This window comes from Mytilus californianus, unplaced genomic scaffold (assembly GCF_021869535.1).
Source record: "Mytilus californianus isolate M0D057914Y unplaced genomic scaffold, xbMytCali1.0.p SCAF_19, whole genome shotgun sequence".
Taxonomy (NCBI): domain Eukaryota; kingdom Metazoa; phylum Mollusca; class Bivalvia; order Mytilida; family Mytilidae; genus Mytilus; species Mytilus californianus.
This window is the reverse complement of record NW_026262667.1, coordinates 4313063-4457241: the sequence shown is the minus strand read 5'-3', so window position 1 is coordinate 4457241 and position 144179 is coordinate 4313063. Positions and strand designations below refer to the sequence as shown.

The window sequence follows — 144179 nt, the reverse complement described above, 5'->3', positions numbered from 1 at the left end:
AGAGCGCAAACGAGGCCATTTTCCATAAATTTAATATTTCCAAGGGGCATAACTATTTTAAAAAAAGTCGATTGGCCACCATTAAAGAACTTATATTTTGCTGATATTTACCTATAGTATAAGTTTTATAAAAATCTGGCAAGAATTGTACCTGTGAGATCGCTAATAAGACCGGAGGGAGGGACGGATGGACAGGGGTGCGAACGTGAATGGGAGCAAACGGACCCGTATTTCTCTCATTTAGTATACAACTGTAACTAATGACATACATAGACAATAATGAGTGCAAATTTATATTGTAACTAATTAAAAAGTCTACTTCTTATAATAATTAAACATCTGTAGATTTTAATCTAGCCATGACACGTAAATTATATAAACCATCGCAGTTTAGTGTGACCATCACACTTCAGTGTCCCCATCGCACCTCCGAGTCCTACATATATACAGACTTTGTCCTCTTTAAGGAGTAACACCTGCATCAAATTAAGTTTGTATAATGTATATAAATCTTAACAACTAAATGAAATTCGTAAAATGAATCTCAATAAAATGCTTCTCTGGGCGCAGCTTGATACGACCCCAGAGGTCGAACCCTGAACAGTTGGGGCAAGTATGGACACAACATTCAAACTTGATACAGCTCTGAATTTGGATTGTGATTAAATATTTGACACAGCATAGGTTTCTGACACAGAAAGAATGTGGTCTAAGAACTTGATTTTTTTTAATTTACCTATTATGGTCCAATGTCCAAAATCAAAATACATGGTTAGATTCAGCATATCAAAGAACCCCATATATTCAATTTTTGTTGAAATCAAACAAAGTTTAATTTTGGACCCCAATTTGGACCAACTTGAAAACTGGGCCAAAAATCAAAAATCTAAAAACATGTTTAGATTCAGCATATCAAAGAACCCCATATATTCAATTTTTGTTAAAATCAAACAAAGTTTAATTTTGGACCCTTTGGACCTTAATGTAGACCAATTTGAAAACTGGACCCAAAATTAAAAATCTAAATACACGGTTAGATTCGGCATAACAAATAAATAAATGTGGTCAAAGATTTTACAAATCTAATGCTCCATACTGTGCAATTAAAGATTACTTCTTGAAATTTTTCAATATTTGAAATTTGAAAAAAAAATAATATTTGAAGAATAATTCTTTTTAATTTCTGAAATCTGAAATGAGAAAAAATTGACCCCCCCCCCCCCCCAATTTCTTTTTACCCCCCCCTTTTTTCCCCAAAAAATTCTTTCCCTCAAGATATGGTCATAATCTCAATTCAAATTTCCAAAGGAGTTTGCAACCATAATTACCCATTTAAATTTACCAAAGTGCTAACTTAATCTATTTTATAATAGAATTTAAAATATAGTGTCAAATCTTTCATATGGATTTTTTTGTAAAAAAAAAAAAATGAAACATTTGCAGATATTTTTACTGGTCTTCCTTTATAAAATATGCATTTCTTTAAACATAATTTAAAAGCAGTATAAGGGAAGTAACCAAAATGTTGTATTTGGATTACCTCCCTTACACTGTATTAAATTATCTTAATTGTTCATTAACCATTACTTTATACATAATTTAAAAGCAGTGTAAGGGAGATAATTTCAATGATGTATTTGATTTATCTCCCTTACACTGCTTTAAATTATGTTTTGTACTAAAGTATTTGTCCATTAACCAGGATAACCTTGTTTTTCCCCCTAATTCCTAAACGGTTTGAACCCCCCCAAAGCAAATCCTAACCATCCCTTTGTGGTATGGAAACTTGTAGTATAATTTCAGAGAGATCCATACACCGTTCCACAGTTATTGTCTGGAAACTAGAAAATGCTTATTTTAGGCCCTTTTTTGGTCCCTAATTCCTTAACTGTTGGTACCATAACCCCCAAAATCAATCCCCACCTTCCTTTTGTGGTATTGAACCTTATGGTAAAATTTCAAAGAGATCCATTCACTTAAACTAAAGTTAGAGTGCGTAAACCAATGTGTCTTCGGACGAGGACGACGACGACGACGGACGACGACAACGACGACGACGACGCCAACGTCATACCAATATACGACCGCAAATTTTTTTTGCGGTCGTATAAAAATCGAGTTGTAACACGTTTTGGTTACTCATTTTTACATTTTACTTGTTTAAGGGCATGTCTGATTTATGATGCTTACAAAATTCAATAGTCCGTGTATGGTGGATTTACTGACAACAATCATTTTTGTCGAATTTTGATAAACACAGACTTCATTTACAGAATCCAAACATTTCAAGTGTTTACTTCAAATTTCAGTTCGAGAAAATACCGGAAGTCGGAACTTGAATAGTAATTATCGATCTTAAAAACTTAACGGGAATAAAAAGAATCCGGGTCCGTTCGCGCCCATTCACGTTCGCCCCCTTTCACGTTCGCACCCTACACGTTCGCACCCTTTTTATTGATTTTGTGTTAAATAATTTTTCAATCGTATTTTGGTTAGTGTATTGCTATAAATATTTTTTTTTTTCATTGTTTTAAAATGAAGTGACTTTCTAAAAACGATGTTTGTGTTGAATAATTTTTTAATCGTGTTTTGGTTATTGTATTGCTATAAATAAGTTTTTTTTTTCATTGTTTCAAAACATGCAAAATAAAGTGACTTTTTTGTGTTGAATCGATTGTTTCAAAATAAAGTGACTTTATAAAAAGGTTTTTTGTGTTGAATATTATTTGAATGTTAAGATACCAAACCGCTATTAAACTCAACAACAATAACATTTTGAATCCTAATTGTTTTTACTCATAGTTTTTACCAAGCTAAATACATGCTAACTACATGCAGAATTTACATCAAGTTTAGCTGTGTAAACACCATATATTAACAGTAATCATACATAATTAACATATAATAATTAATCATCAAAATAATTTAAAACAATATTTCATTTAAAAAATTAAAAAATTGCCGAATTTTTCTTTATTTTGAGATAAACATCTTATAATTCATCAGGTTTTTGAATAAAAAAAAAAAGGGTGCGAACGGACCCAGGGGGCGAACGTGTGGGTTGCGAACGTGTAGGGTGCGAACGTGTATTGGGCGCGAACGGACCCGATACCGAATAAAAACGATATATTTTACGCATTATACTTTTGCGTTTGTTCGTAAAAATACAATAACAAAGCTATCTACTGATTACTTTTTCGTGTAATAATTTATTGATAAGTATATCTTCACAATTTTGTCGAGGAAGATTGATTTAATATATTTTCACAGTAATGATCCGGATTACGATGTAATTAACGCGGACTTTGATTTCCTTGTTAGAATTTTCTCTGTAAATCGATTGGTGACGTCAGATGATGCTGACAGCAATTAATTGATCAGTTTTTTCTGTTTTACTCGAAAATGCATTAACAGCGATTTGTTTCACAGGTTATTATTTTCACTTTCTGTAACAAAATGTACATGCCACACACCAAGTGTCGGAAATTTCTATCAACTGATTTGAGTTGCGAATATTGCCAAATATGAAATAAAATCATGTCATCTGCATGACTGCAATGAGACTACTCTTTCCAATTTACAAGATACTATTATACAGTACAGTCTTAATGTCACCTAGTTTCTCCTGCCTCTAACAGTCATTTTCAGACCCTCCCCAACGTTTTCTCTGTTCATAACTCTTTCAGCAGTCACCTGTCTAACCTGTTCATCAGTCACCTGCAAAGTATATTGTTGAATGAAATCGTCATTTCAACTTTCTACAATGGTCATACAAAATAGGAACCTGTTTGCAACCGATATTGGGTGTAATCGTGAATTCCTTATGTTCCACTACTCCTTTCGGTTGCCATTGAAAACTTTATCTCCATAAATATAACATATTTTTGAACTGTCCAACGATTTGCAGAAAAGAGCGACGATTTACAGAAATGAACAGAAAAGGAGCCGAAAAGAGCATACATATATTTATTTTATACACAAGTCTAAATTGAAAACAACGTGCAAACCTATGATTGCATTTGATAAACACCGCAATTTTTATACGTGTGCATGCAAAAAAAATTTCTTGGTAGAGGGGTCTAAATACAATGAAATACAGCACAAACAACATTTTCCAAAAGACCAAAAAAGTGAAAAAGTATATTTGAACAAAACGCATTTGACTAGCAGGTCGAACAAGGGATGTTCTTAAACCCTGCTGACTGCCATGGCGATTGCCAAATAAACAGATTACCTGATGTAACAAAATAGATCTTAATTATTAATTTAATACCAAACAGAAAACAATAAACTTGCTGACTGCCATTGCGATTGCCAAATAAACAGACCACCAGATGTAACAAAATGGATCTAATTATTAATTTAATACCAAACAGAAAACAATAAACTTGCGGAAAAGATGGTATACCGCAAACATGAGGTTAAAAAATTTGTACACCATTTATTTTATACATATATATACATGAAATTGTGATACTGTTAACAATTCCTCATAATACACCTTATCGCTATTTGGAAATCTGCACCGGTTGACCCGAGAATCTGCGCCACTTGAACTATTGATGTCATACAACAATCACTTTTCCATTGTGGCTTCAGATATTTTCTATTATGACGTCAAAATTTTACGGGAACCTTTGTGATGTCCAGTAATGATGGAAAATAGCGATAAGGTGTATAAATAAATGCATAATTCAAACTATGATTGTGCACTTTATAAGAATATGTGGACACAAAAAAAAAGGAAACAGTATAATTTGGTTTTTAGTAATATTTTTTTTTATATATGTATGATAACTTATCATTTATATTTTTTATCAAAGAGTTTAATCTTCTTATTAATATTTTTGTTCATCATGTTCATATGCACATTATATTTTTTAAATAGTAATATCTTGATAGATTTTGCTGTAAACAGACTTAATTATATCAACAAAAATAAATGAAAAGCAAATACTATCGTATTATTAATGTTTATCCTAACATTTAAAAAAAAGTTTTTAGTTTGTTTATATAAAGATGTCAGGATATTGCACCACGGCATTGGGTATGGTAATATTAAACATATACAAGTCAGCATCACCATATCCTCTTGGATGCTAAATGTCAAATAAATTTGTTAAGGTGCCACAGTGACATGTGATTTACAGTAATCATTATAATTGTCACCTTAAGATTAATAAAAAAAAACTTGTTTTTTCACTTGTTTTCAAAATTATAAAAATGGTAAAAGCACATAATTGTAAATCTCGTTATCGAAATCAATACCCTTGCTATATCTGTAGTTAATATTGTGAATGTACAGATTCCGTCCTCTGCTTTGGTTGTAAAAAATGGGTGCACAGTGGCTGTGTCAGCAAAGGAATGTCATCAGAATTGACAAAACAATGGGCAACGACAGGATTAAAATTTTACTTCAAATTATGCTGTTTTGATCCTGTCACAGTATGAGGTTTTAAAATCTAATAAGAAACTTTTGTAGAAACAATCTTTTCATTTATAGACTTTAATGATTTTTCAATTTGCTAGTCTCCTGCGCTTAAAAAAAATATCAATTTCTTTTTTCTGTTCTTTTTGGTCTTTTTCAGTCCTTTTCTGTTCTTTTCTGTAAGTCGTTGGACCCTTTTTTGAATGTTTTCTCTAATTTACAGCACAGGAACCCACAATTTTTTATTACACTGCTCACAAGAACAATAACTCTACCGATTGAAAACACTAGTGCAATCACTGGTGATGTGGGGTTCAGAATTTTTCAGAACCTTTTTTAATAGGTCACCTCTTTTGATACTTCCCATGAGTGACTGCTTAATACAGGTTTTACTGTACTTGACGTTAATGTCTCTGCTATTACACTGTGTGACAGTGTCTATATCCCCTGAAACCCAAAGATGCGAAACTGCCTAGGTGGTCTCATGGTAGCCAGTTTTGCTTAGAGTGCAGGAGGTTGTGGGTTTGAACGCCAGCCTAGTCAAACCAAAGACTGTAAAATTGGTATTTGCTTGCTTCTTTGCTAAGCACTCAGCATTAAGGAGTAAGAGCAAAGACTGATCTGCTTGGAAACAGAATAATGTGTCCAGGAACAGTGACATGTCTTCCTGCGGATTGTAACCCTGGGAACAAGCACGTTACAAATCCTGCTCAGTGTGTTGGTCTAGTACCAAGCAGGGTTCATATTCATATTGCACTAAGATGTTCTCCTGAATATGCATTTAATTTGCCACTGAAATTTAAACATCCATCCATCCAAATATGGGACAACTCTGACCTAGTCAAATCATACAGACTTGTAAGACAACTTTGACTGTCAATTGGTCAACTCAGACAAAAATGAGTTTGAACTATTTTATAAATGCTTAAATGTTATATTTCAGATATATGTTGCTGCCTTTGCATATGACATGTATGAAGCACTGCATTTAATAATTCTCTAATGTGAATCAAAATTTCTCATACATTCAAGCTATAAGTGAAAAAAATATGCATAATCGTAATTAGCCATACTATCTTATTATTACTGAAAAGTTTAAATTGCACTTCAAAATAACAAACAAGAAACAGGAACTTCATTGAAAATTGCCAAGGGAGATTTTATTTAAAAGCCAGGTTGAGCTTTGACTAAATATATTTCATGTATCTGTGGAATAATGATGTATTCATTTTAAAATATACAAAGATGACAAATAATTGATGTATATTTTCAGTTGAAGATTCCATTATGATAGAATGAGTGCAGGTCCCCTTGTTGTTGAAATTATATGTACATGTTGTTTAGCTGCATTTTTATTACATCGCTATGGTGACCTAAGGAAAAATCATGCATTGACAACATTAGCAACATTTGTTGCATGGTACTTCTCCTTCTTGATAGTGTTTGTTTTACCATTGGATGTTTCATCAGTAAGTATTTCTGTCACTTTAGGTACAAATTAATTGCAATCAGGTGTATACTTATTGTATGTACAAAATTACAAATGTGTGTATTTATCTTCAATTGTTGATGACCGAGAATAGTTTTATAATCTATGTACATTTATGTAAGTGCTTTGAAAGAAAGCATTTTTTAACTTGGCATGTACACTACATTTTGTACCGTACTTGTGCACCTAAAAAATATATCTACTTTTCAAATTTTATTTTGATTGATTGGTGTTTAACACCACTTTCAGCACTATTGCACTATTTCGTGATAATCAGTTTTTATTGGTGGAGGAAGCTGGAGTACCTGTAGAGAACCACCTCCTTCAGTAGGAAAACTGACAATCCTAGTCCATTAAGATTGGAGTCAAAAGCATCTGCCACAAGCCGGATTCGAACTCACAACCTCATTTTTGACAGGCTAGTGATACAATAGTTCGACTACTTAGACCACTTGGCTACCTATGCCCCAAAGTGCAAATTTGTGACAGAATTAATATTCTGCAAGATGGAAAAAATTATTATTTATTGAGACATGAATCAAGACATACTATGATTTCCCAAGAACTCCTCTGTTGAAGATGTTATACCTTAAAAGTTGTTTTTGCTGACAGTTTTAGAATTTTGATATTTGTCCATATGGGAAATCAATCACTGTTGAAAGTTGAAACACAGCTTACACACTTGATGCTTTTTGCATCCAATGACCTTAATTCAGTACTGCACATTTTTCCTTATTAGAAAATAGCCATGTTGTACCTGTGTTCCACAGAATAGCTCATATCTACCAATATAAATGAGTGAATAAAGTATGTAATTTTAAATCATTCAGATTTTAGAGAGCCCTTGTAATAAATTAATATAACTTTACATTATTTCAGACATTTTACAGACAATGCCTTCAAGACAACCAACCTCCAGTAACAACCCCAAGCCCATCTAATACCACTAATACCACAAATGCAACAACAACACCAGGACAAAACCCTTCACAGAAATATAGTGCAGAATCTTCTCCATGTCAAAAACCTCTGAGTCATGTACCAGATAATGTTTTACCTGCTCTCTGGCATGTTGTGTACTGGTCATCTCAGTTTCTCACATGGTAAGATAGATAGATTGGTCATCTCAGTTTCTCACATGGTAAGATAGATACACTGGTCATCTCAGTTTCTCACATGGTAAGATAGTTAGATTGGTCATCTCAGTTTCTCACATGGTAAGATAGACAGATTGGTCATCTCAGTTTCTCACATGGTAAGATAGACATATTGGTCATCTCGGTTTCTCACCAGCTGTTTCTCACATGGTTATATTAACAGATTGGTCATCTCAGTTTCTCAAATGGTATGATAGATAGATTGGTCATCTCAGTTTCTCACATGGTATGATAGATAGATTGGTCATCTCAGTTTCTCACATAGTAAGATAGATAGATTGGTCATCTCAGTTTCTCACATGGTAAGATTAACAGATTGGTCATCTCAGTTTCTCACATGGTAAGATAGATAGATTGGTCATCTCAGTTTCTCACATGGTAAGATAGATAGATTGGTCATCTCAGTTTCTCACATGGTAAGATAGATAGATTGGTCATCTCAGTTTCTCACATGGTAAGATAGACAGATTGGTCATCTCAGTTTCTCACCAGCTGTTTCTCATATGGTAATATTAACAGATTGGTCATCTCAGTTTCTCACATGGTAAGATAGTTAGATTGGTCATCTCAGTTTCTCACATGGTAAGATAGACAGATTGTTCATCTCAGTTTCTCACAGGGTAAGATAGTTAGATTGGTCATCTCAGTTTCTCACATGGTATGATAGACATATTGGTCATCTCAGTTTCTCACATAGTAAGATAAATAGATTGGTCATCTCAGTTTCTCACATAGTAAGATAGATAGATTGGTCATCTCAATTTCTTACATTGTAAGATAGATAGATTGGTCATCTCAGTTTCTCACATGGTAAGATTAACAGATTGGTCATCTCAGTTTCTCACATGGTAAGATAGTTAGATTGGTCATCTCAGTTTCTCACATGGTAAGATAGACAGATTGGTCATCTCAGTTTCTCACATGGTAAGATAGATAGATTGGTCATCTCGGTTTCTCACCAGCTGTTTCTCACATGATAATATTAACAGATTGGTCATCTCAGTTTCTCACATGGTAAGATAGTTAGATTGGTCATCTCAGTTTCTCACATGGTAAGATAGTTAGATTGGTCATCTCAGTTTCTCACATGGTAAGATAGATACACTGGTCATCTCAGTTTCTCACATGGTAAGATAGTTAGATTGGTCATCTCAGTTTCTCACATGGTAAGATAGTTAGATTGGTCATCTCAGTTTCTCACATGGTAAGATAGATACACTGGTCATCTCAGTTTCTCACATGGTAAGATAGACATATTGGTCATCTCGGTTTCTCACCAGCTGTTTCTCACATGGTTATATTAACAGATTGGTCATCTCAGTTTCTCAAATGGTATGATAGATAGATTGGTCATCTCAGTTTCTCACATGGTATGATACATGTAGATAGATTGGTCATCTCAGTTTCTCACATTGTAAGATAGATAGATTGGTCATCTCAGTTTCTCACATGGTAAGATTAACAGATTGGTCATCTCAGTTTCTCACATGGTAAGATAGATAGATTGGTCATCTCAGTTTCTCACATGGTAAGATAGATAGATTGGTCATCTCAGTTTCTCACATGGTAAGATAGATAGATTGGTCATCTCAGTTTCTCACATGGTAAGATAGACAGATTGGTCATCTCAGTTTCTCACCAGCTGTTTCTCATATGGTAATATTAACAGATTGGTCATCTCAGTTTCTCACATGGTAAGATAGTAAGATTGGTCATCTCAGTTTCTCACATGGTAAGATAGACAGATTGTTCATCTCAGTTTCTCACAGGGTAAGATAGATAGATTGGTCATCTCAGTTTCTCACATGGTATGATAGACATATTGGTCATCTCAGTTTCTCACATAGTAAGATAGATAGATTGGTCATCTCAGTTTCTCACATAGTAAGATAGATAGATTGGTCATCTCAATTTCTTACATTGTAAGATAGATAGATTGGTCATCTCAGTTTCTCACATGGTAAGATTAACAGATTGGTCATATCAGTTTCTCACATGGTAAGATAGTTAGATTGGTCATCTCAGTTTCTCACATGGTAAGATAGACAGATTGGTCATCTCAGTTTCTCACATGGTAAGATAGATAGATTCGTCATCTCGGTTTCTCACCAGCTGTTTCTCACATGATAATATTAACAGATTGGTCATCTCAGTTTCTCACATGGTAAGATAGTTAGATTGGTCATCTCAGTTTCTCACATGGTAAGATAGACAGATTGGTCATCTCAGTTTCTCACAGGGTAAGATAGTTAGATTGGTCATCTCAGTTTCTCACATGGTATGATAGACATATTGGTCATCTCAATTTCTCACATGGTATGATAGATAGATTGGTCATCTCAGTTTCCCATTATAGTAAGATAGATAGATCGGTCATCTTAGTTTCTCACATGGTAAGATGAACAGATTGGTCATCTCAGTTTCTCACATGGTAAGATAGTTAGATTGGTCATCTCAGTTTCTCACATGGTAAGATAGACAGATTGGTCATCTCAGTTTCTCACATGGTAAGGTAGACAGATTGGTCTTCTCAGTTTCTCACAAGATAGATAGATTGGTCATCTCAGTTTCTCACAAGATAGATAGATTAGTCATCTTAGTTTCTCACATGATAGATAGATGATGTTTTCTGTCAGTAACATCTTTGTGAGATGTGTTAACAGTAATACAGTCTAGTTAAAGAAAAAAACAGAACATTCACGTTTTTTTTAATGTTTAAAAAAAAAAAACAAATAAAAATTTCCTTACACAACTTCTACATATCACTATGTTTGAATCTTTTTTGAAGAAATTTAAGTTAATGTTAACAATTGCTTTTTGGAAAATGCTTATTTGATGACAACTGAAGAGAAGAGAAAATCACATCTACTTAACTTTTAATGACTTTTATAAGGGTATTAAGAAATACATGTAAGATATAAGATTAGCTTTAAATATAATTGAATCAATATGCTTTTTTCTATAGATGTTTAGATGTCTTTTGGCTATTTGTGTTGTCAGCTTGCTATTTCATTTTATATCTCTTTTTATTTGTAGATGATTTAATTTGAGTATATTATTCACCCAAGATTTGTTTTTATCGTAGGTTACTTTTACCTCTGATGCAGTCCTATTCCACAGCTGGAGATTTCAGTGTAGCAGGAAAGATAAAGACAGCTTTGATAGAAAATGCCATATACTATGGAACATACCTTTTGATATTTGGAATTTGTTTGATTTATGTAGCAGCAAGACCTGATCTTCATATTGATGCGTAAGTTTTACAGTTTGACTTTCTAATGGAAAACTAGATACATTGTACATGTTGTAGTTAACTGTTCTCTACTTAAAATTATCAAGAAGTCTTTTTAGTATATTGTGTCAGAACTCAAGTCTCTTTAAGACATTAATGCTCATAAAAAAAAAATTTAACTTTCCATAAGATGGTGCCATGTTACAGTATTATATTTGCTGATTTGATATTTATTGCTCAGGATTAACATCTCTACATTAATGGACATGTATTGCTGTGGTGACTCATGATTTTTATACAATTATTTCTGTTTATTCTATGTCAAGAAAGTAATATATTGTAATAATGTATTTCAGACCAGTAAGTAAAAAACATTTGTGAATACTTCAATGACATGAACAATAAAACACAAGTTTGATTTTTTAGGATTTTCCTATTTAAGAGTTCATAAAACTGTGCCCATTTTTATACGACCACAAAAAATTTTGCGCTCGTATATTGGTATCACGTCGCCGTCGTCGTCAGCGTCGTCCAAAGACATTTGGTTTCCGAACAATAACTTTAGTAAATGTAAATAGAAATCTATGAAATTTAAACATAAGGTTTATAACCACAAAAGGAAGGTTGAGATTGATTTTGGGGGTTATAGTCCTAACAGATTAGGAATTAGGGGCCAAAAAGGGGCCCAAATTAGCATTTTTCTAGTTTCCAGACAATAACTTGTGGAACGGTGTATGGATCTCTCTGAAATTATACCACAAGTTTCCATACCACAAAGGGATGGTTAGGATTGGCTTTGGGGGGTTATGGCTCAAACAGTTTAGGAATTAGGGCCAAAAAAAGGGGGAAAAACAAGGGTTTCCTGGTTAATGGACAATTAAAAAAAAGTACAATGTTATGTTTGGAATACCTTCCTTACACTGCTTTTAAATTATGTATAAAGAAATGTTGTATTGTCTTGAAAAAAATGCTGATTAAGGAATATTAATCTTAGCCATGATTATGTATGTCATTTTCTATTTTAAGACTTTTATGATGTATTTAAATGGGTAATTATGGTTGCAAACTCCATTGGAAATTTTAATTGAGATTACGACCATATCTTGAGGGAAAGCATTTTTTTTTTTTTAAAAAGGAGGGGGGGTAAAAAAGAAATTGTGAGGGGGGGGGGGCATTTTTTTCTCATTTCAGATTTCAGAAATTAAAAAAGAAAATTTCTTCAAAAAAAAAGGGGGGGGTTAAACATTTTTTTTACGGGGGGTCAATTCGCAACAGCATAGTGTATTGCACAAAAGCAAAAAAAAAGGGGGGTTAATTTTTTCTTGTTTTGTTTTGGGGTGGGGGGGGGGTCAATTCGAAACAGCATAGTGTATTGCACAAAAGCAAAAAATTGAATATAAATTCAAATCATATAACCAATTCTAAGTTCTTTGACTACAGTTATTCTGTGTCAGAAACCTATTATGTGTCAAATATTTAATTACAATCCAAATTCAGACCTGTATCACGCGAATATTGTGTCCATTTTTGTCCAAACTGTTCAGGGTTGGACCTCTGCGGTCGTATCCAGCTGCGCTCAGCGAAGCAATTTATTTGTAGCTGTTATTGGAGTATCTGTCAGCACTAGTTCATGTGTTTTAGCAGCAATTTATTAATGCAGTAAATAAGATTTTTGTGCATGAATCGATGATCAGACATTTAGATTAAAAAGAATATTAAGAAACATAGTTGATTTACATCACCTACCATATTGAAGCATATATACTTACTTTGATTAAAATATTTCAAAGAGAAGTTAAAAGTGATTGGAATAACAGCAAGTAATACCTAGGGCTTGTTCTTACTTGTATTTCAGAGAGAAGTTAAAAGTGATTGGAATAACATCTAGTCATACCTTGGGTTTGTTCTTACTTGTATTTCAGAGAGAAGTTAAAAGTGATTGGAATAACATCTAGTCATACCTTGGGTTTGTTCTTACTTGTATTTCAGAGAGAAGTTAAAAGTGATTGGAATAACAGCTAGTAATACCTTGGGTTTGTTCTTACTTGGAATAACAGCTAGTCATACCTTGGGTTTGTTCTTACTTGTATTTCAGAGAGAAGTTAAAAGTGATTGGAATAACAGCTAGTCATACCTAGGGCTTGTTCTTACTTGTATTTCAGAGAGAAGTTAAAAGTGATTGGAATAACAGCTAGTTATACCTTGGGTTTGTTCTTACTTGTATTTCAGAGAGAAGTTAAAAGTGATTGGAATAACAGCTAGTCATACCTTGGGTTTGTTCTTACTTGTATTTCAGAGAGAAGTTAAAAGTGATCGGAATAACAGCTAGTAATACCTGGGGATTATTCTTACTTGTCCTGTTACTTGGTTATGGGTTAGTAGAAGTTCCTCGAACTGTTTGGAATAGTAGTAAACATGGACATATGTTGGGAAGAACACAGTTTAAGATTTCTAAACTCAGCACAGAAAAAACAGAAGCAGAAGAAAATCTTGAAGATGTACTTGAGGTTAGTGAAATGCTAAAAGAATTCAAATATCATTTTGTGATTTTTCTGTTAGTATTTTTATCTTACCTAAATATTGTTTATGAAAATGTCTGAAAAATTGAACTTGAAACAGATATTCTCCCTTCTACTATTTTTAAGTAAGTTTTTCACAATTTTATGAAGTTTACAAATGATTATTTCTGTATGCTGCAGGCAATATTTTTTTAATTGCGATACATTTGTGAAGACAATTTTTCACTGGCCATGGGCATACTAAAATAATACTTGCAGATGCTCAAATACCTTGCATTTTTTTTGTTCCAATTTATTTTTTGACTGAAACAATATATATGGAGACTTTATTAGGTACTAATTGATCATACATGTAATGATATTACCAATTTGCCACCCTTCTATTACAGGAGATAAAGCAAGTGTCAGACAAAGTACGTTACAATAATCCATTGAGACAACATGTGGATACAGTCTTATCTAAGGTATTTTACAGTCTTATCTAAAGTATTTTACAGTCTTATCTAAGGTATTTTACAGTCTTATCTAAGTTATTCTTTTCTTTTTTTATTTTATGATCTTATGATATTTGAATTAAGGCCTTTATGCCTCTGCACAATTAAAACCAACCATTCATCTTTAGTATAGAATGAAAGTTAAACTTGAATTTGAGTTTAGATTTAAAACTCTGTACTGTTGTTATTTGTTGTGGCAATGTACAGACTGTTGTTATTTTGTTGTGACAATGTACAGACTGTTATTTGTTGTGACACAATGTCCATACTGCTGTTTTTTTGTTGTGACACTATGTCCATACTGTTGTTATTTGTTGCAACACAATGTCCATACTGTTGTTTTTTGTTGTGACACAATGTCCATACTGTTGTTATTTGTTGTGACAATGTACAGACGGTTGTTATTTGTTGTGACACAATGTCCATACTGTTGTTTTTTTGTTGTGACACAATGTCCATACTGTTGTTATTTGTTGTGACAATGTACAGACTGTTGTTATTTGTTGTGACACAATGTCCATACTGTTGTTATGTGTTGTGACAATGTACTTCCTGTTATTTGTTGTTACAATGTACATACTGTTGTTATTTGTTGTGACAATGTACATACTGTTGTTATTTGTTGTGACAATGTACAAACTGTTTTTATTTTTATATTCCTATTGATTTCAGTGTCCAGAATCTTTGAGAAAGTCTGTTAAACCCAATGTAGATGATTATGAAGACTACAATGCTGTTCAAGATGTCATTAGTGAAAAGGCTCTGGTTAAATTACACAAACGTGTGATACAGGCCAGCCAGACACACAGACGTACACAGATTCAATGGAATAATTTAATGGAGAAGGCATTTAGTTTAGAGGATGAGGAAATGAATAGAAATAGTCCAGAGAGAAGGTTCAAAAGGTCATTTATGGTGGAAAAAGGGTGGTGGCGTAGTATTTATACACCAACTGTTGGTAAGATTGTTTTATTTATTGCTTTATCACAAACAAAGTACTTCTTTTGATTATCACAATAAGTTTTTATGAAGAATTTATTAAGGGTTTAAGTTCTAACAACTTTTAGTAAATTAATTTTTAAGTCTAAACTTGAATCCTTGCAAGTGTACTGGGGTGTAGTAACTTTTTATAGGTATCAACTTTCGTTGGAAAGATGTATTGGAAAATATTTTTTTAATTTTCATATGACAGTATATGTTGCTTTTAGTAACTTTATGTAAAAAATCATTTCTGGACAGATTTTTTTTAAAGATAAGTATATTATCGTTATAACATTTAAAAATTGTTGCAAAGAAATTTGATCATGCTCAGATCTTTGAGAGGTTATCATTGCCTAGTTTCATTGCTTACTTCTAAAATGTTTGTGTATTAATATTATAATATTTGAGATTGTTTATTGCCTGCATGAATATTTTAAGTTTCTGTATTTACATATTATATAATTTCAGAATGGTATTGGAAATGTTGGGCACGTCCGTGGACATTTCGAGTTGTTACTGTTATTTTAGCAATTTTCTCGTTCATGGTTGTATGGTCAGAATGCTTATTCTTCATTAAATCTCCAGTTCTGTCATTATTTGCTGTGTTCCTTAATGTAGCCAAGCACAACTATGATTATGTTTACATTGAGGTGAGTATATATACTGTATAAATGTGAAATTAGTGACTAGCTATCACTTTATGGTCTTATAAATGATTTCTTACAAAATGATAGGTGATTGTTCAGTTCAACTTAATATTTTAAACATTATATGGAAACTGTTATGGATGTATCAGTAAACCTATAAAAAAAATCAGATCATGCATAATAGAATTTTGTCAAATGTTATATACATGTAATACTTTTAGGAGTAGTTTCAGAATCATGTATGGATTAGTTATAACTTATTGAACAGAAAAAATTACAAGATTGATTGTATTCAATACAGAAATGACATCTAGTCTGAATATGGTTCATAATATCACTCAATAGAATAACAAGATTTGGATTGTTTGATTATTTCTATAGTAAAAGAGACTTGGGGTATGTATGAATGAGACTTGGGGTATGTATGAATGAGACAGCAACTAAAAGACACAAAGCTCTAAATCTCCCTAAAAAGATAAAAATGTAACAAGATCAACGATCAATACCAAATACTCCACATGACAAAAAGAAAACCATCAGCCAATGAGGTGCTTAACTTTGAACAGACACCAGAACATGTGACAGGGTTAAACAAAGACTTTTGGAATACATGTACTAAAAAAAATGAACATTTTCTTTCAACCTAAAAAATTGAAGAATAAATTAGTTCATATAAAAATAGTTCTTAATTGCATTCTAATTTTATTAATAGTTAATGATCTTGAATAAAATCAATACTTCGTCATGACATATTCTATTTTTTTGGTTGCAAAAGGGAGACATAGCAATCTTAGATAACGTTGGCGACATCAACATTTAGGTTCAGTCTGTGGTTAAAGTTCTTTTTAGAGTTTGTTACACATCAATTACTTTGTCAAACCTTCATAGAAGTTTATGAAACTTTGGCACAAGCTTTTTTATGATTAATACTATGTCTCAAGCAAACTCTTGAAAATATTTTTGTCCTTTTTAAGTATTTTTCTGATAGATGGACTTAGATTTTTACAGTTAACATTACAGACAGTCTGGGATTAAATTTGTTTTACATGATAAATTTGTAAACCTTCTTGGATTGTTATGAAACTTGGACAGAAGTTGATTTTCAAGACCAAGAAATAGCATCTAAAGAAAAAGTTTGAATTTTTTTTTCAAATACTGTAATTTACTGATAAATGGACTCACTTTTTAAGTCAACTTTACACTTATACACTTACAGCAGCAATTGCAGGCAAGACACAAGGTTCCACGGAACCCCTTACAAATTTTTCTACAAAATGATAATAAATACATTTCTTTACAGCTGGCTTCAATTATAACAATAGCCTATTTGTGTTTCTGTGCCTACTACAGTGTGTTCCAGATCAAGATACTTAACTTTTACTACATTGCTCCCCACCACCAGACAGATGAGTACAGTTTAGTATTTACTGGAATGTAAGTTTAACTTTTATTAAATTGCACCCTACCACCAGACAGACATGTACAGTTTAGTGTTCACTGGAATGTAAGTTTAACTTGTATATCTTTGCACCCAACCACCAGACAGACGAGTACAGTTTAGTATTCACTGGAATGTAAGTTTAACTTGTATTACATTGCACCCCACCATCAGACAGATGAGTACAGTTTAGTATTCACTGGAATGTAAGTTTAACTTTTATTACACTGCATCCTACCACCAGGCGACGAGTACAGTTTAGTATTCACTGGAATGTAAGTTTAACTTTCATTACACTGCATCCTACCACCAGGCAGACGAGTACAGTTTAGTATTCACTGGAATGTGAGTTTCTTGTCACATATCTTACCATTTGTATAAGATTAAGAGATTGTTATTTATTTTGTTGCTATTTTCAGATGTTTCCTGCATATTCAGCGTCAACTAAGTGTATAAAGTAAATGATTTTTGTATAAATAAAGTTTATACTTTCGAACAAAGAAACTTTCAAAAGAGGTCCAGAATTTTGTAGATATATATAATTGAAAGTACAAAGCATGTATAGATGCAGCAATTTTAGACATACTGGTAACAGGGGGATGGGGGTCAATTTTTTAGAACGAGGACTCAGTATTCTAAATGGTAATTTACTCGATAGTCGATTTTCCATATGGACAAATGACCCTAGAGTCAATTTTTTGAGGGATTAGAAATAGATCACACTATGATTGACATTTGTACTGCTATAGCACGAAACACAACAAAAGAAGACGTTTTGGAGAAGACGTTACTAAGTTGAAAAACTTGTGTCTAATCATTTGTCATTTTTGAACAATAAAATATGTTTAAACTTAAACAAAAGAAATAAAAGAATAATATATGTAGGAAGAAAAACTAAACAATGTGATATATTTGAAAAAACTGGAAGGTACATTGAATTTCAGCTCATATAGAGTATCTTTAGGAATATGTTTTATACATGTATTTTTATACGACCGCAAAAATTGAAAATTTTTTGGTCGTATATTGGTATGACGTTGGCGTCGTCGTCGTCGTCGTCGTCGTCGTCGTCCGGCGTCGTCTGGCGTCGTCCGAAGACACATTGGTTTTCGCACTCTAACTTTAGTTTAAGTGAATGGATCTCCATGAAATTTTACCATAAGGTTCAATACCATGAAAGGAAGGTTGGGATTGATTTTGGGGGTTATGGTACCAACAGTTAAGGAATAAGGGGCCAAAAAGGGGCCAACAATAAGCATTTTTGTAACTTCCAGACAATAACTTGTGTGTAAGTGTATGGATCTCTCTGACATTGTACCACAAGGTTCCATATCACAAAGGGAAGGCTGTAATTGATTTTGGGGGTAATTGCCTCAAAATGTTAGGAATTAGGGGCCAAAAAAGGGGCAAAAAACAAGCATTTTTCTAGTTTCATGACAATAACTTGTGTGTAAGTGTTTGGATATTTCTGAAATTGTACTACAAGGTTCCATATCACAAAGGGAAAGCTGGAATTGAGTTTGGGGGTAATTGCCCGAAACGTTTAGGAATTGGGGGCCAAAAAGGGGCCAAAAATAAGCATTTTTCTAGTTTCCAGACAATAACTTGTGTTCAAGTGTATGGATCTCTCTGAAATTGTACTGCAAGGTACCATACCACAAAGAGAAGGCTGAGATTGAGTTTGGGGGTGATGAATCATAAGGGGGTTCAAAAAATTTGGGGGGGGGGATTTTTTTTTTTTTTTTTTTTTCTTTTTTTTCTTTTTTTCCTTTTTTTTTTCTTTTAAAATTTTCCATTTTAAGTTGGTTATTTCTGATTTATATTTAAAAGCAAATAATAATGATATGGTAGGAGATACACACCAAACAGGATGTGTAAATTATTATATAATAAGTATTGTGCAATAGCAAGAAATTTTCAATTGCACAGTATTGCACAATAGCAAGAAATCTTCAATTGCACAGTATTGCGCAATAGCAAGAAATCTTCAATTGCACAGTATTGCGCAATAGCAAGAAATATCCAATAGCACAATATTGCGCAATAGCAAGAAATTGTCAATTGTACAGTATTGCACAATAGCAAGAAATAATCAATTGCACAGTATTGTGCAAAAGAAGATACTTCGTATAAATTGCTTATTTCTTGATCAATTTCAATGGGGATTTATTCTTGAATTCTTGGGGTTCTTTAATATGCTGAATCTAACCGTGTATTAAGTTTTTGGATTTTGGGCCCCGTTTTTAAATTGGTCCACATTGAGGTCCAAAGGGTCCAAAATTTAACTTTGTTTGATTTCATCAAAAATTGAATGATTGGGGTTCTTTGATATGCCGAATCTAACCATGTATTTAGATTCTTAATTTTTGGTTCTGTTTTCAAATTGGTCTACATAAAGGTCCAAAGGGTCCAAAATTAAACTTAGTTTGATTTCAACAAAAATTGAATATATGGGGTTCTTTGATATGCTGAATCTAACCATGTATTTAGATTTTTGATTATGGGCCCAGTTTTCAAGTTGGTCCAAATTGGGGTCCAAAATTAAACTTTGTTTGATTTCAACAAAAATTGAATATATGGGGTTCTTTGATATGCTGAATCTAACCATGTATTTAGATTTTTGATTATGGGCCCAGTTTTCAAGTTGGTCCAAATCGGGGTCCAAAATTAAACTTTGTTTGATTTCAACAAAAATTGAATATATGGGGTTCTTTGATATGCTGAATCTAACCATGTATTTAGATTTTTGATTGTTGGGCCCCGTTATCAACTTTGTCCACATTGAGATCAAAAGGGTCCAAAATTAAACTTTGTTTGATTTCATCAAAAATTGAATATATGGGGTTCTTTGATATGCTGAATCTAACCATGTAATTAGATTTTTGATTATGGGCCCAGTTTTCAAGTTGGTCCAAATCGGGGTCCAAAATTAAACTTTGTTTGATTTCAACAAAAATTGAATATATGGGGTTCTTTGATATGCTGAATCTAACCATGTATTTAGATTTTTGATTATGGGCCCAGTTTTCAAGTTGGTCCAAATCGGGGTCCAAAATTAAACTTTGTTTGATTTCAACAAAAATTGAATATATGGGGTTCTGTAATATGCTGAATCTAACCGTGTATTAAGTTTTTGGATTTTGGGCCCCCTTTTTAAATTGGTCCACATTGAAGTCCAAAGGGTCCAAAATTTAACTTTGTTTGATTTCATCAAAAATTGAATTATTGGGGTTCTTTGATATGCCGAATCTAACCGTGTATTTAGATTCTTAATTTTTGGTTCCGTTTTCAAATTGGTCTACATAAAGGTCCAAAGGGTCCAAAATTAAACTAAGTTTGATTTTAACAAAAATTGAATTTTTAGGGTTCTTTGATATGCTGAATCTAAACATGTATTTAGATTTTTGATTATGGGCCCAGTTTTCAAGTTGGTCCAAATCGGGGTCCAAAATTAAACTTTGTTTGATTTCAACAAAAATTGAATATATGGGGTTCTTTGATATGCTGAATCTAACCATGTATTTAGATTTTTGAATTCTTGGGGTTCTTTGATATGCTGAATCTAACCATGTATTTAGATTTTGGATATTGGACCATAATAGGTGAATGTCCAATTTAAAATTTTTAAGTTCTTAGACCACATTCATTCTGTGTCAGAAACCTATGCTGTGTCAAATATTTAATCACAATCCAAATTCAGAGCTGTATCAAGCTTGAATGTTGTGTCCATACTTGCCCCAACTGTTCAGGGTTCGACCTCTGCGGTCGTATCAAGCTGCGCCCTGCGGAGCATTTTATTACAGGATGCTTTGTAGACTAACATCACCACTTTGTGATGGAATATGTTTTATACATGTATTCTTACAGGATGCTTTGTAGACTAACACCACCACTTTGTTTGAACTTTCTCGGACTTATTCATCTGGATAGTCATATAACATACGATGAACGCTTGCAAGAAACCTCGTACACTCAGGTATTATTGTTATATAGTGAAATCATTTCAAATATTGTGCAAATATTAAAAAAAAGTTCAAAGAATTTAATTAATTTTATTTAATGGTGGGAACTTTATAAGAATTGAATGAGAAATATAAAGTAAGAGGATATCAGTGGTGAAAAGTAATATTTCATTACTGTATTTTTTACAAATTTTAATATTTGAGGATATTGGGACATATGGATGTGATATCTATTATATTACATGGATTTAACTTCTGCAGGTACTTCCCAATCATTATGGTATTATGTGCATATGGACACTTATTTCTGTATTTACAGATAATGGGACACATGGATGTGATATCTATTGTATCCGATGTATTTAACATCTGTCCATTCATACTGTACACACATTTCTATATTTACAGATAATGGGGCACATGGATGTGATATCTATCATATCTGATAGATTTAACATCTGTCCATTCGTACTGTACACACATTTCTATATTTACAGATAATGGGACACATGGGATGTGATATCTATTGTATCGGATGGATTTAACATCTGTCCATTTGTACTGTACACACATTTCTATATTTACAGATAATGGGACACATGGGATGTGATATCTATTGTATATGATGGATTTAACATCTGTCCATTTGTACTGTACACACATTTCTATATTTACAGATAATGGGACACATGGGATGTGATATCTATTGTATCGGATGGATTTAACATCTGTCCATTTGTATTGTACACACATTTCTATATTTACAGATAATGGGACATATGGATGTGATATCTATTGTATCTGATGGATTTAACATCTACTTCCCAATCATGATAGTACTGCTGTGTATATGTACTTACTTCAGTCTAGGAAGTAGAATCCTACATTTCCTGGGATTCCAACAGTTTATAGGAGATGATGATATGACACAGGAGTTTATAGATGAGGGAAAGAACATTATTAGTAGAGGTAAGTTAAACACTTGGTTTTTATAAAATTATTGAAATATTATGAGGGTGGAAAAATTATCATTTACACCAATCAGACAGAAATTCAGTTCCTATAACACAAACTTAACTGAAACTATGAAAGTTCTGCCCTTAACACCAAATAGAGTAAACTACAATAAACACTTATAATCAAAGAAAACCAATGACAAGGTTCCTGATTTAGGAAAGGCACAATTACATATGATGGGGTTAAACTAGATTTTAGTGGGTACTCAACCCATCCCCTTTTTATCTTGATCTTTGGAATAATCAATTGTACAGAGAAGAAAGTAAAATCAGAATCATTTAAAAAAATGTACTTTACTGTCATACAGGTTATACAGTTGACAAAATTACAGATGTGACTTGTAAATTAATACTAAATAATGCCACTTACAGTTTCTGAAAGCAAGATCAAAGTACATCATCATCATGTCGCCTTACCCTGTAACTAAATGTATTTCTTACAGTTTGATACAAGACATTGTTTAAATTATTAGGGCCCCACCGAATGGCAGACGCCCTATAGTGATCAGTCTGTCTGTCCGTCCGTCCGTCCGTCCTTCCGTCCGTAACAAATTGTGTCCACTCTATATCTAGAGAACCGTTATGATTTCAAAGTTTATACTTGACATGTATATTAACCAACACCAGAGGGTGTGTCATAATGTATGTACAACTTCCTAGGTCAAAGGTCAAGGTCAAATACTTTGGTTTTAGTTGACAACCCCATGTCCTATGGTAAATATCGTGTCCGCTCTATATCTTGAGAACCGTTATGATTTCAAAGTTTATTCTTGACATGTATATAAACCAACACCAGAAGGTGTGTCATAATTTATGTACAACTTCCTAGGTCAAAGGTCAAGGTCATAAACTTCGGTTTCAGTTGACAACCCCATGTCCAATGATAAAGATACAAATTTTTTACTACACATTATTCACAGCGGGGCCCACAGAGATGGCTCCCATCTCAATGATATCTAGTTACAACAAATTTGAAACTTGTTGAAGAAAGTTAATGGAAACATTTCACCTGAAACTTTTTCTTTGATATCAGAAAAAAGAAAATTAGAGAGAAAGGCAAATAGTGATGAAAGAAAAAGGGAATGGAGTGAAAAGTTTGGTGTTGACTGGTCAAGCAGTTCTAGAAATGCATCAGCCAGAAAAGAGGTAGAAACTGCTGGAGACTTCCAAATGAATAGAGGTGGGTTTATTTGTACATTAATGTTAAACAAACATCAATCAATCAGTTAAATAAATTGAGGGTTAAGCTTAATCAGCAGCTCTTATGCTTTGTCTCAACATCAAAAATAAGAATAAGATTTTTGAAAGGAAATTTATTTTAGCTGTTATATTATTTACCAGTTATGTCCCATTGAATATTCAAAGATTGCTACTTACCTTCTCCAGTTCACTATCTGTAAGTTCTTTTTGGAAATTTTTGATAAAGAGATTCAACTGTTCGATAAAAAATGATGAATAATGGGGTGTTTTTTTTTCAGCCAAACAGTCAGTTGCTAGAAGTCCAGACGAGAATGATAAAACTGGACTTCTACGTGAAGCAGAACCTTTGGACTATACAGCTGAGTTAGAAGTAGATGACTTTAATACTAACCGAATATCACAAGGGTATCAATCTAGTAGACCCGGTACTACATCCAGTAGATACGGATCATCTAGTGGAACATCTAGACCTCGGCCACCAAAAGGAATATTTGATGATGTTTAGATACCATGTCAGTTTTAAGTTTAAATGAAATCTCTCTAGGGTTGTGTAATGAAAGAGTGTAGTTAAAGGATGCAATGAAAAAAAGATTTAGAAATAATTTATGCACTTATGATTATATTCTATTTTACTAGGATTAGTATTTCACACAGTACTTTAAATAGTTACTAGGATTAGTATTTCACACAGTACTTTAAATAGTTAATACGTTTTATTCACATCATTTCCATTTCAAGAAAAACTTTTTTACTATACACTGATTTCTAACATCATTTCAATGATTTATGGGTAAATTGGATCCCTGCATGCTTAAAATGACATGGATATTGTGCCCATTTGAAATGACATGGATATTGTTCCCACTTGAAATGACATAGATATTGTGCCCATTTGACATCTATAATCTTATGTAAATCTTCAACCCTATACCTACAGAAATATATTAATTTGATCATTTATCTAAGTCGTGATATGGAAATAAAAAGATACTCATTCCTTTCATCAATGTACTGACAATGATTCTATGCCCAAAGAAGGTGCAAATAACGTAATATTATCTTGTAAAAAACCAAATACTTTAATGAATGAAAATGATTGGAATAAATGGTATTGAATATGATTAAGAAATATAAAACATTCACAAATTACAAGTTTTTAATCACATATAACAAATATTATGATGTAGAAAGTCTTATAACAACAACACTGGAGGGACTGCTGCAGAAAATTTATTGATCGACATGTTTCGGTGCCTAGGGCACCGTCATCAGGACACAAATAATACATTGAACATACTTAAGTGTACAATCGGGTTGTCTTGTGACAACGTCATAGTATAGTAGTTGTTATGAAAGGGAAGTAATAGTGAAAGTATAAATAGAAAATGTATATAAATAGATTGTCAACATGAAAATGAAAGTAAATTAAAATTGTTTGTATATCAACTCTGTGTTATTATTGTCTCAGCTAAAAATGTTATAAATAGAATGTACAAACACATGTCTGTCCCATAGTTCTTCCGGTAGCTCATCTAAACATATGGTTTCATCACTGCTGCTTGTTGTCAGGTCTATGTAGTCTTCCTGAGTAAGGTCCATGACATAACCGTAATCGTTTGTTATGTATTGCGGAGTGTTATTTAAAGAAGAGTCGGAATCCGACAGGTACAGGTCTTGTTCCAAATCACTTGTTGAGGGTTTTTTCGGTTTTGAGGTGGATGATTGGTGATACTCATACGGTGATTTAGCTGGTATTGTCCTGAATGTAGGTGTTTTCCCGTTCCATTCTTTTTTCTGTACGGCTTCAAATGGTGGTCTCCATTTTTCTATTGCTTTGGCCATTTCACGAGGATTTTGTTGGAAGCTATTATAATCTTCTCTGGCTTTATCTGGGTGTTTTGATTTAAGGTGTGTTACGGCATTTGATTTTCTAGTGAAGGTTGCAACACAATGTTTGCATTCAAACATTGTTGCGACTGGTTCGTGGCGTTCCTTATGGTGTCTTCGTAAAGTAGAAATACTGCAGAAAGTTTTCGGGCATTTTTTGCAATTAAATCGTCTTGTGAAAGTTCCTGTAGTTTCTTTTCTTTTGGTAATCTTCGTATTAGCCATATCGTCTGTTAAGGCCCCAGGGTTCGGTGCTTCCAAATTTATGTATAAGAGCTTCTTCCGTTCTTAGTCTGACGTTTATGTTTTGTTCTGTGGTTGTTATGCCTGTTATGGTGACGTCGTGTTTATTGTGACCATTTGAGGTGAAGTGTTTCGAGACTGGTTTTGTATTATTCTCAGTGTTGATGTCCTGTAGATGTCCCCTGAATCTTTCTTTTAGGCTATTTCCCGTTTGACCAATGTATTGTTTTTTGCATTGTTTGCATTCTATTAAATACACCACACTTTCTGTGTTGCATGTAATTTCGTGTTTAATATCTATTTGGTAACTGTTTACGGTACTTTTTGCACTTTCTGCGGTTTTCATTAATCTACAGAGATAGCAATTCTTTCCGCAAGGGTGGCTACCCTTACGGGTTTGTTTGCGTACAATTTCGGTTTTTACTAGTATTTGTTTGATTGATAAGGCTCGTCTATATGAAACAATGAGTTTTTGTTTCGCGAGGGTTTGAGTTTCAGGAGTTCTTTTGAGGATATCTTTCCTCTGGTTGATGGTTCCGTTAAGATTTTTTATTTTTGGATGGTAGTTGATTACTAATGGAATCATATCTGGCTTCACGGGTTGGTCAGTTTCCTTTGGTTTTAACAAATCATTTCGATTTAACGACTTTGCTTTTGAAATTGCAGAATCGACAACCTGTCGGGGATAACCCCGAGTCAGGAGATGTTCTTTCAGACGGTTTGTGTGAAATTCGAAATCATTGATTTCTGTACAAATTCGTCTTATTCTCAGTGCTTGACTGAATGGAATACTTTCTTTTTGGTGTTTTGGGTGGCATGAGTTGTAATGTAAGAAGAGGTGCGCATCTGTTGGTTTTGTGTATAGAGTTGTGATGGTAATACCACAGAGAAGTATAACAAAATTTTCCAAAGATCATGTATTATTATGTTAAACTGAAAACCAGAAATTTAATAAATAAAGGAACCATGAACATTGCTGTTCTTGCTATTGTCTAAAAGTCATTGCAAAATAATGAAACACAAATAGTAAAGCAATGTCCTATTGTAATTAGATTTAATCGTCAATAGATTATTAAAGCAGGGAATAACTTTTCATATTGAATGACAATAATTTGGTGTTTCAGAATTTGATGCATTTTAAATATTTTATTCAAAAGCATACATCAAATTATTAAAATTGATTTTAATTGTTCTTAGTGATAAAGCTTGTAACCTGACATGCTTCTTAAGTTCTTTAGATTTTGAAATGGTAAAGTGATGATGGAGTTTCTAATTTTTAAAATGATATTTATATGCTATATTTTATCATCTATTTATTAACTCTTAATAACTTAATTGAAAATGTGTTATTGTAGCAAAGGGGTATTTTCTATATTATACTAGTCAATATATTATTTGTATTAGAGATAGTTGTATATGGAAACCTGTTTAGACTGAACCTCTTCAGGACCAAACATTTTGTCTGGACTAGGCAGTTGTTCTGTTTATATAGATAAACAAAAATCCTGAAATAAAAGTTGTCTACTCAGGTTTTTTTTATCCAGGGTTTAGTAACAGGTTTCACTGTAGTTATATGAATAATGTGGTAGTTATAGGCAGGTATCTGTCATAAAAATCTCATGAAGATAACAACGTAATCATAGGGATTTCTGTTTGATATAATAATTTTAAATTTTAACCTAAGAGATTATCTTGTGGGTATTATTTATTCATACATATTTAGTATACCAATCAACAACATTGTCTCATCAGATTAATAGTGATAAATGTTATCTTTTATCTCTTAATTAATTTTTTCATAGAACTAGATTAAATATAGTTATATTTATATCTCAAAGTTTAATTTTATCAAGTTTACGAAGGCCCTTTCTCGTTCAAAAGGGATCATTATTTTTGAATACTAGCTTCATTGATTGTTGGCAGTAGAAAACAACAGTTAGCTGTAACAGACCAATTTTGAATTATTTTTTATGTATGAGTTACACCTGTTAACCTGTGGTCAATCTGTGGAAATGATGACATTGAATAATCAACTTTTACTGTGACATAATAACATAAGTATTGTGATATTGGAGATGTATTGGAAAATGCATGAATACATTGTCATTTATTGCTGTACTGTTAGAAATGTGGATTATGAGTGATTACTCACTCATAATTTCAAATAGGACACAGATAATCTTTTAATGTGATAGAACTTATAATTTATTATATGCACTTTACATGATGTATTTACACACTTAGATCTTGACCATTATTTCTAGAAACTGCATGACCATGTTTGTTATAAAGTTAGCACTTTTGTATGAAAGTTTTAAAGATATTTATTTATTGAACCATTTTGTAAGTTTAAAATTGTGAGATGTAATTCATTTCAAGAGATTGTAGACCTGACACAATACATATGAACATAAATAATACAAATCTATTCTATAGACATTCCATTCTGTTATTCATATCAAATAGAATTGTTTATAAGTAACAAGAACTTCTTAACTTATGCAATCTTTTTACATCACCATTAATATAGCAATATGTTAAATTTGCTTTGTAATTTTTTGCTAGTAATATTCTACTGCTTGTTCAGGAATTATATTTCTGTCATAAATCTCTCTTTTTTTGTTGGTTGTTGAATCTTCACAATAACAAATGCAAACATTAAATTCATAATTATCATTTAACAAATTTAATGGAACGTAATGTCAATTCTGTGATTACTCATTAGCTGATTTATATCATATGTTTGGTGGTTACACAGCTGATTTATATCATGGTATTCTCCTTATGTTTGGTGATTACACAGCTGATTTATATCATGGTATTCTCCTTATGTTTGGTGGTTACACAGCTGATTTATATCATGGTATTCTTCTTATGTTTGGTGGTTACACAGCTGATTTATATCATGGTATTCTCCTTATGTTTGGTGATTACACAGCTGATTTATATCATGGTATTCTCCTTATGTTTGGTGGTTACACAGCTGATTTATATCATGGTATTCTCCTTATGTTTGGTGGTTACACAGCTGATTTATATCATGGTATTCTCCTTATGTTTGGTGATTACACAGCTGATTTATATCATGGTATTCTCCTTATGTTTGGTGGTTACACAGCTGATTTATATCATGGTATTCTCCTTATGTTTGGTGGTTACACAGCTGATTTATATCATGGTATTCTCCTTATGTTTGGTGGTTACACAGCTGATTTATATCATGGTATTCTTCTTATGTTTGGTGGTTACACAGCTGATTTATATCATGGTATTGTTATGTTTGGTGGTTACACAGCTGATTTATATCATGGTATTCTCCTTATGTTTGGTGGTTACACAGCTGATTTATATCATGGTATTCTTCTTATGTTTGGTGGTTACACATTAGATGATTTATATCATGGTATTGTTATGTTTGGTGATTACACATTAGCTGATTTATATCATGGTATTCTCCTTATGTTTGGTGGTTACACAGCTGATTTATATCATGGTATTCTTCTTATGTTTGGTGGTTACACAGCTGATTTATATCATGGTATTCTTCTTATGTTTGGTGATTACACAGCTGATTTATATCATGGTATTCTTCTTATGTTTGGTGGTTACACAGCTGATTTATATCATGGTATTGTTATGTTTGGTGGTTACACAGCTGATTTATATCATGGTATTCTTCTTATGTTTGGTGGTTACACAGCTGATTTATATCATGGTATTCTTCTTATGTTTGGTGATTACACAGCTGATTTATATCATGGTATTCTTCTTATGTTTGGTGGTTACACAGCTGATTTATATCATGGTATTGTTATGTTTGGTGGTTACACAGCTGATTTATATCATGGTATTCTTCTTATGTTTGGTGGTTACACAGCTGATTTATATCATGGTATTGTTATGTTTGGTGGTTACACAGCTGATTTATATCATGGTATTCTCCTTATGTTTGGTGGTTACACAGCTGATTTATATCATGGTATTCTCCTTATGTTTGGTGGTTACACAGCTGATTTATATCATGGTATTCTTCTTATGTTTGGTGGTTACACATTAGCTGATTTATATCATGGTATTGTTATGTTTGGTGGTTACACAGCTGATTCAGGGATAAAAGAAAAGCTATTTATTTCATCTTCTGTATCTGCCACTGTGACAGAATTTGTTAATTACTTCAACCATTAGCATACAGATAAAAGCATCATAGTTTATTATTTGTCAGGCTATGTCTGAAGTAAACTTGTGTTTATTTGGTAAAAAGAGGTGAATCAGTTGGGTGTCGGGTTCAAATTATCTTGTCAGATTCAAAATTAGCTTGTCATGTTGAAATTATCTTGTCATGTTCAAATATCTTGTCATGTTTAGATTATCTTGTCATGTTTAAATTATCTTGTCATGTTTAAATTGTCTTATTATGTTTATAGTATCTTGTCATGCTTAAAATGAAATATAGGTTTTATTCTTCAAAGTTGCACAAAAGTATGTTCTTTTATCCTCAGATTTTGTTTAAGCTCTCATTTTATTTTAGAATCTGGAAGTTGTACCATAATAGTTAACTATTATTTAAACTTTTAACATGTATTTTTGTGTTGAAAAATAAAGGACTTCATAAACTGTTCAATCAAAGGAATATGATACCACTTCTAGTTTGATAGAGATTAAAGTGTCCAAATATGCTTTTAAATGGTTAAATGGAGAAATGTTTTTCTTACTAAATCCTATTTTAGTGAGACCCCAGTTATCTACTTGTCTTTCTTCATTCCTCCTTTGATCACTTAAGTATTTTCTCTGCTGTTGTGTAGCCTATCAAGGCAAAATGTTAGATGATTTCATTCTTTGATGGTTCCCTTTTACTTTAATGGCACTCATATTGATTCCAGATATACAATACTAGTTCACAAGAGCCTCTAGTTTGTTCATTGCGAGTAATTCTCTCTTATTTTACCAGCGAGTCTAGTAACCGCTGGACTCTGTCCTTTCGTCTGACCCTCCGTCCCTCCGAAAAAATACTTTGGTCAAAGTTTTCTTGGCTTTTATAATGGGGAATTATTTGATATTTGGTCTGCAGCTTGATAATGTTGAGTTGTAGTGAGTGCACAATTTTTACATCTGCTGTGTAGCCACTTCCTGTTTGCAGAAAGTTTGAAAATTTACAAAACTCTTTGCAAAAGGAAAATTTTTGTTGGCTCCTATTAAAGTGAATGATTTTATTATTTGGTTGGAAGTATCAGTTATGCTCTGATATATATGTTACCTCAATAAAATGCATGCAGTGACACAGGTCCAAACCCGGTATTGGTCTTGTTTTCCAAAGCTGATTAAAGTTAAAAAATTGAAGTATAATAAACTTTAGAGCACAAGCCCTCAAAAATGATGTTGATCTTAGATATTTTTAAATGAATTTGTGATGGACAACTCTGGTTTCAATTTTATACACACCTGTGAGCATCTGAACATGTATCTAAGGAACCAGAACAGATAAGCCATTCTTATTTTACATGTAACTGACTCTTGTGATGAGGCTATGTATATTATAAAAAGTAGGTAATTGCAAACTTTACATATATATAAACAGTGCATGGAGGTTCACTTTATAAAGTAAATCACATCTGGCCAAAAGTAGGTTAGTCTGAACCCATATGTTATGGTTCATTGACTTATATGTTAAGAAATACATTAAAGTTCTAGGCTTGAATGAAAGTGCACTTCAAATTTTGAATCAAAGTAAAATGTATTAGGGTCAAGGAAGTAGAGGTAACTTAGATGTAGGTCCAGGGGGACTTAAGTTAGTTGGTAGCTTATAGCTTTTTGGGCTTCACTGACTCTGGTTAACGTTTAAAGCACCAAATGATGTCCTTTCTTGGAACATTGTGTGACCTGGTGTAACATGGTGTAAAATGACATTGTTTGATATGGTAAAGTGCTGTGGCAAGATGGCCTGACATGATTTCTGGTACAGTTATTGGTGCTGGTGGCATGGAATTTATATTCATAGATTAATTAATCAGGTTATAAAATAATTTCTATAGTTCAGTAGAGGATAATTAACATTGTCAAGTTTAAATGTTATGAAAAAAGCCAGCAGGTTTGATTAAAACAAATTTTTCTTGGCTAATAAAGCATTATTTTTGCTCTTAAAATGCTTAATATAATTTTTTTTCAACTTTGCTCAGGATACATGTATACTGTAAATTCAGAAACTATTGCGTGCATTTATTATTGCGATTTTGTCATTTTAGACTAAAATGCGATTTTAATTGTTGCGATATTGAGAAAAGTCCTGTTTAATTCATATAAAAAATTTCAAAATGCGAGTTTAAATTATTGCGATTATAACCCTGTCGCATTTTTCGCAATAATAAAAACATCGCAATAATTTCTGAATTTACAGTACTTAATTTGATGCACAACATAAAGTATCATTATCTGTTTATCTTATTGATATATTTTATAGTCTTTTATATGTTGAATACATTTAAACAACTGTTATCGTGTTAACACATACATTAAATAATGTAATTCAATTTTCACAGCTCTGTTAGTCACAGCATATTTGCAAGAATTATTGTTCTCGATATATTCAGTTATAATTGCAGTGTTTTCAGTTTACCATTTATTCATTCCAGAGATCTAAAAATTCAATATCAAAGATATAATAGTTATATCATGGAAAATCTACAGTATTCTAAAGTAGCAATTTGAGTTGGTATTTAAAAGGAAATTAAATACATATGAAATTAGAAAGTATCAGTGAAATTTGTCAGGAATTTAACAAAGAATCTTTCTGTACTTGAAAAAATGTGAAAATAAATGTATTCCTGTATGCGTTAGAATTGGACTAATTTGGATGTCTTATTTTGTATTGACCTCTGCCACATTATCAGCTGTCATATATACATTGTATTTATATAACTGACCTCTTTACATGAAAATCCATAAGCAATGGCATTAACTTCCAACTGATAGATATAACCCTAGTTACAGCTGTAGACTTTATTTGTGCTATTTTTTCTAAAGGTGATATAGAATGATATCATTAGCATGGTTAGTGTGTTTACTTGGGATTTATTTACATATATATATTATTGTTGTACTGTTAACACTTTAAATGAATAAAATGTACAAATATTGCTGATTTTCTTTACAATGACACCAAAATGGCAAGTGACAACAAACTGTTTAAGTCAACAATCTGTAATTGTGAGCTTTCTTGTGATAAATGTACACGAAGTCAGGCCATTGCATTTCCAGTGTTGTTGTAAACACTAGGTCAAAATACAAATACCCACCCTTTTATTTATGTGAAAAATTTCATGCTTTGGCAGTTAAAAAGTATACAAAAGTTTTTAGAATTTAAAAAAATGGCAATTATAGAAAAAAATATTTATATATTTTGAAATAAATTATTCATGCTTGAAGAGGTACTTGATTGATTATGACATATTTTAACTACCATTAGAAATTTGTGGTTAATATTGTTCAATTTTTTACTCTGATTTAATACAAAAAGATCAGACCTTGGATTACACAACATGGTCTAATGTCACAAATAAATTAATAATATCTATATCAGAAGACAGTGGCGGACCCAGAAATTTTCATAAGGGGGGAACAACTGACTGCCTAAGAGGGGGCCCGCTCCGGTCATGCTTCAGTGATTCCCTAAATAATCAACCAAATTTTTCCCCCAAAAGGGGGGGCCCGGGCCCCCTGGAAAACCCTCTAAATCCGCCTCTGGTAGATAAAAGTACTCTGAGCTGCTTTCTGACGTATGAATCAAAACAGTTAGGGTATATACCAATGAGACAGCAACCAAGTCAATGACACAAACAACTAAAAGATATGTAAGCTTTTTTATACCCCCCCAAAAAAGTTTGGGGGTATATAGGAATTTATTTGTTTGGACCAACTTCTTTATCCATTTGTTTGCACCAACTTCAATCTTTTTAGAATAACTGATCAATGATATGCAAACATCATGATTTTATTCTGTTAAGTGTTCTGTTTATCCTTTTCAGAATCTACCTTCTCATCGCAAATACTCCTACATGGTTTATTGTATCTACATGAAACTTAGTATAATGCTAGATCCTAATATTCCCATGTGGGTAGGATGTTCTTGTCCATTGAATATCTTTTAGAGTTATGCCCCATTCATCTTAGAAATTATGGCCTTTTCCAGCACCGACTTTGTTATCGCAACTTCCCTTACATGTTTGATTGCATCTTGGTATATTGTAGGATCCTAATATGCAGATGTGTGTGTGGGGAGGATGTTCCAGTCCATTGAGTTTTCCCCCCGAGACATGCCTCTTAGCTTAAAAAATATTTCCCTGTCCAGCTCCTATCTTGTAATTTCAACTCCTCACAGTGGGTTCAATATATCTCTATGAAACATAGTATAAAGTTGGATCATAATATCCATGTATGTAGGATGTACATGCAACTGAGATATCAAGCTAATTGTATTTATTATGTTCGCAGAACACAAATCTACACACATATTGAAGACCTCTTCTGTTGATATCCAAAAATGGTAACCTTATATCAAATGGTACAAAAGGTCAACTTTGTCTACCTGCCCAACTCTCTCTACTTTTCTAGCAGCAGTCAAAATTAGTTGCCAAGGTGCTTCACCTGTTTCTTTTTTTTTTTGGTCTTTCCACTTTTCTAGAGGAAAGATGTTTTGTTATTATTCTGATAATTATAAAAAGTAATTCTTCCACCTATTAAAAACTTTTTGCACAATTTTTGTTTTAAAAGATATTGAAAATATGTTTCGTACATGATATTGAACTCTTTTCCACACCCTGATGGATATCTCAAATATGTTTAATGTACCTGGAAAAAAAATGCTTATTCAGGACGACTCTTTTAATATATGAATAGAAAACCTGCTTTGTAAAAGACCAACTTACTGAGCCGGACCTTCTAGTTCATGTCACCCTACTGAAACACAATATTATGACTCTGAGCTGACTCGTTTTGGCTCTTACTGCCTAATGCTTTGTGCTAATGGGAGCAAGTACCTATTTTAAAGCCTTTGATTTAAACTGGCTGTGGATTATAAGAACCCCTGACCTCTGCACACAAGGTAAACACCCTACCACAAGACTACCAAGGCAGTTCTTTTCCACAAGAAAGTGAAGTCCCTTAACATTTGTTTTCTTGTTACTGCATCTTCAACTGTAAAAGATATTGACAAACAATTTTTTTTAGTTTATTCATTACATCTTCAGAAAACTTCAATCAATATGGTGCTGACTATTTTATTCCCTTTTTATAAATAAATTTGAAATGCCTATAAATTTTAAATTCAGTGTAATCTTGGGTAGATCATCCTTCAAGCTTGATCGACAATGGTAAATATTTGAAGGTGTAAAGCCCTTTGATTGATCTCTGAACAATTGGTTTTTGATTCTATATTACCGGTATGTTTATGTTGTTCTTGTCTTGAGTTGGTGTGAAATATAAATTACTGGATATAAAGCATCCATCAATCAATTTATTTGTTTGGCAATCAGCTTCACCATCAATCACACTGTTCAAAGTCCACATCATATCTCAGGAGCCATAACAGATTAGGTGAGCTTATTTTGCAGATCATCAAATTAATGTCAATTTTTCACTGTTCCATGAAAGAAATTTCAAAAGAATTTCAGATAAAAAGATGTTTATTCTTGGTAACAAATAATTATAATATAAGGTTAAAAATATGTAACACAAGCAAAAAAACTAAAACAAAATTAAAATATAAAACAAAATAACTTACTGGTACATATATCGGGTCAGCTGATTTAAAAAACAAAAACTATGAAAACAAATGACCAGATTGAATTTAGACACATTTTTTTATAAAATGACTCGGAAACTTCTAAGATTGCTAAATAATATTTACTAAATATACTAAATGGTTTTGTAGTCATCATATAGAACTCGAAGACATTAACTACAGAAAATATTTCATAAAAGTTCTGAAAATTAATGCCAACTATATCAGCCTGTAATCCTCCATGACAAAGTCAGGCACTGTATTCTGTTGGGTCCTTAATCTTAAATAAGAATAGGTACTAGCAAAGTCAATAAAAATTGACCAAACAATTCAAATTTAATATGTATATGACTATACACAAGAATTTAATTGGATGGCAGGGAGAGACAATTAAAATTCATACTTGGGATGAGTAGTCTCAGTATTAAATATGAAGACAAAGAGAAGTCTGGCAAACTGGATTACTGAACCAGTAAAACAAATGGACAATTTTTGCCTTCTTATACATAAGAATAGGTTCTTGTGTTTTCTTTTTTTACCACAAATTCTTTATTTGACTTTATTTAGAGTTTGAGTGAATAAGCCAACACATTGATAAACTCCTACTAAATCCTATATAATTCTATATTAATGCAGCCTAAAGTCATTGTTATAAGATGATGCAATTTTTTACACTTTGCCAAATGAATTTTTATTGTGTTTTTAAAAAAAGTATACATTACTGTCCTTTTTAGGCTACTAGTTGGGCGTTATCTTTCATTTTACAAGTCGCAAATCTGCAATATACAATATTGTTAGCTACTTAGAATTAGTAATTATTTCAGAATATGGGAGAATAGCTTCAATGTGAGAACATTATATTTAATTTCTTATTATTGTTATATTACATCATGGACAAGCATGTTTAACGTCCATGTAAAAACATGTTATTGTATTTACAATGGGATTAAGTTCCTCAAAGGATCATTTTCACTATTGTCTGAATTAATTATGAAGTTAAAATAATAAATGCAACAATGATATAAAGGGTAACCAACAAACCAAATACCCGTAAAAACTTATACAGGACTAAACATTTATTATAAAGCATTTTAATACTGACTGATACTATATAACAAAAATAATGATATCCTTTTGTTCTTTAGATATAGGTTCAAAAGTCACCTGACCAAAAGTTTGATCATAAAAATTTTCTTTGTGTAACAGTAAAGATCCATAAATATTCATCAGACATTATAGATTGAACATACACAATATTCACAGAGAGACAAACAAATCAAACAAGGTGATTCCTATATACTCTGACACTTCATTTTTGGGGGAGTGGGGGCAGTGTGTGGGGTATGAAAATATTCCAAGCAAATGTAATACAAAACAAATCACATAAAAAACCTGAATTTATCTGCTGCCATACTATATTTAGGCAAGGAAATTCTAAATATTACTACATACGGTTTACTAAATCACATTGTGCTTTGCATCATTTTAATAACTCTGTTAATAAAAATGATCATTTGTTCAATCCCGACAAATATCTTCCAGTGTTGACTTGGGGTTACAAGAAATTGTGTCATTTGTAATTGTGTAACTATAATTGACATTATTTTTTTTACTTTTTATTTGTAATATTCAGTGCCTATTTTATGTCAACTATTTCTAGTTTGTTAAGTAGTGGGGCCTGCAACAGTTCAATTATTTTGAATTACTTCATTCTATTACAAATTTTGAAACTTAATATCAGGTAAAAGCAAAAATCAAATCAAAGGTACTTTTTGAAAAATCTAATTCCATTGCTGGTAAAACAGCCCTATTTAGGCTTTATAATCAACATTAGAAAGTTCAAGAAAATACATTTATTTATCCACTAAAACTGGTATCATAATTTAAAAAAAAATATTCTTATCATATACATTAATCTGGATAAAGGTGAGCAAATGAAAAGTCTTTCAGATAAGCTTTACTATAATAATTTGTATTGTGATTTCTGTGAAAGAAGTTTTAAATTCATCTTTGTTGTCTCTGATTATGTTCTTCGTTTCAAGATGAAATATACACAAGGAAATATTTTTCTGATGTTATCTTAATTACAGAACTAATCAAAAATAAACCCCTCACCAAAATTTCTTTCTTTACATCATCTAAATATATACAGTGTATATATACAGGCATATATCTTGCCTCTGAAAAACAGATTTAGCAACAATAACTTGGCAGTACACACATATATAATTTTCATCTTCATCATGTAACAATTTTATCAGTATTCTTTGGTATATGTGAATCATAAAAAATATGTCTTATCTTTATCAAAACAAAGATGTACATGATTTCAACCAATAAAATGAACTGTTTCATTCAAATGGATTGTAACAGAAGCACATTTTTCACACACAGCTAATCCCTAAGACTGCCACTAAAAATGACACTTTTGAAAGTATTAAATTATGTATAATTGTTGTGATTTTGCATATGTATGTGGGGTATAATCTTCAAACAACAGAGAGGTTTCTATATAATATGTCTAAATGTAGTGAATTAATTTAATAGAGACTATCAAAGAATTGTTATGATTTAGTTCACCAACAGTTAAGAATGGCCACATACCAGATAATACCAGATAATACCTGATGAATTAAGGTTTTAAGATCTTCTTTGGTTGTGAGTATATTGTTTAGAATAGAATTTAATCAAATTGTTATCTGAGATCAATGGAGTTAACAGTTGTAATTTAATTTGGGTTATTATTGAAAAAAAATAGAGCACCAAAAAATATTTCTATACATTTTGTAATACCAGCAAATACTGATAGAAACAATTATATAATGGTGAACATTTGTAGTGTAACTTATTGAACATTAATAGTTTACATTGTATTCACACTTGGTTCATATAACAGTGAGTCAAAACTCTAGTATACAGACACATTTACACAACACCAAATATATATAGTCTAACCAGACTGCATTTTGTATGTAAAAATTTACTGGATGTATTATGCTATAGCTTTTACATTGATGACATTTTAAAAAATCTCTTTGATTTTTATTATGAATTTTGTTATTGTTGATCAATCTTTGCTAATTTTATATTCCTTAGCACAAAATACACAATTTTTGATTGGCATATACTTACTATGTTTTCTTTTTTTCCTGTTAGGTGCCATAAGATATTCTTTGTATTACTTTCTATGCTATAGAAGAACTAATTGCATGTGATATGTTTTTCCTCTGATTTACACAAGATTTTTGTTATTTGGTTATGTTAGGCAAAAGCTTTTGGTAATATGTTAATGATTTGGGAAGCCCATAGGCAAGACAGGCTTAAAAGAAGCCTTTGTCAATTTTTAACTGTCAAATTATACTGCAACAAATACAGTTTTACATCTTTTAACTGCAGGTTAAAAAAAATTACAATTTGGTTCCAAATATGTGCTAACATTTCAACATGACACACTTAGAGGGACTCCATAGTTATAAATGGAATACACCCCAGCTTAACAGTTTAAATTGCAAATATCATTTTTCAATAAATTGGCATTTTGGAAAATATCTAACACTAACTTAAATTACACAAAAGCTATTTAAATCTTCAGTATAAGCATAAATTACATTAATTATAACGTCACATAACATCAGCTTATTTGGTTTGTAATCTAAGCAAAAACAAAGAATGAAAATATGTACTGAAAAAAAAGAGGTAAAATATAAAAATAAAAAAAAACAACATTCTTTTCATGATTCTGAGTTCACATTTCTAAGTTTGTTTGCATAACTTGTGTACAATGTTTATTTTGTCTAAATTTCAATGTACCAACACTGCAAATACCTTAAAGTAAAGCGAACCTTATGTAATTAGCAGAAGTTTAATTGCAGTTTTGAAATTTATTTCTACTCACATTGTTTATAAATTTTCTTAGGAAGAGCAATTTAATTGCAACTACAACCATGAATAGTCTTGCAATCTCAATAACTACAATAAATCTATATTCTTTTCAAATTTCATCCCAAACACACCCTTTTTACATTTTAATAAAAGTACATTCTTGCAAGTTAAAAGACTGAATTCATCTGAATTGAAAAAAATACAAATGGTTTGCAATCACTTACATTATCTAAGTTCAAAAATTAGATGTTTTTATTTTGCTGTTTTGTATTTATAACACAAATATTAAGCTTTACTCCATATTCAAATTTGATATCTCTGATCTGATTCTTACTTTGTCAATACATACATACTGCAGCAGAATAAATATTACAGGGAGTACAATGATTGTGGATTTCATTGTTAAAATAGAAGGAAACTAATTGAGATCAACAAATAATAGAATTCTCATTATGTACATGTTCAACCCAAACTATATGTGTACTGTTGATTTAAATTTAATGCTGTAAAAAGCTTTATTTGATTCAAAATGAAAAAAAAGTTTAGTAAAACTCATTGGAATAAGTTCTTGTTATAAAAACATTTTTCTGCAGAAATAAAAGGTTGTAATAATTGTTAAAATAAGACAATAAAAAATATTGAATTCAGGAATATTTTTAAAGAAAACGATGCAATTTATCTAGTAAAAAATATAACTTGTTACAAGGTTCAGTCAATACTTACTGACCAAGTACCCATGGAGTAAACAGATCAGTTAAGATTGGTTTCACAGTATCAACTAAAACCACTGTCATACCATACAAACATAGGAATGTTTAAAACATCAATGGAATTACAAACTCCAAAACCGGTACTATGTAAATTATATGCTACTTTTATACAGGTAACAGCATATTCTTAATTTTAATGCCTTTTCTTGTTTAAAATCCATGATAATATCATATATGGCAGTGCCATCTCAAAAAATATCACAAAATATTAATAACTTTCAACAACTAGAAAAATTGAGTTAAGTAAACAAATGCATAGCACAGTGTGAAGGAACGAACAATTAAATGGACAGCAAAATCACTATATACTCACTTCGTAAGCAGCGGTCTAAGAACTGAGGATATAAATATATAAATTCAACAAATGTATAATGTATGCATACATGTGTTTTGTTCAACTTCGCAACTAACCTCAATATTTTTCCAAATGTTAAAAGAAGCATATATCACATCAAAACTTATCCTTAATATGCTAATCATATTACATAAAACTTGGTGTAATTGCTGACATTATATCAATGTATATCTAGGAAACAGATACAAGAACATCATGTTTGTCCTTTGGCTTCACAGCAGACTTGGCCAAGTCATCTTCTTCTTCTGCTTGATTCAAGTCATAAAATACTTCCAATAAACACCCAACACTCCAGGCCTGGGCAGCACAACTGTCTCTGCAATACTGAAAAAGGAAAACTAATTTAAGCATACAAATAAATATAAACATGTGCAGCATTTGAATGTTTTACATCATGATAATGCTCATTTTATGTTGCTTGAATCATTTTTAATTAAATCAACTAATACACAACGACAAAGGGACTGAATAAAAAATTACAGTAAAACTTCCAACTGAGGGATCATGAAACTAGAGGCTCTAAAGAGCCTGTTTCACTCACCATGATCTATGTGCATATTCAACAAAGGACACTCTCAAATATTGTAGAGGAGAGTAGAATTCATGACAAAATCTCTGTTTTGTTGATCTTGTAATGCTGATCATTTAGGGTATTTAGATTCTCTCTATCTTCTTCAGTTTTTGCTCAAAACTCAAAAAAGGGTAAAAAAATCCTCATTTAAGGGCAATCGCTCCTATAAAAAGTGACAGTCTACTAACTATATCGGCAAAATTTGACTTGTTAGTAGATCTTGCCTTGCTAATCATTTTTGTGATTTAAAGTGTCTATTTATCTATTATAATTTTTATCATATAAGGCAAAACGCAAAACAAATGGTAAAAATCATCATTAAAAGGCAATAACTCCAATAAGGAGTCATCGGACGATATCCTCCATATTGCCTTAATTGTAGATCTTGTCTTGCTTATTTAAGTTTCTATCTATCTATTATAATTTTTAAGATACAAGGCAAAAATGCAAAAAATTGGTTAAAATTGTCATCAAAGGACAATAACTGTAATAAGGAGTCGACTGACAATTTCGACCATGCAAATTTTATTTGTAGAACTTCTCTTGCTGATCATTTTTGCAAATTAAAGTTTCTCTCTATCTATTATAGTTTTCAAGATAAAAGGCAAAAATGAAAAAAAAAATGGTAAAATTTGTCATTTAAGGGCAACAACTATAAAAAGTCGTCCGACAGTTTTGATGTATATGGACAACTGGTAGAGCTCAACATTCTGAATATTTTTGCCCCGTCAGATTTTCTTTATTTTTAATGGTTTTCAAAATAATAGACAAAACTTGCATTTTACCCAATGTTCTATTTTTAGACATGGCGGCCATCTTGGTTGGCAGGCGGGGTCATCAGACAAATATTTCAAACTAGATACCACAATGATGATTTTTGGCAAGTTTGGTTAAATTTGGCCCAGTAGTTTCAGAGGAGAAGATTTTCGTAAAAGTTAACGGACGACGACGGACGCCAAGTGATGAGAAAAAGCTCACTTGGCCCATTGGGCCAGGTGAGCTAAAAACGAAAAGAGAATAGATTCAATTAGAAATTTATATTATTATCTATCTGGCCAATGAAAGCATTTTTTTTTTTACAGTTGAAAATAAATTGAATACAAACAGAATTAAAAGCCCCCATTTTATATTTTCCCCATTAATTAACAGTACATACAGATCCATGTGAATTAGTTAGTTCTGGTAATGATTGCCATGGAGAACCTGTGAGATGCTCAAAATGTACTGTCATTTTAGATTTAATATATCCCATAGTCTGTTTCCTTATTCCTGGCATTCTCTTCTCAAGTTTGTCGGCAAAGATTAATTTAGCTCTTAAGAAGTAACCCATCAGCCACACCCATTCCTACAAAATTTGTAATACAATATATGACATATCTAAGTTATTTTTTTTTAATGATAACACTGCTATCAAACTTTTATGTCTAAGCAAGGATGTATAATAGGACACGTTATTTGGTCCCTGAAATTGCAAAAATATTCTTTCAAAATTATGTAAGTTCTACTGATAAATGAATAGGTTGATATAATCTGGACACTTCAGTTCAGAAAAGTCAGTTTGAATGTAGCTATGATTTCATAAACATGTTATAATTGATATTTTTGACATAAACAGCAATTTTACACATAGTTTAACTTTTTGGGTAAAGCCTTGGCTCATATCTATATTAAAATGAAAAGATCTAAAAATGAGGCTTTTTTTTGCAGATTATGCAATTTTGTATGAAATGCAAGAAGTTAAGGCATATAAGTAAAACACAACCCAAAATTCTGTATGTGCCGGTCCCAAGTCGGGAGCCTGTAACTCAGTGATTACTGTTTGATGCTTACATCATATTTGGTTTTTGTTTAGAACATAAATCAGGCCGTCAGTATCTCCTTTGGATTGTTATACATTTGTCATTTCAGGGTCTTTTATAGTTGATATGTAATATGAGTTTTGCACGTTTTTGAAGCTCCATGGTGAACTTAATTGCTTACATCCACTTCATTTGAACTTTGGTGGATAGTTGTCTCATTGGCAATCATACCACATCTCCTTATTTTTATATTAAGTTGCTTACTGCTACATCACTTGGTCTCTGGTGGAATGTTGTCTCATTGGCAATCATACCACATATTCTTATTTTTTTATTAGGTAATTGAGACTAATGTTATGTGAACATTATGGATGTATTTGATAGATTTATACTTTTTTATTTTTGAATTCAAAGTGCCAAATAAGTGGCCTCATCATAACTTCTCCTTTGTCAAACAACTTGAATTAATAAGAATCCATAAATTAACAGGAATTAGTGTGTATGTGTATTCATGCCTTGATGTGTTATTCATTTCTCAGTAAATGAGTTCTGTGTGAATGTTTTTCTCTTGTGTCATTAAGTTCTTGTGCCTATCTTTGGATTAGCAACATGCTTAACATTACCTTTTTATGGGGTTAAATGTTATTTCAAATATACTCACAGGACCATTATGGTAATTAAACCCATGAGCTACTTTAGGATCATTAGAGTCATTGCTGTTATCATAATCTGCTACATATGACCAGTCACTGCAATGCATAAACAAAGCTGTATATATACTGTAAATTCAGAAATTATTGTGAGGTTTTTATTAATACGAATAACGTGACTACTTGAGTATCGCAATAATAAGAACTCGCATTCTGATATCAAATACATATATCTGTATGTAGCTTTTCCAAAATTCACAATAGTTAAACTCGCATTTTTGTTAATTTTTCAAAAATCGCAATAATTTCTGAATTTACAGTATCAAATCTCAAGTGACTGACATCTTAAAATAGTTGAAGTATCTAGAAATGATCTAGATTCAATGTAATATATTATTCTGATGTTATCTAAGGTGACTCTGTAACCAATACAAAATATTAAACTTTTAACGAACATTTTTTTTTTTAATTTAAACCTTTTCATTAATCATTTAAATTGATCCAACTATCATGAAAACTGAAATTTTCATTACCTTGGATCTAATGTTTTGACACCTAAAGGTCCCACTAAAATATCCTGTGCTTGTTTCAGGGCAGTCCATGCATTTTCTGGAGTAAATAATTCTGGTGCCTAAAACACAGAGTTACAATTTATTAAAGTTACTCTAAAGGAGCAAGCAAATGATGCGTATACTATGTATGAATCAGGGCTTCCAAAATTTTTTTAGCCAGCCGGACATTTTATATATTATCCCGATTTTAAACCTTTAAGAGTAAATAAACAAAAGGCAATTATGGTAATCAGTTGCCGAGTTGGCCATCCCAATGATTGTTATTTAAAAAAAAAGATATTAAACTTTCTTTGATTCAAATTCAAAGTTCTGACGTAAACTGTTAAATTGGCAGTGCATCATCCGAAGTGTGCAACATCAGCGTACTTATATCTGCCTTAGACTCTTTATTTGTGCAAAATAACGTTGTCAAAAACTTTACTTTCGTTTTTAAATCTGAAACCGGATGTTATCTTGACAATGGTAAAACATGGACCAAAGACGGATACGTAAATTCCGAGTACGTTTGCAAAGCATGAATGAGTGTAAGTAGCTCATTCTACTTTATTTCTTGAAGAAAATATTCGAAATAAACGTGAGATAAAGGTATCAATGACAATTTAAGCATTTTTAAAGAAATTAGGATGCATAATTAAATTTCACACCTGCGCACATGCGCACACCTGTACTAGTTCAAACAGAGACATGTCTCTGGTTCAAACAACGTGGTTATGACGATTTTTCATTTTCACCTCTTTAATTTTTTCATCAAATCTTATTTGTAAATGTATTTCTGATAATTTAAATCTTTTTGACTAAATTAATTAGATGCAAACCGGTGAAAAGTAAGAAAATAACTTTGAATAGACCGATCAATGTCCGGTTCAAAATAGTTTACCTGTCACCTGAACAGGTAAATTTCAGCTGTTCGACAACTAATTAGCCTTGATTGAAATGAGAAGGTATTAAAGTAGGGGTTGTTCTGATAGTACTTAATGATCATGTCACTTTTATGACTGGAAATGTGTGGCTGTTAAAGGCAAAAGGTTGGGTCAAAAAGATCGCGAATTATGTTAAATTGACCGTCTCTTAAAAAAGCCTTGAAAAATAAAAAGTAGATGACCGTTTCGTGCTTTGCCCAGCCGGACTTTTACCGGACATTATCAAATGTCCGGAATATGTGACCATTTTGGAAGCCTTGGTATGAATATCTACAAATGCTGCTTAATTGGTTAGATAAACTGTCCCCTTTAAAATATAGAAACTGACATTGTGATGTAATATATTCAATCCATTTCAGTTCTAGTTGTAAAAGTAGCAATATACTCATTATTTTTTTAAATGAATAAAAATACTACCTACATTCTACTTTGATGGTTTTACATCATTATTTCCTGACAAGAACTGAGTCTTAAGTTCTGTTAGTTATAAATGAATTCATCATTTCATAATTACAAAGTTATACAAGGAAGCATGTCCTTATTCATTAACTTTTAGAGGGGGAAATGAGAGATGAATCAAGGGTCATAAAAGAAACGGTGAAAGTTAATTCCAATGCTACCTTCAGTTAGTAGTCCAATATATATATATATTCCATTTAAATGTTAATTTGTTGGTCAAATAGGTATCTTTTTATCATTGAGACTTAAAAGATGTAAACATGTACAGATATGCATCTATATATAATACAGAGCCCATTGGGTGGAAGGCACAAAGAAATAGGATAAATTGTGCAAGCCACAGACCTTTTTTACAAAACAGGAGCAATGTGACTTGCCTACTTTCATGATAAAGTGTTTTATTCAACTTGTAATTCAAACTGTTATCTTTTATTTAATCATCACCCTTTGATCAATAATTGATTAACATGCTTCTGATGCCAGCAAGTACCAGAATTCAACATTGTTAAACACTCTGAAAAAATGTTTGATTTTTAACCAAGATGGCATTGTATTGCTTTTCAAATTATTCTGAAATTGTCATTATCTTATTACTCAGTGCCTGCGTTTTTAGTATATCTATTTTAAAATACTCACCACCACCATGGCCACAAAGAAATTTGGTCTTAATTGAAAATCTGCAAAGAATGGTTTGGCAAAGTAAGAATCTTTATAGATCCCTCTTTTGTTTATCAGTTCTGGGTGTGGTTCCCTGTCAGGCATTGGTGTAGAGTTGATCCAAAAGAACTCTTCAAAATTAGATTGTATCTTTTCTTCCCATTCTTTGAATGTAACTTTTACATCAGCACCTGAAACAAAAGTTACGAGATATAAGTAATAACAGACACTTGTAATACAAGAGATTGTCAAATTAAGCAAAATCTCATGACACCAAGAGGCCCTTGGGAAATCATTTGAAATGTTAAGTATGAATTAAAATCTTAAAACTAAAAAATCCTGGTTTTCTAGAGTTTTTTTTTCAATTTGGGATATACTGGGACCACCAATGAAGTACAGGTTCCAAAGCTGTAAAAGAAGCATCTCTATTGTATGTGTCAGATGGAAAAGGGTAGCTCAACCCTACAAAAATACCTTGTTATCTGATTTTGATTTTCAATGTTTAACTGTCCTTTTACTGTGAATAGCAGAAGGATAAATTGTTGTAATAAAGTACCAATAACCTGATCAATGATATCTGCATTCATATTGGAAAAAGTCTAAACATCTGTTTGATTTCAGAATAATGAAAATAAAGAGATGTGATATGATTGAGACCAATATTCACCAGAGACCAAAGAAAAAGGCTGTAAACAACTATAGGTCAGCATACAGCTTGGAACAATGAGCAAAACCCATATTGTATAGCTAGCTATAAAAGCCATCTTCAAGGTCAAGGTCAAATATAAGCAAAGAGGTACAAGGCCAGTTTTTGGTTCCTAATTTAATAAAAACTATAAAGTACTATCAAATCTGTTAACATTCTCTAAACATTAACTATGCATTGGTTTGAAAGATATCAATGCTTAACCCTTAGACTGCTACACGCGACTATTGTCGTTCCGATAAAGTAGTCCGCTACTGCTACGCGCGACTATTGTCGTTTCCGTATCTCATTTGTTTACACAGTTACCATGGAATGGGCGGAGTCAATATTCATGAGATTGCGGCAGTTTAGACTTGTATGGATTCTGATTGGTTAAAATTCGGCATACTTTCGAGTTTCTCTTGACTTTAAATCAGGTATAAGCGATGAAACCGAAAGTGAAAAATTTAGATGAAAAAAGTAACAAAATGGCGGAAATTGTTTGGAGTGATGGCCAACACGTTCAGAAGTATATCAATGATAACGATGTAACAGCGGCGGCCAATTTAAATGATTTGGACGAGAACAGAAGATATAATAGATGGAAATAGAAACATTCTAGCAAAACTGCGAACAGAAGACTTTTAAAGCGAGAACCATGGGGATTCCCCAGACGATGTTCGAAATGGATGACATGAAACAGGATTTGCGATGTTTATCATTGCGCCTTTCAACTGTGAATCAATATTGATCACTGACATGGATAGATTCAAACATTATGTTTGTCAAGATTATTTATTGACGAAAGTTATATCAATGAACTTGTTGTTAAAACATATTTGTACATGGAAGTAAAAGTCGAAAGTCGGAAGGAAAATACAGGAAAATAGTTGCATAAAAAAAAACGTTGGTCCGAGAAGAAACTTTTTTCTTTTGATAATCGCAATGGAACTAGTTCTTAAAAGAGATTTTTAACAATATTGGTTCAATAATGAAGTCATGGATATCTTTGAAAAGTTTTTACATTGATGGATTTGCGTTAATAAAACATGAAAAAAAAAAAATTTACCTTTGTTTACCTCTATTTGCACCTGTACAGGTAATAAATGACCAGAAACTCGCACAAAAATAAAATAAATAAAAAATACAGAATATAACAATACTTTTTTATATAACTTTTATTGATGAATATTCAATATTTACAAAGATATTGCAATTGTAAGTAAACATGTTTATTTCATCAGTGATTAAAATTTTATTCAGCAATACACAAAAGTACAATAGAAATGAATGCAGCAGTCTAAGGGTTAAAACATTTTAATGGATTGGTGTGTGTCCAGTGGCAAATGTTACATGTATATCAGGATGAGAATATGTTAAAATGATATGCATACCAATCCTTTTTGTACTAGACTGACACACTGGGCCGTTTATGAAGTCATAATGGTGTATTGTGACATCAGAAGAAGAAACAATTGCACTGATACTTTAATTTGAATATAAAATATTTGTTTTACATTTAGATTTGATATAATTTTGTCATACTTCTTCCTATCTATTTGTTTACCATTTATTTTAACACAAATTTCAAAGTATAACAATAATAAAGGAAGTAATACTTACCATTTATTCTAGCATTTACAGAATCATAAGGATATTTGTCTTTAGCCTTCATTTCCTGTAACCATCTTAACGCTGATTTACTCAGCCCAATAAGTTCAACAGCTGACCCATTCCTGTAACAAATCACATTCATTCAGAATTCACAATAATCCTCAACATACAAACTATGGTAGAGATGTGCAGATGGGGTTAAACCATCCACCATTCAAATATTGAAGTTTTCAAAAATCCTTACCCATACATATATTTCATAGTGAGTCATATTACAATCTGTGACATCTTAATTAGATGTGAAACTATTATTTAACTTGTGTCAATAAAGGTTTTAGGAGAAAAAAGATGCTTATCATATGGGATCAATCATATCAATAAGACAATAGGAGCAATAGTACATGGTATTTCTAGACATAAGATGAAAACTTTCACTGACATATTACAACTACTGGTACTACTGTTTGATATATTACCATATGTGAGATACTTAAAAAAGATGACCCATACCAGGTCTGTTTATACCTCCATATGTCTCAGCACTTCTGTGTTGACATGAATTATCATTGAATATGGTCATAATTATAAATTAACTGTTTACAAAACTTTGAATTTTTGAAATACTAAGGCTTTTCTACCTCAGGAATAGATTACCTTAGCTGTAATTGGCAAAACTTTTAGGAATTTTGGTCCTCAATGCTCTTCAACTTCGTACTTTATTCGGCCGTTTTAACTTTTTTTGATTCGAGCATCACTGATGAGTCTTTCGTAGACGAAACGTGCGTCTGGCGCAAATACAAAATTTCAATCCTGGTATCTATGATGAGTTTATTTACTGACAGATACCCAAATCTGTTTTCTTTCATGAGAACTGTAACATTCCTGTGTTCTATAAAACCTATCTACTACTATATTCAAGACTAAAAGTAAAACCTATAAAATCGATATCAAAGCAAATCCATGTAACTTGTTTTCTAGTTACATATCATCATAAAGAAGCTAGTTTCTCTAATAAACATGATAAACCTACTATTGAACAGTATTTGGTATAACTGTTAGGAATTTTCAGTTATTAATGCTCTTTGACACTGTGTAGACAAAACATGCGTCTGACATACCAAATTATAAGCCTGGTATCTTTGATGAATATAAAATTTATACACTAATTAGATGTATCTAATATAACCTTGGTGTGGCTGGTTTTCCTTTGTTGCCAGCTTTATCAGAACTTCCCATTTTATCCATCCATGTTCCACAGTTCCACTCATTACCACCAAACACAAAGCCGTTTTCCCAGGTCACACCAATCTCATTGTTAAAACCTATAAGTAAAACCAGGAATCAGTTATATTTCTTCTAAAATTGGGAGTGTCTCTATTTCAGTTTGACAAATGATACTAATAAAAAACAATGTAAAAATGTCTATAAAAGCCTGATAATTTCTGTCTGTGCAGGCCATAATCTTGACGGCGAAATGAAGATTTAAGTCGCCAAAGAATTTTGAAAATCGCTAAATCTCGCCAGCCGACTGACTTCATAGCGAAGTCAAATCGCTATCAAAATCGGTAAAAGGGAGACAACTTGTGATTGACAAGTCTCACAGGTAAAAAAAATGGCGGCTTACAAGGAAAATCGAGATTTTCGAAATGACCCAGAACTAATACTGTCAACGATCAAATTAGATAAATACAACGGCGACTTTGAACATCTTCGGATATAACTTTCAAAACTGTTCTAACGGAAAACTGACCGTATGTTTAAGTTATCATTTTACGATGATTTTCATCTGAGGATGTTGCGTAATCACTCAGCTGATTTGTTTTATTTTTATTACTTACACGAGTCGATCAATTTTACTATTCGGTAGGTTAAAGGTGGGAATTGACGGTAGATTTATTATATTCATTGAATAAAAATTGAAATATAAAAGGTAGAAAGACAGCTGATGGATAATGTGATTGCAAACGTACGACACTCGACCAGATTGTGATCAGCAGTGGATTTTTTCTCATGACCACTTTGGCACTTCGTTGATATGGATGATATTTTAAAAAATATTATAGAAATTAGCTCTTTATCGGATAATTAATATGCGATTGAAAAATATATTCATTCATAGACTTACAATCTTTAACGATAATCTCAATTTACAACTAACACAATGTCCTGGACATTCAATAATGATTTACAAAATAATGACAAGTGGTGATATAAATTAAATTCCCAGTCATGTGAAATTCATCAGGTAAACTGGGAGTCATATTTTTCTGGAGTTTTAAAAATAAATTGAGGCAGATGCACATGAATTTAATGCATCAAAATCATGATAATATTACTAGGCTACTCCCTTGTGTCCCAATCAACAAATTTTATTTAGAACAGTTCAACACAATGGTATCAATAAATAAATAACAACTATAAATTGTCTAAACCTTTTGATTAAGAACTTTCTATATATACATGGTGTACAATAACATATGAAAAAACTGCAAGTATATCTTTTATTGAAGTTAAAACAATTTCCTTAGTGATAATCATGAAAACACGATGCAACCGAAACGGTAATGGAATCTCACTTCTCCAAGAAATTGACCACTTCTCCCTTCTCTCTCATGGAAGGAGAAGTCACTTCTCCCTCTTCAAAATCCTAGATTAGGCCCTGCTGTGATGCCTTCATATTTTTATTTTGCACATATAAATATTGTAATTGTTTAATACAGAAAGACGAAAGGATGCCACAACAAGAAATGAATGTAACAGGATGCTGTTACGAAGTCTCCCAAACGAAGCTCCCATAATTCGTAATTCCCAGGGTCGCCTGACATTGGGCAACTTCCAGTGAAAATTGGTTTGGTCCAGTAAAGTTATATGCATTAGTGATGCCTGGGGACTAACCTTGTATATCATTCAAATCATCTTGGCATGACAAACCAGAATATATATGGTTTAGGGGTGGGGATCTCGACCATTTACAAGATACTAGAACATTGGGGGTGGGGAGGAACCCCTGGGGACTGGCCCTATACGTCATTCAAATGTTCATTACATGACGAACAGGAATATATATGGTTTAGGGGTGGGGATCTCAACCATTTACAAGATATTAGAACATTGGGGGTGGGGGGGACCCCTGGGGACTGACCGTATACGTCATTCAAATGTTCGAGACATGACAAATAGGAATATATATGGTTTAGGGGTGGGGATCTCAACCATTTACAAGATATTAGAACTTTCTCAAATGGCAGGGGGTGGGGGTGACCCCTGGGGACTAACCCTGTATTTCATTTGATGTGCTTTATCATGACAAACCAGAATATATATGGTTTAGGGGTGGGGTTCTCGACCATTTACAAGATATTAGAACTTTCTCAAATGGCAGGGGGTCGGGATGACCCCTGGGGACTAACCCTGTATATCATTCAAACCATCTTAGCATGACAAACCAGAATATATATGGTTTAGGGGTGGGGATCTTGACCACTTACAAGATATTAGAACTTTCTTAATGGCAGGGGGTGGGGTGACCCCTGGGGACTAACCCTGTATTTCATATGATGTGCTTTATCATGAAAAACCAGAATATATATGGTTTAGGGGTGGGGATCTCGACCATTTACAAGATATTAGAACTTTCTCAAATGGCAGGGGGTCGGGATAACCCCTGGGGACTAACCCAGTATATCATTCAAACCATCTTAGCATGACAAACCAGAATATATATGGTTTAGGGGTGGGGATCTTGACCACTTAGAAGATATGAGAACTTTCTTAAATGGCAGGGGGTGGTGGTGACCCCTGGGGACTAACCCTGTCTTTCATTTGATGTGCTTTGTCATGACGAACCAGAATATATATGGTTTAGGGGTGGGGATCTCGACCATTTACAAGATATTAGAACTTTCTCAAATGGCAGGGGGTCGGGGTGACCCCTGGGGACTAACCCTGTATATCATTCAAACCATCTTAGCATAACAAACCAAAATATATATGGTTTAGGGGTGGGGATCTTGACCACTTACAAGGTATTAGAACTTTCTTAAATGGCAGGGGGTGGGGGTGACCCCTGGGGACTAACCCTGTATTTCATTTAATGGGCTTTATCATTTAGAACATTTTCAATTAAAAAGATTGTGTCTATCACAAATGGTTTTCAATTTATAATCATTTGAAAATTTAAAAAAATAAAATCCCATAGGGTTCTATAGTAAAACCCTCTTTTCTTTTTGCCCCTCAAAGTACCCCTTTATAAACCCCATTGCACAAACAAAACCCTGATTGCACCACTAGACATGTTAGTCTAACATATTGTGAAACCCTAAGTTAATCTGACAAGCGGTTTTGGAGAACGGGTGCGGACAAGTTCAAATTTAAAAGCGGCGGAAGAAGAAGAAGCAGAAGAAGAAGAAGAAGAAGAAGAAGAAGAAGAATAATAATAATAAGAACTGAGCAAAAACAATAAGTCTTCCCAAACTTCGTTTGGGAGACTTATTAATTTAACAGGGTAACCATCTCCTGCTTATGTATGCATCAACTGACAAGTGAATCCAGACAAAATTGTCACAATGGGAAATAGGACATAATTGGTTAACTTACACTTCTCCTTATTTTATATTATAGATCGGACGACTTTTCTCGTGTCTTGAGATCAAAACAGAATTTTTAACATGTAAGTAAGAAATAATAATAAAATACTTCACCAAGAGCAGCCTGATACGACCGCAGAGGTCGAACCCTGAACAGTTGGGGCAAGTTTGGACACAATATTCAAGCTTGATACTGTCTGAATTTGGATTGTGATCAAATTTTTGACATAATATAGGTTTCTGACACAAAATAAATGTGGTCAAAGATCTTAAAAATTTGAAATGGTACATTTAATTTACCTAGTATGGTCTGATAACCAAAATCTAACAACATGGTTAGATTCAGCATATAAAAAAACACCAAAAATATAATTTTAGTTGAAATCAAACAAAGTTTAATTTTGGACCCTGCAAACCTTAATATGGACTTATTTGAAAACAGGGCCCAAAATAAAAAATCTAAATGCACAATAAGATTCAGCATATCATAGAGCCACAATAATTCAGTTTTTGATGAAATCAAACAAAGTTTAATTGTGGACCCTTTGGACCTCAATATAGACCAATTAAAAAATGGGGCCCAATATCAAAAATAGTAATACAAGGTCAGAACCCCCAATAATTAAAGACTTAATTTAATCCCATTGAAATTGGTTAAAAGATTTGTATTTTTTTTCAATTGAAGATTTCCTGCTATTGCGCAATACTGTGCTGTTGCACAATACTTAATCTGTTATATATAATAATTTACACACCCTGTTTGGTGTGTATCTCCTGCCATCAGTATTTGTAGCTTTTATATATAAATCAGAAATAAAATTTTGAAGATTATTTTCTTTTCAGGAAAAATATACTATTTCAGAGGGTTCCATAAACTTTAACAACTTATTGTCTTGAAACTAGAAAAATCCTTGTTTTTGGTCCCTTTTTTGCCCCTAATTTCTAAATGCTTGGGGCAATTACCCCCAAACTCAATCCCGGCCTTCCCTTTGTGGTATGGAACCTTGTAGTACAATTTCAGAGAGATCCATACACTTAAACACAAGTTATTGTCTGGAAACTAGAAAAATGCTTGTTTTTGGCCCCTTTTTTGCCCCTAATTCCTGAACAATTGGGGCAATTACCCCCAAACTCAATCCCAGCCTTCCTTTTGTGATATGAAACCTAGTGGTACAATTTCAGAGAGATCCATGCACTTACACACAAGTTATTGTCCGGAAACTACAAAAATGCTTGTTTTTGGCCCCTTTTTGGCCCTGTATTCCTAAACAGTTGGTACCATAACCCCCAAAATCAATCTCAACCTTCCTTTTGATGTATTGAACCTTCTGGTAAAATTTCAAAGAGATCCATTCACTTAAACTTAAGTTATTGTCCGGAAACCAAATGTGTCTTCGGACGACAACCACATGATAGCATTATACGAACGCAAATTTTTTGCGGTCATATAAAAATCAATATTTTAAAATATAAATTAAAAAGTTTATTTAGTAAAGATGTATTTATATAATAAAATAAAGAAAAAAAATAACTCAATCATACCTGGATCAATCATCTGACTATCTATCTCTGGACCTGCTTTAAACTCTCTGTACTTCAGACCTTCAGCATGTCTTTGTAAAGCCTCCTGTATCACATCATATAATGTTTGATCCTGGAAAAACAGTATTTTTTATACAAATTTAGTGGAGCCACACTTATACAATAAACATTTTAGATTAAACTTAAATTTATTAAACTGTTCAATGGACATATAAGATCCTGAAGCCAGAACCTTTTACAAGTTTAAACATATTTTATTGTTCAAAAGGACAAATAGATTAGACACAAGTTTTTAAAATTAGAAATGCCTTCTCAAATATATACATAAATATAAACATGAATGGACATTACATATATCTGACTTTAACAATTTTTTGTTTTACTGTGCAAACTAAATCACCAATATCCTTTAATATCAGTTTAATTAATCAGTGACCGTAGCTACTATAAATATAAATTTTGGAAAAAAAACCAATTATAATAAGAAGTATGATTTCATTACTTACAAAAGTGCCTGGTTCTTGAACTTCTGGATTATCCGAAGGATATAATCTGTGTACTTTATCATGTAAAATGCTTGTACCATCTGGGACAATTTGGCAATAGTCTTGTATTGCCTGCAACCACCACCAAACAGCATCACGACAGTTATAACGAGCTCCTTTTCCCTCGTTCAATAAATTAGGTATAAGACCATGACGTAAACATCCACCATATGCTAGTATTATAAACCTACAAAATAGATCATTCATTAGAACAAAACTTGACTCAATAGTCACATAAAAACATATAGTTGAATCGATTATAAACTAAACCTGCATTAAACATTTTATAACCTAGTCCTTTGTAGATGGCTACTAAAACAAGGCAACACAAGATAAAACATTAAAGGCTGAAAAAACATGAAGGATTTTATTGGACATGCTGGACAAGAAGATATATGAATTCTTACACAGTAGATGAAGTAGACACATTATCTAAGTTCAACTTTACTTTTTACATTCTTGACATATTAGTTGTGTAGGTTAAAATTGCCAAATTAAAAGCCATGTTGAACTGATTTTTATTCTCTACAATGAATCGAAGTTAAAAGCTTCAATTGAAATATAACTTTGAATTAAGTACAATTTATATCATCTTTTCATACTGGCACCCCATTAAACTGACAGTCATATTGTTTTATCCAATATTCAAACATTCACAGGATTTTTTTCATTCATAATGAAATCATGCACATGCAATAAATCTGATTACCAAAAATAAGGAAAGGAGTAAAGTAATAAGAATAGTGTTTTTATGGCATCACTTAGTTATCCTACCTGGCTTCCTGATATCTACCAGTTACCAGTAATAATCCTCTCAATGAAATAAACGTATCCCGTCCCCAGTTTCTCATGTATCCAGCACCAAAGTGAGAAAAACCTATAATAACAGAAATAAAGAAGTGTGTAGTGTTAAGTTTATCAAGATCGGTGAAAAAGCACAATTTACTTATAGATCTATGGTTTAGTAAACAAGAGGGAGTTTCTTGGCTACAATCTCGCTGAAATCCAATGTAACCTCCTGGAGTTGAAACAATATAGATATCTATTTGCTAGGCTAATATACCAATTTAAATGGCACCATATAATTTAAATGTGACTACAACAGGTATTTTGCAAATGACTATAAGTATGTTAAATTTTAGCATCATCAATATGAACTCAAGCTTTCAAAAAAAAGTACAAAGATGACACATACCAGCTGCTAACGATAATGTGGCCTCTTTGTCATCTTCATCTACAGGTGGATTAGGTGGTAATAAGTTAGGGGACAAGGGAGGCAACTTTGATGTCTTTACATAGCCACAAAATTGGACAGCTCCCATTGCCAATATCTTGAGAAAAGTGGATCCATCTTTAATAAAACTAAAATAAAACAAGTAATAATTATCAATATAGAAGATTATTTTGTGGCCAAAAAATAAATTTTATGTACATGTACACTTATCACCTTTAAACATTTTCCTTTTATTTGACTTTTTATGTAATTTATACCACTAACCACTCAGCCATGCAGTATAAAATATATAGCAGAAGTCAATGAAAGTACAAAATAATTTCTAACCAGAGGAAAAGAATCTTGCTACAAGAGCATAAATTATGAATATAATATGTTTACAGGTATAATATAAGAAATGATAAATCTAAAATTTTCAAAACATAACTCAATCACTAATACAAAACATTTTGTCAATAATTATTCACAGAACTTATAAGGAAATACTAGATGAATAGACAAATTTGACTAAACATGGCAACTATTTTATGGGTTTTGAATGGAACATTTGACCATTTTAAGTATTTTCGAAAAATCTTCATTTTTTAAATGAGATTATCATATTTGAAGAATCTGCACTGTCGATTTGAAATCCTTATATATATATGAAAAACAAAGTAACTTACTCAGACATCTGTTCTACGGCCCTGTTACGAAGTACAAGGTAAGATCCCATTACAATAGTGTCAAAGTAACATGGAACCAGAGACCTTGGCACATTGTGCAGATGTTTAAATACATCATCAAACCACTGTCCTAGCTGTAAGTAAAAAAATGTGAATGTTTCAAGTCATTTTCTTATACAAAACGGTATAGTATAGTCGACTTAACTCCTGCTCAAAACAATTTCCTTTCCATTTAATGTTAAAAAATCCAGTTTATATTTGCATATTCACAAGTGATCTTTTGGTTAATATTGAATAGAAAAAAATGCGATCTAGATATGCTCAGTAAAAATCTGATGATATTTTACAGGAAAGGACAATATGGTAAGTATATATTTTAAACATTGTTCTTGAATGCATTCTGAATTTCATTTATATTTTATATTCACTTATGTATTGTTTAAAACAGTTTCTTTCTTATTTATATGATGCTATAAAAAAAATAGATGTACAAACAAAGATGAACAACAACAAACACATGGTCCAGATAGTCTGACTTAGTATAAGCATAAAAGACAATGGGGTTAAACCAGTTTCACTAGTGCATAATCTCCCCAATTTGCCTACCTACCCTCATATGTTGAAAAATTAAAACACAGAACAAAAATCTTGTAATAAGTGGTTACAATATATTAAAAAGTCCTCGACATATTATCAGAATTTTGTTGATCTGTGGTTAATTGGATGGCAGACAGTTGCCATTAGAAAAACTAACAGAAATTAGTCATTTTCCATTAAATCATTAGACATAAAAGAAACAGTTTCTACCACTTTACCCCCATAACTACAATATTTATCCACTCTTGATAGTTAAAATAAAATTCTTTGTAAACCCTTGAATTTTAAGGTTTGAACATTTAAGAATTTCCTGTGGAGGAATATTGTAATCAATGAGGTGTTGTGGTAGAATCCATATCTACATTAATATAAGTTCATAATGATAAAGATCAAACTTAACCTACAACTTTTGTTCCTTCTTTGACTTTAAGTCTGTTAGCTATATACTGAGGAAGCCAGTTCCCTTCTCTGAGATTTCCACAAACAGGATGTCCTAGATCATTCCTTTCTCTCATTTCATTCAACACAGCTAAGATACCTAGAAATGTGAAATATTATGAAAATTACTCATATCAACATAAATTGTATCAATCAATCAAATTCTGAAAATGTGTCAGTGAGTCCTTTTTTCCCTAATAAAAAACAAAATTTTCTTAAAATATTACAGTGTTCTCCCCAGGCCGTTTTAGCGTCTCGATACCGCGACGCTATATTTTTTCCTGTGATACTATAATAATTTCCGCGACACTATAATTATTTTGAGGATGCTATTTTTCTTGTTTCTATATCGTAAATCCATGTCCTAAATTTTGAACTTTCATCTAATTACCGCGTATGATCATAAAAATTATATCACCTTTAAGTGTAATCCCTTCAAATCGGACAATAGAGGCATTTAAGAGTGATTAAATAGGTGTTAATTGCCCTTTGGGTGATAACTGTTTGGATACGAATACCCCAAGCTGACACTTGTGACATGATTAATAGCACGTGGTCTGTCTGCAATCGCAAATTCAGACATGGAAAAAATGTAATCATAAAACAATTCGAAATCTACGTTTTGCATTACGGAAATTCAAAGATACAAACGATTTTTCTCTTTAAAAATGAGGTTTGGTCGTTTATTTTTACAACTTCCATAAAATTACTTTCTTTCTCTTCCGCCGGTACTACTTGTTAATCGAGAGCGAACATATCGGTTTTGGGCTAAATAAGTTGGCTTAAGTTTATGTTTCATTCATTTAATACATCAAAAGCGTCACATTCGTTCCCAATCTCTTGTCAAACATTGTTTATTTTCGTTAATTTTTCTTCGGCCGCCATTGACTACTTTTGTGTAAACTACCGATCGGAACCGGACCAGATATGACAAAAATCCGCATTTGCACGATAATAACTACAGATGCACAAATGGCACAGCAGACAGAAAAAAATATACCAAAAAGAGAAAACTATTCATTAACAGACTATTTGTTAGATAAACATATCTATCACCTTGATATAAAGAAACAACTGGGACTAATTCATCGAGTACCATGAAACAATGAATTTTTAGAGATGAAAAATTTTTTTTAATTGAAATTTTATTGCTATATGATACTTTCTCTTTTTTTACTTGATATTTAGTATTGTATATATATAAAGGTTGCACTATAATAAACCCTTCACTCATTCATTTAGTTGGGTAGGTAGGGTAACTAGAACCAGAGATATATATTGTTTTATATGTCTCTGCTAGAACCACACATATATTGTTATATGGCCCAAGAGGAAAACAATAATTCTGCACAGTAACTATAAATGAATATAGAAAACATAAACTGAAACAACTGTTATCATGGTTATATTTTAATTGTATTCTCAGTTATGAATTGAACAATATAAACATATATACCATAAAGGAAATAGAGCATCACCGCGACGCGACAAATGACATTGAAAAAAATACAGTTTATTTTTTTTACGCCAAATGTATCTGGGGATAACAATGTATTATCAATAATAAAATTGCTTCTGCTTACTATTAAAGTTCTTTATCAAAAGTGATATGAGTGTAAACACAAAATAACAAACCTCTTATACCACAGTAAACAAAAGGACCATGTCCTGGTACATCATAGGCACCAAAATCATTTCCATCAGACTGTTCTTCAGCATCACATCGATAAAGCACATGATTCAGATCTGTTAAAGATAGTTTCCCTACGATTGCTTGGAAATTAGTTGTGTCCCATGATTCATCAAATATTTTACGACCACTGTAAGATCTCATGAGATAGCCGAACTGACCACAGAATTGTCTAATAGTTAATATTGCTTTAGCAGCAGCATCAGATAAACCACACCTACAAAACATACATTGACGTTAAAAATATGTTTGAATGTTTCATTTTCGAAAGTTTTTTTCTTTGCATGAAATGAATTAAATGTTTTACTTAATTGATTGATAATTGTTTATTTAGGAAGAAGAAGAAGAAGACATGCACATAAAGATGTGACAGGGTTTAACATGTGTGTGAGTGCTCAACCCTCCCCTAACAATGGGACAGGGTTTAACATGTGTGAGAGTGCTCAACCCTCCCCTAACAATGGGACAGGGTTTAACATGTGTGAGAGTGCTCAACCCTCCCCTAACATGGGACAGGGTTTAACATGTGTGAGAGTGCTCAACCCTCCCCTAACAATGGGACAGGGTTTAACATGTGTGAGAGTGCTCAACCCTCCCCTAACATGGGACAGGGTTTAACATGTGTGTGAGTGCTCAACCCTCCCCTAACAATGGGACAGGGTTTAACATGTGTGAGAGTGCTCAAACCTCCCCTAACATGGGACAGGGTTTAACATGTGTTTGAGTGCTCAACCCTCCCCTAACAATGGGACAGGGTTTAACATGTGTGAGAGTGCTCAACCCTCCCCTAACATGGGACAGGGTTTAACATGTGTGAGAGTGCTCAACCCTCCCCTAACAATGTGACAGGGTTTAACATGTGTGAGAGTGCTCAACCCTCCCCTAACATGGGACAGGGTTTAACATGTGTGTGAGTGCTCAACCCTCCCCTAACATGGGACAGGGTTAAACATGTGTGAGAGTGCTCAACCCTCCCCAAACATGGGACAGGGTTTAACATGTGTGTGAGTGCTCAACCCTCCCCTAACATGGGACAGGGTTTAACATGTGTGAGAGTGCTCAACCCTCCCCTAACATGGGACAGGGTTTAACATGTGTGAGAGTGCGCAACCCTCCCCTAACATGTGACAGGGTTTAACATGTGTGAGAGTGCTCAACCCTCCCCTAACATGGGACAGGGTTTAACATGTGTGAGAGTGCTCAACCCTCCCCTAACATGGGACAGGGTTTAACATGTGTGAGAGTGCTCAACCCTCCCCTAACATGGGACAGGGTTTAACATGTGTGAGAGTGCTCAACCCTCCCCTAACATGGGACAGTGGTTTAACATGTGTGAGAGTGCTCAACCCTCCCCTAACATGTGACAGGGTTTAACATGTGTGAGAGTGATCAACCCTCCCCTAACATGGGACAGGGTTTAACATGTGTGAGAGTGCTCAACCCTCCCCTAACATGTGACAGGGTTTAACATGTGTGAGAGTGATCAACCCTCCCCTAACATGGGACAGGGTTTAACATGTGTGAGAGTGCTCAACCCTCCCCTAACATGTGACAGGGTTTAACATGTGTGAGAGTGCTCAACCCTCCCCTAACATGGGACAGTGGTTTAACATGTGTGAGAGTGCTCAACCCTCCCCTAACATGTGACAGGGTTTAACATGTGTGAGAGTGCTCAACCCTCCCCTAACAATGTGACAGGGTTTAACATGTGTGAGAGTGCTCAACCCTCCCCTAACAATGTGACAGGGTTTAACATGTGTGAGAGTGATCAACCCTCCCCTAACATGGGACAGTGGTTTACCCTTAATGCATCATTTCCTTTTCTATTTTAATTGAAAACAATGGGATATAAGAAAAATACTCATTAGACATCTTTCATTTGAAGTATAACAATTCAACCAATTTCCTAAACTTGCAAAACATGCTATAACTTTTTATAATTCATAACTATAGGCCAACTTAAGCTTATAAAACTAATCTCCTTGAAAATAATAAGTAAGTTTCACCAATGTCTTAACATTTTAACACATTTTTCCTGACAAGTCTAATTCATTGTATCCAGAAATGGTAACAATGCCTTCATCCAAAAGATAATTTGAAATACCTACTGAATAATTACAACACTTCCAGGTGTAAATTCTTTAAATGATATTTGTGTAGTTTCTCCACTTTCTGACAAGGTAATATCAACCATTTTTGTTTCTTTAGGATCAAAGTTCTGTTTCATTTCCAGGTAATAATTAGGCAAGCCATTTATGTATTCAGAATCTTTGACATATGTGAATTCTTTAGCTTCCAGAACTCTTCCTTCAAACAACACTTCCTTTACTTTCCCTGTAACAAACATTTCAATATAATTACTAGTAACACAGAAAATCTATCAACATGGACCCCAAGTCCAGCTTAAAATCAGTTAGTGATAGAACATAAATGTGATTATAACTTTAACAATTAATTGAACATTGAAGTAAGATATGATGTTATAGCAGAAGATCTTGGATCAAATTGACCGTCAAATCAAATGAATTTTGAAACATTGAACTTTTGTAAAACATTTTCCTTTTCATCGGATATATTGCCATGGAATCAGTAAGTTAAGTAAAATTATCAAATTACACAAAATCCTGACTGTTTGACTAATACATGTTGAGAAATAATATAAAGCACAATCTTTGCCAACAAAAATAGATACACAGGAATTGTGTTTATCTTTTCCCTGTCAAAAATATTTTATATGACATATATGCTCCCTGTCAATTAATATTCAGATAAATATTCCTGAAATTTGCTTATATTTGCTAAAAAAAACTTCTTCCTTACAATGGTACCTCTAACAACAACAGCACTGTTGAAATAAATCATGTATGATTCTAAATCTACTTTACCATTTTTCTTCATTTTCATAGGATAAATTGTGATTGCACAAAACATATATTTCAGACTGTTAACATCCAACTTGTTTATTGTGTGTTACAGCATTTTTACAATATGAAGCCATTGCCATCACAATTTATCTAATAATTTATTGCTATTTTCTTACTCGACAGTGACAAATATTTCATGCAATCTTAGGACATTTGCAAATTAATCATAAATCTAGTAGCTAAGAGTGGGAAGATTTTACAGCAACTGGAAGAAGACATTGACTATCCAAGATATTTTGTCTTGCAAAATGCCATCCCACCTTAGTACTAACCAGAGGTGTTTTAGACATTAGAAATTTGGTACTTTCCCAAAAACATGGAGTCAGATTTAACATCATTAAAATATGGAATAAAAGTATGTGTTTCATCATTCTACTTTTTAGAGAGATATAAATCCTCTAATTCATATTCCTGTTTTGTGAAATTTTTTTTTAACATATCAATGCATCCAAACGTTTACATCATACTGGCCGATCATTGGAGGCATTCAAGAAACATTTCAGACGGAGATCAGAAATGAAAAACAAACTAGTATTCCTTTAATTTTGGGCATAAATATAACCAAATATATACATCATATTAAATGATCTTATTGCAAGTGTTTGTCATAGAAAAGGCCCATCTGCAATATTTCCCTTCTTTTCCATTCTAATATGACCTATTATTGGAGAGCCAGCTTTGTTCCAATGAGTTTTCCTCAAGGCTTTTTTTCTTACAATAAATATCTGATTAAAAGTGGACTCCCATATATTATTCCTTAAAGTAAAAATATCAGTACCCTGAACTACTATAGGCTTTATATAGCCTGTTCCATTTGGATCTTGTGGGTGTTGGAAGGCTGTTCTAGCAACTAGTACTACAGAATCATGGTTATTTGGATTATGCCTTGTAACTGCTACAACATCATCTCGTAAATTGTCAACATACACCTGAAAAATATAACAAAAATTAGTCAATAACCCTAATATTGTTCTACCTTCAACAATTTAATTTGGTGGTATGTTTTTGAATGTCAAAAACCGTACGCCGAATAGATGTAGGGATTTTTTATTTTAGGTCCTTGAGCCTTAACTTACAAATTGAGGTCAAGATCAAAGGTCACGGTCATGTTCTCAATTTTGACTTTTACTTGTTAAATGATCTCCTCAGACACTTTTAATGATATATATATAGAAGAACAAGTGCAAAATGCTTGCTTTATTGTGATGAAGATATGATACACCTTATAGGAGGTATTGCCCCTGAAATGTTTTAATTGAGGTTAATTGATTATTATTTCAACTTGGTAATTGATAAAGCCATAATGTCTTTTGCAAAATGTTGGGTGACATATGACCTTGAAAAATGTCAACCTGAAGTGACCTTGAGTAAACCGGAAGTAGCCATTTTTACACTTTTTGTCATTGAAAAGTACCTAAAAACCATATATTTATTTTAATAGGCATACATAAACCTATCATTTGAGACCATAAGTGACTTCAATAAACCGGAAATAGCTAAATATCTCACTTATTTCAGACAAAAGAATATAGAAACTATATTTTAGGAATCAGTGAATATAACGCTATCATATAAGATAGGAAGTGACCTCCAATAAATTGGAAGTAGCAAATTATCTCCCTTATTTCAGACAAAAGTATATAGAAAACATATATTTTTGGAATCAGTATGAAGAAACCTATGATTGGACACCAAAAGTAACTTTGAATAAACCGGAAGTAGATTCTTATCAATTATTTAAACAATTGAAGGTCTTTCCACATTTAATTTTTGAACAATTGGTTTTTAATTATTATTAATCTTGCAAATGTTTATTACCAGTTCAAGCTTCCAAGTGTTGACAGTACTGGTATCTAGAATTTTGCTCTTTTATACAAGGTTGTAAGTTTGCTAATGTTAGAATCTGTTTCATGTTTTTATATCCCATCTTGCAGAAGTATTTTGTTATATCACCATATTTCCATTTATGTTTCATATACAATCATAAATCATGAACTTGATATATTTTAACAAACTCGAGATAACTGGTAAAAAGGATTAATGGCATTTTAAGTATAAACAAAGAATATGTGTCAATAGGACACCATATCTCGCTCATATTATCACATTTCCATTTTCAGTGAATCATAAAAATCGGGGTCAAAACCCTTATTTTGAAAATAAATAAAACATTCATATAAAACTCATAGTCTTAAAGAAGTCAGAGTCCGATGTTAGAATAGGTAACAGAAGAAACTAAGCAAAATGACAATGATCAACATAAATTAACAAAGGAATACTGGCAGTTACTGAGTCAATATTTGCTACCTCTGAATACTTCTCATAACCAAGTTTGAAGTGAAGTTCATTGAGTATTTTCTTTCCTGCTGTAATACCAAAATTCTTATTCATAAATGGTCTACCAGGAAACTCATCAGATGTCCAGGCCATATAGTTCCTTTCTTCTGTCACTACATTGATCTACAGAGAAAACAGTCTTTATTCTGTGTAGTTCAAGTAAAGCATCATAATGAAAACAATCTTAAACAAATTTCTTGTTTTAATCATTAAAGTAAAAGATTCAGAATAAAATCTGTTACTTCAACATAAAATATTTACCAGGATCAATATATATGTTGTGTACAAGATGTAAGTTTGTACAAATTATAATTTGTACAGGGTTTTTGTACAAGTTATAAGTTTTTTGACACATACCTTTTTGTACCAGCTGATAAAAGTTTATCTTTTTAAATGTATCAATTTAATGTCTTATATTTAAATTTATATACTTCAACGTAACAATTAGTTCTACTCTCCTTGTCATCAAACTGGAAATAAGGACACCTGAATGGTTTAAATTCTAATTATATTTTTCTCCTTATAACAAAATCATATCCATAAAAAGTGTTTTTGTGTTCTTATAATATTTTTGTATCAAGGCTCAGTATTAGACTGTATCATGTAGTTCTGGAAATAAGACAGAAATATGCGAAACAAAAGACTGTGTGTTTGCATCATCCATTAGTGTTAAGCAGTTCATAAAACACTGATAACTTGTACAAAAAATCTGTACAAATTATAATTTGTACAACATTACAACTTGTACACAACATATATAAAATACATTTATTTATTTATCAGTTATTTTTTTTGGCTCTCAGAAAGTACACCTCAACATAAAACAAAGAACTGTATCAATTAAACATTTATATAGTGAAAATGAAACTTGACTTATATGTTTAAGTTACAAATTGATCACACTAATTATAGACATTGGTTATTGTTTAATATTTTGTATTTAACTAATACCATGTTATTGATGTAAAAAAAAATACTAACAAATAGGAAAGGATTAAATAAATCATTAAATTTTCACTACTATTCTTATGACATATCTTTGATCACTTTGTAAATACAGGATCTTAATAATAAATTAATCCTTGAAATTTTACTTCCTACTGGAAACACTTATATATATCATCTAGCATAAAATAATAGATTTCATAAACAGGAAAACATAGTATCCTTACATGATGAGGAACAAGCTGATCATATCCTCGATTACTTCCTACAGCACAACATGCCATACAAACTAAGGCAGCACTAGGAAAACTGTCATATGGAGATCTCAACTACAATAAAGTTTACAAATCAGATTATATATGTTCTTAATTATCCCATTTTGTTTTCAAATTATAATTACTGTATTTTCATTTCAAAAATTTATTCAGTGAATTAAAATTCCATTTTACTGAGTGTACATATTTTAGAATTTTGGTGATTTTTTACTTTCGGGTAACATATACTTTCAGATTAGGGTTTAATATAGGGTTACAGTCTGGTTATATACATATAGTATTGACTACCAAACTTTAGCTGATATCATTGAAATGGGAACATCATATGAGGAAAAGGATATTGATATATGCATTAAAATGATGTGTGTTTCTGAGAAAAGTTTTGCATATCATTTAAATTCTCATTACACATGTTTTGGCAATGATTGATAGTAACTGACATCACACGACTATCTTATACAATTGTTGTTTATCTAAAATATACAAGCAGTAAATCAGAAAAAAAAACTATGGCTTGTATTTTATGTATTGGATGACTAATTCAAAAAGTTAAACTGATTTGCCTCTGACAACTAAAGGAGAAAAAAACATTTTAAACGTATACTACTTGAAATATGGTTACCTCAATAGGACTCTTGTTATCATGAGTTTGATCAAACAATAAAGCATGTGCTGTTGTTGGTAATAAAGGTCGTAATCTAGGTTGATTAAAAGAACCCACTGCATGACCTCCATATCTATGTATTAATCTACCTTGTTCATGTGCATTTCCAGCATTCAGAGACTCTGGAAAATAAAAATTGAATTAGAACTGCATAACTGCATAGCGGTGTTAAACATTCATATTTTTACAATAAGCTAACTCATGTTATATTTCAATATTTAGATGAACTTCCTAAGATATCATGTGGGGAAGAATAATAAGATAACACCTCTTAGTGGGAAGTAACCATCATATAAGAATTATTCTCAAAAGTTTAAACATCATACAAAATTAAGTGAGGCATTACAGGTAATAAAATGATGACACTGGCAAGCTACAGTCTTGTAACAAGTTATAATTTACCTCTATCAATTACAGGCTCAATAGATACACACTTACATATATGAAAGAAAGAAATACTCAACTATCCCTAAAAAAAACATTGTTCTATTGTATAAGCTAATTAGATTTGCAACATCATAACACAAAAAAATATTTAATTTCACTTACCAACTGAAAAAAATTACAGTTAATTATCTGATTATCCTATAACTTCCAAAGAGGTAATGGGAAAAGTAGACTTGTGAATACATGGACACAAGGATGGCTGACCTATCACAAGCACTTTAGTTCTCCACCGGTTCTTAAATGGGGTTCATAAGCTCAATTTTCAGAAGTGTTTTTGGTGTGAGGACTGTGGTTTGGCTTTTGTCATTTTTCCTTTGGCCATGGTGTTGTCTGTTTTTGTTCAACTTATCGTTTTTACTGTCCCTTGGTTTCTTATCCCACTTTCATTTATTAAAAACATTTATCATATCCTTACCTCTAATAAGTGAATTGATGCCAAGTTTGTTCATAAATAAATTATCCAGATCTTCATGTCCAGTAAAGAGCTCTGCTACAACATACAAATCAGGTCTCACCTTCCTAGCAGCATCAATCATATACTATAAAATACAGGTTTATTAAAATAAAAGCAAGTATACACTGAAACTTAATTAACATCTAGCCTGTTAAAGACTGCATGATAATATGATGCATATATTAGTAGCTATTTCTTAAATTTCAATACTTAAGAAACTATTCTACTGTTTACAGCATCATACATGATGTAGGCAGCTACTTAAATTGGAATCTAAAAATATGGTTATTCTTAAATGATATCAACATAACTTCTGATGACCATCACTGGCACATCAATAATACTGCTTCAATTCATCAAAAACATCTGTAGGTCTTCCAAGATGAGTATCACCTATCATCTCCAAATAATATAAGCAGTAATGGAAAGAGTGGACTGTCAAAGCCCTGGACGAAGATCAAAAGTAGTAGGTGCAATTTCATGATGAAAATCATTTTATAAATCATTGAAATTATTCAACCTAACTGTCAAAAAGAAATTAAATCTACTATCTCCACTTACTGCAGCAACATGTAATGGAGTACTATGACAGTTGTCTAATCTAACACCATGAAATATTCTAGCTGTTGTTTCAGCATAGTTCTTCATAAGATCCCATAAGAAGGGACATTCTTCTGGCTTTTCTCCAAACCTTAATTTAACACTATCTCCCCAAGCTATTAGCTCTCTCCTTAAGTATACATCTCTACCTGAAAATACAAACAATTCAACATTTAGGAAATAGTAAGTGATACTATGGATTCATTATTGTTTGTTGAGTATCAATTTTTGTGGATTGCATTGAGATAGGTGAACAGTGAATTTAAGTATTCCATGGAGTGTAAATTTCCTATAGGCTTGTATAAAAACTTTGGCAAAACCTTGAAATCAAGTATCCATGAAAATTCTATATTTCCTCAATCTGTAAAAAATTAATACCCACAGAAATAAATGAATAAGCACTAACGGTAATTCATTTGCAAAATATTATCTGATAAAACCTTTGACAGTGTCATATTCCATCCTCAAAATGATCTTAATCTTTGGCAAGATTGTAAAGTTTGTAGATTTTGGGTTCAAGGTGTTTTAAGTTATAATCCTGAGAGTAGACTTGACTGGAAAGTACCTTTTAGCTTGACTTATCTCTTTTCAGTATGTATGAAATTTCTGGATCCATGGCTAAAGTGTTTTAGTCTTGAAACTATTTAGGGACCACATAACATGAAGCAATCATACAACAAAGTGCAAATCTAAATGCTCTGACTACTCTTCAAGACTCAATTCACTTTCTGTGAACTTCAACAACTAAAATGTCAGGTACATTTTCTGCAAGTTAAAAGAGGGTTTTGCTTATAGCATGAAAATGTATAACAATTCTTTATTGTGAGTTAAGCAGAGAAACTAACCTGACTCAGCAAAGTTTTTTAGGGGATCATCCCCAATTACCCAACCATTAACTGCCATAATGTGAGAACTAACCTGGCTCAGCAAAGTTTCTAAGGGGATAATCCCCCATTACCCAACCAATAACTGCCATTATATGAGCAGCTCCATCCCCATACATTGTACCTAGCTCAGCAAAGTTTTTAAGGGGATCATCCCCCATTACCTAACCATTTACTGCCATTATATGAGAACTAACCTGGTTCAGCAAAGTTTTTAAGGGGATCATCCCCCATTACCCAACCATTTACTGCCATTATATGGGCAGCTCCATCACCATACATTGTACTCTCTTCAAAATCCAATGTTCCTTGGTGTGTTGTTGGTTGTACAAAATAACTGTCAATGAAACATTAAAATTATTCATCATTACTTTTCCTTGATCTGATAATGATTGTTGGTTGAATAAAATAGATTTTTTTTTTCTAATTTATTCATAATTGGATAGTTGAATGAAAAAGATAAAAATTTGTTCATAAACAGAGCAATCAAGGAATCATGAATTGTAGCAGATTTGGACTTTCTGAGAATTTTTGACCCCATCAGGTTTTCCCTATCAAATACAGATTCAGAGATATAATATGATCATTTGCATTTTCATATTGTAAGTCACGAAGGCCATGTTTTATGACAGACCAAGTTTTGAAGGTGAAGGTCTTTCAATAAAAATAAAAACTACTGGTAAAATTAAAATTAGATGAGTTCTGGAGTATTGCCTGGTAGCACCAAGTAATGAATACCTAAATGATACTCGATTAATAATAGAAATCACTATATAATAATATGGTAGCTTTAAATAAAAGTTAAAAATAAAAAGTTACAAAATCCACATTTAAAAGCAATAACTCCTGTTAGTAGTCAATTGATGGTTTCGGTCACATTAATTCATTAGAAGATCCTGTATCACTGATCATTTCTATTTTTGTTTAAATAATCCAAACACTAATTACCAGTTAACTAATGGTTTCATCATAATTACATTGGAGAACTTGTATTGCTTATCATTTTTACTGCTTATAGTTTCTCCTATAATAATAGACAAACAGGTTTCAATTGGTCAAAAACTGTCAATTAGTCAATAGACAAGGATGTTAGGTACTGGTAAATCTAGACATTTTGAACATTCTTATCCTGTCAAGACTTTTTCTATTTATCATAAGTTCAAAGTATTAGGAGAGGTGCAGATATATTTTTTTTTTCCTGTCAGACATTGGGTCATGCATGCAAGACAGCTTTGCCAGTCCTATCAACTGTTTGCTAGACCTACTTATTTTGAAAAATAATAATTAGTTCCAAGTTCGATTAAGATACGCCTTAAAACCTTGACTAGAACGACTAGGTCAAATAAGGATATGACCTTGGGATGGTTTAATGACTGAGACCACATTCAATTTAAATTATCCTGTAACTTCAAATTAATAAATGAGAATGTTGTACTACACTTGCCAATAAGAGTGAATAAGATGACTGTCCAGTAACTATATGGATAGTTGTTATATTTGTAGGCATAAAAACAATTTGATCAAAAACAAAGACAGTGGCAAGCTACATTTCCGTCAAAACAAATATGTGTATTCACAGTCATTAACTAAAATGAAAAAATTATTCTTAGAAAATTAAAATTATACAGGGACTTTCTATAGTATAGACTTTCCCTGAATTATAATACTAGTTTTTGATTATTTTATTTATATAAATCTGGTCATTAGTTAACCCTAAAAAGAATTTTTCGCTTTTCAATGGTTTTCAACTACATAATTGATTTTGCCATCAATTGTTCCAACTGTTTTAATTCATGCAAAACTGATTCGTCATATGGAGACGAAACCCGTGTTTCTCGTACTATCAATGTTCTTGCTAAGGCACGTATTCGCGCCATGGACGCATGGTTTTCTGTCTGGACATGCCATTGCATGAACCGTGTGTCCGAGGGATGCATTCTGATAACACTTGCTGAGTCTGAGTTATCCCTGACCTATCAAAAAGAAGCTGAAACATGCTTCTATTCAATATTGTTACCGGAAATTTACTTTCGTTTTCATTTACTGCTATGTGTAAAGATAAATCCTGAGAAATACGAAAATAACTATGATCACATGACTTGTGTTAGTTGGGTAAATGTAGAAAAGATCGAAATCTGTTTACATCAGCATGTTTACCTTATTACCCGCAATAAATGTGTCATTAGAACTGTTGGTTTTCAATGGTTTTCATTTTTTTATTATTGACTTGGAAGCCAAGTAACCAGGATCGACAGAAATTTCAATTTTGATGGCCCCAAACAGTAAAAATATTTGCCGGTCATAGGGTCTGACACAAAGACGTCATTTGTCGGACCCTCTAAATTTCTGCCCCCTAGGTCCAACAGGTCCGACGATTAGCTACATCACTGTATTAGACAATCTAATGCATTTAACCATTTTGTTCTATTTCATATTTTGTTCATACTGGTAAGCTGATTGGTTGGTTGGTGGAGAAAAAACTTACAAACTTTATATTAGAATCATTCAGACAAAATTTAGTTGAAATTGGTCCAGTGATTTCAGAAGATACAGTTTGTTCAAAAATTTAAAAACAGATTATGATGACAGATGCCAAGAGCAGTAATATGGTACATTACATTGTAATTATTTCATGTTTATGAATTTTAGCAAAAAGTCAAAAACTATGACATACTTAAACATCAATGGCTCCTTAACTGTAACTTTTCCTAGTTTGGGACCATCATCAGTCACATATCTGTATCTAGCATTTGCAATAAAGTTCTCTAATGCTTTTCCAATATGGCCTATGACCATGTTTTCTTTTTCAGTAGCCAATTCATTTAGTCTGCGTCTTAGTTCTTTGCAACACTGATCAATTCTTTCTTGACGACTGTACACACCAGGTCTACAGGAAGCACATATATAAAGGAATAAAAAGATGTATTAAATCACCCCATTAGACAAAAGTTTAATACACAGACCATTCAACTGAAAAGGAAGGCCAGAATCATTTCCTTCAACCAAAATTACCTTTGATTGAAGACCTTTATGGTTTTCAAAGATTTATCACCAGAAAGACAAAAAAAATAATAACTAAACAAGTATCACACAGATATGTCTGGCGTCTTTCAGCAATAACAAAATCAGTAATCAGATTGACATGCAATACATTCCACATACATGGTTGTGAGTAATTCTCATACTCCCATAATCAGAAACTTTAAATACAATATGCTTTATTAAAAAAAAAAAATAATAAATGAAGTGGAGTATGACTAAGAGTTAGTTCTAAAAATCTTTTTCAAAATAGGATTTTCAGATGCTTATAAAATGTCATTCTAGGTATCAATAATCTTTCATAAGTTTTTCTTCATCAGTACATCTAATTACAGAATTTTACATTCAACAATGCAAAGATCCGAATCACTGAAACAAAACTTAGAGGCAGGGGAAAATATTTTGTTTTTACCTGGATACATGAATGTATCACAGCATAACAAATATTACTGAGCTATCATTCTTCGTTAAGATTAAATGCATGGATGCTAATTCAACAATATACAAACAATGAAAGATCTATCACAAGCATTTTCCAGAAAACTTAACATTTGAACAATGTTAAAGATGCATAAAGTATAATTATCAAAGACAAAACATTACCTATGTTACTTAAAACTTAATACAATTATCTTACCTATCTGTATTATACAGTCTTAATGCTGTGTCTAAGTCTATGCAACATTTATTACGACGGAATTCTTTATCTTGAATTATCTCTAAAACTGGTTTTGATGACGATATAAATCTGTTTTCTACAGAAAAAAAAATGATAATTTCCCCATGAGCACCTGGTGTATGAGTTGTCAATATATGTAAGAAAAGTTTGCTCTTATTAAATGTAATGCCAAAAAAACTTCTTCTATGAAGTACCTTTTGGCATGACCATTTTTTCCTGACATCATAACAGCTAAATCAAAAGGAGGCAAAATGATTTGAAGTCATAGCTGAAAAATTTGAAAACTTTCTTTCAGTATCTGAGCATTTATGAAGATTATATTTTGGCTTAAAAGTGTTTATTTGGTTTTTTTTTTTAAACATGGTCTAAAAGAAACTAAACAGTTATTGGAAAAATATCAGTGGTTAAAACTCGTATTTTTCCTTTACTAAATCATCTCTTTTTAACATAACCAAACCCAAATGCTAAGATGATTAAGAAAATCAATGATGCTATTTATTATTTTTTGTGGAACTCACCAGTTCATAGAGTAAAAAAAGAAAAAGAAGTGTTACATATGGATTATATGAATGGTGGTTTAAAGATGATAAACATTAATTTATTTATGATAGCTTTAAAATGTACATGGATAAGAAATTTTTTAGTTCTAATTGTAAATGATTAAACATTTTATTTACAAATGTAGATAAAGAGACATTGTTCAAACTAGGAAATAGTTACACAACAAACACTATTTTAAATATCAAAAAAAAAATTTGGATTGATGTATTTAAAGAATGGCAATATTTTGTAGATAAAGATATAAATTCTAGATGGGAATTTTTTCTTTCTTGTCCATTATGGATCAATAAGAATATCAGCATTAAATCAGATAAGGAAGTTGTATTCAGGGGGAGATTATAAGCACACAGAACCTTTTATTCCCTCTTTTGTTCAAACCATTTTAAAAAGAATAAACAGCTGCGCCATGAGCGCATGATACGCCCGATGTCTTGTGTGTGAATTTTTATGCAATAATCATAAATATGTTCTGACATACAGCGCGACATGCGAAAACCCCTTTTTTTTTTACAAAAAACTCAATATCTCTAGAATAAAATTTTGAATCAAAACCAAAAAGTATAGAGATCTTCAGATTAATATAATTAAGACGTGTGTAAAATTTTAAGCAATAATCATAAATCGTTTTTGAGATACGGCGCGACATGTGAAAACCCCCCTTTTTAAAAAAAAATAATCAATATCTCTAAAATAAAATTTTGAATCAAAACCAAAAAGTACAGAGATCTTTAGATTAATATAATTAAGACGTGTGTAAAATTTTAAGCAATAATCATAAATCGTTTTTGAGATATGGCGCGACATGTGAAAAACCCCTCCCCCTTTTTTTACAAAATACTCAATAACTCAAAAATAGAATTTTGAATCATCATCAAAAGTATACAGATCTTAAGATTAATATAACTAAGAAGTGTGTAAAGTTTTAAGCAATAATCATAAATTGTTTTTGAGATATGGCGCGACATGTGAAAAAAAAACACACACCTGTTTTAGTTACTAAGTCCCGTAACTCAAAAAGTTTTAATCTTATTTCACCAAAAAGTATACAGATCATTTGACCATCATAAGAAAAAACTATATTAAGTTTCATGAAATTTGGATAATTCGTTCTCAAGTTACGGTTTGACATGTTTACCCCTTACATACAGACGGACAGACGACATTTGTATACCATAATACGTCCCGTCAAAATTTTGACGGGCGTATAAAAAAGGGAACTAAAGTTATATATTGGATATTAATACCTAAAGTGGTTCCTAATGGGCAGAAAAAGTGGAATGAAATTTTGGAACTTAATGAATTAGAATAGAGAGAAATTTTCAAACTCCCATTTTCTGTAACTAATAACACAAAATTACAACAGTTACAATTTAGAATAAATCATAGGATATTAGCTACAAACAAATTTTTGTGTAAAATTAAAGTAATTAATAGTCAATTATGTAGTTTTTGCAAGGAAGAAATAGAAACTATAGAACATGTACTATGGAATTGTGAAAATGTCCAGAATTTTATTGAAGAAATAGATATATGGTTGTTATCTAATGGTATAAGTATCTCCTTCACCAACAAGAATTTTTTGTTTGGTGATGTCTCACATGTATACAAGGGTGAAATTTCAAATCTGATTTTTCTGTGTCTTAAACAATATATTTATATAACAAGATATTTCCAGAAAGATTTATCAATACATACTGTGAAGAAAATATTAAAAGATCTTTATAATCTAGAGAAGTGTATAGCAGTAAAAAACAATAAACTTGAGAGTTTCTACAAATTGTGGATTCAATTTAATCATTTGTTCGAATTGTAATTAAAGTCCTATTATAATTTATATGTGAATAACATGATGAAATGTTGACTTGTTAACTAAACTAAAAAATATTCATCAGAACATTATACTTATTTTATTTTTTTTCAAATTTTCTTTTTTTATCTATTTAAATTTACTTATTTTTTTTACAAAATTCCCATTCTTAAACAATAAAACTTAGAATATCTGTATGTTTGTTAAAATAATTATTCTATTTTGATCATACTTTTATTTGTGGTCCTTCTTTTGAACATTCTATTATGTTATATTTTCTTTTTAAATGCATAATTTATACCTAGAAATGTGGTATTATATTTAGTAACTACAGCTGATATAATGTTTTGTAAAATGAACTAACAAATACTACATATTATTTACATGTTCTATTACTAACTTTAACGAGGCCAGGATAAGGTACCGGTATTCGATGTTTTTCCATACTAACAAATGTACAGATTTCAATAAAAAATGAAAAGTAAAAAAAAGTGGTTTTTTTTACCTGCATGTGAAATATTCCAAATTACATTAAAAAAACAATCAACAAGTAAGGGAATGTACTTGGTTAGAAAACGAAAAACATAATAGCAATATCAGAATAGGAAGGCATAAAATTTAAAGGGTGACCTTTATATACAGATTTGACTGTAGGTTAAAAAATTGAGAAAACAATTTGTTACTTTGTACTTTCTGATTATTATTAAATAAACAATATGTCATGAAAATGTTGGACTCAACTTTGGTGCAACTGCACCACAACCCGTGGTAAAAAAATGTGCAGAACTTTGAAAATAGTATACCTTCAATAGCATATTTGAATTGTTTCAAACATTCCTCTACATCAATACTGTAAAACTGGTGCAGTTTCTGCATTGGAAATACTTCTTTAGATAAGACTTCATAAATTATCTGAAAAGTAATCATTTTTATATAGCTAAATGACTAGTAGTCTTAAAAGTTTTGACTGGTTTTGATGTGGATCCATTATATTTAAGGAATTTTTATGCATGACCTTGAAATTAGGGCATTAGTCTGTAGTTTACAGGACAGATAAATAAAGAAAGAAACATACTCTGGTAGCTATATATATTTGTGCCACTACGAAAAACGTTTTGGTAGACAATATAAACTTCCTCTGATGCAGTTTAAATATCAATACATTCTAAGAAAACTGAGCTTAACATATCTGACTTGTCAATGTTTTGTCAGAGCTCAACTTTGAGATCAGTCTGTTGATCAAACAATGTTTTAAACACTGTTAAGTTAGCTTTGAATCTGTTGTCCTGCTTAAAAAGGAAACTCAGTTTATTTTTTTATTTGTTTTTCATAGAACTCCTTATTTTCACAACAGAGGTCAGTATTTTGAAAAGTTTTTGTGTTTAGCACTTAGTCACATATCAATTATAGGTATCAGGTCCATTCACTCCCATAACAAGTTCGCATAGTACACGTTTGCACCTTATTTTTATTCAAATACAGGTTAAACTTAAAGGGTAACACTTAATGTCCCCATTGCCTATGTCAGGGGCATAAAAATTCTGATAGGGATGTACACCAAGTGATGGCTTTAGCTCACATGACCCTTAAAGAACCAGGGGAACTACAAAAAATATTGTCATAGCTGATAATTGTTAGATACCTGTAAATGTTCTTCAGTGGTAATTTCTATGGGAATCCCATTATGTTTCCATTTGCCATCGGCTACTTCTACATTGAAATGGTAAAAGATTCTATCTACAAGGTAAGCAGGTTTGAGATGTGGAGAGTTCTTTAGATTGTAAACACATTCTGGATGATCTAGAATCCATGGTGTATCTGTGGCAGTATGATTAAAGACCAAGTCTGTCAAAGACAGAACTTTCCATTCCTTTGACATCTTCTGGACTAAATGGTTAACATCTTTGTATGTATACTGTTTTCCACCATTATTATACACAGGACTTAAGTGGCGCTGGTCCCGTATGGAGTAGGCTGAATTAGATTCTCCTAATTCTTGTAATGGTGTAAAATGGATCATGTTATAGCCAGACATTTTGGCAGCATATAATTTTGCTTCCCATTCAGGGAATGGTCCAAGTAATTTTGTAAGTATAGACTGACACTGTATACAGTCCATGCTGATCTCATCTTCTTCATCGTCATCATCTTCAGTACCAAATGATAAAGTTGGATCAACCAAAAAGTAGCCTTGTCCTGATGGAGATTTCCTAGAATCACTATAATTATAATCATTATATTAAATAATAATACAATAATAAATTTCATAGCAAATGTTGAAAATGTCAAAGTCACCCGAGAACTTGAATTTACAATATTCATAAGCATGTCATCATTTTCATACTTGTTGCGAATATAGTTGCTGAACTAGGTATGGGTTTTACTCATTGTTGAAAGACGTACAGTGACCTATAGTGGTTAATTTCTGTGTCATTTGGTCTCTTGTGGAGAGTTGTCTCATTAGCAATCATACCACATCTTCTTATTTTTATAGATATTGGAATTGGAGCTTTCAGTCATCATCTGCACATCAACTCTTTTATAAGTGAAGTATTGGCTGTTAAATGTGTAAACTTTCAGGTATAAATATACAAAGTTTACTCTGTGTTATTGCTAGAGGGAATCTTTCATTAGCCACACATACTATGTATCAATATCATGTGTATGGCTTATTTTAATATGCATGTTACTTCATAACTGGGAATATTATTAAGCAGATCATATTTTCACTAGCATTTGAAAATATGGCAATTTGTTCTACACAGGATGGATTTCACATTTCTTATCAAAAATACTGTTGTACTATATTGTACCCTGTTCTGTGAAGAAGCTTTGCTGTTACCTTCCCGATGCTGTCAGAAACCATCTTTCAAATTCATTGATCAGCAAAATATTTCAAGCAAAGATAAATTTATCAGATCTAAGAATCTTTACTAAATATGAATTGAGCAAAAATTTAACAATTATAACTTTTTTAAAAATACTTGACCTTTATTACAATGTCATAATGATATTATCACTATAGGTTATGCCTTAACAAATAAGGTATGCTTAAAAGAATTAGGGTAGGTAGGTAGAAAAATAATTCAATAATTTAAAAAATTTTGGCTGGTTTATACAGAGGACATTACTCTGACTTTAACATAGCACAAGTATTTTCTTATTAGGTCGTATATATAATATTCTTTTATCTATATTTTTTTAAAACTATACTTTCATGAATTAGTTACCATATACAACCTTTACTAAAATTTAGAATTTTTGCCAGTTTTAGGGACCAAATAAAGCTATTACTGTAACACTTCAAGTTCTTTACAAAGGATTGATGAAAGAATATAAAACTATACAAATAAACTTTTTTTCAATTCTTGATTTGGCAATGGAGATATATGCTGTATTGAATGCATTGTAAAATCTACCTTGGCTTACAATATATTGTAATAATCTTAAACGTTGACTGGAACAAGAGCTGCACATATTACATTATCATCCTAGAGAGAAACTTTTTGTAAATATTCTTCTAATTCGTACTATGTCCTTTGAAATGAGAACATTCTGAGAATTTATAAAACTCCCATTTTCTGCCTACATTTGATAATATCCAATTCTTACTCCAAGCATTTATAATTTTAACATCACTGACCTGTCATCCACTGTAAAATAGTAGTTAAAGGATCCAGCAATGTAAATGTGTACATCTGCTACTACATCATATCTGTCTATCTTAGAACCAGTATAATTCTTCCAATATACTTCATAGTATGTATCTCGGTCATATTTTGTATGTTTATCTTGTGGATGATTACAGAATACCCGAACTGGACTGGCATGAAGTGACGGACCCAAGACAAACCGAAGAGTCCAACCTATAACATAAAATAGAAAATTAAGTTCCCTTCATAGTAATTTAACAGTTAATTTGTTATTAATATTCTGTAATAAATTCAAAATATTTTAGTGCATGATAAAAACAAAATTTCTATCTTTGTGCTTTTGCATTTTATATGAATTTGGTTAAATATACTTACCAGACTAACTTAAGTTATATTAGAATATGTTTCACTTTATAACATGCTGTCATCACAAAATTTAAATATAAAGAACATACCTTTCTCAAGTCTGTAAAGTTTAAACTCATTGTTTTCTCCACCATGAAGTGTCAGTACACGTGACTGGTTCACAGCCATCATTTCTTCTATTCCCCACTATTGCCTACAAAAGTTGCAAATACTGTTTTAAATACTCTGTAATATATAAAAGTAATCTGTAAATTAGGTTGCAAAAACAATCAATGTGTTACCTGATATTTAGAGGTAGGATGGACGGCTCATAGTCTGAAGAATAAGAAAGTCAACAGAAGGAACTCATAGTTCAATGAACACAAGGAGAAATACAAACATGGATCAAATGTCCAGCATTTTCAGAATATTTATTAACACTATATACAGCACATCTTTTGAGAGGAAAGGATATGTCACAATTCCTTTAAAAGGCCTTTGAGTAAAACTGTATCAAAAATTTGCTTGCTACAATGCAACCTTTTAAAGTTTTTTTTATAAATTTTTGATAGATGACTGTAAAAGTAAATATCTCTTTTAAGGAACTGAATCTTCAATGAGCCCTCTCTCCATGATTTATATATTGTACAATTTGTAGGTCATAGATTTCAGTGCAAATGACAAATGTTATTAAATTAAAGTAATAAAGGTCAGCTGATTGCATGTATCATTCTCTTTCATTCTAAAAATCTGTCCAACAATTGAACAAAAATAGAACACTAAAGGCAACACACGTCCAGTTTCCTATTTTTGAACTTGAAGTAAAAGTTTTGTACAAAGTATAACTTCAATTTATTGAATTCATAAGGGGCCTTTAAAATCTGTCCTAGTTATAGGTTACATGTTGACCTACATTGTATCTATTGAGGGTTCAACATTATAAAATTTACAAACAGGGGACTAAATAAAAATTTCTAAAAACAATGGGGATGTGGAAATAAAACTTCTACTTCAACTTGTAGTTGTACTTGAGGTCAAACTTTTTTAAGAATTTGCAATAGTAGAAAAAAAGTGGAATTTTATGGTTGTGACCCATTATAAGCAAAGGAACAATAAATGTTTGATCTTATTTAAGATTCCTTAACCTATCCTAATTTAAACATTTGTTAAATGCCTTATTTGTCCCAAATACTTGGGTTTTGGTTAAGTACTGTTTAGTCCAGATTATTCCCCTTTAATGTCTGTGTATCAACCATTTTTGCAAAATAAATTTGTTTTACCTGCCTAAACTATTTTCGAAACTAATGTAATCCTGTACTTCACTTTACTGGCCATATTTCTTGGAAAGAATAAATAAACAGCTGCGCCATGAGCGCATGATACGCCCGTCGTCTTGTGTGTGAATTTTTATGCAATAAGCATAAATAGTTTCTGACATACGGCGTGACATGCAAAAACCCCCTTTTTTTTTTTACAAAAAACTCAATATCTCTAAAATAAAATTTTGAATCAAAACCAAAAAGTATACAGATCTTAAGATTAATATAACTAAGAAGTGTGTAAAATTTTAAGCAATAATCATAAATCGCTTTTGAGATACGGCGTGACATGTGAAAACCCCCCTTTAAAAAAAAAAAATCAATATCTCAAAAATAAAATTTTGAATCAAAACCAAAAAGTATACAGATCTTTAGATTAATATAACTAAGAAGTGTGTAAAATTTTAAGCAATAATCATAAATCGTTTTTGAGATAATGCGCGACATGTGAAAAACCCCTCCCCTTTTTTTACAAAATACTCAATAACTCAAAAATAAAATTTTGAATCATCACCAAAAAGAATACAGATCTTAAGGTTAATATAACTAAGAAGTGTGTAAAGTTTTAAGCAATAATCATAAACTTTTTTTGAGATACGGCGTGACATGTGAAACCCCCTCCCCCTTTTTTAACAAAATACTAAATATCTCTAAAATAAAATTTTGAATCATCACCAAAAAGTATACAGATCTTAAGATTAATATAACTAAGAAGTGTGTAAAGTTTTAAGCAATAATCATAAATTGTTTTTGAGATACAGATGTGAAAAAAAAAACACACCTGTTTTAGTTACTAAGTCCCGTAACTCAAAAAGTTTTAATCTTATTTTCACCAAAAAGTATACAGATCGTTTGACTAAGAAACAACTATGTTAAGTTTCATGAAATTTGGATAAGTCATTCTCAAGTTATGGTGCGACATGTTTATGTAACAGTGGTTTGATTCCGCCAGTGTACTTTATCCGGCGGAAGAAAATCCCCAGTGATTTTTATCCACCAACGAAAAATCACTAGGTTTTTCTATCCGGGTCCAGTGTAAATCATCCACCAGTCATTATAAGGTTCTAAAAAGGTTTTTTTTGAAGGGGAAATATATATAAAATGTGGCTTTATAGTTTTTAGTGTATTTGAAACTTGCATAGTTGATTTATGTAAAAAGTGGAGAGTTTTCATCCAAGGAATGTTCACACAAGTGTTTTTAAACAAGGAATGATTACACTAGTGATTTTGTACCGGAATGATTGCACTAGTTATTTTATACCGGGATTAATTACACCAGTGCTTTAGATCCATTCATTGATGAAGTGATTAGTACTCATTTTGAACGCACAATATAAACACAATAATGCTTATTAACGAATAAGATTTAAATAATTTTTCTATGCAAATCTATCAAATCATATGCTTTTAAATTGTCACTAATTGTAATATTTATTTTTACTGGATTGCCAAAGTTTTTCTGTATATTTGCGTTTCGGTCGACTTGGATATAAAATCATATCTTCTGTCAATATCAAAGGATGCCTCTATAATTGAAACTTTGTGTAAGAACAAATCTGCTCTTTAAATTTGGTTTATATCATGTTCAATGTCCTGATCATTGATAAAGTATTTTGAGTTATAAAAACATCCTCCTCATTATCATCAATATTATTTACTAGATTGACTCAGATTAATTAAACTGGTTCCTTGAAAATCATTTTAATTTTAACCCATTTATTTATGTAAACAATAAACCGGTCTAATATCAACAAAACAACGATATCAAGATCGACGCTTTCAAACTATTTACATCCAATATTCTCTAGTGAAAAACAGTTACCCGGAATGAATACACGGCGGAATGAAAGTACGCTTACATTTACGCCGGACAGACAGACAGACAGACACCGGACATTTGTATACCATAATACGTCCCGTCAAAAATTGACGGGCGTATAAAAAGCATACAATAACCATGATAACTTGAAAGTTGTTTTCCAGGCTTGCATTTATGTTCCTGCTAAAAAAAAATCCTTGCACATGAGCTTTTTAAGTATTTACTTTGGAACAGTCCAACTTCAAGTGTCTTATAAATTATTCTAAATATATGTTATTTATCTATAGATGTCATTGAAATATTTCTTAGGATATTTCTTCTTTAAACTATTGCAGGCAGACACAACAGGAAAGATTTATAAGAACTTGATGCCTTAAATCTATGTTTTTGTTTAATGCCTTAGTGGACCTATGATTGGATTCTTCTTCTTTATAGCTAGCCCCCCCCCCCCCCCCCCCCCCCCCCAAAAAAAAAAACCAACAAAACAACCAAAAACAAAACAACTAAGGCATGGCATTACCTGTACAGTTAATATATACTCTGAAGACAATACATGTATATACAATTCAGAATTGATGTGGTATGTGAACCTGTCTTGAGTATATTAACTGAACTGGTAATACCATGCCTATTTACTGTTTTATTTTTGTTGTTGAGGGGGAGGGGGACAGATGAATCCAAACATTGGCTCACTCTTGACAGAAAATACAAATTATTATTAATATGTAGATATAATATAAATTCAATAATGTATTGAAATCAAAGAATTATACCATTGTCAGAACATTGTGTGCTGGACTAGAGGGTGTCAGACCAATCAGGTGTTGGACTTATGGGATGTCTAGGTTTATTGCATAGGGTGTAACAGGAGAGAATGATTCTTACTAGAAATTCTCATGGTCTCCTCTGGGACTTGAAACCCAGGACCTCATTGTTCAAAGTGAGCACTTAAACCGACTGAGCTAGAGTTATTCCCTTCCCTAGCTCTACCGCTTACATCTTGTCATGTATCTACATGTACTATGCAAGGGAAGCACTGTGGGTTTATTAGTTGGGCACCAAATGTAACTGGAGAGCATGATTCTTATTAGAAAATCACATTGTCTCTAGGAATTGAACCTGGGTCTTCTGTGTTCGAAGTCAGTGCCCTAATGACTGAGCTAAAGAAGTGCTTCCCTAGCTCAACTGCTTACGGCTGGCAAAGTACCTACTCACAAGGGAAGCAATATCCCATCACAGGCTGAGGGGATCTCTTTTTTAATTTTTCCATAGGGCGTTATTCAGTTGTAATATAAAAATGAGGAGATGTGGTATGCTTGCCAATGGCAATGAGACAACTATCCACCCGAGTTAAAAATGAAGTGGAAGTAATTAAGCAATTTAATCTCAATTACAATATCTTGACTCAGTGTAGGACAAAGTTTGGGAAATAAACAACTGCTAAACAGTAAACAGTAAACTTTATTTTTAATTCAAATTGTATTTGTTTCCACTCACCTCTTTTATAACACGTAAATGAACAGTGCACAATATTTTTAGGCACTGGCTACGGTTACATTGCAATGTAACAATAATAAAAAAGTTATTGTTACATTGGAGACTAATTGCAGGAATGCAGGGTTGGATAAGGAACTGATTAATTACGAATGTAATAATAATATTCGTGTCTTGGTATAGTTTTATTGCTTAATTCTTTGATACTCGATAATCATCGTAATAATAATACTAATAATAATTATTTATTATTATTATTATTATTATTATTATTATTGAAGTGCATTAACATAACAATAGCACAACGTTACTGTAGACACAAATATTATTGTTACATTCGTAATTAATTGGTTCCTTACCCAACCCTGCGATCCTGCAATTAGTCTCCAATGTAACAATAACTTTTTTTCAATGTAACCGTAGCCAGTGCCTATTTAATATACATCCACTAACAAATAGCTATTTACAGGCTCTATCTGTTTGTGGTATGTAGAAATAATGTGCAGGTTTGTTGAAGGTCAATGATGCTACAAGCTAATGCATCATAAGTGTGTTTACAAGAATGTCAATATAAAATTACATCCATGTCAGTTTCATGCATGTTTGGAAACACAAAAAAAACTGCAAAGCCAAAAGGTCGGGTACTGCAGAAATTATCCCTCAAAAAGTATATATCTTTTTTTGTAGCAGAGTATTGCACAACACTGGCAACAGTAGAGATACCCTCTGGAAAATACTCACAAAATTGTCCTTACATTATCATGTGTACATAGGGAAGTTGGTTTGTCACCAAGTTTTCCTCACTTTGATAAATTCGTCTGCCAAAGCTGACCTAGCTTTGACCTGTTAACCCTCAGCTTCAAGGTCGTCTGATTTAATTCGAAAATAATGGACAGGTAATCCTAAGGAGAAGATCTATTTGTAAATTGTTATTTCCAATAATTAATTTTTATCTGTAACTTTTTTTAGGCATTTTTGTAGAATAATATAATTCATAAAATTTCAGAATAATATCCGAAACAAATACGTATATTTAGGGACGATAACCGATGTGTTACAAAAACATCTCAAGGTTTTTTTTTTCCAACCTGTTTGAAATCGAGAACCTTCATATAAATCAATGGTAAAGTCGAATAGAATTATATAGTTTTCTGAAATATATCATAAAACAAGGAAACTAGAGAGGGTGGGGTCAAATTTTCTCACCAACTGTAAAAAAAAAAAAAACGTTCGCACCACCCGTTCGCACCCCACACGGCACACGTTCGCCCCCTTGCGTTCGTTTGCACTTTTTTTTTTATTTAAATAAAGGTTGAATTATTAAATGCTTTGTAGATATATAGGCCTATATCAAAATATTTCTTGAATTTTTTAAATGAAATATTATTTTTTTTTTTATATTATTTGATGAATGTTTACTATTTACATTTACGATTTGTGTTAGACTGAATAATCTGTCTCTTGTGTGGCTACATTTGTCATTTCATATTTTCTTTTTATCATATGGCTATTTATAATTTTTTTTTTGTGTCCATGTAGATTTGTGTTAATTGGTATTTATACAAAGCTAATTTGGTATTATTGTTAAGCATTTGAAAATCATAATTTTGGATATTCATCCCTTCTTAGGGGCCACAATTGTTTTATTATACTGAACTAACAGTGGAAGGGACTTTTGAAACATTGAAAAAGCACGTTACCTACTGTATCGTAACAAACACAATTAAACGTTCGAAAAATAAATTTATGTCTTAGAAATTCTCATTTGTACAACAAAGGCATACCTGCCAACCTCTGAAACCTGAGGGGGAGATTTTGTGCGAACGACATTTCCAAGTTAAATATATGACCTGTTAAAGTATTCATCTACAAAACACCAATAAGAGTTACTAAATATACTTTATTTCTCCAATTCATGGTGATAATCTATACAAGGTGGTTTTTTCATTTACCCTTTTTCTATACATGTACCTCCGAGTCTCATAACTCATAACATTCCATATTTTGATTTTATTGTGAGTCTCACACTGAGCATGCTTTAAAACATCGTACAGACAACCAGAAGAAATCGAAAAGTTGATTGTACATGATGTGCAAAAAGATTCATTGCCAAGTGAACTTGGTCGTAAAAATTGAAAATCTTTCATTCAAATCTGCTTGACATTTTGATTTGCAGTTATATATTTCTTCTTTTTTACACTGCCACTTGGTCCAGACAAAGACTATCTTGTTGGAATTGACATAGCAGAAATGAATTTCGATTACTTATACATCGAATATAAAAACTACTGACCAAAGTTTTCAAATGATCGCCGATTGTTTGTTTATTTATATTGAAAGTAATGAAAAAGTCAGAGAATTACAAACGTGGGTTAATCCAGGTAAATATCCAGAAGCGGGAGATTCTATACTCCCGCGTGCGAGCAGACCGGCAAGCGGGAGATTTCCAGAATTTCGTCATTTGCGAGGGAGACTCCCGCTCAAAACGGGAGGGTTGGCAGGTATGCAAAGGTAGAATCTTTTTTGTGAAATATTGATGGCCCTGAAAAGGACCGTTTATAAGAGATATGCTCGGCACTAGATGCATTTCCAAAGCCTTGTTTCCTCGTCACTTGATGGGCTTCCTGTGACTTGAAGTTGAACATTGCCATTTTGTTTACTTACATCTGTGACGTCATTTTCATGGGAGATATTGCGTGTACAAATCAAGAAACTCAAAAGGTTATTCATCAGTGAATAATAGGGTTATTCACCGCTGGTGTTAATTTTTAGGGTTATTCGTCCCTCCTTGCAATTAAATAAAAGTTAACTGAATTATTCTATGTCACGTGATAACGTGTTACCCAATAGAATTGTTTATAATATATGTAAGGTATATTAATAATTGTTATAACTAGCTTAGGTGTAGACACCCTAAATATTTTAGTGCTCTTTTTCGATTTGGAATAGTGCATGATTTGAATGGTTGTGTGAGCTTAAAGTTATTATTGTTGATGTTTGTGTTTGCATTAAGCTTTTTTGCACATGGAAATAAATGCTCTGCAGGAACTTAAAACTTCAATGCAGCACTATGAACTATGCCTAATAAACATGTGCGTTGTGGCCTGTTGTTTTGTGTTATTCTTTGTTGTCATTGCAATTTCATTGTGATGAGTTTGATAGTCGTTTAGTATCTTCCTCCTGTCTTTTTTAGATGAATGAACTTGGCCTTTGATCATTGTCAAAATAAAATGATTCACAAAACACCAAAGGAAACATGTTTACGGTTTAGAATGTCACTTTATTTCAAAACAAAACAACTTACATGTATTATCTTTATTCTATAGCAAGGAGAAAGAGTTATTGAAGTTAGTAATGTAATACTAACTTTAACCAATTTCCCCAAATAAATTGTAATCTAAACAAGTAAACAAAATGACCACCATCACACTTATATTTTGGTATTGCACAAAGTCATGAATTTCTCAGACTGTTTCAGACGTCTTTACAGTAATTTCATTGGATGTGTACTGATTGATACTTTAGTCTGGGAGGACATGATTTATTTATTAAATGTTATTGGCTTTGAACTAGCTTTTAGTAACTGCGAGTACTCATATTTTGGTGTTTTGTGTCTATTGTTTTTATGTTAGTTGTTTTTGGATCTCGTACCAATCTTTTGAGTTAAGCAGATTGCAACTGATTTTTACAGTTCGTTCTAATGTTGTGCTGTTACACCACTGTCCCAGGTTGATTAATAATTAATCACTTAATTTTATTATATTGCAAGTCACTTGCACAAATAAACAATCAACTATTTAACCTCATAGATCTTTTAATGCCCTCGCCGTAGCGGGGTTTGAATTTTGTTGGCATCACTTTAACCGTTCTAGAGTTATGCCCCTTTACAAATGGAAAAAATGCTGAATTTTTCGTTTCCGTTCTCTAACTTAAGTTAGCCTCAACCAAATGTTTTGAAACTTATACACAATGCTTATTACCACAAAATACAGATCAAGTTTGAATTTTGGTAGCGTCACTTTAACCCTTCTAGAGTTATGTGCCCCTTTACAAATGGAAAAATTGCTGAATTTTTCCTTCCGTTCTCTAACTTTAGTTTGCCTTAACCAAATGCTACGAAACTTATACACAATGCTTATTACCACAAAACACAGATCAAGATAAAATTTTGGTGGTGTCACTTATACCGTTCTAGAGTTATGCCCCTTTACAAATGGAAAAATTGCTGAAGTTTTCGTTTCCGTTCTCTAACTTAAGTTAGCCTCAACCAAATGTTATGAAACTTATACACAATGCTTATTACCACAAAATACAGATCAAGTTTGAATTTTGGGGGTGTCACTTTCATTGTTCTAGAGTTATGCCCTTTACAAATGGAAAAATTGCTGAATTTTACGTTTCCGTTCTCTAACTTAAGTTAGCCTCAACCAAATGTTATGAAACTTATACACAATGGTTATTACCACAAAATACAGATCAAGTTTGAATTTTGGAGGTGTCACTTTTATTGTTCTAGAGTTATGCCCTTTACAAATGGAAAATTGCTGAATTTTTCGTTTCCGTTCTCTAACTTAAGTTAGCCTCAACCAAATGTTATGAAACTTATACACAATGCTTATTACCACAAAATACAGATCAAGTTTGAATTTTGGAGGTGTCACTTTTATTGTTCTTGAGTTATGCCCCTTTACAAATGGAAAAATTGCTGAATTTATCGTTTCCATTCTCTAGCTTAAGTTTGCCTCAACCAAATTTTATGAAACTTATACACAATACTTATTACCACAAAACTCAGATCAAGTACAAATTTGGGTAGTGTCACTTTTACCGTTCTTCAGTTATGTTCCTTTATAACTTTATATGATATGCTAACGGGGGCATCGTCTGTGTCCCATGGACACATTCCCCATTTATTTTTAGTACAAATAAGACCATGACAATAAAAATTCACATCATTATGCAGATGACCATTTTAAATCTGTGATTGTATTTAGTTAACTCTCTGGTATACATGTTCATGGTGTTATTACCTCTGGTATTCAACTAACCTTTAGTTCTTGTCCTTCTCTGTTTCCAAAATATTAATATTATAAGTAAAAGAATGTCTTAACCCCAGTCATGTTACATTTGTTATAATCAATTCTGTTGCACTTCTTAACATCAGATCACTTCACGTAGAACACACATGTATTCTGAAAATGGGGCAAGTTTTATGAGTGTTTGGGTTGATTTTTGTCAGGGGGTGTTTTCAAAGTGGAAAGTTGTGACCTGTTCCCCATAAATTAAGTATACGTACATGTACTTGTTTTAAATATTAGATCCTGTTTTGGGAAATAATTATATACATTGTAAGGGCCCATATCCTTTGTAGCTGTCGTGTTGGTTATCCATGATATACGTCTTATTAAATTATGGCCATTATTTGTTATCCTGTTTCAGGATCTATTTTGTACATGTCCTTCCTTGTGTGATCTTTTTAGTTTATTATTGGTTAGGTTAGTGATATACATGTAATCCACATAGCATGTGTTTATAATATTTAATCTACATACATTGTACATGTAGCGATGTACTATCAGAAACTAAAAATTCTAATTTGCAACATTATCTCTTTGAATCGAGATAATTTAGCAGAACATTGCACACATTTTTATACGACCGCAAAAAAATTTTGTGGTCGTATATTGGTATGACGTTGGCGTCGTTGTCGTCCTGTGTCGTCGTCGTCCGAAGACACATTGGTTTTCGCACTCTAACTTTAGTTAAAGTGAATGGATCTCTATGAAATTTTACCATAAGGTTCAATACCACAAAAGGAAAGTTGGGATTGTTTTTGGGGGTTATGGTACCAACAGTTAAGGAATTAGGGGCCAAAAAGGGGCAAAAAATAAGCATTTTCTAGTTTCCAGACAATAACTGTGGAATGGTGTATGGATCTCTCTGAAATTATACTACAAGTTTCCATACCACAAAGGGATGGTTAGGATTTGCTTTGGTGGGTTATGGCTCAAACCGTTTAGGAATTAGGGGCAAAAAAGGGGGAAAAACAAGGTGGTCCTGGTTAATGGACATATACTTTAGTACAAAACATAATTTAAAGCAGTGTAAGGGAGATAAATCAAATACATCAATGAAATTACCTCCCTTACACTGCTTTTAAATTATGTATAAAGTAATGGTTAATGAACAATTAAGATAATCTAAAACAGTGTAAGGGAGGTAATCCAAATACCACAGTTTGGTTACTTCCCTTACACTGCTTTTAAATTATGTTTTAAGAAATGCATATTTATAAAGGATTACCAGTAAAAATATCTGCAAATGTTGCATCTTTTTTTTTTTACCAAAAAATCCATATGAAAGATTTGACACTATATTTTAAATTCTATTATAAAATAGATTAAGTAAGCACTATGGTAAATTTAAATGGGTAATTATGGTTGCAAACTCCATTGGAAATTTGAACTGAGATTATGACCATATCTTGAGGGAAAGAATTTTTTGGGGGAAAAAAGGGTGGGGGGGGGGGGGGGAGAGTAAAAAGAAATTGTGGGGGGTCAATTTTTTCTCATTTCAGATTTCAGAAATTAAAAAAGAATTATTCTTCAAATATTTTTTTTTTTCAAATTTCAAATATTGAAAAATTTCAAGAAGTAATCTTTAATTGCACAGTATGGCGCATTAGATTTGTATTATTTTTGACCACATTTATTTATTTGTTATGCTGAATCTAACCATGTATTTAGATTTTTAATTTTGGGTCCAGTTTTCAAATTGGTCTACATTAAGGTCCAAAGGGTCCAAAATTAAACTTTGTTTGATTTTAACAAAAATTGAATATATGGGGTTCTTTGATATGCTGAATCTAACCATGTATTTAGATTTTTGATTTTTGGCCCAGTTTTCAAGTTGGTCTAAATTGGGGTCCAAAATGAAACTTTGTTTGATTTCAACAAAAATTGAATATATGGGGTTCTTTGATATGCTGAAAATAACCATGTATTTAGATTTATTATTTGTGGGCCCTGCTATCAAATTGGTTCATATTGAGGTCAAAAGGGTCCAAAATTAAACTTCGTTTGATTTCATCAAAAATTGAATTATTGGGGTTCTTTGATATGCCAAATCTAACCGTGTATTTAGATTTTTAATTTTGGGTCCTGTTTTTTAAATTGGTCTACATTAAGGTCCAAAGGGTCCAAAATTAAACTTAGTTTGATTTCAACAAAAATTGAATTCTTGGGGTTCTTTGATATGCTGAATCTAAACATGTGTTTAGATTTTTGATTATGGGCCCAGTTTTCAAGTTTGTCCCAGTTGGGGTCCAAAATTAAACTTTGTTTGATTTCAACAAAAATTGAATATATGGGGTTCTTTGATATGCTGAATCTAACCATGTATTTTGATTTTGGACTTTGGACCATAATAGGTAAATTAAAAAAAATCAAATTCTTAGACCACATTCTTTCTGTGTCAAAAACCTATGCTGTGTTAAATATTTAATCACAATCCAAATTCAGAGCTGTATCAAGCTTGAATGTTGTGTCCATACTTGCCCCAACTGTTCAGGGTTCGACCTCTGCGGTCGTATCAGGCTGCGCCCAGCGAAGCATTTTATTGCTACCTAAAATTTTAACGCTGAACCTATATTAATAATCAGCATTTGATGCATTTTGTATGTCTTGTACCCTTAAAAGTTTCACTCATTTTGTGACTTTATTGTCTAGTTAATGTGTAGTGGCTTATATAAAAATAAGGATATGTGGTATGATTGCAGATGAGACAAATATCCACCTTTGCCTGACTTACCATTGTTGAAGTAATGCAGAGAAGACATAACTCTGCATTTACAGGTTATAACATCCACCATGAAAATATGAAGTCAGATTTTAGATTGTACTCCTGACAAAATTCTTTCATTGAAAGATATAAAGTTTAATTTAAAGGAAATAATGGAATGATAATTGAATAAATAGTCTGAATTCTTCAGTGTACAATATGTTATGCATGTAAATATTTCATGTTAATTAGTAAATTTAAAATTTTTACATTACAGGCAGAAAGAAAATCTGTCAATAAATATTATCCACCAGACTGGGATCCTTCTAAAGGTTCTGTAAATAAGTATGTTGGTCAACATCCACTACGAGACAGGGCTAAAAAACTTAGTCAAGGCATCCTTGTTATCAGGTTTGATATCTATATTCATATTCTTTTTACAATAAATTTTAGATTTATATAAGTTGTGATCATTTAGCAAGATGCATTTTTAAGTGAATTTTCAAAGGCTTTTAGCTTGGCCCTTTTTGACAAGTTGACAAAAACAATATAAAAAAATGAATAAGTAAAAATTGTTCAATAGAAAGTTGTTAAAGCAAGCAAAATACTATTTATACATGTTATAAAACTTGTTAGGAATACTTTCATTGTCATGTCTTCAGACTGTGATCATAGTTATCAAAAACAGTTTTTACTATCCTGAAACACTAGTTTAGTACAAATGTACCTACAATTGAAATGTAAAAGTTTTTATGACCATAAACATATAATTTAAGTTTGAAAATTAAAAAAATAAACATATTGTATGTGCTTGCAGATTTGAGTTGCCATATAATATTTGGTGTGGTGGTTGTAACAGCCATGTTGGTATGGGTGTTCGGTACAATGCAGAAAAGACAAAAGTGGGAAATTACTACACAACCCCCATCTACAAGTTCAGGATGAAATGTCATCTTTGTGACAACTACTTTGAAATACAGACAGATCCTAAGGTAATATCACCACTATTTTCAGATGAACTGATTCTGGGGAAAGGTTTTATTTCCTTTGCAATAAGTATCAATTTCAATTTAAAAAACAGAGAAGTAGATCATGTAGATATTGCTATTAAAAGTGAAAAAAAACAACCAATAAGTGTGATTCTGTGTTTCATTTAGAAATAATTGTCATCTTCTGTCATATAAAAATCGCATGTTTCCAGACTTTTGAAATATGGAAAAATGAAAGTCTCCTTATGTTGCACAATAATTGTTTAGATTTATCAAAAATTAGTGACATAAAAATGGAATGTGTGCACCTTAAGGGAATTCGTATTAAATGAAGCCAAAAAAATGTTATCTCTTGAATGTGTTAAATGAATTTTAGAGCAAGGTAATTTGAGAAGTATTTCTTTCTTCCAAGAACCATGACTATGTAATCTTATGTGGTGCCAGAAGGAAGGAACAAAGATGGGATCCAAAAGCTAATGAACAGATTGTTCCAGAAGGTATGTTGAACATAATTCAAAATCTTATGAACGTATAAAAATGAAACTGTCATAATTGTAAATGACTTAAAAACAAAAAACAAAAAAAAGGCACTTATTTCCCATCATCCTTGAATGATACTTACTTTGAAGGATTGCGGTCTTTCCCCTTTATCATTAAATTCAACCTATGGTTTTCAAACCCTTTTTTTTTAATTAGAATTATGATACTGTCAAAGGGAAAAAAATGTTGTAAAACTGAACAAGTAATTATCATAAATAAATGTTACAAATACTGTGGATTCATCATTATTTGTGGGATACCCGTTTCCATGGATATTGTTGGTAAACATCAACAATTAATTTAAATATTTAACGAATACAAATTTTCTATAGGTTCGATCGCAGTCCATGACAAAACCACAAAATCACATTTTCTCAATCCACAAAAATTAGAACCCACAAAAATAAATGAAACCACAGTAGTTTGATAAACTATACCAAATTTTATTGGAAATTCTGAAGGTTTTCAAGGAATTTTCACAAAAATCTGTTAAAAATCTAAATCAATTTTCCAATTAAAGAAGGCCTTCAGGAAATCTGCAAGACATGCAGATTCATTTAATATTCAAATATCTATTCAAAAATTTCCTTGTCAGTGATTAATTATATATATAAGTTGTTATAAAACAGGAAAAGGAATTTTATCAAAGGCAACTTAAACAAGTGTTTATTTTTGTTATTTAATGTTTTATAAAAGAGTGCATATGTGTGTCATTAAGTCTGACTGAAAAAAAAAAATATTTTACTTTTCCAGATAAAGCAACACACAAGAAACTAGCTACAGATTCTATGTACAAACTTGAACATGGATCAGATGACAAACAAAGAGGAAAATCTATTATTCCAACAATAGGCCAAATTGCTGATGAACGGAACCAGTATAAAGATGATTATATCATTAACAAAATTGCTAGAGAAAAATTTAGGGTATTATTATAATAATCATAGTTATTACTATCATCATTGATCATTACTATCAAGAACTTTTGCTGGATATTGGCTATGGATTGACATCTTTGATAATATTCAGAAAAAAACTATATTATTTTTACATAAACATGATAAAGAAATATTTTCATTAAGTAGCCATGACATATAGTTACATGATTACATCTATGTTAGGTCAACTGTATTTGGGATATGGAATGATTGTGAGGTGTACATATTTGTCTGATTGGGTTCATCTGACCTTGACCTCATTTTCATGGTTCTTTGGTTAACATTAGGTGTTTTGTAGAAAAGTTTGTTTCTTAGATATTATAAGCAATATATCAAAGTTCTATACATGTACTTGGTGACTGGAATGATTGAAAAGAGTACATGTCCATCTAGCAGGGTTCATTTGACATTGACCTCATTTACATTTATCAATGATAGTGTCAAGTTTATTTAATACTTGTAGTAAATACTTTATCTTAAAAGACTTTAACATAAATTTAGTCACAATCAATTAAGCAGGGGAGACACTTCACAGCAAAGGTTTAATGACTAATTGTGGAATGCAGCAGATTAAAATTGAATTGATTTTAATGACAATATAAACTTCCAAATTTTTCAGGAATTGACCATGCTGCTTGAATTTGAGACAATAAAAAGAAACTGAATTTGTCAGTGATTATGAATAAAATCAGATTTTTACTGACTATCAAGTGGCATTAAATCATCATATTTTTTTAGTTTTAAACTTTTAAAAGTGTTTTGATATTACTGATAATCGTTTTACCTGTTTAATTTGTTATCAAATATTTTTATGACTTGTGTAAAAGGGTTTTGTCTCCTACTTGTTTTTAAAAGTGGAACACGCACATATTTATATTGTGGTGTTAAATAAACGTTGGACATGTAAAAAATAATTTTTCCACATCAATGAATGAAAATTTTAAATTTTCAAATCTCAATTGTTGATCTGTCAAAAAGCAAGCCTTAGGAATGCTGTTTCCACGGGGTCGGCATCAACATGTATTAGTTTGTTTTTATGTAAGTTTATGGGGAACCACTAGTGGTAGGTCAATGATATTTGGTATGCACTTGTATTAGCATTGCCACATCTAATTTTTTTTTGAGAAAATTTGGCCCTGTTCCCCAGTCATTGTCTATTGAAACTTTTGCTTACTTAACTTTTATTGGTTTGTGATTAGGTAAGTTTAATGGGAACCACTAGTGGTAGGTCAGTAATATTTGGTATGCAGTTGTATTAGCATTTCCACATCTAATTTCTTTGGAGAAAATTTGGTCCTGTCCCCTCAGTCATTGTCTATTGAAATTTGCTTACTTTTCATTTATTGGTTTGTGATTAGGTCAGTTTAATGGGAACCACTTGTAGTAGGCCAATGATATTTGGTATGCAGATGCATAAGCATTTGCACATCTCATTTTCAAGGAGTAAATTTGCTCTGCCCCCTCAGTCATTGTCTATTGACTTTGCATGTTTTGCATAGTTTAAAGTTTGTGATTAAATTAGTTTAAGAGGAACCACTAATGTTAAGTCAATGATAATATTAGCATTTGCAAGTCTTATTTTCCATGGAGATTATTTGGCCCCAGCCCCTATAAGGGTTCATTGACTTTGAAATTTTTATATTGTTTACAAGTTAAAGTTTATGTTTAGGTTAGTGTTAAGGTAACCACTTATGATAAGTCAATGTTATTTGGTATAAAGTTTTATAAACATTGGCATTTCTATTTTCCATAGCGGTTATTTGGTCCTGCACCTTAAGTCATAGTGTTCATTGACTTTGAATGTTTTGCATAGTTTACATGTTAAATATTGCCATTTGGATTCAATATTTGCATCATACATGTACTATCAAAATAACAAAAAGGCGACACATATCTCTGCATCAAAAGTTTCGATCAGAAAAGCTTTAAAATGATGAAGTTATTCCAATTATTGTTTGAATTTGATGAATTGAGTGTCAGGTCTGATTTCATTATATAAGGATGGAAAACCAGATGTAATAAAAGCATAGGGTAGACAGACACTGTCTTTACAGCATTCCTGTGCTTTGATTTTCACTGTTATAACTATGCAAAAGATTTATTATACCCCACGCAACGAGTTGCGGAGGGTATAATGTTTTTGACCCGTCCGTCCGTCTGTCCGTCCATCAGTCCGTCAGTCTGTCAGTCCGTCAGTCCTATTTCTTGTCATCGCAACTCCTCTCAAACCACACAACAGAATTTCACGAAACCTTTTTAGATAATAAGGACATACTATGTAGTTGTGCATATCGACAGGAAATTACGATTCAATTTTTTTTCTAGGAGTTACGCCCCTTTGAACTTATTTACTTTAATGTACTACTGCAACAGTTTGTCATCGCAACTCCTCTCAAACCACACAACAGAATTTAACGAAACCTTTTCAGATAATAAGGACATACTACGTAGATGTGCATATCGACAGGAAATAACAATTCAATTTTTTTTCCAGGAGTTACGCCCCTTTGAACTTATTTGCCCAATATACTACTGCAACCTTTTGTCATCGCAACTCCTCTCAAACCACACAACAGAATTTCATGAAACCTTTTCAGATAATAAGGACATACTACGTAGATGTGCATATCGACAGGAAATTACGATTCAATTTTTTTTCCAGGAGTTACGCCCCTTTGAACTTATTTGCCCAATATACTATTGCAACCTTTTGTCATCGCAACTCCTCTCAAACCACACAACAGAATTTCATGAAACCTTTTCAGATAATAAGGACATACTACGTAGATGTGCATATCAACAGGAAATTACGATTCAATTTTTTTTCCAGGAGTTACGCCCCTTTGAACTTATTTGCCCAATATACTACTGGAACCTTTTGTCATCGCAACTCCTCTCAAACCACACAACAGAATTTCATGAAATCTTTTCAGATAATAAGGACATACTACGTAGATGTGCATATCAACAGGAAATTACGATTCAATTTTTTTTCCAGGAGTTACGCCCCTTTGAACTTATTTGCCCAATATACTACTGGAACCTTTTGTCATCGCAACTCCTCTCAAACCACACAACAGAATTTCATGAAACCTTTTCAGATAATAAGGACATACTATGTAGATGTGCATATTGACAGGAAATTATGATTCAATTTTTTTTCTGATACAATTTTTTATTCTTGCACTTATTTTATTTCTCCAATGACAATGTGGGGACGTGGGGTATGTGAGCGCGCTCACTAAGGTTCTTTAATTTTTTCAAAAAGCAAAATAAGAACCTAATTCTTCATTGCTTTAACTACGCAAAAGATTGTATATTTACTGAAGTAAAATATGAAACTAACTGTTTACAGTTGCAATATACCTGAAGAAGCCCTAGATGTCAGCTGTAAACATATTGTGCAGAGACGTTTCTGTTTAGTGTTTCATTCTGTTAAGTGTTTACTGACACAGGTGACTGAATTTATTTCGATGAAACTTTATTAGAAGTCTTAAACCTATCCAGTATTGTCCTACCTGATTAAAGTGTGCATTTCTCATTCAGCTATAAGTGTAACTATAAGAATTTTAAAACATTTTCTTTATCATCAATTATATAAATATAGTTACATGTGTTTACTTGCTTTGTGTTTATTGTTTATATGTTACTTGTTATTGTGACTCAGACCGATCTTTTGAGTAAAGCCAATTATGTTGTGCAATATAGACATACAGTTCTTATGTTGTACTGTAACACCACCTTCTCAGGTTATGGCAAGGTTGAGCACCCACAAACATGTTTAACCTTGCCACATTCTTTATGTGGCTGTCCCAAATCAGGAGCTTATAGTACAGTGGTTGTCGTTGGTTCATGCCTGTCATATTACAATGTATTAGTTTTTCGTAAATAGTTCTGTTTTAAATAACAGGCTGTTAGTTTTATTGTTTGAATTGTTTCATATTTTTCATGCCTTTATAGCCGACTATAGGGTATGGGTTTTTCTCATTGTTGAAGAAAAAAGTAAAATAAAAATATACTGAACTCCAAGGAAAATTCAAAACAGAAAGTCCGTTATCAAACGGCAAAATCAAAAGCTCAAACACATCAAACGAACGGAAAACAACTGTCATCAGTACAGTGGCCTATAATTGCTTACTACTACTTCATTTTAACTCTGGTAGATAGTTGTCTCATTGGCAATCATACCACATCTCTTAAATTTAAGCTCAACTGGCCCAAATGGGCCAAGTGAGCTTTTCTCATCACTTGGCCTCGGTCATCCGTTATCGTTAACTTTTACAAAAATCTTCTTCTCAGAAACTACTGATCCAAATTTAACCAAACTTTGCCACAATGGTCATTAAGGTATCTAGTTTAAAAAATGTGTCCGATGACTCTACGTGCCAACCAAGATGGCTGACATGGCTAAAAATAGAACATAGAGGTAAAATGCAAGTTTTGTCTAGTAACTTGAAAACCACTATAGATAGAGAAAATCTGACAGGACAGAAATGTTTGAAATGATGAGATCTACCTATTCTCTATTTACTTCCAAACTCTCAGACGACTTTTTATAGGACTTATTGCCCTTAAATGACAAATTTTACCATCTTTTAAAATATTTGCCTATTATCTTGAAAATTATAATAGATAGACAGAAACTTTATATAGCAAAAATGATCAGGAAGATAAGTTCTACAAATAAGTTTGAATGGTTGAAATCGTCTGATGATCCCTTATTGGAGTTTTTCACTTTAATGATAATTTTTACTATTTTTTTGCATTTTTGACTAATATCTGAAAAAGTATAATAGATAGATATAAACTTTAATAGGCAAAAATGATCATCAAGACAAGATCTACAATTAAGTAGATAGTTGAAATCATTTGACTACCCCTTAATTGGAGTTTTTCGCCCATTAATGATGGTTCTGACCATTTGTTTTGCGTTTTGCCTTATATCTGAAAAACTACAATAGATAGATAGAAACTTAAATAAGCAAAAATTATTACCAAGACAAGATCTACAAATTAGTCAACATAGTTTAAATCATTTGATGACCCCTTATTGGAGTTTTTCTCTTTGATAACAATTTTTATCATTCTTTTGCATTGTTTTCTACTATCTAAAAAACTATATTAGATAGATAGAAACATAATAAGCAAAAATGATTAGCAAGACTAGATCAACAAAGAAGAGATTTTTGTCATGAATTCTATTCTAGTCCACAAAGATGGAGAGTATCCATTGTTGAAGATGCACATAGACCTAGGTGAGTGACACAGGCACTTTAGAGCCTCTAGTTATATAAGATTACTTTAAAAGGTATCATCTTTCTGAACTTCTACAAGGTAGGGAATCGGTTATTAAGGATTTTTACATAATGGGCTATTTATGAATTAATATTCTCTTGTTAAGCAGGAAGTATGAGGAGAAGAGCCTCCTGAAATTGTAAAAAAAGTAAAATTGTTTATTCTTATGTTAGTGTTATTGATAAATTAAAGGATGATATAATTTGGAACTTCAGTACAAAAATATCAGTTGTCATATCACTGTGACATCACAAACATATTGAAATTGATGTTTGACTAAAATCATCATTTTACTAATAGTTTTTGGCAAATCATATATGATCTAAGGCCTTACCAAAAAAGATATTTTAACTAAATTAAGATGTCATTTTCATTAAGGCCTTGGCTCATGTCTAGATATTAATGACAAGATTTCAAAGCTATTTTGGTAGTTTTTATACAACCCCAAACATTTTTTGCGGTAGTATATTGGTATGACGTTGGCGTCGTCGTCGTCGTCCGAAGACACATTGGTTTTCGCACTATAACTTTAGTTTAAGTGAATGGATCTCTATGAAATTTTACCATAAGGTTAAATACCACAAAAGGAAGGTTGAGATTGATTTTGGGGGTTATGATACCAACAGTTAAGGAATTAGGGGCCAAAAATAAGCATTTTCTAGTTTCCAGACAATAACTTGTGGAATGGTGTATGGATCTCTCTGAAATTATACCACAAGTTTCCATACCACAAAGGGATGGTTAGGATTTGCTTTGGGGAGTTATGGCTCAAACCCTTTAGGAATTAGGGGCAAAAAAGGGGGAAAACAAGGTTGTCCTGGTTAATGGACAAATACTTTAGTACAAAACCTAATTTAAAGCAGTGTAAGGGAGATAAATCAAATACATCATTTGAATTGCCTCCCTTACACTGATTTTAAATTATGTATAAACTAATGGTTAATGAACAATTAAGACAATTTAAAACAGTGTAAGGGAGGTAATCCAAATACAACTTTTTGATTACTTCCCTTACACTGCTTTTAATTAAGTTTAAAGAAATGCATATTTATAAAGGAAGACCAGTAAAAATATCTGCAATTGTTGCATCTATTTTTTTTTACAAAAAAATCCATATGAAAGATTTGACACCATATTTTAAATTCTGTTATAAAATACATTAAGTTAGCACTATGGTAAATTTAAATGGGTAATTATGGTTGCAAACTTCATTGGAAATTTGAATTGAGATTATGACCATATCTTGAGGGAAAGAATTTTTTGGGGGAAAAAGGAGGGGGGGGGGGGGGTAAAAAGAAATTGTGGGGGGTCAATTTTTTCTCATTTCAGATTACAGAAATTGAAAAGAATTATTCTTCAAATATTATTTTTTTTTTTCAAATTTCAAATATTGAAAAATTTCAAGAAGTAAGATTACTTTAATTGCACAGTATGGCGCATTAGATTTGTAAAATCTTTGACCACATTAATTTATTTGTTATGCCGAATCTGACCGTGTATTTAGATTTTTAATTTTGGGTCCAGTTTTCAAATTGGTCTACATTAAGGTCCAAAGGGTTCAAAATTAAACTTAGTTGATTTTAACAAAAATCGAATTTTTGGGGTTCTTTGATATGCTGAATCTAAACATGTGTATAGATTTTTGATTATGGGCCCAGTTTTCAAGTTGGTCCAAGTTGGGGTCCAAAATTAAACTCTGTTTGATTTCAACAAAAATTGAATATATGGGGTTCTTTGATATGCTGAATCTAACCATGTATTTTGATTTTTGGGCCCCGTTATCAAATTGGTCCACATTGAGGTCAAAAGGGTCCAAAATTAAACTTTGTTTGATTTCATCAAAAATTGAATACTTTGGATTCTTTGATATGCTGAATCTAACCATGTATTTAGATTTTGGATATTGGACCATAATAGGTGAATTAAAAATTTTTAAGTTCTTAGACCACATTCATTCTGTGTCAGAAACCTATACTGTGTCAAATATTTAATCACAATCCAAATTCAGAGCTGTATCAAGCTTGAATGTTGTGTCCATACTTGCCCCAACTGTTCAGGGTTCGACCTCTGTGGTTGTATCAAGCTGCGCCCAGCGGAGCATTTTATTGTAGTTCTGAATTGAGGATGTACACCTCTGATGAGCCAAAAATTTCTAGAATTAAACATTATCTTAACCTGATTTTGGGGTTTATATGACTAAGAAAGTAATTGATGAAGAAAAAATCATACACTGGTGCACTTCTTTTTTTGCCACGGCCATTTGAAGGTACCCATTTTTAATGATTTTCCAACTTTTCATCAATTTTTACACATTTTTGAGCTATCATGAAAAAATCACAGTTTCACAATTAAACTTTTTTTCATACTTTGACTAAAGAGGAAGTGGACCAATTTGAATAAATTTAACTTAAAAAAACTATAGGTTGGTGCTAATATTAGAAAGTTTTATAAAATTGAGTTGCTTTTTCGTGTCAAATTGACCATGCTGTCAATTTTGTAAATTTGTGATTTTTGTCTTTTGATAATAATACCTATCTAAGAATTTTGAAAGGAAAAAATTGATATTGGGATGTACATATTTTTAAATCATTTTTTTGTACCTCTGACACTGACCAAATTGGTTATAAAATTTGAAAATTTAATTACTCAAAAACTATTCATTGTAAGTGAACAATTTTTTCACTGAGTTTAGTTTGATTATGATAGTTTTTAAATTCATTGATATTTTCCACTTGTATCACATGTTTTGGAAATGATTCCGGAGCGAGCTTTCAACGAGACTAAAACATCAGAAGAATACATCCTTAAAAGTAAGAATTTTTATATCCTAAAGAATATATTTAAGCCCCAATTTAACAAAAGGAACACAGATATCTGACAGAGTCTTGTGAACCTCTGAGGATTAATGTCTTGTGAACCTCTGAGGATGTTATTAAAGAAATATATTGTACTTTTTGATTTTCAACTTTAAGCGGCCAAAAAGTGGCCTTATCATACCTATTCCTTTTCAAGTCTGTCTATCTAAATATACATGAATATGCATAGAAGAGTCATATGATACCAAATTCTTATTCTTCAAAAATCTATCATTAATTAGACATAGTATGTTGTGTCAGTGTGTGAATTTCTGCAGCTTATGTTGTCTGGTTGCTGTCTCATTGATGTAAACCTGACATCTCCTTTTGTTTAGATTTTGATACAGTGAATTAAATATGTTTTAGAATGAAAAGAAAGCAATTAAAGCAACAGAAGAGGTAGATAGAGAATTATTATTAAAATCATCTCTTGACATATCACTGGTGAAGGAAACAGACGAGGATAAGAAACTTGCTGGGCTACTGAGACTTAGACCTACTGAAAGTAAGATTATATAAAGATCAACTTCAAGGAATTTATGCTATTTAGCTCACCTGGCCAATAGGTCCATTAAGCTTCTCTCATCACTTGCTGTTACATGGAGTCTGTCATCTGTTAACTTCTACAATCTTCTTCTCTGACAGAATTGATAAATAATATGTTAAACTTTGTCACTTAGTACATTGCTATATTGCAATGGAGGAAGTTCCCATAAAACAGTATGTACAAAGCCAGAACTAAACAGGATATATTTAAGAATAATTCTTTCATGCCATTTTCTATGGTTATTTTTTATTTTAATATGGGTAACCATTATATTTGTCAATATCTTTACACCGTGCATTAGTGAGGTGTAAAATGTTGACAAATATAATGCCTACAATGTTAAAATGAGCATAGAGCATGGCATGATAGAATTATTTGACACATTTGAAAGGCAGCCATTTTGATTTGATGAAGACTATAGAAAATTATGCTTCTCACGATTAGGAAAGAAAAGATACATGTAAACATACTTTTAGAATGATTTGATTGTCGAGCCTGTGACTTTTGTCGCAAAAGTGAGACATAGCGATCCTACATTCTGTCGGCTGCGTCCACAAATATTCACTCTGTGGTTAAAGTTTTTGATATTTTAATTACTTTCTTAAACTATCCTGGATTTCTACCAAACTTAAACAGAACATTGCTTATGATCATAAGATAGTATCCAGAAGTAAATTTTGTAAAAAATATCCTGTTTATCCGTATTTTACTTATAAATGGACTTAGTTTTTATGCCAGTTAACATTACATTCACTCTGTGATTAAAGTTTTAAAAATTTTAATAACTTTCTTAAACTATCCTGGATTTCTACCAAACTTGGACAGAAGCTTGTTTATGATCAAAAGCTAGTATCTAGAAGGAAATTTTGTAAAAATTTATTTCCTGTTTTTCCGTATATTACTTATAAATGGACTTAGTTTTTCTTCCAGTTAACATTACATACAGTCTGCAGTTAAAGTTTTTAAAACATTTATTAGATTCATAAACCATCCTGGATTTTTACCAAACTTGGACAGAAGCTTCTTACAATCAAAAGATAGTATTTAGAGGAACATTTTTAATAATTTTTTCCCTATTTTTGTAAAAATTATCTTCTTTATCATTTGTTCATTCAATAATTTTTTGTTTCAACTCTTTTATAAATCTATAGATTTGATTGCATACTATATTCATTTTTTACAAGCATAACATTTTTTATACATTTCAAACATTTTATTTCATTAACTGTAAATCTATTATGTGCATTCCCCTATCACTCTGAAAACATAGACAACAGCAGAAGTAGGCAAGACACTGGGTTCAGCGGAACCCTTATGAATTTTTTATTTTCCTAGCGAGGAACACCAACACTAATGTCTATTTTGATCTCCAGCGTTGTTCAAAATAAAACTGATGTAGCAATTTTAATTGTGACGTCAATCATATGCACCCCATGAGAGAAGACAAGTTGTTTGCTACTGTTTAGTTAGTTTAATCAGGACAAAACTTTTGAAGAATTCAATTTTTCCATTAAACAAAAATCAGTTAAGAAAAGTGATGTTTTAAGTCATCTTTTTGAAAGTTTTATGGCAGCCATCATTATTTGGTTGACTATTATGGAAGATCTGTGTCAAGGATGACCATGGATGATCATTGATATGTTAAACTTACTATAGTCACACTTTAATACCCTTTTTAGCTCACCTGGCCCGAAGGGCCAAGTGAGCTTTTCTCATCACTTGGCGTCCGTCGTCCGTCGTCGTCATTAACTTTTTACATTTTGAACTTCTTCTAGAGAACCACTGAATGGAATGAAACCAAACATGGCATGAATGTTCCTTATGAGGTGCTGACCAAGTGTTGTTACTTTGTAGCGGATCCATCATCCAAGATGGCCACCAGCGGGGGACTTAGTTTAACATAGGACCCTATGGGAAATACATACAAATGTCTTCTTTAAGAGAACCGCTGAATGGAATGAAACCAAACATGGAATGAATGTTCCTTATGAGGTGCTGACCAAGTGTTGTTACTTTGAAGCCGATCCATAATCCAAGATGGCAACCAGCGAGGGACTTAGTTTAACATGGGACCCTATGGGAAATACATACAAACGTCTTCTTTTAGAGAACCACTGAATGGAATGAAACCAAACATGACATGAATGTTCCTTATGAGCTGCTGACCAAGTGTTGTTACTATGAAGTGGATCCATAATCCAAGATGGCCGCCAGCGGGGGACTTAGTTTAACATAGGACCCTATGGGAAATACATACAAATGTCTTCTTTTAGAGAACCACTGAATGGAATGAAACCAAACATGACATGAATGTTCCTTATGAGGTGCTGACCAAGTGTTTTAACTTTGAAGCTGATCCATCATCCAAGATGGCCGCCAGCGTGGGGACTTAGTTTAACATAGGACCCTATGGGAAATACATACAAATGTCTTCTTTTAGAGAACCACTGAATGCAATGAAACCAAACATGGCATGAATGTTCCTTATGAAGTGCTGACCAAGTGTTGTTACTATGAAGCCGATCCATAATCTAAGATGGCCGCCAGCGGAGGACTTAGTTTAACATAGGACCCTATGAGAAATACATACAAATGTTTTCTTTTAGAGAACCATTGAATGGAATGAAACCAAACATGGCATGCATGTTCCTTTTGAGGTGCTGACCAAGTGTTGTTACTTTGAAGCTGATCCTTCATCCACAATGCCTGCCAGATGGGGACAATGTTTAACAAAGGACCCTATGGACAATACATACAAATGTCTTCTTTTAGAGAACCACATACTGAATGGATTGAAACCAAACATGGCATGAATGTTCCTTATGAGGTGCTGACCAAGTTTTGTTACTTTGAAACTGATCTTTCATCCATGATGGCCGCCAATGGGGGGACTTCCTTTAACATAAGACCCTATGGGAAATACATACAAATGCTTCTTCTAGAGGTGCACTGAATGGAATGAAACCAAAACATGGCATAAATGTTTCTTATGAGGTGCTGATGAAGTGTTGCTACTTTGTTGCTGATTTACTGTTCAAGATGGCCACCAGGATTTTTTATTAAACTACAGGACCAATATTTAACCAAATTTGGCCTCACTCATTATTAGGGTATCTGTTATGATTTTAATCTATTTTTACATGATTTCCAAAACCAAAGTAGAATCAGATGAGCGACACAGGCTCTTGAGAGCCTCTAGTTAAATTTCCTCATTTATAACATTACCAAATGTTTAAGCATGAGCAACACAACAGGTGATCACAGGTTCGACTAGTAGGAACTACCGTTACTAACCCTTCCAAAGCCCCTAAATACATTCCTCATTTAAGAAATAATTCATTTATTTTTTATTATTTCATCCCGAGTGAAAGCGAGGGGTAAAATATGGATATAAATGCCCAACCCATGGTTAAATGAAAACAAATTTACGGCTGCCATGAATAATTTCGATTCTAATAGGACAAATTCTGTAATTTTGTCAACCGTGAAAGCCCTATACACAGCTGTTTTGGCTGTTCTGTTTTACCCCACATATAAAAGTATTAGTGATATAATATTATTCAAAAATAAATAAAAAAAACTCTTCACCTAAATTTGTTTTTTTTGTGTTATTTTATCCCATTCTGAGGTGTACAAGAAGCCTTAAAACGCCCGGTGTTTACATTTGACACAGGAAGCATACATATGACGTCACCTTGTTTAGTTGCCAAAGACGATAACATCATTTCATGGAATTTTTGTTTTATGACATTTTACATCGAAATAATAACTGAAATGGACCGATTTGTTTATGTTTTATCTAGAATAGAGAAGCTTGACCTATGTAAAACGTGTGATTTACTGTCAAAAATTGAGATTACCTGGTCGTAACACGGAACAGCCGATTTTGTGTATCTATGCATCTGTGCTAAAAGTAGATATACTGTGATTATACTGGCTGACGATATATTGGTCGTCATATTAAAATTACTAGTATAACATTAACAAACATGTTTTACCATGAGCAACACAACAGGTTTCAATAGTAGGAACTGCTAACCCTTCCAAAACAAATAAATACATTTCTCATTTATAACATCACCAAATGATTTTTACCATGAGCAACAGAACAAGTGATCACAGGTTCTACTAGAAGGAACTATCGTTCCTACCAGTACTAACCCTTCCAAAGCCCCTAAATACATTCCTCATTTTTATCGGTTTCCTTTTGCTTTATTTATTGTTTTATTTGTTTTTTTCGTCGTTTTTATACGACCGCAAAAAAATTTTGTGGTCATATATTGGTATGACGTTGGCCTCGTCGTCATCATCGTCCGAAGACACATTGGTTTTCACACTCTAACTTTAGTTTAAGTGAATGGATCTCTATGAAATTTTACCATAAGGTTCAAAACCACAAAAGGAAGGTTGGGATAGATTTTGGGGGTTATGGTACCAACAGTTAAGGAATTAGGGGCCAAAAAGGGGCCAAAAATAAGCATTTTTGTAACTTCCAGACATAACTTGTGTGTTAGTGTATGGATCTCTCTGGCATTGTACCACAATGTTCCATATCACACAGGGAATGCTGGGATTGATTTTCGGGGTAATTGCCTCAAAATATTAGGAATTAGGGGCCAAAAAAGGGGCAAAAAACAAGCAATTTTCTAGTTTCATGACAATAACTTGTGTGTAAGTGTATGGATCTCTCTGGCATTGTACCACAAGGCTCCATATCACAAAGGGAAAGCTGGAATTGAGTTTGGGGGTAATTGCCCAAAACGTTTAGGAATAAGGGGCCAAAAATAAGCATTTTTCTAGTTTCCAGAAAATAACTTGTGTTCAAGTGTTTGGATCTCTCTGAAATTTTACTGCAAGGTACCATATCACAAAGGGAAGGCTGGGATTGATTTTTGGGGTAATAGCTTCAAAATTTTAGGAATTAGGGGCCAAAAAAGGGGCAAAAAACAAGCATTTTTCTAGTTTCAGGACAATAACTTTTGTGTAAGTGTATGGATCTTTATGAAATTGTACTACAAGGTTCCATAATTGCCTCAAAATATTAGGAATTAGGGGCCAAAAAAGGGGCAAAAAACAAGCAATTTTCTAGTTTCATGACAATTACTTGTGTGTAAGTGTATGGATCTCTCTGGCATTGTACCACAAGGCTCCATGTCACAAAGTGAAAGCTGGAATTGAGTTTGGGGGTAATTGCCCAAAACGTTTAGGAATAAGGGGCCAAAAATAAGCATTTTTCTAGTTTCCAGACAATAACTTGTGTTCAAGTGTTTGGATCTCTCTGAAATTTTACTGCAAGGTACCATATCACAAAGGGAAGGCTGGGATTGATTTTTGGGGTAATAGCTTCAAAATTTTAGGAATTAGGGGCCAAAAAAGGGGCAAAAAACAAGCATTTTTCTAGTTTCAGGACAATAACTTGTGTGTAAGTGTATGGATCTTTATGAAATTGTACTACAAGGTTCCATATCACAAAGGGAAAGCTGGTTTTGAGTTTGGGGGTAATTGCCCTTAACGTTTAGGAATTTGGGGCCAAAAAACAAGCATTTTTCTAGTTTCCAGACAATAACTTGTGTTCAAGTGTATAGATCTCTCTGAAATTGTACTGCAGGTACCATACCACAAAGGGAAGGCTGGGATTGAGTTTGGGGGTGATGAATCCTAAGGGGGTTCAAAAAATGTGGGGGGGGATTTTTATTTTCTTTAAAATTTTCCATTTTAAATTGGTTATTTCTGATTTATATATAAAAACAGATAATAATGATATGGTTTGAATAGGTAAATTAAAAATTTTTAAGTTCTTAGACCACATTCATTCTGTGTCAGAAACCTGTGCTGTGTCAAATATTTAATCACAATCCAAATTCAGTGCTGTATCAAGCTTGAATGTTGTGTCCATACTTGCCCCAACTGTTCAGGGTTTTCTCTGCGGTCGTATCAAGCTGCGCCCAGCGGAGCATTTTATTCTCTTTGTCTTAGTTTTGTTTGTCTTTCTTCAACTTTGGTTTTTTTTTATCCTCCCCTTTTTATTAATGTTTGTTCTGATCACTTTTATTGTTTCAAAACTTATTTCCGACATTTCAGCATATGATGAAAAACAGATACAGAAAAGGAAAGAAATTGAATCGAGACCCATTTTTGAAACAAATAAAGCAGAAGACTTGCTATCAAAAGGAAATGATACTAAACAGAACTTAGCCAAATCTATTGCATTAAGGAAAACTAGTCCATTTGACACGATCAAATCTTCTACTAATTCATCAAAGCAGATCAGAAAAATGTTAGGTGTTAGGAAGAGATCACTGGATAGCAATTTAGAAGAAGATTCTTCACAATTTAAAAAGATGAAAGATGGTCTGGACATTTCAGTTGAACAGTCAATGGATAATGGAAATTTAATCACAGGTTTTGTAGATGGAGGGAGTACCATTATTCCTGAAGACTCTTTAAACCCTCTTGATTCTGATAAATTGTTTTGTGATACAGACAAAAACATTATTGAAGCAGATACTTGCAAAAATCATGTGATAAAATTACAAAGTCCTATTACCAACAGTAGTGCTCTTGGTTTAGTTTCAGTATATGCAGACAGTGAAAGTGAATCTTCAGAAGGATAAATTATTAAATTATTATTTTAAATCAGTATACATTTTATTCCTCATACCCATGACAATAAATGATGGACTGGATTAACATTCAGTTAAATAGATTTGTCCACACTTACATATATTTTCCCAAATACTGGTTTCATCTGAACTGGAACAAGTATTGCTCTAATGACCTTAGAAGTGTTATGATCTTCATTGGCAAAAGGCTGTTTAATTTTTATATGACTGCAAAAAATTTTGCGGTCTTATATTGGTATGACGTTGGCATCGTCGTCTCCGTCGTCGTCCTAAGACGAATTGGTTTTCGCACTCTAACTTGAGTTTAAGTGAATGGATCTCTATGAAATTTTACCATAAGGTTCAATACCACAAAAGGAAGGTGGGGATTGATTTTGGGGGTTATGGTACCAACAGTTAAGGAATTAGGGGCCAAAAATAAGCATTTTTGTAACTTCCAGACATAACTTGTGTGTTAGTGTATGGGTCTCTCTGACATTGTACCACAAGGTTCCATATCACAAATGGAATGCTGGGATTGATTTTGGGGGTAATTGTCTCCAAATTTTAGGAATTAAGGGGCAAAAAACAAGCATTTTTCTAGTTTCATGACAATAACTTGTGTGTAAGTGTATGGATCTCTCTGACATTGTACCATAAGGTTCCATATCACAAAGGGAATGCTAGGATTGATTTTGGGGGTAATTGCCTCCAAATTTTAGGAATTAGGGGCCAAAAAGGGTAAAAAAACAAACATTTTTCTAGTTTCATGACAATAACTTGTGTGTAAGTGTATGGATCTTTCTGAAATTGTACTACAAGGTTCCATATCACAAAGAGAAAGCTGGAATTGAGTTTGGGGGTAATTGCCCAAAACGTTTAGGAATTAAGGGCCAAAAAGGGGTCAAAAATAAGCATTTTTCTAGTTTCCAGACAATAACTTGTGTTCAAGTGTATGGATCTCTCTGAAATTGTACTGCAAGGTACCATACCACAAAGAGAAGGCTGGGATTAAGTTTGGGGGTGATGAATCATAAGGGGGTTCAAAAAATTTGGGGGGAGGGATTTTTTTTTCTTTTAAATTTTCCATTTTAAATTGGTTATTTCTGATTTATATATAAAAGCAAATAATAATGATATGGTTTGAATAGGTAAATTAAAAATTTTTAAGTTCTTAGACCACATTCATTCTGTGTCAGAAACCTGTGCTGTGTCAAATATTTAATCACAATCCAAATTCAGTGCTGTATCAAGCTTGAATGTTGTGTCCATACTTGCCCCAACTGTTCAGGGTTCGAGCTCTGCAGTCGTATCAAGCTGGGCCCCAACGGAGCATTTTATTAAATTTAGTTTGTTAGTAATATTAATTAAAGACATTACATATTGTGATTTTTGCTATGAAAGTCCAAAATGCGAGACATAGGGATTACAATTTGGTGCAAAAACTATTTTTTTAAAGCTTTATATTTCAGAAGGTAGAAGACCTGGATTTTCATACCTTGTATGCAGATGCCTTATGTTATAAAGTTTCTGTCTGTCATATGTCCATTGTCCTTGACCTCATTTTCATGGTTCAGTGACTGCTTGAACAAAAATTATGTTTTTTTTTGTCATGTGAATTTCGCACTTATTATGAGTAATAGGATAACTATATTTGGGTATATGGGTTCCTTGCAAGGTCTATATTCCGTCAGACAGGGTTGACCTGACCTTGACTCTGTTTCATGGATCAGTGATCAAGGTTGAAGGTACTATAAGCAATAGGACCACTATTTTTGTCATTCATTGATAATGTTAAGTTTATGTGATGCTTGTAGTAAAATCTTCCTATTACAGACTTTCAACATAAATTCAAACATAAGTAAAGCAGGCAAGACATTTCAGCATGTGCACTCTTGTCTAAACAATGGCAAACAAAAACATCTTAGTATTCAGAACCAAATTTACTTTCTATAAATTATACTGTATAGGATGTGTTCCAAACTCTTGCTACCTACCTCACACTGCATTGTGCTGAAAAGTTATTAATACATTTCACAAGATAAGGGTGAGGTAATTGTTGGTTTACTTTTTTATTGGCCTTACAATAATTATATACTGATCAGTTGTCCAGTTTTAGCATGACTGCCTTGAATATGGAAGGTTGTGGGTTTAACTTTCGGTTGGTCAAACCAAAGTTTTAAAGCTGCTATTTCCTCCTCCTCTGTTAAGCCTAGAAACAAAATGTCAGATTAAAGACTGGTCAGTTCCTACTTAAACTAATGTGTAAAGCTGAGGTTATATGTCTTCCTGAGCTTCTGTGAAATAATATGTTAAAAACAAGCCCAGCATGTTGGCTTAGTTCAAAGCAGGGTTCATTGTACATATATATGTTTGTGTTTTGAATGTGCATGTAATCTTTGTAGCTGAACAGTAAACATTATCCATAAAAGACAAGAAAAAAAATTACATGAGAATGTCAAGGTCACTGTCAACTTCATTAATAAAAAGATTCTCATTCTTTAATTTTGTTTTCAAATTTGATACCATTCAACAAGAATAACAAAATATGAATATTTATCATCGATGGATAATCTTTAAAACTAAACATAAGACTCAGAAACTATTGTACATGGTTCTCCAATAGGGTACCCCTTAGGTCACTAGGTCATGTTAAAAAATTGCCTCAGGTCACTTTTAAGCAAATTTGAAAGCAACAGCAATCCACTTAACAAATTTTAAAACATTTTAAAAGGTAACAGGTCGTTTTAAATGAGACGTCACAAAGTTGCCGGCCAACCCCCAAGGTTGCAGGTAATATTTGACCATGTTGGGACCATGTACATGTACCTTGTGGCCCAGTCATACTAGTTTGATAAAGATTTAAGATCATAGTTGCTAAAAATATGATATAATATTGGATTTTGCATCTAGAAATAAATATCAAAGTTACTACATCAAAGGTCAAGGTCAGAGCTACAAAAATAGACTGAAATTAGTGCAGGAAAGGGCTTTTCCAGATGCTTAATCAAATACAGTACTACATAAGAGTTTGCAACCTTACTTTCACATTTAATAAGAGAAAGATCCCTATTGATTTTTAAGTCACTATTTCAAAGGTCAAGATTGTGGTTACTACAAAAAGATTTTTGTACACTGTGTGACACAATATTACGGTTTAATATCACTAATCTATATAAAAATATTGAGATGAGGTATGATTGCATTGCCAATGAGACAATTATCCACCAAAGTTCAAATGAAGTGGATATAAGCAATTTAAGGCAACTGTATGGCCTTCAACAATGAGGAAAAACCCATACCATATAGTGGGCTGTAAAAAGCCCCGACATGAAAATGTGAAAGACTTCAATTTAGAAAACTAACCACCTAATTTATAACAAAACAATTTATGAAAATCAAATATGGCAGACATGAACCAATGACAACCACTGAACTTCAGGCTCCTGACTTGGGACACGCATATAAACAATGTGGCCGGGTCCAACATGTTTGTGAGCATCCATCCTCCCCTAACCTGGGACAGTAGATAAGGATGAACTGTAAAAATCAGTTACAATGGGCTTAACTAAAAAGATTGGTACGAGGCACAATAACATCTAACAAAAAACAATAGACACAACCCACCAAAATAAGAGTACTTGCAGTTACTGAAAGCTAGTTCAAAGCCAATAACATCTAATAAATAAATCATATTCTCCCATACTAAAGTATCAATCATTATACATGCAACAGATTTAGTGTAAAGACGTCATAAATGTATGACTTTGTGCAATGCTATAATAGAAGTCAACAGTATTGACAGGATGTAGGATCATGAGTTCTCATAACTGTACATATATGTGACTTGCCATGACATTTCCAGGCTTATGATGGTAAATGTCATAAATGATAATGAGAAAACGACGATATAAATTAACGTTACATTATCGGGGCATCTGTTATTGGGGAATGTCCAATTATGTCATGCTGTAAAATAAAGTTTCATTTTTCCATGACTTGAGGAAATTTTATTACATTAAATACCTTGCCTTCATAAATTTAGATATCAGTCCACTCTCTGCATAATTCAACCAGAAACCATCCAGAAAAAAAGAACCATACTCCTGTGACAACCTCTTCCACCTGACGCATGCGCGCCATAAACCTTCGTAATTATTTTCGGTTCCATGGTTAGGGGACGACCATTTGATATTCTGGGGGGGGGGGGGGGGCCAGGAGGATTTTGAAAATAAATAACTCAGCCTTGATAATCACAAAAATAAATGGTTTGTTCTGTGGTAGTTTGAAAATAAATTACCTGACTTGCAATGTATTGAAAATAAATAACTCAGCAGGTCTAATCGAAAGTATGAGATGGCACCAGATTCTTCATAAATTCATCTTTTTTCCAAAAAAAAAATCGAGAAACACTTCCCATATCTTTTAAATTAATAATAAAAGTATAAATATTATTTAAATATACTTGCTGTGACCTATAATGGTTTACTTTTATAAATTTTGACTTGGATGGAGAGTTGTCTCATTGGCATTCATACCACATCTTCTTATATCTATTGAAATGTCAGAAAATTGGTTTCATTTAACTTGAGGTTAATTGTCTCAGGAACACTTACCTCACTTTTATTAAATCAGGGTCGTAACTACATTGAGACAAATGCCTCATGTAGGAAATTTCAAAACCAAACGCTTGTCTCCATATCAAATTGTGTTCACCGTGAGTGCCTTGCAAGCAGCAAGTTCTGTTCTCCCTCAGACGTAGCCCCTGACTTTTCGGGATCAATGTTTCTTATTTATTTGTCTTTTGTTCATTGATTGCCCTTCTGTATTCTGTTAGTGCTGCATTCATTTTGTAATTTAGTAATTTTATTATTAACTTGATCATGAGTTTAAAAAAACACAGCAGCCACAGACTTAACTATGTGAATTACATTTTTGCTTTATCATGCATATTTGTCTTTTGATGTTGTTCCTAGAAACTTAAGTCTTACACTGAATCTATAACCTGATTTTGCTTTGAGACCAAAATATTGTCATAAAATTATTAAAACAGAACTTGCATTTTCAGTTTAAGAAAGGGTCTGGGGAACACCCAGAAGGCATGATTTTGCATCATTTGTTCTATAGCTTCTTGGGCCTTCAGCGGTTCAAAAACCCTTCAAAAAAAATCTTGCCTCGCTCCGCTCGGCGAAACATGTTTGCCAATACTTTTAAAAGAGCCTTTGTTACAAACAAACTTTAATACTGTGTATGTATGCAATACATGTATATGCATTGGGGAATATAGGAGATTCATTTCTGCAGAGGATAATAATAAATTCTGATTAAATGGTACATAATGACTTGACTATACATGAATTATTTATAATAAACAAATAATTTAAAAATTGTATGTTTTCGAATATATAAATATAGTTGTGAAAATAAATAATCAGTCCCTTGCTTTAATGAAAATGAAAAATCTTGCTTCAATAGTGCAGAAAATAGATAATCTGTCCTCTTAGTTTACAAAAATAAATAACCGATCCAAAACAAATCCTCCTGGCCCCCCCCAGAATATCAAATGGTCGTCCCCTTAAATGCTGCACGCTTTTGAGAAGGAAAAAGTTTTTTTCAAACCACGTTTTTTTTAGAAAAATTATAGCTATTGATTATTTTGTAATAGTATTTTGTAATATTAATTTGTTTTATTCAGGTAATATGATTTAATTTATTTAATCAGAATAATGGTTGATAGAACTCCAATTTCGTCATGCAAGAGGTAAGTGACACACACACACACAAGTCGTTTGTTATCCCCTTGGCGTTTGGCCACTCATTCGGATGGGTTTTGGGATAGAGGTATGGACTCTCAGTTTATCCCTGGTGTTTCTGGTGCGAGTCTGGTACAGTACCCAGACCGTGTTAGGACTTTGCCTTTCACTTCTGGTGCTAGTCGGTTGAGGCTTTCTAGGCCTAGCAGGGTATCTCATACCGTAACTAGGCCTGCTGAGATACCAATGTCTCCTGTTTCTTGCACGACAAGTATGCAGGAGACGCTACCAGCTGGCATCAGGAGTGACCCCTTTTCCAGGACTAGGTGGCCTATGAATTTTGCCTACCTTCCTATGCCTATGGGTATGCACAACTTGCCTCCTTATCCTCAGCCCTTTGATCCGTATTCGGCTCAGTCTTGTCTGGTCAGGGGTTCGGTGGAAAGCCGTCTTCAGAATCATCCTCTTTTAAGGGTATCCGGTCGTTCCGTCCCCAAACCGATCCTGTAACCACGCTCTGTTAATGTAGACCATGAGTTGGTGAAGAAGAGGTGATGTAGGTGGTACTGTAAGTTGTCTATAAGGCATGGATGGAGAACAGCTGGTAGAAAGGCTTCTTCACTACTTTGAAAGTACCTTCCAGGTACCACTTCTTTGCAGTTTGTAGTAGTTGAAGCTGTTCTTGGGTGGCAAACATGATGTGACGCTTGTCCCTGACTGTAACATCTCCGACCACAAAACCATCACACTTAAGAAATGCTGTGTTGATCTGAAATGAGTTTAAATAATTTAAAATATTTATTGTGATATGGCAAATGATGAAACTCATAATAATACAATAGTATACAGAAAACAATATATAGTATTACAATATTTATACTGATGAAGTTGATATAGTATAATATATGAATTGTTCTACATTTTATAGTTGACTATGCTTTATGGGCTTTGCTCATTGTCAAAGGCAGTACAGTGACCTATAGTTGTAAATTTATGTGTCATTTGGTCTTTTGTGGAGAGTTGTCTCATTTGCAATCATAGCACATCTTCATTTTGCTTTCTTTTTTATATAAATAATTCTTACCTCAAATGTCAGATCTTTAGGTTCCTCTGGACGCAATTTCTGTCGAAGTCTGTTTACTGAACGCTCCACATAGCCTGGGTTGGGTAGGTTGAAGTCGTCGTCGCTTACTACTTCCATTGCGGTGTCAACGATGTGTTGTTATATAGTATAGTATACCTTTGCTATAACTACAGTCTTCTTGGTAAGACCTGGATCACATGGATGAACATGTTGAGTCACCCCAGGTACAAACATGCCACCACGTTGCACAACTGTTGCCTTACACCAGGTCTAACATGTTGTTCACATACTTTTTTTTTTTTTTTTTTTCTTCTCTTTCTCAACACTCAAATTGGTGTGAACTTGCCAGTCCCTTACTTATTTGAAAATACTAATACAATATACAACCGTAGTGGTTGAGAATGTTAATTTGGATTTAGTGTGCTAAAAGAGTGCTTACATACTGCTTAGAAGAATGAAAAAGGAGAAATAAGCCACTTTATTTATAATACGGAATTTTAATTTGAAAAATGAAAAATTTTCTCATCTATCATCTAGCCCAGTTTTTTGACTGATTGATAGATGGCTTTTGTTCACTTTATCATCATCGTGCTATTTTGAGAAAGTTTTTCGATATTTTAATTCTGCAATAAAAAAACATGATTATTTTAATCTTATCATTAACAAAACAATATATTAACAAATATAATTTAACTAAGTACAATTTAAATTTAAATAAATTTCCTATTGTTCCTATTTTTGTTCTTTCTAGTTCCCTGTAGATAACTGATTCTGTTGTTGTTATATATCTATGTAGTATAGCGCGGCGCAACCCACACTGACTACTCGTTTTTTTTCCATCCCGTTTTAATTCCCTGTTTGGTTGACTGGTTATTTCCAATTTAATTTTAATTTTGGGCATTAGGAGACTAAACGGGTATAAAACCCTATTAGAGTTAAGCTCTAACATAGTAGTCTCCCAATCCCGTCATCCAATTTTATTTTTTTTTATTTTTGCTATTTATGTTGTCTTTATCTTCTTTCTTTGCTATCTTGTATCCTTTGAAATTATTTCTTTCTAATTTTTGTTTTAATTATATTTCCGGTATATTTCTTTATCCTTATGGTACTTCATTTGTAATTTGTACAGATTAAGTGTGTCTTCAAAATGCCTACAGGCCCAAACTGCAGGTGTATATCCATATATTATAGGCATTAGTTCCGTTTTTATGTCTACCAGTAGAAGTGATTTTTTACTTATTTCAAAGTTTGGGTCTTCTGACTGACCGTTTTGTATCACATAAGTTCTAAACATTTTTAGTTCCTTACAATCTATAAATAGATGTTCATATGTTTCAAGCTGTCTATTACAGTATTTACATTTTGGATCTATGCCTCTTATTCCTCTATCTATTTGTTTTTCTCCCGTTAATACAGGTCTGTGTATTATTTTATAAATAAATTCTCTGTGAATATCATTTTTAATGTCAGCTACTTTTTGCCAAATATTTGTAAATTCTATTTCTTTATTTTTTTCTTCTACTGTTATTAAATTTTTCCTTTGTCCAATGATTTCATAATAAATATCTTTTAGTGTAATGTTTTCTGTTAATTTGATTTTACTTCTGTATTGTATATATAATTCTTTTAATTTTTTTGAATTTTTCCCAAATTGTTCTGAGTGGCTATATTTATTTTCTGCTAATTCCGGCATTAATTCTCTCGTTGTTATCCCTAGAAAATACGTATATAGGGTTTTCCAGATTGTTGGTTTTTCTTGTGATCATATCACTAATTTTTTGTAGCCACATGGCATTAATCTTTTCCTCAAAATCAGGCATTTGAATTCCCCCTCTTTTTTCTTTTTATTCAAAGTTGTTCTTTTTATTAGCTCTGGACCATTCCATATGAATTTATATAATGCTCTATTTATCCTACTTTTTATTTCTTGAGTTGGTAAAATTACTCTTGCTACAAACCAGGCTTTGCTCAACATATATGTATTTATTATTTGTACTTTTGAGTATATGTCTATATTTCTGTTTTCCCATTCCTTACATGTTTTTGCTATTGCTTCTACTATTGGATTCCAGTTTTTTTCCATTTTATTTTCCCCAAATTTTATCCCTAGCACTTTAACATTTTCCTTAATTAAATCCTTTATCTGTTGATTAAAGATTGTTTTTTTTCTTCCTATTTCTAATATTTCTGTTTTGGATTCATTTATTTTTGACCCCGATACCTCGCCAAATCTTTTAAATTCTTTTACTAGTTGATCGTAATCTGAAATTTCTGTTGTTATGGTGGAGCAGTCATCTGCGTGTTGGAATAATGCGCATTTTTCTTTCCTGTTTGGCAGGTTGATTCCTTTTATGTCTTTCGAGTTTCTAATGTTTGAGGCCAAATGTTCTATAATTAATGCATAAATTGTCATAGATAAAGAGCACCTTTGTCTTATTGAACGTTCTATTTTTATTTCTTTTGTAAGATGACCGTTAATCTGTATCGTACTCTTAATGTCTTTATAAATAATCTCAATCCACCTTATTATGCCCGGGGGGAAATTCATTTTTTTTAGTACTTGAATAGTATAGTTATGCTCCACTCTATCAAATGCCTTTTCTTGGTCAAAAGATACAAGATAGCCATTCCAATCATTTATTTCCATAAGTTCTATGATTGAATCTATCCCATATATGTTTTCCGTGATTTTTTTATTAGGCCCTGCCCCTGTCTGGTTTACATCGACTAGTTGATTGATTATTTTTGCCATTTTTTTTGTTAGGGTCTTCGTTATAATTTTGTAGTCAAAACATAGTAAACTTATAGGTCGCCATTGTTTCAAATCTCTAAAATTTCCTTTATTCTTGTAGCTGAGAGTTATAATTCCAGTTTTCATCGATTCCGTCATTTCCCCTGTTAAATATATATTATTTATGACTTCTGTCAGATCTTCACCTATGATATCCCAAAATTCAACATAGAATGCTTTCCCTAGACCATCTATTCCTGGTGTTTTATTATTTTGGAAATCTTTTGTATTTTTGAAGCATTCTTCATTTGTCATAATTGGGTTCAAATGAACCCAATCCGCCTCCTCCAATTTATTTAGTTTAACCCCTTCCAAATAGTCCATTATTTTTTCGTTTTCTATTTTTTGGCTACTATATAATCCTTTATAAAAGTCTCTGACAATGTTTATTATTTCTTCTTTGTTTTCCCTTAATATCCCATTTTTGTCATAAAGTTCTCTTATTTCTTTTTTTATGCCCCTTTTCTCTTCAGCTAGTTCAAAAATTTCTATATTTTCTAAATCTCCATTGTAATATTCCTCCCTTGATCTTATTATAACTCCTTTTTTTGTTATCATCCAATATTGCTATTATTTTTTTTATTTTATTTATTCTTTCATTAGATATATCATTTTTATTCTTATTTTCTTCTTCTAGTTGTTGTATCAGACCCTTGTATTTGCACTTTTCTTTTGTTGCCATAACCTTACTGTAATTTATTGTTATATCCTTTATTGACTTTTTTCCTTTTTCCCACCAATCTAAAATATTCATTTTTAATTTCTCCTTTCCCCATGACTTCCAAAAATTTCTTATCAATTCTGTATATTTCTTTTGTTGTAGCAGAGATTCATTAAGTTTCCAGAATCCTGTTCCCCATTTTATATGGCCAATTAATATTCTTAGTTTATAACCTTTGTGGTCGGATTTTGCAAAGGGTGTATATAATGTTTCTTTTATTTTATTACAGATATGTTTGGATAAATAAATTCTGTCTATTCTTGTTGCGGAACTATTGTCAAATTTTGTCCATGAGTATACTCTTGTATTTTTATTTCTGTATCTGTATGTATCTTTTATGTGTAGTTTGGATATTATACTGTTAAATATATCCATTGTCCTTCTACCTGTTTTAATTTTTCCTGTTTTTGAGTCTCTTTCTGATGTTATCAGGTTAAAATCTCCTCCAAAAATTACTATATCTGTTTTTACATTTATTAATTCAGCATATTTATCTAATTGTTCATAATTTTCTGTTTGTGGTCTTGTATTATTCTCTGGACTGTATATATTGAGAAGTTGATATTTTTTATTATCTATTTTAAATTCTAAATGTATGAAATTTCCTTTTAGCGTCGCCGGAACTTGTTTCTTAACTATTTCTTTTGCATCTTTTGATATTAGTATACATACACCCCTTGCCCTATTTTCTCCATCTGAACTGTAGATCTTATAATTTGTTGTCGCTTCAATATCAATTTGGGTTGATCTTTTTAGTACCCCTGTTTCTTGTAGATAGATGATATTTGCATCTTGGTAGCTATTGATTATATCTTTATACTTAGTGTTTATATTTTTCCTTATATTTTGTGATATAATATGAAGAGTGCTCATGTGGGTTAGTAAAAGAGAGTATAATAGTAATGTGGTGATACTTATCATAAATAAATAGTAAAGTATACAATATGAAAATTTTATCTTTCTTTAATTTTAATTTAAATTTTGTTTGTCTAATGTCTATTGTTTTATTTAATATTTTTTTGTTATCTGTTTCTTTGCCTCTGGCTTCCTTTTTTCTAATTCATTTTCACTATCACTAAGATTTTTTCTTTTTTCAATTCTTTGTCTTTCTATTCTCTCTCTCTTTTTTTCTTTGTCTGTTTGAGCTTTTGTTTGTTTGTTTTGGCTCCTACCATTTCCTTGAGCCACTGAGGCTCCAGAATTGGTATCCGACCCTTTATTTTTTATTTGTTGTTCTTCTTTTTCAATGTTTTCTGGGTCTGACTCAGAGATTGTGCCCAATATCTCTGTTAAATCTTCCATTAGATCATTGTACTCAACTTGGTTTGGCTTTTTTTTGCCTTTTTGTTTTTCTTTGATTTTTTCAGTCTCTGACTGTGGTTTATCAAATTTTACTTATAGAGCTTGTGTAATTATAATCTCATGATCAGTTGACTCGTTACTGCTCTTTGATTCATTAAGATTTTCTTCTATGGGGGTAGAATCGGAAGTGCTGGTTTGAGCTGCTTCCATTGTTTCCTTGTCTTGGTAAATTTCTACCTCTATTTCCCCTGAGCTTACTATGGTATTTTCTTGTGAGTCTTGTGAGTCTTGAGTGGATAAAGACTCATTACTATTAGCGCTTGTTCTAGTTGGATGGGTTCTCGCTGAACTCCATACTTTACGGGGTGGCTCTGGACAATCTAATGAGATATGTCCGTATGCTTGGCAGTTAAAGCACTTTTTGCCGTGTGGCTGACCTTCGTATCTAGTGGAAATCTGTTGCCCTTTTATATAAATTTTCTTTGGTATGTCTTCTTTGATACTGTTGGCAACAACAGTAACAACCCCACTAGATATGTCTGGGAAATCTTTGTAGGTGTTATATTTTATTTCCCCTATGTCTACATATTTTTGCATTTTGTTTCTGATATACTCAGGCTTTAGCTCGTACGGTATTCCGAACAATGTAATATCAATGGTTCTTTCTTTATTTTCCCATTGTAGGGGTTGTGCTTGTATTACATTAAAGGTAACCTCCCTAACCTCGAATTGTTCTCTAAATATATCTTGGAAAATTTCCTTTGAGTGCTCGTCTCTAAAAGATGCCGAGAACTTATTTATGCCTGTAGATTGGAAATATCCTATGAGGGCAGATATATCTAAATTGATCTCGCTATTTATGTAGTGTAGCATTTCTGCCGATGTAATTTTTGGTGTTTCATCTTGGGATTGTATTGTCAGGGTGCAGGGCCTTGGAATCATTTTCCCTATTTTTATCCCTTCTTCGCCATCTGAGGCGGCTCTCGAGTATATCACGCTCATATTTATTTATATGTTTTATATTGTTATGATATACGAAATGTTAAACATATATAGGATAATAGGAATGGTATGGTGGGGAAAGGAGTAATAAGTGCTAGTGCATATATGTTGCTTATACTTAAGTCAGCAATTGCTTTGGTTCTCCTTCCCGCCTTTTTTTTTTAAACGTCAATTGTCGTTGTTCACACAAGACAGTTTATATACACACATGAAGAACATAAACATAAACACAGACGGAACAAAACATATTTACAGTTGTGTATGTAACTATTTGTTATTACACAGGATGAAAGACTTGTAAGATCACAGTCAATTGAAAGAAAATGCTAATTACTGCTGATTAATGTTGATGTCTGTTGATTGTACTAAATTCTGTTATATACGTTTTTATTATAATTATACCCAATAATCTTGAAAATTTGTAATGAAAACATAATCAACCTACTTGTTTTATACTCATCTAAAGAAAATATTTGTCAAAGGCCATTTTTTTTTACCGATCACCTTTTACATTATAATAAAATTCATAAACATTTATGAATTACAATTAATATACATCTTTATTTTTATTCCTTATAAATATATGTTTTTATTGGGGCCGGATCGACTTTAAATATGGGCCGGATCGACGTTGGGCCGGATCGACGTGGGACGGATCGACTTGGGCCGGATCGATGTGGGGCCGGATCGACATGAAACCTCTTTTAAGGATGAGATGAGGACTCTTGCCACTACTATCCATAAGATGCAAGCATCTGTTAACTCAAAATTCATTGAGTTTGGTAACAGGCTTGCTCTTGTGGAGTCTGGGGGTCTGTCTCAGGATCCTCCCAGGCCTTCTAGACATCCGGTGTTAGATGATTCTGTTTCCTTGGCTTCTTCTACTTCTACTTCTACCAATACGCGGCCACCATCAATAAGTTGATTATTTTGCCACTTTTATGCGCATTTAAAATTTAGACAAAAAAAAAATATTGAATTGATTTGAATTGAATTTGTGCTATACATCATATATACAGTGAATTTAAAAACATCTTGGCGTTGATCTAGTTCATCTCATGCAGGTAAGTCTTGAAGCATTCAAGACTACCTGTATTAGTGGCAGTATGTGGTAGGGCATTCCAGTCACGTATCGTCCTTGGGTAAAAAGATGGTACTTGGTATCCATTTGTGTTGATGGAATGAGAGTATTACTGGTGTCAACTTTCACCATCCCGTTGACAAGTTTATACATCATTGTAAGCCTTGATGTTCTCCTACGGTCTTCGAGGGTTTTTTCTTTCAGAAGCCAAGAAGGTAATTTATTCCTTCTGATATTGACAGTGTTGGGAGCACAGAGGGAGATGCTATGATTTCTAAGGAGCCTTCTTCGGGCAACCCCAACTGAATGTCTTTGGAGTTTAGTTTATTCCATTCGTAGGGATATGTCGGATAGGGTATCGGGTCCGTTCGCCCTAATTACATGTTCGCCCTGGGTCCTTTCGCCCTGAGTCCGTTCGCCCATAGAGTCCGTTCGTCCTGGGTCCGTTCGCTCTAATTTAAAAAAAAAATATTAATATTTATGGTATAATTTAAGGTTTTATAATCTTATTCATTGTTACAATTGTTTTTATTCAGAATTACTTTTAATGACTGTTGATTATAGATAAACTCATTATAGATACCAGGATTGAAAAGTTTTGGCCAAGGTAAGCTAAGGTAATCTATTCCTGAGGTGGAAAAGGCTTAGTATTCCGAAAATTCAAAGTTTTGTAATTTAGAATGCTGATTAGGTATGATTACGATGTCTTTGATCTCACTGATTGTTGTAGTTATTGTTTTTGGTGGATTAATAATGAAATTGTTTTTTTTTAAATAAACAAGTCAGCTTGGAATGAGTTAAAACAATGATGTAAGAATTGTAAGACATTAAAGGGAAATTGTTTTCGCCGCTTGGCTTCTTTGATCTCAAGGTGTTGAGTGAGTTGGATCTTGCTATACCTGTTTGGATTGTTTTGAAATTGTAACAAGGTTTCAAAAAAGATAAATCCATACAGATAACTTGGTCTACAGTTTCTGAACACTTTTTTTTCTTCTTCAAAATACTGCCCACATTCAACATGATGAATATTCTGGCAAGAATATTTAATGCAAATCAAAAGAAAAATAATTATCTGGTAGCAGCAATACCGTGACAACATGAATATTCGGCGAAATTTTCAACAAACTTTAACATAATTAATTCAAATAATTTATACTAAACAAGACAACAAAATAAAATAGAAATCAGGACGAACGGACTCAGTGCGAACAGGAATTAGGGCGAACGGACCCAGGGCGAACAGATATTAGGGCGAACAGGTACTAGGGCGAACGTGAATCAGGGCGAACGGACCCGGATTCATCCATCATGGGTTTCGTGTGCCCCTTCAGATTTTATGGCTTGCTCTGGTTTAGTCAAGCCAGATTAAGTGAAGGGGTATCATTCTTTTCCAGAGTCGGGTCATTTCACAACAGTTTTGTCTTTTGTGAACTCGTCTTTGGCTGAGAATCATGCTAACACTAGCAAAACTGGTGGTAGTAAGTTCTCTGGTTTCGGACCTGCCTCTTACCCAGGGAAATGCAGATATAAGGACTATGATATTCGTGGATCTTCCTTGGGTACGTCGGCTCCTATCTGTGATAAGGCTTATTCTGTTTTAATCGGTTCAAAACCATGTGGACGGCCTCAGACTTTCTCAGTCTTCATATGTAATGTCGGAGAATAATCTTAGGTTTCTTACTTATGTTCTTGAGACAGCTGAACATTATTTGGCGGCAGCTATGTTTCTTTTAAAAGACAAAAGGGAGGAATTTTCAGACTTGAATTCAATGCTTCTACAGGTAGACAAGAGTCTTGGAATGTCTCAATTCCTTCTTCTTGGTACCATGGCCAATTTTACACTTGCTAAGAGACAGGAGATTCTTGTAACATCGACTGTCTCTGAAGCTTTCCAGGAGAGACTTCTAAGTTTTCCTCTGTCTAAGGACAAGTTATTTTCTGTTTCCTTGGATCAGCTACAGGAGGAGGTGAAGAGATCAGCTGTTTCTCGTCCTAACCTTTCAGGGGGCAAGAAAGCCAAAGTTGTAAAGGGTAAGAAGCAGGGTAAGTGATGTGTTGTCCCCTCCGTTACATCCATCCCCACTGGAAGAGGAAAATTATACAACTCCTCTTCCTCATGTGGGAACTTTCGATTTTACGGAGGCGATTGGAGCTTCAGTTTTTGGAACAGCCTCTTCTTTCTCCTGTTCCAATCAATCAATCTGTGACAAATGATTCTCGAAAGAATCAGTTGTTACAAGACGAAGTGAACCTTCTAATTCAGAAGGGTGTGTTGGAGGAGGTAAATCCTCATTTTCTTCTAGGGTTTTATTCCCGGCTGTTCTTGGTCCCCAAGAAGAACGGGAAAATGAGACCGGTTCTAGACCTTTCTGTTCTGAATCAGTATCTGGTGGTCCCACATTTCAGAATGGAACCAACAGGTCAATCAGGTCGACACTTTATTCCGGAATTTGGACGACCTCTCTAGATTTGATGGATGGTTATTTTTACATCCAGATTTCTCCCAAGTTTCGTCATTTCCTAGACTGGTTTAGGCAGACAAAGTGTACAGTTTCAAGGCTATGCCTTTTGGCCTTTCTACTGCCCCACTAGTTTTTACCAGGATTTTTCAGACTGTGGTGTCTTATCTTCATACTCAGGCGGTACTCATTCACTCCTACCTACATGACCTAGACGATTCTCTAATCAAGAATCATTGCCGATCTCTTCTGGGGTAACACACCGATTTGGCTATCCAATTACTCCTGAGACTGGGGTTTTTTTTTTATTTCATTGGAAAAATCAGAGATAATTCCCAGTCAGAATTTTTATTTTCCTGGGAGAACATTTTCGGACAGATATGGGTCTAGTTCTTCCTTCAGAAGAGAAGGTAATCAAGGTACATCTGTTAGTCAGTGATCTGATGCAGTTTTCAACTGTCCCAGCTAGTCAATATCTTCAGCTGGTGGGTTTCTTGATTTTTTATCATGGACATCATTCCACTAGAACGTCTAAACATTCGTCCAATCCAGTGGTATCTGTCGGAGTTTTGGCAACCAATTTTTCAGCTGTGGGAGGCACCTGTTCCAATTTTTCCTTGGTTGTTACCTCATCTTCAGTGGTGGCTTCAGGAGAAACATCTTCTGAAGGGAGTTTTGTTGGATCCTCCAGACCCCATTCTATCTCTGTTCGCAGATGCGAGCTTGGTGGGTTGAGGAGCTTATCTAGAGGGCAGAACAGCTTCAGGTCTTTGGTCAGGTGCTCAGTTGGAGTAACACGTCAACCTCCTAGAGATGAGAGCTGTCTTACTTTCTCTCCTTCATTTTCAGGCTGCAATTCAGGGTCAGTCTCTTCTGGTTGCCACGGACAACTCCACAGTAGTGGCTTATCTTCAGAATCAAGTGGAACTCATTCCTTTTCTCTGTATCATCTGAGCAAGGTTATTCTGCTTCTGTGTCACAGTCTCGATGTAATTCTGTAAGTGAGACATGTTCCAGGCAGTCAAAATCTTCTGGCGGATGCTCTTTCCCGTTCGCGTGTTCCAGTGAACACAGAATGGGAACTTCATCCATCAGTGTTTCAGGAGATCACTCTTCGTTGGGATCGTTCTAATATAGATCTGTTTGCAACCAGTCTGAATCACAAGTTGGAGACTTACGTTTCCCCCATTCCAGACGAAAAAGCTTGGGCAGTAGATGCTTTGACCCTATCTTGGAAGGGAATGTTCAGTTACATGTTTCCCCCTTTTCGTCTTCTTCCTAAGATTCTTGCACAAAATTCAGAGGAATCTTTGCAAGATCATTTTTATTGCTCCGGCTTGGCCAAGACAGTCTTGGTTCCCAGAACTACTTCTTCTGTGTTGTGCAAACCCGTTTCGACTTCCCAGTTCAAGGGAAGAAAGATTCATCAGGATCTAGAAAATTTCTATCTGCACGATTGGTTACTTTCAGGAATTTCCTCAGAAAGGGAGGCTTTTCTGAAGGAGCAACCAAGCGTATCACAGGGTCAGTCAGGCAATCTACAGGAGCCGTTTATGACTCCAAATGGTCAATTTTATGGTGTCAGTCGAAACAGATTGATCTTCTCTCAGTTACTGTGCAACAGTTAGCAGATTTTTTCCTTTATCTTTTTGAAGAAAAAGGTTATACTCCGTCTACTATAAAGGGATACAGATCTACCATAGCCAGAACTATATGTCTTTCAGGAGGCTCAGATTTTGGTGATAATGAGTTTTTGTCCTTGTTGATTAAAAACTTTTGCCTTAATAGACCTCGTCAAAGGCGTTTGGTTCCTTCTCTGGACTTAGGTTAAGTCTTGAAGGGTCTTCAATTTCCGCCTTTTGAACCTTTGCATTCAGCCTCCTTCAAACATTTATCTTATAAATGTTGTTTTCTCATAGCTTTGGCTACTGGTCGTAGAAGGAGCGAGATTCATGTCTTGTCTATTTCTGAGTCTTGCCTCCGCTTTGCGGCTGATAAAACCTCAGTTACATTCTCACTGATCCTTCTTTTCTAGCTAAAATCAATTACTAGTAAGTACCTGATAAAGGTTCCGGGTTAATCACTATTCCTGCCATACCTGCTTCTGCAGGTAATCAGGTGTTGTGTCCTGTGAGAACTTGCTTTGCTTTTGTACCTGCTTCGTCTTCTTCTCTAGCTAAGAATCAATTACCTGATAAAGGTTGCGGGTTAATCACTATTCCTGCCATACCTGCTTCTGCAGGTAATCAGGTGTTCTGTCCTGTGAGAACTTGCTTTGCTTTTGTACCTGCTTCGTCTGCAAAATTTAAACCTGTTGGTTTTTCTAGGTTGTTCATTCCTATTAAAAAAAGAATTTCTGTCATATCTGCTCAAAAACCATTTCTACCTGTGAGGGTGATTCAGCGCTTCGTTAAAAAATTCTGTGTATCTAAATTTATGAAGGTGAGGTATTTAATATAATAAAAATCAAATTTTTATACGACCGCAAAAAAATTTTGCGGTCGTATATTGGTATGACGTTGGCGTCGTCGTCGTCGTCGTCCGAAGACACATTGGTTTTCGCACTCTAACTTTAGTTTAAGTGAATGGATCTCTATGAAATTTTACCATAAGGTTCAATATCACAAAAGGAAGGTTGGGAATGATTTTGGGGGTTATAATACCAACAGTTAAGGAATAAGGGGCCAAAAAGGGGCCAAAAATAAGCATTTTTGTAACTTCCAGACATAACTTGTGTGTTAGTGTATAGATCTCTCTGACATTGTACCACAAGGTTCCATATCACAAAGGGAATGCTAGGATTGGTTTTGGGGGTAATTGCCTCAAAATTGTAGGAATTAGGGGACAAAAAAGGGGCAAAAAACAAGCATTTTTCTAGTTTCATGACAATAACTTGTGTGTAAGTGTATGGGTCTTTCTGAAATTGTACTACAAGATTCCATATCACAAAGGGAAACTTGGAATTGAGTTTGGTGGTAATTGTCCGAAACGTTTAGGAATAAGAGGCCAAAAAGGGGCCAAAAACAAGCATTTTTCTAGTTTCCAGGCAATAACTTGTGTTCAAGTGTATGAATCTCTCCGAAATTGTACTGCAAGGTACCATATCACAAAGGAAAGGCTGGGATTGATTTTGGGGGTAATTGCCTCAAAATTTTAGGAAATAGGGGCCAAAAAGGGTAAAAAAAAACAAACATTTTTTCTAGTTTCAGGACAATAACTTGTGTGTAAGTGTATGGATCTTTATGAAATTGTACTACAATGTTCCATATCACAAAGGGAAAGCTGGATTTGAGTTTGGGGGTAACTGCCCTTAACGTTTAGGAATTGGGCCAAAAAGGGGCCAAAAAACAAGCATTTTTGTAGTTTCCAGACAATTACTTGTGTTCAAGTGTATGGATCTCTCTGAAATTGTACTGCAAGGTACCATACCACAAAGGGAAGGCTGGGATTGAGTTTGGGGTGATGAATCATAAGGGGGTTCAAAAAATTGGGGGAGGGGGATTTTTTTTTCCTTTTTTTCTTTTTTTTTTCTTTAATATTTTCCATTTTAAATCGGTTATTTCTAATTTATATATATAAAAGCAAATAATAATGATATGGTTTGAAAATGTAAATTAAAATTTTTTAAGTTCTTAGACCACATTCATTCTGTGTCAGAAACCTATGCTGTGTCAAATATTTAATCACAATCCAAATTCAGAGCTGTTTCAAGCTTGAATGTTGTGTCCATACTTGCCCCAACTGTTCAGGGTTCGACCTCTGCGGTCGTATCAAGCTGCGCCCAGCGGAACATTTTATTATAATTAAGATTTAGTTTTGTAAATTAGATACTCACCTTCATAAATCAGAGGTCCAACCCCTCTCCCTCATCCCCCTTGGTGCCTGGAAATTCAAGAAACAAATGATGAAGGTTTATGGTGCGCATGCGACAGGTGGGAGAGATTGTCACAGGGGTATGATTCTTTTTTTCTGGCTGGTTTCCGGTTGAATAATGCAGCGAGTGGACTGATATCGAAATTTATGAAGGTGAGTATTTGATTTACAAAACTAAATTTTAGTTCTAAAAATTTGATTTTTAATTTTATATTAAGATATACAAAATAAGTTGATTTTTACGTAAAATTAATAATTTAGGTTAAAATCCTGTTTAGAATCGCGTTCTTAACTCACACAATTTATTTTTTAGATATAATTATGTAAATCACTTTCTCCAGAATCGTTAATATGCTGTCTAGTATACAAAATTGTTTAAATTATCAATTTTCAGGGTTGTAGAATTCCAATTTACTCAAACATTAATATACCTTTGTTAAGAAACTGGTTACAGAATTATAGTGACACTCAGTTTTGTGACTTCTTGGAGTATGGATGGCCACTGGGTCATGATTGAAGCCCGTTCAGGTCCCATTTTTTCCCGCAATCATTTTTTGTCCAGATTTACAGATGATATTGCAAAATATTTAAAAAAAAGTTCTTATAAAGCAGTTGTTGGACCATTTAAAGAAAATCCGTGTATCTGTCCTTCAGCTTTATCTCCTTTAATTTCTGTTCCGAAAAAGGATTCGATAGAACGCAGTGTTATTGTTGTTTTGAGCTTTCCTGAGGGCAAGGCGGTTATAACTCTCGTATTTTCAAAGATCGATATCTAGGCGATGAAATATCAGTTTCGTACCCTACGGTAGACGATGTTATTATGTTAATCAAAAGTAAAGGTCAAGGTTGTAAAATGTTTAAAATGGACCTGAAACGGGCATATAAACAGTTAGTCGTGGACCCCGGTGAAATCCATCTCTTGGGTTACAATTGGAGAGGTCACTTGTATTACGATCGTGTATTAACAATGGGTTTGCGATCTGCTACATTTATATGTATGCGAACAACAAATAGTCTATCGCATTTATATGTCAAAACATGGGTGTAGATATTTTGAACTATTTAGATGAAGTGGCTGGATGTGAAACTCCTTCCAGCAGTGATGATGCTTATGCTTAATTGGGTATTATTTTACAGCAATGTGGTATTGAAGAATAACTTAAGAAAGCTTGTCCGCATAGTACAAAAATGATATTTATTGACTTTTTTATTTTATTCTGACAGAGACATATAAATTATATGTCTTTGATTCTGAGAATATGTTTGACCATTTCTATTGATACTCAAAGATTGTCAGAGATTTTACAGTTAGTTTCGAATTGGCTCTGTAGCAAAGATTGTACAAAGAGAGAATTACAATCATTGCTGGGAAAATTGAATTTTGTATCTCAATGTGTGCATTCTGGCAGAATTTTTGTCTCAAGACTTTTAAATTGGTTAAGAGATTTTCCTGATAGAGGGAAATTAGTCATTCTAGTTGACTTTAAACTTGACTTATTCTGGTGGCAGGAATGTTTGCCTGGTTATAATGGGGTTTCTATGATTTTTTCTGATGAATTCTCAAATCAATTGTTTTCTGTTGATGCATGTTTGACAGGATGGTGAGGATGCATGGACGGAAGATATTTTCACTGTACATTTCCTGAGTTTATTTAAATCAAAATCTGCATATAAATCTATACGAGATGTTGACGATTGTAGTAGTCACTAGCCTTAAAATTATGGGGAAAATATGTTACAAAAGAGAGGCGAAAGATACCAAAAGGACATTCAAACTCATAAGTCGAGAATAAATTGACAACGCCATGGCTAAAAAGGAAAAGACCAACAGACAAACAATAGTACACAAAACACAACATAGAAAACTAAAGAGTCAACTGAGCAACATGAACCCCACCAAAAACTGGGGGGGGGGGGGGGGGGGGGGGGGGGGGGGGTGCTCCGAAAGGGTAAGAGCAGACCCTGCTCCACATGTGGCACCCATCGTGTTGCTCATGTTAGTACAAACCCAGTAATAAGTCTAATTCGGTAGGTCACATTCGGTAAAAGGGGGCGGGAGTGTAGTAACGACATTAGGAACATATCCGCTATCCTCTGTGAAACGGATATTCATAACGGTCAACCAACTCGTGATGGCGTCCGTAAAATTTACGAAGGGATTATTTCAACTTCACCACTTGGAACTCTTGGTTTAATAGCTTCCTTGTGAGCAGCAACCCTCTATCAAGGAAATGGAAATTTCACAATTTGGAAGCTGAAGTCATCTTTTTTGTCGTAAAGCTTTGTTTTCAACCGACCCTCATTGTCAATTTCTAGATGTTAGTCAAGATATGAAGCATCTTTAACTGTATCTGTTGTATCCTTTATCTCAAGTTCGATGGGATAGATGCGTTCAACATTGAATTTTGAATTATTTAGAGAGAGAACATCATCTTTATAGCGGAAAGTAAAGTTAAAGGATACTGCTAACTTCTTTTCTCTCTTCCTGAGAAGTTCCTGAATGAAATCAGCCTCATATGAATAAAGAAACAAGTCGACAAGAAGAGGGACACAGTTGGTTCCCATGGGAATGCCGATTGTTTGTTGAAAAACACGTCCTCTAAACGTAACAATTATGTTGTCAATCAAGAAATCAAGCATCTTGATAATAAAAAATAAGAAGATGTGGTATGATTGCCAATGAGACAACTCTCCACAAGAGATCAAATGACACAGAAATTAACAAATATGCGTACGGCCTTCAACAATGAGCAAAGCCCATACCGCATAGTCAGCTACAAAAGACCCCGAATTGACAAATGTAAAACTATTCAAACGAGAAAACTAACGGCCTGATTTATGTACAAAATAATGAACAAATAACAAATATGATATACAGCAACAAAAGACAACCACTGGATTAAGGCTCCTGACTTGGGACAGGCACATACAGAATGGGGCGGGGTTAAACACGTTTGGCAGGCGCCCAACCCTCCCCCTAACCTGGGACAGTAGTGCAACAGCACAACACAAGAACAAATCGTACAAAACAATAAACGAATAATTAGAAACGAAAAAACAAGCACTGAATTGCAGGTTCCTGACTTGGGACAGGCACATACAGAATGTGGCGGGGTTAAACATGTTAAGGGGCGCCCAACCCTCCCCTAACCTGGGACAGTGGTGTAACAGTACAACATATGAACAAACTATAAAAATCATTTGAAAAGGGCTTAACTCATCAGATAGGTACAAAGCAAACACAAGTAAGAAAAACACAGAGTGGACGTGGCAGGGTACTTATACATCCCCACAACAAAAAGACACTAAGTACAGATCTGAGAGTACTCCCAGTTACTGACAGCTAGCTCAAAGCCAGTAACAACTAATAAAAAAATAATGCATCTAAGACTAAAATATCAATCAGTACACATCCAACATCCAATGGATTTAGTGTAAAGACGTCATAAACAGTCAGAGAAAAACATGACTTTTGCAATGCCAAGATTCAGGTATCGACAGATTGTAGAGCCATGAATATGTATATGTATATAAAAATAATATTAAGTTTTATTTTGATATACTGATAACAAAAATCAGTATTAGTAGCATTAAAAATAATATTCAAAATCCATGTCAGTTTGAGAGAATTTTTTGTTTGTTTTTTTTTTTTTACAAAGTCGGATTTGTCCCTCCCCAAGACAAGATACTTGTATCTACGTTGGCCATTCTTTTTTATGAAACAATGCACAATTTGTCTTTTAGTTTGGAAAGGGGAATACTTGTGTAAAGTGTAGAAAAGTCAAATGTTTTAATACAATTGCAAGATGAAAGAGTCTTAGATTGTATGTACTCTAAAAGATCTTAGGAATTTTTTAGTATCAACATCTGATTCACGCCACCTCTAGAATAGGCAGTTTCACAATAATTTTGAAGCCCGGCTTTGATTGCTGATAACATTGTTGTTAATTATTTAGAAAGAGGTTTTGTGGAGCACTTGGAAGACCCAGCATCAGTTGGTGTTTTGAATGTAGGCGCTACCAGAAATGTTTTCCTGCAGTCTTGTTTGCGGGAAGTTTGTTGGATTACAGCTTTAAATAATTTTGAGATATGCAGGGGTTACCATATTTCCATGTTTTACGACATATAATAAATTTATAGTTACTGATATATTTTATTTTTGGTTATCTCGTCCCAAGCTGATACCATACTGACTTAATTTATTCCCTTTTCTTTCTTTGTTTACTTTGTTTTTTTTTTTATTTTTTGACATTTTACTAATTTTACTTTTTAAACATATGTTATAAACCTCCCTTTGTCACATTAAAAGAAACTTAAAGATTATTTCAATCCTACAATTTTAACCTAGGTAGAACTATAAATATATATAGCACATAATTATAAATACTTGTTTTAAAATCCACAGCTTTCATCTGTATATGAAACTATTAAATTTTAGCACCCCCATCACATTATGTAAATATCTTTGTAAATATTTGTTAAGTGTTAAACCTATATCCCAACAGGAAGTGCTCCGATATACAACGGAGGATCAAACCTGTACAGAACAGATAAAAACTATACATATTTCAGGTTGCGATAACCGTTTACCAGATCTTTTGTCTAGATGTCAATAAGAGTTTTATGAGAGAGCAAAAGGCATGTCTCTATCTATAGATTTTATTCCTAAGGAATTGTTTTAGTTTCAGCATAATTGGTAATTGCTTATTTATGTATTTGTAGATCTGCAAGTACTTAGACGAGATATGTTTTTGACTAGGATTTCGGCATTCGCGAAAGGTACTTTGGTTAATTTTAAAACGCAGTGGAGAGCTTATTTATTGTTTTGTAATTACTTTCATTTAGAACTGTTTTATATTAATGCTCAGTTATTATGCACTTATTCGGAATTTCTCAGTCAAGAGAAGTTTCAGGCAGATCAGCTCAATCTATTCGCAATTATTTATATGGAATTAAATTTATTTTTCTTTTGTTAGGATGACATGTAGATATGTTTTCGTCTTATGAATTAAAATTGACACTTGAAGCGGGTTAGATAGAAAATTAAAACATTCACCTAAACAGGCATTTCCTATTACTTTAGAAATTTTAGGAAAATTTCGTGAACATTTGAATTTGAATAATCCTCTTGATGCAACATATATTGGTGTTTGTTTCTTTTTCGTGCTTTATTACTTTTAAGCAGGAAGAATAATTTAGTTCCAGTATCAATCAAGAAATTTGATAAAAACAAACAGTTATGCAGAGATGATATTACAGTCTTTCCATCTCTCATCAAATTTCGAAACTAACGAAAATTACCATAATTCTGTTATTTGCAGAATCTAGCAAAATAACTTGTCAGGGTGTTTTGACTCTATGTATGCTTCATAAACATGCAAATTTTTTTTTTTACCCTGGTTCCTTCATAAGCCTGTAAATCTCATGGGTGGTCACATATAGGGATATATATTTAGTTATGCTTTAATTTTTCAAAAACTAAATCAATGTTATACCAATAAAAACAATATTTAAAGATTTTACTACAGTGTTAATGAACATTTAAAGTTATATATATATATATGTGTAACACTCAGAAACGTGTCCATATGACGTCACTGAACTCCCAAACATGTCTAGCTGATGAAGGATGCAAAAACGTGTCCTTTATAAAATATGTTTTACAAACAGTTATCACAAATCCAGTCGAGATTATAACAGGGAACTTAGATTCAAAGTGCAAAGATGAGAAAATTCTCGACTAGGTTATTAAATGTTCTTCCTTGATTGTGATTTTTCAAAGGGCGCTGTTTTGTTGTTAAAAGGGGGCAGGCAGTAGGAGAGTAGCTCTTTAAAGAGACAGGGTTCCACGATTGGGCACAGACTGTCAAATGAAACGTGCAGGCGCTGCCCAATTAAAAAAATGCCAAGACAAGAACACTGTGTCTGATAGTTTTCATAAATTATTTTTTTTCCAATCATCTATACCATGTGCGTCTTCTACAGCTCTCATCACAAATATTGATTATTATATTATCAAATTAAAATAAAGTTGCACATTTAAAATAGCTTCAATTCACATTTGGACTTCTGACCATCTGCATTGATAACCTTGATTAGCTGTTTTCATTGATTGAAGTTGACGTAAGTGTTCTACTACTAGTAATCTTTCGGAGCTTTTACTTGAACGAGTTGCTTATCAACTATCAAAGAGCTTATCTTTAACTTTTGTAATAAAACATATGAAAATAGCGGAATAAACTTTTTTGGAGTAATAAAAATTCTTTGAATGTTTAAGATAAATTACTTTTGAGGGTCTTTTTGATTCGGTTGGCAGTTTTGACTTTTCCACTCTTTAAACTACACTTCAACACAATCTTATCAAACAAACTTTTTCCTATTGAATTAAATGGTCGTTTGATAAATCTGATTTGAAATTCATTTGCTTCACTGATTTAAGGCCTTTTTCTCTAATGAGGAAGGTAACTATGCTAGATATACTTACTGGAGATGTGTTGAGATGATTAAAGCTGTAAATTTTCTCCTTGACAACAATTATGTACGTTTCGTCAATAAAGTTTATCGACAGTTTACCTATGTATTCCTAGGCACCAATTGGGCCCCTTTAATAGCAGACTTGTCATGTGCGTATTGTTATGCGTTTACTTTTCTACATTGGCTAGAAGTATAGGGGGAGGGTTGAGATCTCATAAACATGTTTAACCCCGCCGCATTTTTTGCGCCTGTCCCAAGTCAGGAGCCTCTAGCCTTTGTTAGTCTTGTATTATTTTTAATTTTAGTTTCTTGTGTACAATTTGGAGTTAAGTATGGCGTTCATTATCACTGAACTAGTATATATATTTGTTTAGGGGCCAGCTGAAGGACGCCTCCGGGTGCGGGAATTTCTCGCTGCATTGAAGACCTGTTGGTGACCTTCTGCTGTTGTCTGTTCTATGGTCGGGTTGTTGCCTCTTTGACACATTCCCCATTTCCATTCTCAATTTTATTGTTCCTGTACTGTTATGAATCACAGTTTATGGCCAAGCTCAGTAAAGACCCATTCCATTTAATTGATGAATTCAACAACACTTACCGTTATCTTGATGATATTTGTTCGTTAAATAATCATGAATTCTCTAAATATACTGCTGAAATTTACCCAAAGGAACTTACTTTAAATAAATCAAATACTAACAGCAATAACTGTCCTTTCCTAGATTTAGATATTTCAGTTTTACACAAAAAAAAATTTATGACAAAAAGGGACGATTTTTCTTTCCCTATTGTTAATTTTCCTTTTTTTGGACAGTGGTGTTCCTTTGGCACCGTCTTACTGTGTTTATATATCCCAACTTGTTCGCTATGCTTGTGTCTGAAGGGACGTTTTTGATTTCAATGAGCGTAATCTATGTATTACTGGTAAATTATTAAGTCAGGGATTTCGTTACCACAAATTACTTAAAACCTTTACTTAATTCTTCCATAGGTACAAAGATTTGGCAAGTTTGGCTGTACCTGTAGAAAACTAATTTCAAACGGAATAGCACATCCTAATTTTTACGGTGATGTTGTTAACCGAGCCCAGAAATTCAGATACGATCTGGGTAAACTTATCAATCCTTTAAATAAACTTATTCTAAAAGGTTACCAATTGAACACTGTAATTAGATCTTTGAATATTGTTTTTATTGGTATAAATATTGATTTTGTTATCAGTAAATTAAAACCATACTAAATATTATTGTTATACACATTATGCATTGTCACGGTACTACAATCTGTTGATACCTATATTTTGGCATTGCACAATGTCATGTTTTTGTCTGACTGTCTTTACACTTAATCCATTGGGTGTTGGATGTGTACTGATTGATATTTTAGTCTTAGATACATGATTTTTTTTATTAGTTGTTATTGGCTTTGAACTAGCTGCCATGCAGTAACTGCGAGTACTCTCAAATTTGTGTCTTTTTTGTTGTTAGGGATGTATAAATACCCTGCCACGTCTAGCCTGTTTTTTGTTAGATGTTTTTCTGTTTTGGACCGATCTTATTGAGTTAAGCCCTTTACAACTGAAAGCGAAACATAGCGATCCAAGATTCAATCGTCGGCGTCGGCGGCGTCAACGTTTAGGTTCAGTCTGTGGTTAAAGTTTTCTTAGACATCAATAACTTTGTGTTTATGACCAAAATACACTATCCAGAGCATTTTTTTTTAAATATTTATTTTCATTTTTCCGTATCTTACTGATATATGGACTGAGTTTTTCCACAGTTCACATTCAGATTAAGTCTGAGGTTAAAAGTATTTCAGTCATCAATAATTTTGTCAAACCGTCATGGAATTTTAAGAAATTTGGGCTGAAGCTTGATTTTGACCAAAATACAGTATTCAGGGCAAAATTTTGAAAATATTTATTTTCATTTTTCAGTATTTTACATTTAACATATAGATACAGTCTGGGGTTAAAGTTTGTTACACATCAATTACTTTATCAAATCTTCATAGAACTTTATAAAACTTTGCCAGAAGATTTTTATGATTAAGAGATAATGTCTGAAGCAAACTTCTGAAAATATATTTTCTTTTCATTTTCAGTATTTTTCTGATTTATGGACTTAGTTTTTTACAGTTAACATTTACAGACAGTCTGTGATTAAACTTTTTTAACATGATGTAAAACTTCGTGGAATTTTATGAAACTTGGAAAGAAGCTAAACTTCAAGACCATGAAATAGCATCTAAAGAAAAAGTTTGATTTTTTTAATTCTGTGTTTTACCGATAAATGGACTCAATTTTTATTTCAACATTACACTTTTACACTGATGGCAGCAATCGCAGGCAAGACACTGGGTTCCGCGGAACCCCTTACGAATTTTTATAGTTTGTTCTTATGTTGTGCTGTAACACCACTGTCCCAGGTTAGGGGGGGGGGGGGGGGGTGAGCGCTCACAAACATGTTTAACCCCGCCACATTCTTTATGTGCCTGTCCCAAGTCAGAAGCCTGTATAGTTCAGTGGTTGTCGTTGGTTCATGTCTGTCATATTTGTTTTTTGTAAATTGTTTTGTGATAAATCAGGCTGTAAGTGTTTCTCGTTTCTCTTTTTTTTTTATATAGATTATACCGTGATTTTCCTGTTTGAAATGTTTTACACTAGTCATTTTGGGGCCCTTTATAGCTTGCTGTTCGATGTGAGCCAAGGCTCCGTGTTGAAGGCCGTACTTTGACCTATAATTGTTTACTTTTACAAATTGTGACTTGGATAGAGAGTTGTCTCATTGGCACTCATATCACATCTTCTTATATCTAAATAAACAAGAAATGTATCGTGTTCATGGGAAATTTTGTAGATTCATTACCTACAAAAAATTCTCCTTGAGTTGTACTGAAATTCGCAGTTCATATCAAACGCCGTACGGTTGCCTATGATTGCTTACATCCACTTCATTTGAACTTTGGTGGATAGTTGTCTCATTGGCAATCATACCACATCTGCTTATTTTTATATAGACATTACTGACGTCACATAGGACATGTTAAGGGCTTAAAGCATAATACATAATACATTAGCATAATACAATAGCATGTGAAACTGAGACTACTATAAAATTGAGAATGGAAATAGAGAATGTGTCAAAGAGACAACAACCCGACCAGAGAGCAGAAAACAACCCAAGGCCACCAATGGGTCTTCAACACAACGAGAAAATCCCGCACCCGGAGGCGACCTTCAGCTGGCCCCTAAACAAAAATGTGTACTAGTTCAGTCAAAATGGACGTCACACTAAACAGTGGCGGATCCAGAGGGGGGCGTAGAGGGCGTACGCCCCCCCTTTGCTTGCACTTTTTTTTTTTTTTTTTTTTGTAAAATGATTAATCAGACTAGACTTCGTGAACTTTGCCATTTCCCGTGTATTTAATTTTTATGCGACAATTCTTTACTTATAAAGATATTTTTCGCTCGTATTTAGTGTAATATATTATTGATTATGTCAAAGTCATGTGATTCTCTACGGTGGAGCTGACCAGTTCGTCGAAAAAACGTCACTCAGTCATTTTGAAATTCAAATCACAGTAACACATTGCTTAGGCTGAGGATGACAAGCACGACGCCTTCAAAGCGACAAAGTATTGAGCAAGAACGTATTGAATTCTATTTCACAATTCCACCCAACAGAAAGTAATACTCTATTACACTCTCATGAAAAAAAAGTTCCACAGCAATATTATTTACCTACGAAAACATGTTTAACCCCACACGCCCCAGCCCATTAATAACATTGCTGAATAGTGATCCCCAGTCAGTAAGCTATAGATATAGATTTAAAGTCTAAGGTACGGACCATTTGATCTGAGGGGGCAGTCTGAGATTTTTAAGAGAAAAAATTCTGACCCTGATTTTTGCCTTAAACAAAAATTCTGGCCGTATCTGGATTGACAACAATAATCTTGTCCACTTTTTTGCTATTAGAAAAAAATATTTTCAACAGAATTATTTAGCATTAAATGAACATGATGAATAAAAAACGGGCGTAACTTTTTTTTTTGGGGGTTGCATGTGAATCCCATATCTGACCGGAATGTCTGTTTCGCCGAACTGATATACTGAATACTTTTTCAAGGCCCGACTGCAACCTGCCTGCTGGGTGTGGCCTATATGTCTCCATGTGTCGACCGTCATTCACAACTTCATTGTCATTTCCGACTAATTCGTAGCCTTTGGTTGATTTGGAACCCCTCACTTCCCTTGTTGGGTAAAACATTTCAACCAAACATTTGGATGAAAATTGCTTGTTTGTCTTTCTTCGTGTCGGTCGTATTGTAAATTTCATTGAATAGCCGTATATCTTGTTTACAACAAGAAATCTGTGAGGTTATGCTAACTAACCATACAACAAACGATAATTTTCCATGTCCATTTTTTACTGACAAATCCCACATCAAATATATTAATTAGTACATAGCTTTGGATCCATCCAATCATTTCATAATAGACAATTGGTGGAGAGAATACGGCACCAAAAATGTCCAACCCCTACACTATAACTATAAAATGCATTTTACACTTATTTTATGTTTTTTAGCCAAAAAAAGGTCCAAAAATTTTTTTCGCCTCGCTCCGCTCGGCGAACTTTATTACTACGCCCCCCCTTTCCAAAATCCTGGATCCGCCCCTGCTAAACTCCGAAACATATAAATGATCTAAAATTAAAAAAAAACATACAAAACTAACAAAGCCCAGAGGCTCCTGACTTGGGACAGGCGCAAAAATGCGGCGGGGTTAAACATGTTTTGTGAGATCTCAACCCTCTCCCTATACCTCTAGCCAATGTACAATAAACAAACACTCAGCAATATATACGCACAGTAGAATAAGTAACAGAATAAACTAAGCATAATGACAATGATACATAAATTAACATTAATATACTATGTGTTATAGCCTGTACTCTCAGTGCGAAATAATAATTATATACTATGGACTAAAATGGACATATTATGGCCGATAACATTGTCGAGCGCGTTTGGGGAGGAAGAAATCGGACACATTACGTATGTCGGTCAAAAAGCTCTACAGAGCTTATGTTGTATTGTTATATGTATACCCAACTTTAAATAAATATCTTATGCGTATGCTTAAACATTTGGGGGAAAAGAAATTAGACATGTATTGCATGCTAGATATATGATTTTGTTGACATGATTGGGCGAACTAGACATGTTTAGGGATTGGACACGTTCTTAACTGCCTATGAACTGTCTAAATAGGCAGTACACTTTGGCTTGAGATATTATATAATTGATGATGCTGATATGGACATTACACTTGTCAGGTTGAAGGGCCATTTCCCATGTTTTCCCAAATTCCTAGTTCATCAAGATTGTTTTGAAGGGTTTTGCAGTCACTATTTGATTTTATTAGCAAATATGCTATTGCATCATCTGCAAAAAAAATCGATAGTAAGCCGACCGGTATAATATGTCATTCATGTAGAATAAAACAGACTTGAAAAAGCTTTATTAAAAGTAGAACATGTTTATAACATAGACAACACAATTAAGCACTAAAGAGCTTTAAAACCAACATTGACAAACAAAAGACATAGGTTATATACACAAATAAGATATGACAGACACACAAAGCATAATACATGAGCATGCAAAACTGAGACTACTATACCGCACATATACTATGTGTTATAGCCTGTAATCTCAGTGCGAAAAATAGTTATATACTATCATAGACAATAGTATTATATGTCTCTGATACTACCATACAAGCAAACAAATGTTAAATAGCTATTAAAGCAATCATATGCAGCACTGTTAAAAGCATAACTGCACATCTTCCTTGGTCGAGGGTCCGAATGATCTTTTTGAGAAAATTCAAGATTGAGCCATTTATGCAACCCTGCATGTGGCTTTATTATTTGTTATAAATTATGTTTTACAATAAGAAAACAACTACTATAGTTAAATACATACCATTATAAGCATTATCATTATTGTTTCTTTACTTACGTCTATTTGTAATTATTATATGTAACATGTGACATTGTCCCTTAGGGAACTGTCATTATTTATCAGCTGAGGGGGTCGGTTCAAATTCTTCACATTAAAAAGTTTTATTGGCACTACCCCCCACCCCCCAACCCTCATCCCCATAATTCTTATGAACCACATAATGACCCCCTTAGAACATATTTTCAAAAGTTTGACCCCCCAAACAAAAATCCCTATTGATTAACAGTTGGGAGAAAATGATGACTACAAACTACATAGTTACAGGCATTGACTTGACAAAGTATATAAGTAGCTTGAACTAATTAATTTGAAAGAAAACTTAGTTTGTCTGGTTATTAGTGATTAGTAAATGATATTCTGTAAATATTATATTGCCTTGATGTTTCATCATGTCCATATTTTTTTTGTTTAAGCTGATGCAACTGATTTTAGTAAACATTTTTCAGTTTTATTCTGCAGAAAACCCTGAGTATAACCAAGGATTTGTATAGTAAGACTTACTGATGTAAGTTTTGATGTTTTATAAATATTTCGTGGATTTAAATTTTTCTCATCATATAGTTATTTCTTATTTCAATACCACTCTAGGAAGTGCACCTGAAAATAACACATTGCAAATATCATCTGATTTTATGGTTCTGGTCCTTCCTGGATCAAATATGTACATGATTTATTTGAAATAAAGAAAATATATATATATGTAGGTTTATATATATATGAACATTCAATATTTTATTTCAATGTGAAACTGTTTTACGAAACCCCAGTGTATTGTTTTGTGTGTGTGAATGCCATGCTGCCCAACAAGGGCCCTTAATTGGAACATTAAATATTCTTTTTCTTATTCAATATCTTTTTATATTCATATAATATTATACCCCTTTAAAAATAATTTTAGAATGTACACACCTTTTACAGTCCTACATCTATCCCAAGAAATCGCATCAAAATGATTTTAACACTTTAGAAAGTTGAAATACACTTGTTCAGAAACTTTTCCAACTCATTGTTTCCTGTGGTCAAAACTACGGACAAATGTTTCATACAGTTGTTACTCTTAAGATAAGTCGGCTTGTAAATTTTCACATCCTATGGATAACCATGGAAGCTTCCATGGGATAATGAACCTTAGCAGCTAGATGACTGTGAAAAGGGGTGATCGATTCACTACCCTTGAGGAGTCCGGGTCCGTTCTCCCAAAATCACGTTCGTTCCCATTCTCTTTCGCCCCCTTTTGCATCCGACACGTTCGCACCCTTTTATAAAGGTTTTGTGTTGAATAAGTTTTAAATCATGCTTTAGTTATAAGTAGATGTGGTATGATTGCCAATGAGACAAGTATCCACCAAAGTTCAAATGAAGTGGATGTAAGCAATTATAGGTAACCGTACGGCCTTCAACAATGAGAAAACCCCATACCGTATGGTCGGCTATAAAAGGCCCCGACATGAAAAATATGAAATAATTCAATAGAGAAAACTAACGGCCTAATCTATAACAAAACAATTTACGAAAAACAAACAGTAAGTCAGTGTTGCTATTAAAATAAAAAATGATAAGTTTTTTTATTGTTTTAAAATAAAGTGAATAATTATCTTTCATCTTTTTTATTTAAAATCTTCATTGTTTTACTCCTACCAAGCTAGCTACTTGTATTTTACTTTACACCAAACTCATAACAATAATACCAAATTAGGATAGCTTTGCTGGTGCTGTACACTAAGATTTAATAATGACAGAAATTATTTAAGAGTTTGCACACTCACTTCTATATCATCAACAATTTATATATTTGTCAGACATAAAAACTTTCATTGTGTGACCCCCTCCCCCCTAAAATTGTCTTTTCATACCACGTCCGAGGATAAATTTCATGAAAAAGACATTTCAATATTCCGGTACTGTTCTTTGGAACAGTATTCCTGTAGAAATAAAAAAGATAGAACAGATAAAACAGTTCAAACAAAGGTATCATAATTTCTTGTTTTTAGAACAAAAAAGCTAATTATCAGATTCATATACAATATGTAAAACCAACCAAATAATGATTATCACAGAAATTTATCTATAGTCTAAAAATCCATATATTTGTCTTGTACATCAATAAGAAAATATGTTC

At 32.8% G+C, this 144179-nt stretch overlaps 3 protein-coding genes across 4 annotated transcripts; 2 read left to right on the top strand and 1 right to left on the bottom strand.

Annotated features, from left to right (window-relative positions):
- The first annotated feature begins 3340 nt into the window (after positions 1-3340).
- Positions 3341-24742, top strand: LOC127727096 (G-protein coupled receptor-associated protein LMBRD2-like). The gene is made up of 13 exons (XM_052234509.1): positions 3341-3429; positions 6702-6897; positions 7797-8020; positions 11160-11327; positions 13603-13813; positions 14215-14289; positions 14992-15277; positions 15769-15950; positions 17248-17381; positions 21253-21361; positions 22115-22316; positions 23397-23543; positions 23842-24742. Exons 2-13 carry the CDS (start codon positions 6724-6726, stop codon positions 24066-24068), a joined length of 2139 nt encoding a protein of 712 aa, XP_052090469.1. The 5' UTR covers positions 3341-3429; positions 6702-6723; the 3' UTR covers positions 24069-24742.
- Positions 24743-35349: 10607 nt separating this feature from the next.
- Positions 35350-84804, bottom strand: LOC127727093 (glycogen debranching enzyme-like). 2 transcript variants are annotated; one of them, XM_052234504.1, is made up of 29 exons: positions 84684-84804; positions 79421-79524; positions 78956-79178; positions 76955-77531; positions 76116-76224; positions 72903-73020; positions 71901-72113; positions 69424-69563; positions 68304-68491; positions 67704-67827; positions 66800-66963; positions 66130-66231; positions 64928-65080; positions 63399-63549; positions 61805-62030; positions 59642-59913; positions 57973-58106; positions 56972-57105; positions 56268-56434; positions 55847-55949; positions 55034-55259; positions 54528-54639; positions 49586-49721; positions 48409-48521; positions 46080-46291; positions 44026-44123; positions 43504-43591; positions 42200-42388; positions 35350-40796 (listed from the first exon to the last, which is right to left on the bottom strand). In XM_052234504.1, exons 2-29 carry the CDS (start codon positions 79500-79502, stop codon positions 40644-40646), a joined length of 4707 nt encoding a protein of 1568 aa, XP_052090464.1. In that variant the 5' UTR covers positions 79503-79524; positions 84684-84804; the 3' UTR covers positions 35350-40643. The 2 variants fall into 2 exon arrangements, with proteins under 2 accessions (XP_052090464.1, XP_052090465.1); XM_052234505.1 differs by having other exon boundaries at positions 84698-84804.
- A 169-nt stretch (positions 84805-84973) lies between these two features.
- Positions 84974-109593, top strand: LOC127727099 (coiled-coil domain-containing protein 130 homolog). The gene is made up of 7 exons (XM_052234511.1): positions 84974-85065; positions 91999-92132; positions 92539-92713; positions 93123-93207; positions 94004-94176; positions 102705-102843; positions 108967-109593. Exons 1-7 carry the CDS (start codon positions 85063-85065, stop codon positions 109497-109499), a joined length of 1242 nt encoding a protein of 413 aa, XP_052090471.1. The 5' UTR covers positions 84974-85062; the 3' UTR covers positions 109500-109593.
- The last annotated feature ends 34586 nt before the right edge of the window (positions 109594-144179 follow it).

Excerpts from the sequence above, each read along its gene's own strand:
- LOC127727096 (XM_052234509.1), top strand. The coding sequence starts at position 6,724 with ATGAGTGCAGGTCCCCTTGTTGTTGAAATTATATGTACATGTTGTTTA. Across the intron at positions 14,290-14,991 it reads TGGATACAGTCTTATCTAAG|TGTCCAGAATCTTTGAGAAA; the intron begins GTATTTTACAGT and ends TATTGATTTCAG. Across the intron at positions 22,317-23,396 it reads AAAGAACATTATTAGTAGAG|AAAAAAGAAAATTAGAGAGA; the intron begins GTAAGTTAAACA and ends CTTTGATATCAG.
- LOC127727093 (XM_052234504.1), bottom strand. The coding sequence starts at position 79,502 with ATGATGGCTGTGAACCAGTCACGTGTACTGACACTTCATGGTGGAGAA. Across the intron at positions 57,106-57,972 it reads TCAAAGAAGGAACAAAAGTT|CTAGGACAGTGGTTTGATGA; the intron begins GTAGGTTAAGTT and ends TTTTACTTACAG. Across the intron at positions 54,640-55,033 it reads TTCAAGAACCAGGCACTTTT|GATCAAACATTATATGATGT; the intron begins GTAAGTAATGAA and ends CTGTTTTTCCAG.
- LOC127727099 (XM_052234511.1), top strand. Across the intron at positions 94,177-102,704 it reads TTGCTAGAGAAAAATTTAGG|AATGAAAAGAAAGCAATTAA; the intron begins GTATTATTATAA and ends AATATGTTTTAG. Across the intron at positions 102,844-108,966 it reads GAGACTTAGACCTACTGAAA|CATATGATGAAAAACAGATA; the intron begins GTAAGATTATAT and ends CCGACATTTCAG.